Below are 132,614 nucleotides of genomic sequence, written 5' to 3'. Positions count from 1 at the left end.
CAAATCAATTGATCAACAGCTCTGCTTCAATGACATTGCAAGGTCTAAAAAGTATAGCTATTTGGGACCTTTGCCTGACCTCAGCCATATAAACTATTCTTCTTACATCAGGAGGAAAATAGATAAATTCAGGGGAAGACAAAGATGTTTGCTCAGGAGAACCTAATTATTAAGACATCTTAAGAAAAGCCCTACACAAACAACACAGACTAGAGATTCTCAGACGTATTAATAAGGGTTCTCTAGAGGAACAGAACCAATGGGGGGATATTTGTGTATATATATACATATATACGTATATCAAATATATATAAAACAACATAAGGGGGTTTATTTATTAGATTGGCTTACACAACCAGAAGCTGCATAGTTCCATAATGGCCATCTGCAGGCTGGACAGCAGGAAGAACCAGTAGCTGCTCAGGATAAGAAACTGAGCCTCAAAACAAGAGACATCAATGATGCAGCCCCAGTCCAGAACTGAAGGCCTGGAAACTCCCTGGAGAGTCACTGGTCAAGAGTCTACTTTGGAAGCAAGAAGGATCTGGAGATCTATGATCTCAGGTGATCACAGCAGCAATCGAAGGATCCACTCAAGAACTGAATTTTTACTTGCTGCTGCTTCCTTGTTCCTCCAGCTTTCATTCCATATATGCCCCCAACGTATTGGACTATGCAGCCCACACTCAGTGTGGTCTCTGTGTCAGTCTGCTGCCCCATATGGCAATCTTTCTAGAAACACCCACATTAACACACTCAGAAACCTCTAAATCTTGGACATCTCTTAATCCAATGAAGTTGACAAATCAGATTGACCATCATGCCTAAGAAAGCATGATGATTAAGACTGGAGATCACTGACCATAAATTCTGAAAAACCAGTTTCAATTAGGACCTGTCAGCAATGAGCCAGAATGCAGCACCATCCACTGCCTTCACTAGAGGCCAAACCAATGGAGTCTAGGAAATCTTGGATTCTAAACATCTAAAATTCTAAGATAACCTTTTTCTCTTTATAAATTAGCAGCTTCTGGCATTTCATTATAGTGATAAAACACTAAATAACACAGTAGATTGCTAAGCAAAGAATATTACCAACAATTCAAAGATTCATTTCACAATGATAAAGGGAAAAATTCATTAAGATAATATGATAATTGTAAGTTTTTTATGTATCTCATCCATGAGTATATGCAATTACATAGAGCAAAAACTGAAAGAACTATAAAAGAAATAGAAAAATTAATAATTATGTTTAGAGATTTCAGCCTTGAAATCTGTCTTGATAGAGGAAAGGCCGGTTGGGGGTGGGCTGGCCTCTGGGCGCGAGCCTGCTGCTCCGGGCCAAGCGTGCCGTCCTCGGAGCCCTCGGATACCGGACAGGCGCCCAGTGACCCGGAGGACGCCCCTCTTGTCGTTAGTGTTGCAGTCGCGGTCATATATACAAATCCCTTCTTCCTGGCGCCTTTGCATCACTTGGCCCTTCCCGGGCCTCCTGTGGATGACGGGTGCCTGGAGGGGAAACAGGCTCCAGAGGTGGAGGGCCAGCTTTGCTTCTTACCGAGTGCACTGTGTCCTAAGAGAGCTGGACCTTGCAGCAGGTGGGGAAACCGAGGCTTGAGGTCACGTCGGCTTGGAGGGGGGACTGAAATCAGAGCAGCTGCCTCTGGGGATCTGGGCAAGCCCAGCCAGGTAAGAGGGTTGGGTGCTGCGGATTGCCAGGGAGCTGGACTCTGGCCTGCTGTGCGAAGTTGCTTTCTCCTCCCTGTTTCTTTGAAGGGGTCTTTCTAGCCTACAGAGGCTTCCCAGAACTGGGGGTGGTCAGCCAAATAAATCCAGACTGCCCTTCTTTCCTGCTTGACTCCACATGGTAACCCCAGCACTTGGCACAGTTCTTGGCACGTAGTAGTTGCCCAATAAATGTGTGCTGGTTGAATGAATTAAGGGCTAGAAGGGATATCAACTAGTCTAGTCCAGGGCTTCTCAGTCTCAACACTATTGACATTTGCGTCTGTCCTTGGCACTGTAGCATGCCTGACCCACACCCACCCCATGCCAGCAGCAACCCTTCCTCTTCAGATGCCACAACCAAAAATGTGTCCCGGAGGCGCTGGCTTTGGATCCCTGCACCCTCCTTTCAGAACCATTGCTCTGACTTTGGGATTTCACAGACGCCTGCATGTGACTAATATAAATAAGACTGGGAGGACTCACTGTCATGGAGCGGTGATCTTGGTGATCTTTTTATTTAACCAAGTCAGGATGTCTAGTTAAAAACATAAAACCAAATACCACTTGTTATGACCATATTATAACACAAAGTCTGTTTTAACACCAAATAAAATTAGGAAGGATATAATCTCAAAAGAGCAGTTGGGCTGGGGCTCTAGCTTAGTTGTGGAGCGCTTGCCTGGCATGTGTGAGGCACTAGGTTTAATCCTCAGCACCACATAAAAATAAATAAATAAAGGTATTGTGTCCATCGACAACTAAAACAAACAAACAAAAAAAGAAATCTGTCTTGATAGAATGAGCATAGAGAAAATCAGTAAACAGCCAAAAATGTAATCACCTGTCAATCAGTAAAGTGCCTATAATCCCAGCTCCTCAGAAAACTGCTCCAAGAGGATCACAATTTCAAGGACAGCCTGATAATTTAGTAACACCCTCTATCAAAACAAAAACTTTAAAAAGGGATGAGGATGTAGCAAGGTAGTAAAGTGGCAGGGGGCTTGCCTAGAATTTGTGAGGCCCTGAGTTCAATCCTTAGCACCATATAAAATAAACAAAATAAAGTCATTCTGTCCATCTACAACTACAAAAAAAAACTTTAAAAAAAGGGATCAATAAATGGGATGGAATAAAACTAAAAAGCTTCTTCACAGCAAAAGAAACAAGCAAGAACGTGAAGAGAGAGCTTACAGAATTGGGAGAAAATCTTTGTCACCTGCACCTCAGATACTGCTTCAATATAAAGAACTCACAAAAACTTCACACCAAAAAAAAAAAAAATCAATAAATGGGCTAAGATACTTCATAGAAGAAGAAATATGATTGGTCAACAAATATATGAAAAAATGTTCAACATCTCTAGTAATAAGAAAAATGCAAATTAAAACTACACTAAGATTTCATCTCACTCCAGTCAGAATAGCAATTATCAAGAATACAAGCAACAATAAATGTTGCCCAGGATGCGGTGGGGGGGGGCAAGAGGTGGCTTCTTAATGAAGAGTTTTTGCAAATATAGAACTTATTGCAAAAGTAATTGGAGAACAACTCCTTAGGGTTATGATAGATACATTAAGTTGGTAAAGAAAATAAAAATCTGCATACCTTGGAGGGCACATAGTGTGCATCATCACAAGGAATAATTCCAAGAATTATTAGGTGAGTTTCAGAGTGCCCTGGAAGCACACACCAAAGGTGAGGCATATGAAAACAGAGCCAGGAAAAAGCACAAATCTGTGTTAGATGCTGTTCTGATGGGAGAATATCTCCTGGGTGGGATTATCAAAGAGTTTAACTTGAACAATATTTATATAAGAAGTAGCTGTTTTGATGAGTCTAGATGATATCACTATCAGCATCTACAAAAATCTGGAGGAAAAATCTGGATTATTCAACAAAAATAATCTTGAGGGAAAATGCAATTACATGAAACGGTGTCAGAGAATGAAAGGAAACAATTTTATGATGGAGTTTAAAATTCAACAGGGCCTCTCTGAAGGTGGAATACAAGAAAGGGAAATAAAATTAGAGACAAATACCCTACAGGTGCAGAACAAGATGTGGAAGAAAATATTGTTACTCAAGACCTGGAACATTTGAAAACTGAGCATAAGAAATAATTTTTTAAAAAGACAAGTATAACGTTTCAACGTACAGGCCCCTAAGGGGCAGAGCTTTCAGAATAATCAAAAGTAATTTCAGTTTTGAAATTTATTAAGAGTAATTCTTAAATAGGTACCAGTGGAATACTTCCCTCTCAGCAGGTTTCCGGACTCATGCAATTTATATCACATAGAAATGAAAAGATACAAAATGAGAACATGCCTGTTCACAAGATATTGGAACTCTGTATCTGTAGGTACAGTCATCCTCACTAAGGTCTAGGATGCTGGATGTACAAGACTCAAAGGGGAAAACAGAAATTTAAAAGGTTTAAATATGCAAAAGGAAAATAAAGCACCTGAAATGAGACCCATGGACCAAAGTTACCACCATTATAATTTCTGAGCTTGGAAAAATGTACAAAGGACCTGGATTCCTAAATCTGATCATGAGATAATGCCAAAATGAATTCCTTCTAGAAGATATTGCAGTCTTTCAAGTTCATTGTTTAAATTAGTCAGCTTTATGTTACCATAACAAAATACCTAAGATAATGAACTAAAAAGGAGGAAAGGTTTATTTTGGTTCACAGTTTTGGAGTTTTCAGTTCATACTTAGTTGGCCTTTGTTTTGGGGCCTGGGGTGAGGTAGCACATCATGGTGGAAGCATGTGGTAAAGGAAACTGCCTACCTCACAGCAGTCAGAAAGCAGAGAGACAGGCAGGGGCTGGAATTTCAGTATGAGTACACATACCTAGTGCCCTAAGTTTCTCCCACTAGGCCTTATTTCTTAAAGATCCTACCATCTCCCACAGGCTGGAAACCAAATCTTTAATACATGGACCTTCAAGGGACATTTCAGATCCAAACTATAACACTAGTCATGGATTTGAAAGAACTAAAATTATGTATGGGAATCATCTGAGGTGTGAACCTCCCCCCAAAAAATCTACATCTACCTTCCTTCTCTAAAATTACTATTAAGACCTTAGGAACACTAAATTTAACGATCTGGGAAGGCACTTCTTGGGACAACTACTCTAGGAGATAGGAACCAACCCGTTTTTCAAATTGCATGAATGTAGGATTGATGCTCAGATAATATTTTGTTCTACTAACTCTTTCATAAGTGTTTTCATTTAAAGCAAGATTTAAGACTTAACTAAAACAACTGAAAGAATCATACATACTATAGTGAAAAACTCTGATCACAGATGCTAGCAGAAAAAAATTGACTATAGCCCGGGGTTTTGGCTCAGTGGTACAGCACTTGCCTAGCACATGCGAGGCACTGGATTCGATCTTCAGCACCACATAAAAACAAATAAATAAAATAAAAGTATTGTGTCCCTTTACAATTAAGTAAATAAACTGACTCTACCTGAATACCAGAGAGACAATTAAAAATTGGGGAATAATTGAAGATTTTTACCTTAATTTTACTTAAGTGGTATAATTTGATTTGGGATTTAAAATCTGTGGCATCTCCCCCAAATTCAAAATTAGAAAGCACTTATATTCAACAGTTTCTAATATGGCATTATGTAAAAATGTGGATGTGTAACCAATGTGATTCTGCAATCTGTATTTGGGGTAAAAATGGGAGTTCATAACCCACTTGAATCTAATGTATGAAATATGATATGTCAAGAGCTTTGTAATGTTTTGAACAACCAATAAAAAAAAACAAATTTGGGATATCTCTGTGTGATAGTTTTCTACCAAAAAGTCTTAATGTATCATTGAATCTCATTGCAAAACTTGGACAAGGAATTTTGGACTATCATCATCCTTAGATGCAAAATGTTAATTTAGACAGTAAACTGATCTGACTTATTTCAGGGCCTTCTGAATACATCTGCATTGTCAACTGATAGTTCCAAAATGTTTAAAAATTGGTAAGAGGAGACTGGCCTCACAAAGAGAGAAACTGTCTCAAAAAGCTCATTTTTCTCCCAAAAGGAAAAGCCACACTTCCCAGTGAGCATAAGCTAAATGATTAAACCCAAAGGGTTAAAAGCAATTAAAACATTCTATATACTAAGACTACGGTAGAGTGTTTTGGTCCCTTCAGTCTGCCATAGTACAATGTCATAAACTGGGGAACCAGTAAGCAACAGAAACGTGTTTCTTACACTTCTGGAGCCCGGGAAGTCCAAGATGGAGGCACCAGGAGGCTCAGTGTAAGATGGGGGCTTCTTCCTTATAGTTGTGCTTCCCTTGACCTCACATGGCAGAAAGGCAAGAGGCCCTCTGAGGCCTGTTTTAAAAGGACACTAACCTCACTCATGAGTTTGCTGCTCATGAGGCAATCGGCTCCCAAGACCCTACCTCCTAACACCATCACCTGGGGATTTCACATGAATTTTAGGGGGATATAAATATTCAGGCCATGATACAGAAGTAGAGGGAAACTCAGCCCATTATTATATTGATAAATTTGGGAGCAAGCACTGGACAAGCTGAGTTGAGATTCCTCCCATACCCTTCTTCCTTTCTTGGGAACAATCCACCTAAGGAGCACACATTATTCTTTATTCTTAACCCAACTAAAATTTTACAACTCTGCCTTTTGGGAAGTGGCCTGCCATAGTACAGGCATGTGGGTGGGAAAACTAGCCTGTTTATGGGTTCAAGATTTATAGGGTTTGATATCGTTAACACACACCCATACAAGTGTCCCAATAGCTCCAGCAGTTAAAAAAAAAAAAAAAAAAACCTAACATTCAGATCCTCCCCAGCTGGACTTCCTTGTCCATTTCAATTTAATCAGAATTAAGACAAGGAATTCTGAGAGATGTTATGTACTGCTCCTCTTTAAACCCCAGCTCTTAAAGGTTCTTAAAGGTCGACCACATGCTGTTGCCCCACAGCAGATAGCCCTGCTACCTGCCTAACGGAAGATAACTTCTGAAAGTTGCCCTTGTACCAGAGTAATCACAGTGGGAGTGAAGAAAAGTTTACTAAATAAGCACGGATAGGATTTGGTGATAGATTATTACAACATTACTGGGTAGTAGATGATGTCAAATGTTTCATTTGGGAGCACAGCGGAGGAATCAGAAAAATGATGGTGCTTCCAATAAGAGAACTAAATAGAAGAGAAAACAGAGCTCAACCTGGTATCACTCTTCTTTCAAAAACTTGAATATCTACTTGGTACTTGCTGTGTGCTGGCACTGAGTTGTTAGTTAATAGTATACAGACAAAAGGGGATCCAGGGGTGCCTTGCCAATTACCCATTGCTCCTGCTGGGCTGCACCAGAAGCAAGAACAGTGGCATACAACATACAGTAAAATACAAGCTCTATACAAATTCTTTACTTAACATTCATTCAGTATCATGAAAATACCAGGCACAGTGGCACATGCCTGTAATCCCAGCATCTTAGGAGGCTGAGGCAAGAGGATGGTTGGTTCAAAGCCATCCTCAGCAACTTAGCAAGGCCCTAAGCAACTCAGCAAGATCCTGTTTCCAAATAAAATATAAAAAAGAATTGTGGATGTGGCTCCATGGTTAAGTGACCCCTGGGTTCAATTCCCAGTACAAAAAAAAAAAAAAAAACATACAAAGGAGAACCAAATGCATAGCCCACAACATAGCAGAATCCCTTTATATATGATTCTCTTCCTCCCTCATGTCTCTAAAAACTCTTATTCCCTAAGATCCAATTTCTCAACCCAGAGTTTGTTGTCATTTATTTGTAAACTCTTCCTCTTCCTTCTGGTTCTTCCTCACTCTTCATTTCTGTCTGTATATGATGCTTCGGAGCCTTTCCATAAATCATAGCTTCCCGAGAGATGTCCCCTTAGCATGCATAGATTTCCCCCTGAGAACCAGCCCACTGGCCTGGTTCTTTCCATATCTGCACTTGTTTTCTTGACCTGGCATAACAAACAACTTAAAATGCTCTCTGGAAATGTCAGAACCCTTTGTAAGATGGTAGAGGAATGAAGCCAAGTGAGCAGACCCAGAATCCTTTTCAGGGGAAACTAGAGGGGAGAACTGAAAGCGTTTAATCAGTTTTTCCCAATCACAAGTCACTAACAAAAACAATAATTAAGCTGGACCGGTGGCGCATGCCTGTAATCCCAGCGGCTGGGGAGGCTGAGGTAGGACAGGATCTGGAGTTCAAAATCATTCTCAGCAAAAGTGAGAGGCTAAGCAACTCAATAAGACCCTGTCTCTAAATAAAATACACAATAGGGCTGGGGATGTGGCTCAGTGGTCAAATGCCCCTGAATTTAAATCCCCAGTACCAAATCATCATCATCATCATCATCATCATCATCATCTTGAATACAAGGACTTATACTAAACATTCTTCTATGGAATTTTTCATTTGTTGCAACAATTCTTTGGGATAATTAGTGCTATTATTCACATTGTAGATAGAAAGGAACTGAGATTTAATTGGGTCAAACATTACCCAAGTCCACAAAACTAAGTAGAAATGAAATTAGAACTAGAACTTGGGTGTACCTGACATAAGAATCCTTAAAATCTTAATGTTGTACGTGACAACATATTTGCCCCTTTCTTCTTATGGCCCTCCAAAAAAAGAATACCAATTTTTTCAACTTTTTCTCACACTAAAGATCAGAAAGTTTAAAGCGCTTAGAACAACATGACATATAAAAGCAAGCACATGGTGCCAACACATTGTCAGCACTCAACCAATAGTTGTTCATTTGATTTATAACGTCTAAAACAGAATCATATACCTCCATCCAGCTTTACCCTCCAAATCAGTTTCTCTAAGTTTTCATGCTTTTGTTAAGAATATCATCTACTACTACCCTCAGCTTAGGCCACATCACCTTAGACTTTACTGATTTTTACATAGTCTGTTCACTCAAACCTCCTATTAATTCTTGTTTGAGATAGTGCCTACCATTACATGACTACTACCACACATAGCCTAAGGTCTCATCTAGTTTCTAAATTACAATAGATTTGATGAACTGTTTATTACCTTTATACAAACCCTTTAATTAATTCATTGTCTTTCCATGTAAGTACATATTCTTTGATCAGAATCTGGCCCCTGCATCTCTAACTGTAACTCACTCAGTTTCAAACTACCTTACTCATTATTCCCTGAATATATATTTACATTTTCCTAAGTAAAATATGAACAAAAATATATAAAAATGAGCTCATCTTCACTTACTAATTATAACATATTTATAATTGAATATGTATTAACTAAAACCTTGAATTAACAATTTTTAATTCGATAGGCAAAGATAAAGCTAAAAGAGGTATAACATTCAATGTTAATAAGAATATAAGAAAAGAAGCATTCTCATTGGCAACAAAAATTACTTCAGTATTTGGAGAGCAGTATCTCTATCAAAAATACAAACCTGTAACTAAGGATTTGTTCTATATATATTTTAAAACAATTAAACAAAAAATACAAAATTATTTACTAAGCACTGTGCTACTAAAAATACTATCCAGTTCAGTTCTATGGCAAGAAGGATGACTATAAATAACAATAATGTACTGTGTATTTCTAAAAAGTTAAAATAAATCATTTTGAGTGTTTTCACTAGAAATGATAAATGAAGGAATGTATGTGTCTACTGCACATATATCAAAACATTTTATTTTAACCAATAAATATTGATGATTCCTATGTGTCAATTAAACAACTACTACCTAGGAAATAATAATATGCCAAGTAAGAAATAAGCAAGGTTGGGAATGTAGCTCAGTGGTAAAGTGCTTGCCTATCATGCACACCATAGCTCCAGATCCCAGATTCAATACTCAGTACTACAAAATAAATAAATAAATAAATAAATAAGTAACCAGTGAAACAATTTATGGTGTATACTTCACTTTTGCTTAAAAAGGAAATATGTATAATATATATATATATGTATATATAATTGGTCTTTATGTGCTGATATGGAAAGATATTTATGATATAGTACTACGGGCAGAGAACAAATTTCTTCAGCAAAATCAATGAGTTTGCAGAAAAATTATACCAAGATAGAAGAAAAGACAACCTCAAAAAAAGTTTTATACTGTATAATTCCACTGATAGAACATTCATAAAATAACAAAATTATAGAAATTAAGAAAAAATTTGTGACTGCCAAAAGTGAGGGATTGGGGCTGAAAGGGGTAGCATAAAGAAGCGTTGTGGTCATGATGGCATTCCCTATATTGATTGCGGTGGTAATTACAGGATCCTACATATAAGATAAAGTTCCATTGAAGTATATACATAGACATTTAAAAATGGATGCATATAAGGGTTGGGGATATAGTTCAGTCAGTAGAGTGCTTCCCTAGTATGCACAAGGCCATGGGTTCAAACCCCAGCACCACCAAAATAAAAAAAAAAAGTACATATATAGTTGGTATAATCTGAAAAAACTCAAACTTTGTGAATTTTATCAATGTCAATTTTCTGGTTCTAATACTGTACCATATATGGGAGAGAATAGATGAAGGGTGCACAGGACCTCCCTGTACATATCTTTGCCATTTCCTATAAAGATATGATTATTTCAAAATAAAAACACTTTAGAAAAGCATAGGGAACTCCTTTGTGTTTACAACAAATGCAGTATTAGAGTGAACTCTTACTAGAATAGAAGCTGAATATTGATAATACTTGAAGATGGTAGGGGTATTATATAAAGGTTAGAAGTGTTAATACATGTTAGCATAATCTTAATAATTCTTCTTGTAAACCTCTTAATAATTCTTCTTGTAAATATGTAAGAATAAGAAGAATAGTTGTAGAATAGATGTATGATTATATCTCATTTTCAATATGTAAACATTTATGTAATTAAAATAGCAGGAATATATGCACCTAATTATTAATAATGTTTCCTTCTAGGAAATGTGACAGGGAGAATTGGGAACAAGGAGTGGAAAATTTTTATTTTTTATTAATTTAATAAAAAATTTTATGTTTTCTGTAACATTTATCTTTACTTTGTATTGGTGTATATTTATTTAGTAATTTAATATTGGTCAGGAAAATGAGGAGGAAGAAATCAAAAAGGGAAAATTAACGAAAGGAAAAGGAATTCCTCCTCTGAGCCTTTGCCCATCATAATTTTTCAAGACCTGTTTGACAATTTCCTGTGCGAGAGGTCAACAGAACTCTGAACACTAGAGGTATTAGACTTACTGTTCAACACTATATATTTGGGATTTAGGAAAGTGTTCTGTGATTTTATACCTTCAAGTAGTAGGTTCCTAAGAAATGTTCATATGATAATACTAACACAACATAGCTATTAAAAAAGCAGGATAAGTTTTTTTAAATGTTAAAATTACCATATTGATACTTAAAAATGAACTCTGTCCAAACATCTGGTGGAACGCTCATTAATCCACTGCTGTATCATTTTCTACAAGAAGCTGCCCTGCACTCTTGTGGTGGTTTCTCTCCTTTGCAGCAAACATCCTCAACAGTGTTTATAGTAAAGGGAAGATAACCTTAAATGCATATGCTGATCATTCAGACTTCCTGCACTTATGATCAGGGTTGGGGAAAAGACAAGGATTGTTTAATGTATATGGAAGTAGTAGACCTTTGAAGAACTCAACTGAAGTACTTGCACTCATATACATCTTCCATTTTGCACTGATAGCTGTTTTGTTATGGTGGTCTTGATATTTAGATATTCATCATTCATTTGAAATAACTGAAAGAATGGATCTTATAAACATCAAATTTTTCCTTATTAAAAATGAAAAATTAGTTTTACAATACCAAGAAAAAGTATACTAGCAATTTTCAAAAAAAATATTGTATACATTTCAATATCTCAAACATATGATGCAATATCATCTCAATTATTAAATTATAGTGGATAGATAGAAAGGATTTGATTTTATTCAGATACAGAATAAAATATAGAAAGGTCTTAAGAATGTTCTACTGATTTTCTAGCATAACTGTGCCTTGTTCACCACCTACAGGAAATATGTAAGATTTGCACTGAACATAACCGCTTGTGTGGGTTATAGAAACAAATCTAATGTTCATTATGAGATTTGTAAAATAGAGACAATTTCATCTACCTAAAATAATTTTCATGTAGTACTGATGGAATATGACTTCCAATATTATATACATGAAGTCAGATATCAATTAGAATCTAGCACAAATATTTGCAATTACTTAAACTTATCACTCAAATATATTTTAAACTCTACTTTCCTTTAATAAATTGGAGACAGCACAACTAGATTTTCCTCTAACATTCAAATCTATTGTTATTAATTAAATATATCATTTGTGCTGTCAATAAATAGTTTACACAAGGAAAAAAACCCTGTCTTTCCTTTTTTTTCCCTATCTAAACAAGGAAACTGAAGCATAGATTAGAAAAACTTCCAAACCTGAACATTTTATTTAAAAAATAATAATAAAAATAAAAACAGAAGATCTGAATTTTTCACCAAATATTTTTAGAAATTATCTTTCTAGGCCTCATAGCCTCCCTGTAACAAAGTGAGTTGCTTTAATGGTTGAATCACCTCCTATGAGTAAACATTTTTAATACGAAACTCTGTACTTGTGGTGTTATTATTTTCTTTTTTTCTTTTTTTTTTAAAAATACACATGAAACAATTAAAATTTTTTTCTTACAATAATTACTTTTACATTAAAAAGTCACCATCATCTTCAGATATATCGAAAATTAGGACTCTAAATCTTATTATTTTCCAGTCTTAGTTAACAATCTTGCACAGGCCCGATAATCCAAAACTTGGAGCTCTGTTCTGCACAGCTTGGCAGGTTTCACACAGTTTGACAGGTAGGCAACTGTGAGATATGCATTTTTAAAATTTAGCATTTTTCTATCAAAACAGTCTGAAATCTTAAAATCCCCATAGTGACTGTATTTGTGCAATGCCACAGTCATGTAGCTAGAAAGGAGAAAACAAAATACAGTCTGGAAGATTAATCACAGTCCAAGTTTTCTTGGTCTTCAGTTTAAACAACGATGAGCCCAGGAAATCCAATTAAATACAGTGCCTTAAATAGGAGAAGAGTTGGTCCTGGAATAGAATAATTTAAGCTCTACTAAACAGGGACAGTCTCAACCACGGGAGATTTGATACACTCTTCGTGCAATCTGCTCTTTTCTGCAAGGCTCAAAGAATTTTCAGCAGGATGCTCCGAGAGGTGACTATCACCATTCAAGGTGGGGACAAACCCTTCCTGGGAAGGGCCTTTCAAGTATGAGTGAAATTCCACTTGAGGATGATTAGACCTGTGTTCGGGATATAAGCTATTGCAGGGCACCCCGCTATCATTTTCGGAAGAGGAGCAGCAAACGATGACAGAGGGGTTGGCAGCTGGGTAGTGGGAGGCACCGTAGGCCTCTTCCGCTTGTCGGGCATAGTCAACGAATTGCTCTGGGGTCATGGTGTAAGGCACCAGCGAAAGGGTACCGTTTTTGACAGTATCTCGTTCTGAGTAGTTCTCAGCCATCTGGCTAGCAGTTCCTGGAATGTGGCTATCGATTTGGTAATACAGAGTTGAAGAGTTGGCATAAAAAGAAGCATTTTTTGCGTGGCTTTCGTGAACAGCAGTGCCATCGGAATAACAAAGGACCGAAGGAAGAGGGACCACTTCAGCGTGAGTGCCCAGACCTTCCACGAAGCTGTCTCCTTTATCGTCGTCGTCATCTTCCTCCTCCTCCTCCTCCTCCTCCTCCTCCTCCTCCTCCTCCTCCTCCTCGTCTGACTCGCTAGGCGCCAGGCTTTGGGTGCTGGAATCGGTGACTCCACTGCAAAAGCTGCTCCCATCCTCCTCCTCTTCGTCCTCCTCCGCTTGGCAATCTAATTCCTCGGCAGACTGCAGGTGCAGCACTGCAGCCTGGGGTTCAGTTTCAATCTCAAAATTTTCTGCGATAGAATATTCTACGGAGTGAGCGACGGGGCCCATGGAACTACTGTGAGCACTTATCTCACCCTGGCAGCCGTTCAGCGTGGGGATTTGCTGCTCTCGGGTTTTCTCCAGTTCAAGTTTCATTATTGTGTGCAAAAAGTGAGTCCGGACACGGATAGGATTAAATTCAATTCTACCTGCTGTGTTACTACAACCTTCTTTAGTGCAGCCACACGGGAAAGACATACGATCCACCTGACACTTAATGCCTGCCAAGCTGTAGGTACATGTTTCCGGATCACAGAACACTCTGCAGTCGCAGCCACAGTCCTCCCGTGACAGGCGGATGGCTCGCAGCTCGTGCTTTTCTTCCACATCAATCTTCTTCACTCCAGAGGCTCACAGCAGTGCTCTTCGTTTTTTTGTTGGCAGGGGTTGCAGAAAGAAGTACTCGTCTACTTCTGTGTTGTCCAAATCAATATCATCATCGGAAATGTCATCCACTGTAAGAGTGCTAGCTTCCTCAGATTCTACTGTGCCATTCTTAGTCATCTTTAGTTTTAAAGAGTTCAGCTTCTCCTCCCTGAGGTGCTCCCTCAGCATCTCCCTGTGCAGCCTCTCCTGCTCCCTGGCAAACTCGCCAAGGGTGTACTGGCGCACGCTGTTGTGGCGGCTGGACATCCCCAGGGTGCTGCCCCCTTGGCTGGGCACGCTTGTGAAGCCTTGCCTCCGGGTGAAGTAGTACACAGTGACACAACTAAAATGCACATTCTTGGTCCTCAGCCGCTTCTCCCTTTTGAGAATGGAGGAAGGGGTGAAATGATTAGATGTGGACGGATTGACACTGTCCCCACTGTCAGCACTTTCGCTGCTGGATACTTCATCATCCGATTCTCGCACAGAGGAGCAGGGAGAGGAGCCATCAACTTCTTCAAACTTCCTCTTTAAAATTCCACTCATAGCTGCAGCGCTGTCACATGTACCTTACTTTTGTGTAGTACTTATTTCCAAATCCCTTCAGTGACTTACAGAACTGGGCCTTCAGATCTCATGAACTCCAGTGTTTCCCGGAAGACTCTATGCCTCTGGAAACATTCTTTCAGTCTGTTGATATCTCCTTATTTTTTCGGGTAAAATGACTAGACGTGGATGGATTGACACTATCAACACGCTCAGCACTGTCACAGCTAAAAACATCATCATCTGATTCCTGTACAGAGGAGCAGGGAGAGGAGCTGTCAACTTCTTCAAACTTCCCCTTTAAAATTCCACTCATAGCTGCAGTGCTGTCACATGTACCTGTAAATATGGTTTCTGTACTTCGGCTCCGTCAGAACACACTGAAGAGAGTTCACTCCTCCCTCTTCTCATGTTATTATTTTCTAACAATATTTATTATGAACACATTTTTAATGACAAGTACCATGTTATGCTATATCAAAAACACCTAATCAGGACTAAATCTATGCCTTCATTTGTTCTCAGTATTTGCTCTCTCCCTAATAAATCTCATTTAAAATTTCACTTATATTCCAATGACTCCGAATTAATATCTGTAACAAAGATCTCACCTCTGAATATCTAAAAGACAACTTATAATTTATATGTGTATGTCTGAAAGGCATTTCAACTCAACATGCTCAAAGGTATTATGTTGTGTCTCCCAAACTTCAAGTGCACCTCTTTATTCTGTGGCATTATTGAAGTCATCCTTGGAAAACTCTCTACTTCCTTATTTAGTGCATCATCCAGATCGCCAATTTCACTGTGAAGTCACCCCCAATCTGTTCAGTCCATCTCCACTTCTGCAATTCTAGTGCAAATTATTAACACTCCACACGTGGGCAATTGCCTTAACTACCAAATTCATGTCCCTTCCACACCATTGCCTGTGTCCAGTTCACCACACAGCAGCCATGAACAAGAATGGTAATTTTGTTCTTCATTCTAACGGGAGGAAAAAGATAAAGGACCAAGTTATCTTCTCTCTCTGCCACAAACCAACAAAACTGGTAGTAAAGGTATACACACAATCACACACACACACACACACACACACACATATGCACACACAAAATAGATTAGGCCAGCAATGAGAAAAAGAGGGGAAAAGAGGGCATTTGAGAAGTAATTTCAAGAAATACTAGGAAGAATGAAAAACGATAAACCAGTACCTGATAAATAAGGCAATGGAAAGTGCTATCAAGTGCTCACATAGAAAAGGCAGAAGTAGCAAGATGTTCTGCCCCACAGAATCCGGGGAACTGAGAACTTTGAAGGGTTGATCAACTTGGAGAACAGAACTAAGGCATAGGCTAAAAATGGAGAGATTAATTGAAATATTTCAAACAAAGCATGTCACCTTCCCCCAAACCCATCTCTTTCACCCATACGCTTTCTTAGATGGTTCAGCTGCTGCCTAAGATTTACCCCATCACAACTAGAGAGAGAGAAGAGAAAAGAAGGAAGAAGGAAGGAAGGAGTAAAACCTGCCATTCTTCTCTATAAAATCTAACATGGTTCATTGGAAGAAGCAGGGCAGCTTGTGTGGGAGTTGGAACTTTGACATTCAGGAGTCTAAAACTATAATATTTAGCTCCCACCCACATATCTTAGAACAAAGCTTGCTAGTGCAATAACAGCACCTGACAGAAACTCACCTGGCTTTTCTGTTACTGCTTTCATAGTGCAAACGGACAGCAAGAACCACCAAAAATGTGGAGAGAAAAAATGCAATATGAGAAAGCTCAAAATAAGCAAAAGTGACTCCAGAAAAAAGAGATAATTCATCAACCCAGAAAAAAAGAAGAAAAGGAAGAAGGAAGGAAGGGCAGATGGACAGATAGGTGGTACCTTTCTGATGGTACCATCAAAGATATTTGGGAAGATATCTTTCTTATCTACAAAACAAACAAAAAATACAAGTACCAGATGTTCTTAGAAATAAGAAAGCCAGGCTTAGTGGCACAGGCCTGTCATCACAGTGACTCAGAGGGTTGAGGCAGGAAGATCACAGGTTGAAGGTCAGCCTCACTCAGCAGCTCAGCAAGCCTTGTCTCAAAATAAAAAGGGCCCAGGATGTAGCTCAGATGTGAAGCATCCCTGGGTTTAAGCCCCAGTACCCCCACAAAAAAATCGTTATGTTCTTGCAAATTAAAATATTAATATTAAAAAATCTTCAGAATAATAAAATTAAATATGCAATAGAAAATATAAGAGAAAATGAGACATGGTTTACTTGCAGATGTCCAACTTTAGAGAGTACAGAATAAATAGGAAAAGGTGATAATAATAAATAAAAATGGAAGAAATCTCCTACAGCTAAAATGCTTCTTACATGGAAGTCAGCAAATTGAAAACATCCATGCCGACACAGTGGCACATCTCTGTAATCCCAGCAGCTCAGGAGGCTGACACAGGAGGATCACAAGTTCAAAGCCAGCATCAGCAAAATCGAGGTGCGAAGCAAATCAGTGAGACACTGTCTCTAAATAAAATACAAAATAGGGCTGAAGATGTGGCTCGGTGGTTGAGTGCCCATGAGTTGAATCCACAGTTCAACAACAACAATAAATTTAAAGCATCCATGATGTATCTGATTCAATAGCTAAAAGAAAGACATAGGCTGAGATATATCATTATAAAACTTCAAAACTATAAATATAAAACATACAAATATAATTTATAAATAAGCTGTCCAGTGTGGAGATAAAAACAAATTCCCTAAAAAAAAAAAAAAAAAAAAAAAAAAAAAAAAACACAGACTATCATCAGAATTACCAGCAGTACTAGATCAGGGAAAAGAAAGGATGTTTTCAAAATTTTGAGGGAAAATAATTTTTCACCCAGAAATCTCTAGTCAGCAAAGTCATTCACCAAATATGAGAGCTGGAAAAAATCAATATCTTCTGACATGTAAGTAATGAGCAAGTTCAGTTATTATGGTGCTTTCTGATGAAATTTCTTTAGAATTGATGTAACATATTCATCAAAAGGAGGGAATACACTAAGAAAGAGGAAAGTTCAAAAAAATAATGAATCCTCTTCAGAAGAGCAATAGTGAGTCCCAGGATGACAGCAGGGTGGATCAGGAAGTTGGAGAGCTCCAAGCAGGAACTAGGTGGCAAAAAGACCTACAATACCAGGGATTCGTGACAGGAAGTTCTAATGAAATTTAAAATCCAAGAAAGATAGATGATGCAAGAGAAAAAAATTAGAAACTACAAGAAAAAAAACAGATATAAAAGAAAGGAAATACAAATATAATGTATTCCTAACATTATATTTCAACAATACTTACAGGATCATAATAGTGTTAACACTGTTGAATTTTGTACTTTAGAATCAACTTACAGAGAAAGTATGAAAGTCTTGTGGCTATAGAGTAGAATGCAGTGATGTGAACCTCATTGAAAGTGAAAGGTCAAGAAGACTGGGGATGTGGCTTTGTTGTCTGGAGGTAGAAAGGAAAGAAGGGAAAGTAGAACTGACCAGGTAAGCAGGGAGGCTGCTCCTGTAGCACAGAGTGGAAAGAGAAAAGGCACTCTCCACAGTTGGAAAAACGAGAGGTCGAGGTAGCATAAAACTTAAAATGGCAGGAACTAAAGTGATTCTATAGAAGACATATTTTCTTATTAAAACAAATTGCAAGATCAGGATATAGGAGAGCTTGGTAAAAATGAGCTAAATCTTCATCTATCATTGCAAGAAGCCAATAAAGAGCCTTCACAATTGGCAAATCTAGGAATACAAAAGATAAGAATATTTTGAAGATACCTGAGTGGTGGTATGCTGGTTGTGTGACAGTTAAGATAAACCACTGTGCATCATTTACTTCATCTATAAAGTGAGAATAATAGCTGTAATGTTCATTTTGTGTGGCCTCTTCATGTTTATTAGGAACATTAAATAAGTCAATATATGTAAGTCACTTATAATGTGGTCTGGTGCATTATGAGTGCCACATACAAATTATATATATATAATAAAAAATATATATATAATAAAATATATATATATATATATTTTAATGTCTTTTGATGAGTGATATGGTGGAGATGGAGATGGGGAAAGCAGTTACAGGGCTCTTAATTTTCATTAGTCACCTTTCTTATTATTTTTTGCTCTAACAAAAGATATGTGTTGCTTTGATTACCAAAAAAAAAAATACTTTTTAAAAAATATTGAAAAGAGTCAATTCCAAAACCTAGAGATGCCAAATTTACATTTATGCCACATTTTTTCTTTTTGGTGCTCCCAGCTTCACCCAGGTCTTCACACATCATGCCTCCTCGGGAAGTATTCTACTACTGAGCTACATCCCCAGCCCCATCCCATGAGTTTTTAAGCTCTGCTGTAAAACTAATTTAAAAATCTACATAAAGTAAAATTGAGAGAGGGCTGTCGGCGCAGTAGCAGTGAGCAGCAGAGTCAGCGCGCTCGGCTAGGGGGAGAAGAGCGCGAGGGAGCGTCGGGCAGCAGGAGCGAACGCCGAGCGCTGACCGAACCCAGACGCGCAGCCCTTCGCGAGCGGCTCAGGCAGAGCCCCCGCCATGGCTCACCAGCTCTTGTGCTGCGAAGTGGAGTCCATCTGCCGCGCGTACCCCGACACCAACCTCCTTAACGACCGAGTGCCGAGGGCCATGCTCAAGGCGGAGACCTGCGCTCTCTCGGTGTCCTACTTCAAGTGTGTGCAGAAGGAGATCCTGCCGTCCATGCGGAAGATCGTGGCCACCTGGATGCTGGAGGTCTGCGAGGAGCAGAAGTGCGAGGAGGAGGTCTTCCCTCTGGCCATGAACTACCTGGACCGCTTCCTGTCGCTGGAGCCCCTGAAGAAGAGCCGCCTGCAGCTGCTGGGGGCCACCTGCATGTTCGTGGCCTCCGAGATGAAGGAGACCATCCCCCTGACGGCCGAGAAGTTGTGCATCTACACTGACAACTCCATCCGACCCGACGAGCTGCTGCAAATGGAGCTGCTCCTGGTGAACAAGCTCAAGTGGAACCTGGCTGCCATGACCCCCCACGATTTCATCGAACACTTCCTCTCCAAAATGCCAGAGGCCGAGGAGAACAAGCATGCGCAGACCTTTGTCGCCCTTTGTGCCACAGACGTGAAGTTCATTTCTAACCCACCCTCCATGGTGGCCGCTGGGAGCGTGGTGGCCGCAGTGCAGGGCCTCCACCTGGGCAGCCCCAACACCTTCCTGTCCTGCTACCGCCTGACCCACTTCCTCTCCAGAGTGATCAAGTGTGACCCGGACTGCCTCCGCGCCTGCCAGGAGCAGATCGAAGCCCTGCTGGAGTCCAGCCTGCGCCAGGCCCAGCAGAACCTGGACCCCAAGGCCTCCGAGGAGGAGGTGGTGGAGGCGGCGGGGGCCGACCTGGCCAGCACGCCCACCGACGTGCAGGACATAGACGTCTGAGGCGCCCGGCCAGCGGCACCACCCAGCACCCAGCAGCGGCCGGCCGCAGCCCCGCAGCCTGGGAGGGGCCGCCCGCGGTGCTCCAGGCAAAGTCCCTCTTTTCAGGGATATTTTGCTAACAGAAGGGAAAGTCTCCTTCTCCTTTCCTCTTTCTCCCTTCCGTCTCTGACTTAAGCAAAAGAAAAGGGAAAAAAAAATCCTGAAAACTGTCTTTAAAAAAGAAAGAAAAGATAGAATTTGCATGACCTTGAGTGGGGGAGGGGCGTTGTGCTACAAAATAGAGGATTTTACTCCGTAATCAAGTAGCTGTATGTGAATGCGCTCGTGTCTCTGTAAGGATAGCATTAACACGCACGAGGGTCCCCGAGGGCTAGGTCGGATTCTTTGTATGTGTTCAGAAAAGAAAAAAGCATAAAAACTTCTTAAAAAAAAAAAGAAAAGAAAAATTTGAAAAACCATTTTAAAGTAGAAGAGGGTTAGGTAGGAAGTGTGTCCCCGCTCCCCTGAGAGGCAGGGCTTCGCACGGCCCTAGCTCTGTGCCCGCTTGCTCGTCACGTAGTCACTCCTTGTGTGTTTATCTCCTAGGTAGGTAGGCGTGTGACCTCTGCAGCTTGCCAATGGGTCAGCATGGTGTGGGGCCGGGCTTTTGTGCCTGGGGACCCCCACCTGGGCACCAGTCTGCAGGTGCCAGCCAGGGAGCTCGGGAAAGGCCAGCTGTCCACCACCACGTGCTGCTGTGGAGGGAAGCAAAGCGCGACATGACAGATTCCATTTTTATAATCTTCCTAGTTTTGTAGTTACCTGCTCGTGAGATGCTGGGTTCTCACCCGTCGGTCCTGCCGCCTGTTCACATCAGGTTCAATCCACAGCTACTCTCTTCTTATCATTTGGGGGTTTTGTGTTTTCTTTCTTGATATTCTAAACCGTTCCGTGTCAAAGCACTTTGGTCCAGCAGTTAGAGGCCACTTCGCTGTCACGTGCGGGGCGGTTTCCCAATGGAATGGCGGGGAATATTCACGTTCCTGCGGGCACAGGACCGCAAAGGTGTGACACCGTGGTGTCAGCGAGAGGGTGTTCCTGACGGTTTTGTACCAGTCAAGAAGAAAAAGGTCCGTGTCACAGTGCCAGGATGCAGGCCCCTTCCTGTCCTGTAGAGAGGTCGAAGTTCGCGGGAATCCTTTGGTGCCAACTGGTGTTTGAAAGTAGGGACCTCAAAGGTTCACCTAGAGAACAAGTAGTGTAAGGGTTACTTTTAGGTATTTCACAGCGGAAGGTTTTTAAACACTAAAATATATAATTTATAGTTAAGGCTGAAAAGAATATTTATTGCAGAGGATGCTCGTAAGGCCAGTATGATTTATAAAGTGATGCAGTCTCCCTTGATTTCGACACTCGACCCTTTCTGCCTTTGAGCTGCAGGTGACAAGATGGGGCCTTTGGTCGGTGAGGGAAGATCTCCAGAGAGACCGCCCAGACCTGGACTCGGCCTGTGGGGCGTTGCCCAAAGTGGTCTGCTCTAGAGGCACCCAAGGCACAGGGACGCCAGGGTGCTTGAGAGGAGAGGGGTCCAGGACCTTCTCATCCCTGCCCATCCTGGCCCTGTACCTTTGCATTGAGGACGTGTGGAGGGGAGGTGGCAAGAGTGTGGAGGCTGAGGCGGAGGCTGGAGAGAGCACGTGAGGGAGGAGTGTGGCGGGAGGCTCCGAGGGGACCGGCAGTGCCCACAGGAGAGACAGGCCATGGCTCCACTTCCTATTGCGCTGCTACCGGTGACGTCCCGCAGTCGGAAACTGTTCACAGCTTCTCTGTATCTCTTTCACGTTGTTTTGCTGCTATGGGAGGATCAGTTTTTGTTTTACAATGTCATATACTGCCATGTGCTCGTTTTAATTTTCTCATAGAAAATTGTATTACAGATGCCCTTTTTTGTAGTTTTTTTTTTTAAGTAATCAATTTGAACTTGATGTGATTACTGCTCTATTCCAAAAAAGTCCCTGTTCACGATACCTCATGCTTCACTTAGCCATGTGTAGACCCACCAGTCGGCTCTGTCTGCCTCGTGGACAGAAACACGGACGAATCCCAAGACGGCCCTGGCCAACGGGGCCACGTCCAGGAGACCTGCGCAGGCCTGTCGCTGCCCAGCTGTGTCCCTGCGCCTGTAGTGCTGGGCTCCGCCGGTCTGGACGTGCCATTGTGTTATAGCTTCGCCAGCTGTGCCGCTCTTGACGTGTAGTTATGAACATTGCTTGTTGTTATTATTATTGGGATACCAGTCTGTCTTACCTGCCACTGTGGTGCTGGGCCATAGGACTCGTCATCGGGATGATTGGAATCGCTTCTGGAATAGTTGGAGTTTCGGTGCGTTTCCTCTGTTCCCTGTGCTAGTGTTCTGTTTGTTCTTGTTTGTTGATTACAGCATGATGCTAAATTAAAGACTCTAAATCTCAAAATAAATAAATAAATAAATAAATAAAATTGAATTAAAGCATTAAACATGAGTGCTATTAAATTTAAAAAATTAATTTACCATAAATCTCTTTAATTAAATTGATCAATTTAATTAAACTTGAAATTTTTAATATAAATTTATTTTGGAATAAAATTTTATTTGTTAAAGTTCCAAAGATAACACAAAGTGTTCCTAAATAGTCTCCATCCTGTTTCCCCTTATGCTATTTTTTACGGTGCCAAGATATATTTGTTAATACCAAAAGACCAACATTTGTTCACTACTATTAAATAAACTACAGCTTCATTCACATTTTATGTTTTCTAATTTCAATATATCTTATTGTATTCTAAGATCCAAGTCAGAATATCACACCACCTACAGTAATTTTGTTTCTTGAGTCGCCTTCATTTTGTGCCAGTTTCTCTGTTTCCCTTAGTATTTTTTCTTGATGTTGGCAGGCTTGGGGAGGACTGGTCTTGTCATTTTTAAAGCATCTTTGAAATTTATTTTGCCTGTTTTTAATACTCAATGGATCCATGCCTATAAAAACAGAATTTCAGACATTTTATTGATTTCTGTAACATAGTTATTAATGTAAATTAAACATTAAATATTATAATGTGCTGTACTTGTTTCCTAACATCTCAGAAGGGACCATGTGTTTTTAATTTAAGAGAATAATTTTAAATGTATTTAATGATATAACAACCATAATATAGAAATATTCTGAACTTCCAATATCCTGGTGAATCATTTAAATAAATAGGAGAAATCATATGCCTTTAACATCTGTATACTTTTTTGTAAAATTATACCTTCAAGAGAAGCACTTGCTATGTGTTCCTATTTTATCTTTTTTTAGTATTTCATTCCAGTTTTATTGTAGAATGATATTACATTGTAAGTATATATCACATTTTCCTTTATAAAAATGTTATGAGCTTATTATAAATATAAATAACAGGCCATTGTGTATAGTCGTACCTGAAGTGAACAGTATTTAGGCAGTTTCATTATTTTTTATTTAAAAAAATAACATTAAGGAAGGGAAGAAAATCTGATCTTAGGAAATGCAACAGTCTAAAATACATTCAATAACATAGTTTTTCTAATAATGAGAAATTCTAATGGAAATTAAGAAATTAATCATATTAAATGACACTAGGGGCCTAGAGAAAGTGGAAACTAGGAAATTAATTACATTAAATGCCATTTGGGATCTTTGAAAATCAGGTTCAGGTTTCTAGTAAACACTTCTCTTAGAGGTGGTCTTTTTCTTCTTGTATTTACAGATCACAGAAGTAACAAATAATGAACACTAGAGGGAGCCAGAGGCACAGGCCAGAGGATAAATGTCAGCAACTATGTTTGGGGAATAGCCTTAAAGGAATGAATCAGGAAGATCAAAATTAAAAAGTCGTTATTTATTTTTTCTATCACTCATAAGAAAGAAATAAAAATAAGTATCCATAAAAATTTATTATGAGTACCATAAAAAATACAATAATTTTTCTTGGGATATGTCATGAAAAATGTTTATAAGGAGATAAGCTTTGTGACGGATCTTGGAGAATGGTAAAAGATCAGTAAATATAAACGCAAAGGTCAAGATGAATAACACTGAGGCAGGAAGAAATAATTGTGCTGAAGCGAGAGGTAAATATGAAAGAGTATCTGGAAATTGTGTACCTTGTCAGACAATAAAGATTCCTTCCCTACAATAGATTCCTTCCCTACAATATTTATAACAGACTCTGTCTCTTGGTAAACCTCTTTTACCCTTCTGTAGACTTGAAGAGGAAGATTGAAAACTGCAATTACCAATCTTCACTCTGCTTCTTTTATCATTTATAAAAAATTGAAATTGTACTAATTCAGAGGGGTATAATGAAATTAAGCAAGTTAATAAAGACAGAGAATTTGTAACTGTTCCTAGAGCATATTAAATACTATAAAGATGCTTCTTCTTGTTGATGCCATTGTTGGTTATTTGGTATCCATTCAAATACTCTTTTCTTTCCATGAAGAGTTTTCTAATCTCTCCAATCCACTCTGATCTTTCATTTCACTGTACTCAAATTCAATTTTACCTAGATAATATTTAATATTTCTCCAATTATTTTGTATGTCTTCATGTTGTGCCTTCACTAGCTCATATTTTCCTTGGAAGGGACCATCAAATACTGGATACTCATTTGATGTGTCCATGGAACCAATAAAATTGAGGTCAGCTAATGGACAGTGAAAGAATGTCGTACATATCTTAAAAATGAAAAAGTGAATAGCATGAGATGTAATTACCCATTAGCTAATGGAATGTGAACATTATAAATAAGCTCAGGAGACATCTGAGCAAACATGCTCAAATAAACACAGCATTTTACTATTTCAATATTATTCAGTAGTATCAGGGAACATTTATTTGACATCTACAATTTCCTATACATTTACTCACAATAAATTTGAAAATAAATTTATTTAGAATTTTACAACAATCTTAGAGGGTTTTGTAAATGATTGAGGTTCATAGAGTACATTTTTGCTAATAGTGATAAAGTTAAGATTTAAATCTATGTTTACCAAACTTCAAGTATGTACTGTTTTGCCTATTACATCTTCTACTGATATAAATAAATTGGAGAAAAATAATTTTCATTTTTTAGATTAAGATGGCATATAATTATAGAGTGAACAAATAAAATGAAAACAAGAAAAATAAAAATGAAGTAGGAAGGATGGATATGATCAAAACATGTATATGAGTTTATGAAAACGTCACAGTGAAACCCTCCATTTATACAATTAATGTGAGTTTATAAATAATGTTTACAAATAATGTGAGTATTACATAAAAATCTACTCTTTTTGTTTATCATTTTCCAACAAACGTTTATTAAGCACTTACACTGTTCCAAGCACACTTCTAGAATTTGGGATTTACATCTGTGAAAAAACAAAGATCCCTATCCTTGAAAGAAATTACGAGTATGTGGGATGGGACATTGAGATAGTTGTAGTATTGAATAGGTTGATCAAGATAGGCCTTATGGAAAATATTACATTTGAGCGAAGACTAAGGGGATTTTTATCTCTAGGAAATATAGGCAAATAGTATTCCAGACGGAGGAAGCTGTCATTAAAAAATTTCTAGGGAAATATGCTCCTGACATGTTTAAGAACAATAAAGAGTCCACTCTATCTGGACAGAAATGAGAGTAGTAAGAGAGAAGCTGGAGGGGTGAGGGTACAGGTCATGGGGAGACAAATCAGGTAGGCTCTTATGGGCATTCAAAGTTGTTTCTTGGAGACAAATGAGGACCTTTTGCAGAGTGAGCATAGGAGTGACATCTTCTGATGTACAGTTTCAGTTTAAAGTAAATAACATAAAGTCATAGAATTATTTATTTAATTCAAAAGCAGGAAGCTAGCAAAGAGGAAAAATTGGTTTCACCTCTAAAACATCCAGGTAAATTTTTTTCCCTTAGGTCATCAAGGACTTTTTATTGCATATTCATTAAACTCTTTTTAGATTAATGACAGGGCGGCGGTGGCGGCGGCGGCCTGGGGAGGCGGCGGCCTGGCCTGTCTGGGCGCGGGCGGCGGCGGTCCAGCATCACGTCCCTGCAGTATGGGGCGGAGGAGAGGCCCCTCAACGGTAGTTAAGGCGCAGCGGATTCGTTCCCAAAGGACTTCGGCTGCGGCGTGGAGGAGGAAGAAGAGGAGGCGGCGGCGGCGGTCGGCGGGCGGCGGGGTTGGGGCGGGGGCCGGCGGCGGCTGTGGCCCTGGGAGCGCTGACAGCTAGAAGCCCAGGATTCTGCTCATGGGGCTGCGGCGCAGCGGCAAGTCCTCCATCCAGAAGGTGGTGTTCCATAAGATGTCACCCAATGAGACCCTCTTTTTGGAAAGTACCAACAAGATTTATAAAGACGACATTTCCAATAGCTCCTTTGTGAATTTCCAGATTTGGGATTTTCCTGGGCAGATGGACTTTTTTGACCCAACCTTTGACTACGAGATGATCTTCAGGGGAACAGGAGCATTGATATATGTCATTGATGCACAGGATGACTACATGGAGGCTTTAACAAGACTTCACATTACTGTTTCTAAACCTACAAAGTTAACCCAGACATGAATTTTGAGGTTTTTATTCACAAAGTTGATGGTCTGTCTGATGATCACAAAATAGAAACACAGAGGGACATTCATCAGAGGGCCAATGATGACCTTGCAGATGCTGGACTAGAAAAACTCCATCTTAGCTTTTATTTGACTAGTATCTATGACCACTCAATATTTGAAGCCTTTAGTAAGGTGGTGCAGAAACTCATTCCACAACTGCCAACCTTGGAAAACCTATTAAATACCTTTATATCAAATTCAGGTATTGAAAAAGCTTTTCTCTTTGATGTTGTCAGCAAAATCTACATTGCAACAGACAGTTCCCCCGTGGATATGCAGTCTTATGAACTTTGCTGTGACATGATTGATGTTGTAATTGATGTGTCTTGTATATATGGGTTAAAGGAAGATGGAAGTGGAAGTGCTTATGACAAAGAATCTATGGCAATTATCAAGCTGAATAATACAACTATCCTTTATTTAAAGGAGGTGACCAAATTTTTGGCACCAGTCTGCATTCTTAGGGAAGAGAGCTTTGAACGAAAAGGTTTAATAGACTACAACTTCCACTGTTTCCGAAAAGCTATTCATGAGGTTTTTGAGGTGGGTGTGACTTCTCATAGGAGCTGTAGTCACCAGACCAGTGCCCCTAGCCTGAAAGCATTGGCACACAATGGCACGCCACGAAATGCCATCTAGTCTGAATTACAGCATCAGGGCTCGATGCCAGCTTACTCTTCACTCGAGGGTCAGATGCCACGTGCTGCAGGACATGGGAGCTGCTGCTTGTGGGAATCTGGTGCCTGTTCCACTAGAGACGAGGGGTAGAGTTTCTCATTTGGATGAAAACCCCTTCAACCAGGGTATATAACTGAAGCTACTATTTCTTTTTTTAAAAATGGCAAAAAAAAAAAAAAAGGAATTCTAGACACCACAGAACTCAAGTGTGTCTTTCTCCTCTTTTGGGTCCTACTTAGATAGTTGGGATATTTTGGACCTGGAGATCACACCATTTATTCATCATACCAGGGAATGTTGCCATCAATTCCAGCTGAAAATAATTGAATAAAAACTGAATTTTTATATGCTTTCTTTAGGTTTTTGTTTGAGTAGTCTCTAAACTCTGCTTTGCTTAAGTTCTAACACTGCCTCTCTGATCTCAGTTTTGGACATTGCACCTCTAAGACCTTTGAAATGCACTCGCTTGCTAACTCAGAGGACGCATCGTCTGATCGCAGCAAAAGACATTCCTGTGATTGTTATTGAAGAAATGAGAGAAAATTTTGTGCTGCATCAGGTGGAGAGCAAGGCTCAACAGTGGCTGCACCCATTCCCTTGGAAGTATTGAGGAAAAAACTTTGAAGCAGAAGAAAATTTTTACACCTGTGTTTTGAATACCAGATGTATGAGTTTTTTCCTCCAGCGTTTGATAAATGATCATGCTAAATGTAACAAAGGAGTTTAATTTTTTCCCCACAATCCCCTTCTAGGGGGATTATGTCACTGAAATATTTAGTCCACTTTTCTTTAATCTTGATATCAGCCTCCCCATACATTTTATTCTAAGCTATCTAGATTCTTTAAGAATTGATGTTTGTTGACCACGAATGACTCTAAAGCACTGGTGAACTCCACTGGGTGTTGGAGAGAGCATGCCGTGCCACATGTGTTGTTTAACATACCTTGTCTCCAGTATTCTGACACCAAGTGTCAACTGTGGTACTTACTTCACCTGGGATATTAATTTGTAATTGTTTCTTTTTGTCAGTGTTTGATACCCTTTCTGTTGATTTAAATTTACACATTATTTTTACTCCACATGCCTGGTAGTCATATGTCCCAAAGCCACTGGACCACTTGAGTACTTAAGTGCCACTGTTTAATGGAATATATATATTCAGGTCTGTAAACCTAACAGTGTGACTTGGAGTGCTTCCTTCAGGTGATTTTGACTGTTGAGTATTTACATGGACCATGGTGATATCCAAAAGAAAATGCTTTTATATTTATAGATTATTTCATTGAACTATATATAAAATGGGTATCAATAAATGTATTTACTCCAAAAAAAATAAAAATAAATTAATGACAAATATCACACAGATAATTCTAATTTTAATAAAGGTAAATAATTCTTGGCTCACCTAGGGCAAGAATAATACTTTAATATCTAATCACTAATTTTTTGTTATTAAATACAAATATTAATAATAATTTAAAATGTGTATTAATTTATCCAGTCATTATAAATCAACTGTCATAATAAAATATTTTGGTTAAACTTGTTCTAATATGCATAATAGTTGGGCTTTGGGGACGTCTGGAGAATTTGGTGTAGCTTGAAATCATGAACCTCCTGCAGAGAATACATGAGCAGTCTTAACTACAGAAGTTTCTAGTAATAACAGTGTGCAAGGGAGAGAGAGAACAGAAAGAACCAGGGCTAAAACTGGCTACAGACCAGATGGGAGTGAACACTGGCAGATCCGGTGTTCGCTGTGTATGGCGAACTTCTCTACTGAGGACAGCACTGACAGATAACCCAAGGCAGGGAAGCCAAATAGGCTGCTACATTGTTCACCTACTATATTAGTGTGCTAGAGTTACTAGGTGGATTAAACAACACAAATCTGTTCTCACAATTCTGGAGATTAAAATCCAAGATCAAGGTGTTGGCAAGTCTGGTTTCCTCTAAGGCACGTTTTGTTGGCTTCCAACTAGCTGTCTTTTCCTTATGTTCTCACATAGTCACCCCTTGCTCTGTGTGTTGTCTGTATTGTATGCTCTTCCAGTCATATTGGATTCAATCCATCCACATGTCCTACTGATATAAATAAATTGGAGAAAAATAATTTTCATTTTTTAGATTAAGATGGCATATAATTATAGAGTGAACAAATAAAATGAAAACAAGAAAAATAAAAATGAAGTAGGAAGGGTGGATATGACCGTAAAGGACCTCATCTCCATGTATGGTTAAACTTGTTCTAATATGCATAATAGTTGGGCTTTGGGGACGTCTGGAGAATTTTGAAGCACCAGGGTGAAGATTTCAACATATGAATTTTTATGGAGCATGAATCACCCTATAACACCTTGCATCAAGATCCAAATGATCTATCTGGTTGTAACAAGACTCAGGTCTGGAGTACTCAGTTACCTAATTAAGCTCTAGGTAAAACAGGAGACCCAAAATATGTTTTTGTTTGTTTGTGGGAGTAGCATATTTGTTATTACAGATTTTGATAATTTAAAAAATGTCAAAACAGTTATCCTGGAAAAAGCAGCATTTTGTTGTACTTTCTTGTATTTATTATAATAGTCTTAATTTTTAAAGTCAGTCTTTCTGTGACAAACCATGTGTAAGAGCTAAGAGAGCAGCCAAGTCAAGTGGGTATACACTGGAGGCCCAAATCTGCACCAAATCAGAAAACTGCAGCCCAGTTATAGGCTTGAGAAGAGAAAGAGAAGAAAGGGAAGGCTACCACTTTGGACTGGGGATGGCAAGCACTTATTCCAGACACATCAGATACAGGAGACTTGAGACACCAGGTTTCATCCATCATAGAATAGGCCCATCATAAGATAAATCCTAAACAACATAGTGGAAAGACATAGGCTTCAAAGTGGAAATATTTTGCACGATCCCAGTACCCTCTCATATGTACATACATATTTCCATACGGAAACATGCTGATTTGTGAGCCTGTGGGAATATGACCAAAATTCTCTGGATCTCAATGCCCGTAAATATCTCCATAAATATTAGCTGCTTTTCTCCTCTTGCAGTTGAGTAAGTCTACAGGAGATAGTTACCATAAATTATTAATTGAACTAGTGAAAAATAAAGCATAAAGAAATTAGTCCAAAACAGATATAGAATATATCTTCAGCTACCAATTCCCAAAAAGTTACAAGTAAGATTTAGTTTCCTGATGTTGCATTAACGGTTATGAAAATACCAAAGAATAAAGGTATTTTTTTCATTTTTATCCAATGGTGAAATCTCCCCTGAGCACCAAATATTAGATTATTTTGTCAAGCTTAAATATTTGCTATTGCCATAGAAGCATGATGTTGACATTTCTGGTTGCTAGAAGCATCATAGCCTTGGATGCATATACAATAGCTTTCTTTTGGCTCAAATAGGGGAATTTTTTAAAAATCAGTGTTACTTTCTTATTGTATGCTGGTAATAATGGAAAATATAGATTTGCTATGTAAATCATTCATGAAGATCTGAATTCACTAATCCAAAGAAATAAAAGCACCAATATTTAAGGATTTAAGCTTGAGATTTCTTTCTTTCAGCCTGTCTGTCTTTCTTTCTTTCTTTCTTTCTTTCTTTCTTTCTTTCTTTCTTTCTTTCTTTCTTTCTTTCTTTCTTTCTTTCCTTCCTTCCTTCCTTCCTTCCTTTCTTCGTTCCTTCTCTCTCCCTCCCTCCCTCCCTCCCTCCCTCCCTCCCTCCCTCCCTCCCTCCTTTCCTTACTTCCTTCCTACCTTTTTTACCCTCTTTCTTTCTCTCTCCTTTTTTTTTTTCAGGATCTTTAAGTGTAAATAAATGCTGGGCATGATAGTACATGCCTGTACCCTAGCATCTGGGGAGGCTGAGGTAGTAAGAGGATCACAAGTTCAAAGCCAGCCTCAGCAACTTAGTGAGGCCTTAAGCAACTTAGGGAGACCCTATCTCAACATAAAAAATACAAAGGGCTAGGGATGTGATGTGGTTCAGGGGTTAAGTGCCCCTGGATTTAATCCCCGGTGGAGGGGTGTGTGTAAATAATTAAATAAATAAGCTCCTTGAAAATGAAACAAATGTCCATCAGTAGCCTGAATATATTCTGCTCTAAACACACTGTGGAGCACCATGAAATTATTAAAAAGAGTAAATTATAATTGTGCCAATTGAAATAATTTTCACCAAGTGTTGTCAAAATGAGAAAAGCAAAATTCATCAAAATATATATATCAATGTTCATGGCAACACCATTTATAACAGCCAAAAGATGGAAGCAACTAGCATGTCCATTCACAGATAAAAGGATAACAAAATTCAGTGGTGTGTGTGTGTGTGTGTGTGTGTGTGTGTACATATAGGATTCTACCATATAAAGAAAGAACATTATAAAACATGCTACAACATGGTTGAATCTTGGGGACATTATGGCAAGTGAAATAAGCCATTCTCCAAAATGAATACTGTATGAACAGATATATATGAGATACAGATATATATGAGTAATCTAATTTATAAAGTCAGAAAGTAAATGGTGGTTTCCAGAGACTGGGGGAATGGAGAAATGGTAATTGTCATGAGAATACAGTTTTACATTTATAATATTAAAAGAGTTTTGGAGATTGTTTACACAACAATATGAATGTACTGAACTACTAAATTGAACACTTAAAAATAATTAACATAGCCAGGCCTAGTGGTGCAAGTCTGTACTTCCAGTGATTTGGAAGGTTGAGTCAGGAAGATCATAAATTCAAGGATAGACCCAGAAATTTAGCAAGGTCCTAAGCAACTTAGACTCTCTATCAAAATAAAAAAAAACTAAAAGGTTGGGAATGTGGCTCATTGGTTAAGTATCCCTGGGTTCAATCCACAGTACCCCCCCAAAAAAAGTTAACATAGTGAAATTTATACAATATATATTTTACCACAATTAAAAGTAAATATAGATTTTTTTTTTAGGCAAGTGCAGTGATGCACATTTGTGGTCCTAGCTACTCTGTAAGAGTAGACAGGAAGATCACTTAAGCCCAGATGTTCAAGATGTTCAAGACCAATCTATGTAACATAGTAAGACTCCACCTCAGAAAAAAAAGGTTAAATACCTTTGTATAAAAATAATCCACAAAACCATCTACATGTATGTGAATATATATATGTCTGTATATATACATATATATGTATATGTGTGTGTGCATATATATATATATATATATCTGGTGTTAGATTACCAATTATGTCAAAGTTGAAAAGATGCCACCAGGTGTCAAACGAGGTAATTTGTACAAATGTTTGGTAGGTTGTTCCAGTAGATCAAGAAAATAAATGGTATAGAACTTATACGGAGGAAATGGGAGTTCTTCACAGAGTGATGTTAGGAGGTCTTTATCATAAGAGATTGGAAATATATCTTGGAATATATCCTTAACCACTAATATCTGAAAGGTGCCATGCAATTAAACCTACAAACCATCACTGAAATTTAGTTTTCCATCCAACTGAACTCATAGTTCAATGTAAGGATCTGTTTTGTTGCTTCAATCTGGAGAATTTTGCCAGATTTACATTCTTGATGACTAAGCTAAGCCAATTTGACTATTTCAGTGATTGGATTTTTTGTAGTCCCAAAGAATCAGAATTAGCGAAAGTCGACTCATTTTCTTTTCACAACATTACCATCAAGTTGAAGAACTAAGAATCAGTTGCTATTCTGCCACGTTTACAAAGATATGTTACCAAAAATATGCAAAAAGCTAGTCCCCCATTCTATAAACCAGGTGAAGTACACTGATGTTGCAATGTTCCAACATTAGGTCTCAGCAAATGTTCAAGAGAGTTGGTAAAATCTAGATGTATTACTTTCATACTCTAGAGCAGTTCTCTGCCTAGAACCCAGGATTTTAGAAGGCCTTGAATATCCTAATGCATATACTCATTAAGAATCAAATAGGCGGAGGTGGTCTCCTGGAATAAAAATTGGTGTGCCTAGAAGCAGATTTTAAAGTTGGTTGCTCTTCAGAACATCTTTCATCATATGGTCTGATCATCTTTATAACACCATGACAGTGATAGCATTCAAATGGATGATATCAAAGAGAATTCTCTGGAAGCATTTATTTCCAGTTCAAAATAGTGCTTTTTCTAGTGTTTGTCATAAATCCACATTTTCTTCTCTTCCAGATGCCTATAATTGCAAAGTAGAGCTTGCTTTGATATCTGATGGCAGGACATTAGTATGGTGTACTATTCTGTGGATATCCCATGTGAACATACACAACCTATTTCTCAACCAGATCCTGTGCACAGTAATGAAGAAACACATGATCAAGTGCTAAAAACCAGATTAGAAGAAAAAGATGAACACCTTGAGCAAGGACCCATGATAGAAAAATTTAGCAAAATGTTCTTTACTACTAAACATCCTTGGTATCCTCATGGACAGTATCATAGACGTCGCAAGAATCCGAACCAAAAGACAGATGATATTGAGACTCCTGGGAGAATCAAAAAAAATGTTATCTGGTGTCTCATTTGCCATTTGAGAAAATGCAATCTAGTGTATTCACTAATATGTTATTTAGTAATATAATAAAATGTCTTTTCATATATTAAAAAAAAAGAAAGAAATATGCCCCTCTATCACTTGGGATCTAGCACTCAGTGTTGGCATCCTACAGTTCTTAACATCACTCTATCTCCTATGCCTTTGAAATACAAGACTTTAGGTTACTCTACTTTCTATCCATGCCAGAGACAGAATTGTTTCAGAGTAAAAGAGAGTTTATTTTTTGAAGCATTTAATCCATTTGATTTTTTTTCAAAATATTAAATTTAAAATGATATTTATGTGAATAGTTTTTAAAAATTAAAATTTATTAAATATAATTTATTGAATTTTAATTTTGTAACATTTCTGAATATAACTTAAAATATGAACATACCTACTTTTTCAACATTCAACATTTATTTTTAATAATTTTAGAAAATAGATTGGTTTTTAAATACATTTGTGCTTTGAGTGCAATTACATTTTTGATCAATAACATCAATAACATCCAAACAACACAGATTATGTAACAATTTTGATGATGACAGCCTAATCAGTGACTTTGTTGAAATAAAGTCAAGAAAAAATAATTATATGGAATAAACATGATTTAATAATTATGTCTTTATTCATTAATGATTTTAAACATCACTGTTCCATTAATAGAATACCAGACAATAATAATTACATTTGATCTTCTTGGATATTTTACCAAACATGTCTTTTTTCTTTTTCTTTTTTGTGCTGGTGATCAAACCCAAGGACTCATGCTACCAGCATTCACTCTACCACATCCCTAACCTATTATGTCTTATGAAAACTATGGCAAAAAAAATTGTAAGAGAGCCTCCATTTTTACTTTCGCCCCAGAGCACCCAAATGCTTTGATTAAGAGGATAAAAATCCTAAGGTCAGGGACAAGGGCACCTTCAGAAGAAGGGTGTTATTGCTCAAGTATCAGGATTCCCAGTTTAGTCCAAAGTGGAGGTGTACACAGTTTTTAGTAAACACAAATATCCTGAACTTCACTCATTTCACACACAAATTCATTTTCACATATATTATTCTAATTAACAAAACTTTGATGCTGATTTAAAAAAGAAAGAAAGAAAGAAAGAAAGAATGCTTTCAGAGAGTAGGAATTTGTTACATCTTTCAAATGCTAACCAAATGCCTCTGGAGTGTGTATTCTTAATTAGAATATTTCAACCATTAACTATCCCTAGGGTGCAAATTACAATTAAGGGTCACACTACATCTTACTGTTTAAGTAGGAGTATTTTAGAGTAAATTATAGCAAATCTAACAATCACCACGTATAAGGGCTTTATAAAGCAAGAGTTCTGTCATTAATTAGCAAGTCTTTAATGTGTCCCAGGGAGTCCTAGATTCAGACTTTGATCTAAAAGGTCAGAAGTCATTCATTTCGATCCTGGCCTTTTCAAGGAAAAGGAAGCTTGACTAAATGGATGATTAGCACTTATCTGTGTATTCACTGATTTATTCAACTAATACTTATTGAGTTTAATATATACAAAACACTGTGATAGCTTTGTAGGTGAATGAATGTAATTATGACAGTCTTTATATTAAAAGTATTTTCATAGTCCAGTATAAAAAGGCACATGCATTTCAATATGATGTAATAAGTGCTATAATAAAGATCACCAAGGAAGATTTCACCAAAGAGATGAGATCTGCTCGCAACTGACCTTGAACATTAAGGAGGAATTTAGGGTATAATAGGGAACCAGAAGGGCTCTCCAGGAGAGGCAACAGTGGTGGAAATATACAGGGGTGTGAAAGAATGTGACTTGTAAAATAACAGCAGTGAAGCAGTCAGGTGTGGCTCAGGCTAAGGTGTGAAGAGTGCTGGACCATGACTGGAATAGTAGGTAGTATCAGAACACTGAAGGTCTTTCATGCCATCTTAAAGGTTTAGACTTAGTTCTGGAAATTATGGGAAGTCACTGAATGACTTCAAAGAGAAGATAAGGTTTTCAGATTTGTGTTTTAGAAAGGTATCTGTAGGATTGTGGAGAAAAATGTCAGTTCGTTGAGTTTCACTCACATTTGATGTAAGAGGCACTAGATCTGGTAAATACCATTCCAAAATGGAGAAAAATCAACACATTGTCCAGAAAGGAATGTAGGTAGAAACCTCTGTGTAGTTCATCTTTGGCTTCAGTCTTCTTATCCTTGAAAATAATTATTAATCACTAAGTCTGGTTACACTGTTGATATCAGATTTTTGCATAATTGATTGGATCGGAATCTGAATCAGGTACTTTGAAGCTTCAATGATTGGATGGTTGTGGGGATTGAATAAGAGCTGTAAAGCCCTTGTCATATTTAAAAGCTAATCAAAAATCCTTTATTACTTGTATCCCTTCATACATCTGATTTTGTTTCAGTGAATAAGCCAGTGCTGAACACAAAGTCAGTATTCAATCAATATGTGCGCATTGGAAATTATGTACATTTAAAAAAATAGATTATTTTACATATACCTAGGTAGGAAACTAATTCTACAGTGAATTATCTTTATTTGCAAATCTTATTTTTTGCTGACTATTGTAAAAGCTAAAAGTTTAATTTTGCACAATTCTTCATACTTTCAAAGAATTTTTCAGCTATATTATTAGGGAAACTATAGGAAAATATATTCTTATCTCCAAGGAAGAAATGGGAAAAAACCTTTGCAGATACATTAAAGAATTCTTCCAAATGACACAGAACCAGTGTAATTTAACATACATTAAAGTGTCCCTGAAGCTGAACCCAAGCTCAGACTTACTTTTTCCTTGCCCAATAATTTTTTCCATATGCCAAACTATTTCGGGTAAATAAAAATGTACCTACAGTGTACCTGAAGGAACAATTAATTTGACTAAAATAATATAAAGTATTAGACAATGAGCTGGGCCTGATGGCACAGGCCTGTAAACCCAGCAGCTCCAGAGGCTGAGGCAGGAGAATTAAAATTCTGCAATTTAGCGAGGCCCTTAGCAATTTAGGAAGACCCTACATCAAAATAATAATAATAATAATGATGATGATGATGATGATGATGATAATGATGATGGACTGGGGATGTGACTCAGTGGTTAAGTGCTCCTGGGTTTAATTCTGTTCCACCTCCTAAACTCCCCCTCACTCTCCTTACCCCCTCCCCAGAAAAGAATTAGGCTAATTCATTTTAGGCTGGGCACAGAGTAGGCACTGATGTTTGCATAATTACAAACAACATGTAACAGCATGCCTATTAGAGTGCCTGGTTTACGGTAATCCGTATTTACAAAATAGTTATTGTTTAAATTCCTCTTTTCGATAAATATTTTAAAGGAGTCGCTTTCCCCTAATTAAAATTTAAGGATAAGGTTCATTATTTTAACAGTTTCTATTTGGGCCTAACACATCACATTGGAAAGCTGCCCTCTGCCTCACGTGATTTATCCCTTCCACTAGCCAGATGCAAATTACACTTTGCTTGCTAAACTTATGACTCAAAAGCCCCTGATGGCTTTTTGTAGCCCTTTCTGACACAGCCAGAGAATTCAATGCCCTTCCCAATAGAAACAACTAAGGGCCTTCTCCTAAGCTGGAGGCCCGCTACAGCGAAACCTCCCGTGTAAAAGGCGAATGAGAAGGCAGCGTCCCCTTTAACTTCCGCCCATCACGCCGGCAGCATCCAATCACTTTTCTCTGTGGCGCGGACGGGGGCCTAGGACTGGCTCCTCGGAGGACGGGCGCGAGACCAGCGCGCATGGGCGGAGCACAGAGATTTGTCTGTCACGTGCGGTCCCCAGGCCTCCCAGCCTAGCTGAGCGCCCGGCGGGGCTGGCTGGGAGGCGGGGCTGGCTGGGAGGCGGGGCTGGCTGGGAGGCGGGGCTGGCTCGGGGCGGGGCTGGCTGGGGGGCGGGGCTGGCTGGGGGGCGGGGCTGGCTGGGGGCGGGGCTGGCTGGGGGCGGGGCTGGCTGGGGGCGGGGCTGGCTGGGGGCGGGGCTGGCTGGGGGCGGGGCCGAGAGCTGCTACGCCTGCGTGGTGGGCGTTCTCCGGGAGCAGTTGCTGCCGCCGCCAACGCCTCAGCCAGCTGCCGCCGCTTTTGCCTCCGCCAGCACCACCACCACCGCTGCTGCGTTCGGGTGTAAAATTCGGAATTCCTGCTCTGGTTAACAATGAAGCCGAGTTGGAACGTGCCGGCTTTCCTCAGCAAGCTGTGGACGTTTGTGGAGGAAACCCACACCAACGAGTTCATCACCTGGAGCCAGGTATGGTCGGGGCACCGCGGTCTCCGAACCGCCTCCTCCCGCTCCCTCCCGCGGGGTTGTCCCTCGGGGCCTGCGGCTCCACGCTCCCTGCCAGGCGCGCGGCGGCTGTGCGGCACCGCGCGCGGCCTTTGCGCGCAGCCTCTAGAAGACCCCTGGTGTTGTTCACGAGGGGAGCTGGGGCCCGGCCGCACCGCTCGCCGCAGGCCGCGGTGGGGGAGGGGCGGCCCGTAACGGTCGGCCGGGTCGCATTCCGAAGCGGCCCCGCGCAGCCTAGGCAGACGACGTACCTAGGGCGCGGGAGCCACGTTATTGCATACTCATCCTCCATCCGGCTCGGGTAGGGATCGGAACCCGGAGATCCAGGCCGGGCTCTTCGGCGCGGGGTTAGCTGGGGAAATCTGTACCCTAGCGACCTGACCACACGCACACACCCCTCGCTTTGCATCTGGGATCTTTTATGAGGAGAGCTGTCGGGGGAGTAGGCAGATGTTCAGACGCAGGCTATTGCTTATCAATGGCTTTTTCAAACATTAAATAGAAAATGGCAAAGTATTCTTTGGAGTCGGGCCATTTGTGTAATCGGGTATTTTATAATTATGATAATGAAAGTGCTAATAGACCGTGTTCAGTAACTTGATGAGGAGCTAAGGATGAATTACTAAATTTCCCCAGTTGCCCGCAGAATGGTATATGGGTGCCTAGATTATTTGATCATGACTCTGCTTCCAAACAAGGATAACCCCACTCAAGTCTTTTATCCAGTCTGGTCTAAGTTTCTCTGTGCATAAGATGGATGGATGAATGGGTTGCCTCCATGACCCGAGACCCTTTCTAGTTCCAAACACAAAGATTCTAGACAGAATGATTATTAACATCGACACTACATTTACTTTAGTAGACACTTGGATTATTGGAATCAGTTTATGAGGTATTTTGGGTTTTTCTTAACTGTAGATGATCACTTAGTTGGGAATATTTTCATGTATGGAGTTTTTGAGAACAAGTCAAAACTACCAGCATAATGCCTGACACCTGTTACATGCTAAATAAATGTTGTCTCCTTTCCCCTTTTCTTTCTGCTTGTTTCCTTTTTATTAATAGTTTTCAATTTTATTTTTAATAGTGTACCATATCAAGCATATGAGATTTTGACTATTCTTAGTGTCATTTATTCATTTTTAAACTTTCTAGTGTTTAATTTTCTTGTGTTGTCAACTGGATTTTTTTTTTTAAACCCTCTGGATGAAGCTGTGCATATTAAGCATTTGATGAATTCTGTACAGTTGTGCAAGGAAAGGTGCAAAGAAAGCCAGCCACTAGGATGTACTTAAAATAAACAGATGTCTCATGCTTTTCATCAGTCAGAAGGATTAAAAGTTGACAAGGATGGATCAGCACAGACTGTTACTCATCTATGTATTCATGTTAGAAATTGGATGAGGTACTCTTTCTGCCTGAGCTGACTTTATCATACCTTTTTGACTTGGAAAAGCCTTATTTATACTACTTAGAAATGGTACCTACATATATTGGTAATTGGTTTTAATAAAAGGTTATTATTATGTTAGTGGCAAGTCCAATAATTTCTCATACGCCTAGTATATTAATAACATTCTTATTTTCTCTGCAGTATCAAATGCAGAGTTTCATACTCATCCACAAATACTTAATTTCATGAATTTTAAGGTAAAGAAATAAGACCGTCATTTTTTATTCCATTATTAAATTATTAAGTCAGCTTTTTTTTTTTTTTTCTTTCTGCACAGGGGATTGAATTCACAGGCATTTAATTGCTAAGCCATATCCCCAGCCCTTTTTATTTTTTATTTTGAGACTGGGTCTCAAAAGTTGCTGAAGCTGGCTTTGAATTTGCAGCCCTCCTCCCTCAACCTCCTGAGTCACTGGGATTACAGGCGTGGGACACTGTGCCCAGCTTAGTGTATATTTTAACTACTCATTTTTCTAATATACCAGTAGGAAAATGAAAATGAACTCAGGTCTGTATCTGTGCCAGAGTTACAATAAGTGTTTAGTGTTTGATGAATGAGTGAAATCCCTGTGCTAGTGGTAGAAATGATAAAGAACATTTGAAAAGAATTTTAGAGATCATCTAGTTTAACTCCATCTCACCCACCATAATTGAGGATTCTAGGCTTAGACAGGTTGGATTACTTAGCTATAGTTACACAGCTAGTCAAGATTGGAGATCAGCCTCTTAACTTAGATTTCTGATCCCCAAGGTCAATTTTCTAACAATAGATTTCTGAGCTCCACCAACTGTACTAAAGTTAATATAGAGATTAGCACCATATTTAATTTTTATTTTATTTCTTTGGTACCGAGTATTGAACCCAGAAGCACTCAACTGCTGAACCACATCCCCAGTCCTATTTTGTATTTTATTTAGAGACAAGGTCTCACTGAGTTGCCTAGTGGCTCACTGTTGCTGAGGCTGGCTTTGAACTCAAGATCCTCCTGCCTCAGCCTCCTGAGCCGCTGGGATTATAGGTGTGCTCCACCATGCCTGGTTCCATGTTTAATTTTATACGAAAATGATGTCCATGGGGCTGGGGATGTGGCTCAAGTGGTAGCGCGCTCACCTGGCATGTGTGCGGCCCGGGTTCGTTCCTTAGCACCACATACAAAGATGTTGTGTCCGCCGATAACTAAAAAATAAAGATTAAAATTCTCTCTCTCTCCCCTCTCTCTGTTTAAAAAAAAATGATATCCTTCACAAGTTAGTGGATAAATCTGGATAAATGTTATCTAGTACTAACCTAGTAGCTTAGTGCACCTGCCTATCTTCAATCATGCTGTCACACATATTTTCTAAAAGCAGTGCTGACACTGAAAGGTAAAGCTTTTAAACAGTGATGTTAGATGAAAAACCAAAATAAATTACCCGCATCTTTTAAAAGTTGCTATTTATAGTTGTTTCTGTTTTATTTATTTATTTTCCCATACTTGTGCTGCACTTCTGTTGAGGTAATTTAGCATTTATAGTATCTGATTGAAAATCGTATTAAGGCCTTTTAGAAGAAGCAGATGTTTTGGGAACCAAGGAATCTTAGGCATTTTTCCCCCAGTGGCGGAAAATAATCTCTAACTTGAGTGTAAGGCAAGGACAGAAAACTCACCAGCTGCAGTTTGGAAAGTTTGGCTTAACAGTTCTAAAGACTTACGTAACTTTAGTTTTTCTTGAAATTTGACAAAATTAAGTGAAATAATCCTCTCTTCATTAAACAGAAATAATATTGTGAATGATCAAAATTATACTAAATTTGTTACTGACTCAAAATTTTTAATAAGTCTTTAGATCCAAGGTCTTTAAGAAAAACACACTATACATATTTCAGTTTTTCCTTTATTCTCTCCCCAAACAAAAAGTTGTCTTTTTTTTTTTAACATTTCCCATAACTTCAAAATTTCATATAATAGTTCTTTGTTCAGGTAAACAATTTATTTCCACAGTCAAGAGATAGTATTTTCAGACAACCTAAAGCATGTTTTTAAATGTAATATATCCTAAAGAGAAGGGCACATGTATAGCTAGGAAGAAACTGGGGAAACCTGATACTCAGAGACAAGAGGTTATGGAGGTTAAATGAAAGTTCTTGTCATTGATAGTGAAGAACAGCTTTTACTGCTATTGAATGTTGATAATTATTATAAAGTAGCATAAAAGAAGGAAATTTTCTATAAGGTCAGTATTCTTACCTTTGTCTCTGTTTCTCAAATTGCTTGAGAAGGATGCACGATTTCACTAGAGACCTCATACCCATTTGTTCCACTTTTTGTGCCTTTTGGAAATTCTCTAGTATTCTCAAATCAGCACAGATGAATAAAGAAATAGGAGGTGGAGGGAGCAAACCAGAAAACTGTAGTGTTTTCTAGCTGTTTTGAAGGAATTTGAATATCCCGGCAACCATTGCATTATTTTGATGTTCTAGAGTGAAACACAAACATGGCAAAGTAAGGGTAAAATCCAAGTTAGATGGGCCTGCAAAAAAGTTGGAAGACTCATTTGCAAATTATTTTTATTTGTATATGTAAAAGAGGAGTTAAAGACTTAAGAAATAATTGGTGAACATTGAGAAGTTACAGACTTGTTAAAGTTGCACATTTATATTCTGGAAATTGTTTTCAGTGATCCCAAAGTATTAGATTATTTGTAAGAACATTTTGAGCATTCTACACTAAGAGTGCCAAAAGTTTAATTTAGGCATTAGAAATGGCTACTGACTACTTTTGGAAAGTTTGCCAACATTTATGGGTAAGGATGGAGGAGAAGGTACCAATCTCTTGTCCCACTCAGTAATGGCTTTCTGACCCTTGTAAAATGTTTAGGGAGAAGGGAGAATTCACTGTTGAATTGCTTGAGCCTTATGGGTTTATGGCAATAAGGTTGAATTTTTGTACTCAAAGATGTAATTGATTAATTTTAGAGTAGAGACTGAAGGAATACCAAAGTAGAGACACAGAATGATAGGAGTGAATGAGGGCTTTGTGTGAGGAAGACAATGCAAATTCAAATAAGAAACTTTCATCTTTATTTGTTATTATCCAAGAGTTGAGATTCGACAGATATGATTGAGTTTATTGAACTAAAGATTCATTTAAGTAAGTTAATCATAAATATTTGTTGTGGACCTGTTAATGCCCAGTATGCTAGGTACTAGGAATTTATTCAGTAGTGAACCAAAGTGCTTTTGTTCGTGGAGTTTACATTCTAGTAGAAGGTACTGATAGATAAAATAAGCCAATATGAATAACTGAGCAGTGATAAGTACCATAAAGGAGAGCAAATAGGTTAACAGTCTGTCAGTTATGATCCAATCAAAAGACAACATCCACAGAATATTTTCAATAGGGAAAGTTTAATAGAATTACTATTTCATAGGAATTGGAGTAAAGAAAACTCTAAAGAATATAGGGGTAGTTAGTAGGAACAGTCAGTGTTGGTATAGCTATGATAATGCCATAGTAGGGACACTTCCCTCAAAGCTAGGATCCTGGCCTTGTTGGAGAAAGTGTAGCCATATTTCACTGAATGGAAGAGAAGTCATTTGTGTTGGACTGGTGGAACTTACTGGAAATCTGACATTTAGAACTCTGAGCAAGGATTGATCAACTACAGCCCAAATGCCAGTCATCTGTTTTATGAATTTAATCGGAACATAGCCGTGATCAGTCTATTTATATGTTGCCTATAGCTGCTTTTTTTGTTACACAGAGAAAATCTTGACCTTATCAACAAGCAAAAAATATTTATCTGGCCCTTTTAAGAAAAATTCAGCCCCCTGTTTGAGAGTAAATTTGTTCTTTGGATTTCCATATCCAAGTGTGAATGTTGGGAGAGGTATTGCTAGGGACATTTCACTGCCCAAGGGTAAGAGGGAGTGACAGGGAAAGTTGTTGTGCTTTGTTTGCTTCCTATCATCATGCATTACAAGAGCTAGGTGCTTGCAGGTTCTCTCAAATATCCTCTACCACAAAAGAGTTAATTGTGGCAATTAGAATTTAAGGTACCCTGTTCCATGTTTGCAGAAGGTACAAAAAATAACGTGTTTGGAGCAATAAATTGATAATTGGCACATAAACTGAGTGAAATTTGTGGATACTCGGAAGGGTGAGAAGGAAAGCTGTATTAAAGAGATGGCATTTGAGCACAGACCTAAATGATTAGAAAGGACGGATCACAGAAAGGGGGAGTAGCAAATGTAAAGTCCTTGAATATGGAATGTTTAAGAAAGTAAGAAGGCCCATGTTGTTGATATATAGACTAGGAGAGAGAGATCAGAAAAGTAGAAGCAGATGGCCTAGGGCCATAAGGTTGTAATAGGGATATTGGCAGCTAGTTAGAAGACTGAGAGTTTTCCAGTGTGGTATTGAAAATGGTGGCTGAAAGTAGGCTAGTTGTATTCATAGTGGTCTGAGAAGAGGTCAAATTCTATTTCCACTTTGAAGGTAGAGCTTCAAGACTTGCTAGTAAATTGTCTGTAGAGAAGGAACAAAGAATTAACAACGATTCAGATTTAGCCTGAACAGAAACGTTGGTTGAGGTTACTGTTTTTAAATTTGAGATTAAAAATGAATCATTGAGGCTGAGTGCCATGGTGCACACCTGTCCAGTACCTGGGAGGCCGAAGCAGGACCATCAAAAGTTGAAAGCCAGCCTCAGCAAAAGCAAGGCACTAAATAACTTAGTAATACCCTGTCGCTAATAAAATATAAAGTAGGGCTGGGGATGTGGCTTAGTGGTCAGTTGAGTTCTCTGAGTTCAATCACTGGTCATAGTAGTTCCCTCCTCCCCTTTCCCCTCCCCCCAAAAAAGGTGAGAGAAATGCAGTACAGGAAGAACAGGAATATTTCTGAACAGCTTGATGGATTTCCCTACCCTGAGATATCCAAGTGGAAATGTTGGGTATGAGTTATTGGGTATGAGTTTGGCTTTCAGGGCAGAGTTTGGCGCTTGTGAGCGGCAAAGTCATGGGGCTGAATGAAATCTGGGAAAACTGATGAAGCAACTGGAACTGAAAGATTGGGTATTCAGCATCCAGAGGATGTAAAGTCAAGAACAAGCCAGCATAGGAGTCTGAGAACAAACAGTGGAAAAAGAGGAATATCAGGGAGTAAGGTCATCGAAGTTAATGAAAGAAAATGGTTTAGGAAGATAAATGATCAACTGTGTCACATGCTGTTAGTAATATTTTTATATCAGGTGTCTGTAAGGTATGTCTATATATGAATTAATTGCTTGGAATTAGAACATGAATATTTTAAGATAGTGCACGTTGTTTCTCAAAGAGATCAAATCTATTTTTTTTTAATAGAGAGAAAGAGAGAATTTTTGATATTTATTTTTTATCTTTTGGCAGACACAACATCTTTGTTTGTATGTGGTGCTGAAGATCGAACTCGGGCCACACACATGCCAGGTGAGTGCGCTACCTCTTGTGCCACATCCCCAGCCCGAGAGCAAATCTATTTACTCTCCTATTATTAGTTGTGCTTGAATTTCTCAGTTAATTTTCCTCCTCAAACTGTATATTATCAGTCTTAATTTTTAACAAATGGATATTGTGGGTGGCCACCATGTCCTGTGACCAGAGTTTTCCTCTCCTGATTAGTTGAGGCCCTATCAGTTACTTTCAGTGATCCTGCCAGTTTCAAGTGACTGTAGATGGTGGCCCCTATCTTGAGAGTAGTAAAAATGCCGCCAAGTGTGTCTTCATGCTTGGGCATGCCTTCCTACATCCCCAGGGATCTAGTTACCTTACCTGTCCTTGTAACCCTGGCCCTCTTGACCTTTTTTGGATGGAAATTTCTAAGAACCAGAGTCCCCCTGAATAAAAGACCAAGCCAGAACCTGCTAGCTCTCTCGCGCCAGCCTCTTGTGACATTCCTAGCTCTCCCTTTTGGGGAGCTTGAGGCTGAAGGCAGAGGAGCTTTAATTCCTGGGATTTGAATTTAGAGGTAAATTGTGTGTCTGTGTTTTATTTGATACCTTAGGAAATTCACTGGAGCGACCTCTAGTTTAGCTGCCCGAGCTGGCTGTGGGCAGTAGGATATAAAATGTTTTCTCAGTGAGATTTTTATATTTCCCCAATTACTAGTAAGTTCTAAAATCTTTTCATGTTCAGTTAGCCATATGTTTTCTGTGACATGTTTGTTTTGTACATTTTTCTATTTGTCTTTACTTTTATTCTTTGCAGGAATTCCTTATACTTTATATTCATGTTTTGGTTATATGTGTTGCCTTCATTTTCTCCCAGTTTGTGGCTTATGTACCTTTTCTGATGAGTATCGCTCCTTAATTTTAGTATAGTTCATCAATTTTTTGTGGTTCATGCTTTTTCTTTTTTGGGTGTGAGTACCAGGAATCTAACTCAGGTACTGAACTACATCCCCAGCCCTAATTTGTATTTTTTATTTAGAGAAAGGGCCTCACTGAGTTGCTTAGTGCCTAACTTTTGCTGAGGCTGGCTTCGAACTCGTGATCCTCCAATCTTAGCCTCCTGAGCTACTGGGATTACAGGTGTTTACCACCGAGCCTGGCTTTTTGTTTCTTTTTACAAATAAACTTTTAAGTATTTTTTAATAGCACTGCTTCATCTTTACTTTAAAAATCTTTTTTTTTTTTTAAATTAAGAGAGAATTTGACGTATTGGTTAATTTAGGGAGAATTAATAGCTTTACAACACATTTGTCCTTTTTATTTTAGTATTAAAGATTCTGTGTATGTATACACTTGTGTGTATTTTAGGTCCTGTATAATTTTAGAACTCTTTTTAGATTCTTAACATTGTTCTATTGTTACTGGTATATTTTTTTTTTTGTTGCAGTTGCAGGTTGTTTGAAAGGTTTTGCATTTCACATGAAATAACAAAAGTTTTAAAGGTTTGCATTTCATGTTTTGAATTCAGGTGGGATTGATTTCTGTGTGTGGTTTGAGGGATCTGGTTTCACTATTTCCTACATATTCAGTTGTCTAGCACCTTTATTGAAAAGCTCAGTATTTGATTTCCAAATCATCGATGTTCCCACTTGTTTTTTTAATTGTAGCAAAATGTAAATGGCGTAAAACTAACTGTTTTTGCCATTTTGAACATATAGTTTGGTGGCATTAAATGCATTCACATTGTTAGGTAACATTTATTGCCTTCTACCTTCAGAATGTTTTTCTTCTTTCCACACTAAACTCCATGCCCACAAAATAGTAATGCCCAACTCTTTTTGCGGCTCCTAAACACCACCATTCCGCTTTGTTTTTATGAAATTGACTTTTCTTGATATTTCATGTAAGTGGAATTGCATAGTATTTATACTTTTGTGACTATCTTATTTCATTTATCATAATGTCTTTAAGGTTCATCCATGTTGCAGCATGTGTCATGACTAACTTTTTAAGACTGAATATTTCATTGCATATACTACATTTTGTTTATCTATTCAACTGTTGGACATTTTGGTTGTTTCTGCCTTTTGGCTATTATAAATAATGCTATTGTGAGCTTCAAAGTTTATGCTTCTTTTTCTTCTTTTAGGTACATATCTATAACAGGAATTGCTGGATATTATAGTGATTGTTTTCATTTTTTGAGGAACTACTATACTCTTTCCATAGCAGCCACACTTTTATATTCCATTGGCAATTCACACGAGTTCAAATTTCTCCACATCTTCATCAATACTTATTTTTTGATTTTTGCTCATGACCATCTTAATGGCTACGAAGTAGTAGGTATCTCATTGTGGTTTTGATTTTACTTCTAATGATTAGTGATATTGAGTGCCTTTTCATGTGCTTATTGACTATATTTGTAAATGTTCTTTGGAGAAAGGTCTACTACAGTCCTTTGTTTTGTTTTAATTAGGTTGTTTGATTTTTGTTGTTGAATTGTAGGAGTTTTGTATGTATTGTGGATATTTATTAGATCCTCCTCCCTCAGCCTTCCTACCCTCTGGGATTACAGGCTTGGGCCCCCTCACCTGGCCACTGTTAACTTTCAGTGTTAATGTAGTAAACATATAGCTTAGAGTTTTGCAGTTGATTTGTAATCAGTGCATCTTAGTATAGTGTCTACTACAGATACTGATAAAATGTGTTTCTTTTTAATTTATCTTATTTATTTTATTGTTATACAAGATAGCAGAAATGGTCTATTTTTCTTATTTAATGGAAATGCTAATGATATAATGCAGTATTTGGTGTCAGGTATATATCAAAAAATTTAATTGCAGTTTGGAACTTACTTGCAATTTGTTGTTGTTGCCATTATCAGGAATAGAATTTTGATTTGAAGGTATCATGGAAGGACTGGTCAGGACAGGTTTGGGATTCATATATATGAGTGTGCCAGAGAACCTTAACTAATTGACCTTTTCTGGTTTTCTTTAGAGTGGCCAAAGTTTTCTGGTCTTGGATGAACAAAGATTTGCAAAAGAAATTCTTCCAAAATACTTCAAGCACAATAACATGGCAAGCTTTGTAAGGCAACTAAATATGTGTAAGTATGGACAGCAGTTTATTTGTTCTGCTAACCAATTACTGATTAAGCCATTTTTTTCTCATTAAGATGATAAAGGAAAATTCCACACAAGCAGTGTGACTTTTTGACTGTTGTCTAATTTCAGTCTAAGTAAATTTTCAATCTTTTTCAGATGGTTTCCGTAAAGTAGTACATACTGACTCTGGAATAGTAAAGCAGGAAAGAGATGGTCCTGTTGAATTTCAGCATCCTTACTTCAAACAAGGCCAGGATGACTTGTTGGAGAACATTAAAAGGAAGGTAAGTTGTTGTTAATATTATTTAGCTAAGATTTTGACATGTATGATTGACCAATGAGCAGTTTTAGCTATTGTAATTCAGAATGTACAGAAAATACACAGGTGTTCTTTGTTAGAATGAATCAGACCAATAAAACTTTAATTAAATATTCTATCCTCCACCTTTCCCTGTGTTCATCTGTAGTGAGAGCTCATTCTTCATTTTCTTGATGAAAGGAAAATGCTTACAACATTCTGATTGAGGATGAAGAGTCATTATTACAATAGGAAGGTTCATTCCTGTGTTGACTGAAAAAAAGTCCTCACTGTAGGACTTTTTTTGTTGTTTACTGATATATATCCATTGTACAGAATAAGTCCTTTGTACATGATAGGCATTAATTATTACATTTTTGAATGAATATCTTTTGGTGAAATAAGATATTTTTACTAAATCCATAAAAGGGCTGTAAACGATGAAAGAAAATGACCTACCATGTAGCCATTACTGTATAAATTTAATTAAAAGTGGAATGTGGTAATAAAAAGGCTTGAAAATTACAGGGAATTTGGCAGAAGAAAAAGAAAAAAACCCTAAGATGTTACTGCTCATGGAAACTTAGAGAAATTTTTGTTTTGTTTTGTTTTCTGATTATTTCTTGCTTTCTCTCTGGATGAACTGTGAAGTGTATTCTTTTCCTAGAATTCCACCCTGTGCTTTTAGAACAAAATCTCCCTTTGAGTAGATCACAAAAAATTCTTATAATAGGGAAGCTTTGAATTATAATCATGGGTGTGCCGTGTATTTTTGATTTTCTAAATTTGCTTTTTGGAAAGTTTCGTTTTCAAAACCAGAAGAAAATAAAATTCGCCAGGAAGATTTAACAAAAATTATAAGCAGTCCTCAGAAGGTTCAAATAAAACAGGAAACAATTGAGCCCAGACTTTCAGAATTAAAATGGTAAGCCATTCTTCCAAATATAATACTAATGTGTTGGGTGTTGGAGTTGTCTGGTGCATTGGTTCTTATTACTTTTGATTTGTAGTCATAGACTTAACTTTAATAATATGTTTTAATTGTGATGGTCAGGATCACATATGAACCTAAGAACATCAAAACAATTTGATAAACAAATATTACTGAAGAAACAATAAGTCTTTAGTGTAGGAAATACATTTCTACTTAGGTGTTCACAAACAAAAGAGCGCACACACAAAAAATCTTATATATTACTCATCCTTTTTTTTTTTTTTCCTTCTCCTCCTTTAAAATTCTTCCATGAGTTCTATTAGGAAAAAGTAGGACACAAAAAGTTGGGAATAAAAGAACCCAAGAGATTTGCCCTACTTGATATTTGTTCTGCATAGGTGTGGGAGAATGTTATTTAAACCTTTTTCTTCAAAAAGGTGCTTTGTTTTGTTTTATGACATTACTTGATAGGTTTTCCTAACTTACCAAAGTAATAAGTTTATATATATATATATATATATATATATATAGAGAGAGAGAGAGAGAGAGAGAGAGAGAGAAGTATTTTACTACTCTTAGTAAGCAGCTGAGATTTTTCCCTTTAATAGTTTCCAAGGGCTTGAGAGTAGTTCCTTGATGTATTCTTTACCCATTTCAGATATGGACTGATTTGCATATTCCTAACTATATTTTAAAGTAACCTTGGGCTTTGGTTCTTTTTTTGAATAAATATAAATTTCTCCATTTTGCATATTTTATTTAATCACTGAGGATGTGTCTGTTGGCTATACTTTGACCTAATTCTTTGAATCTCAGTTTAGCTCTTAAGGAAATAGATCCCCAGATCATCCTTTAAGTGTTAGAGGCAATGATCTTCTCCTTTAGTAGGTAGATAATAGCATCTTTAAAGGTACGTCTGAAAAAATATAGCAGTTATTCAGTAAGTAAGTATTAAAGAAAATCTCCTTTTCATATACCTCTGTATTTAAATCCACATTTCTTTTTGTAATAATTCAGACTGAGAAAATAGCTTTTGTGGAGATTAACAAAAGTTGAAAATTATTTAATTGGTAGATTATCTTTTATATCTTCTCACCATTTTCACTCTGCTAATGACAATGCAATTTCAATTAAGAAACAGCAAAGGAAAAGAATCTTAGTATTGGGCAAGTTATTGGTTTGACATTGTTGAATATTCCATCTTTTAAAAAAATAAAACGGTGGTTTGCATATGCTTGTTTGAGACAGTTATCAAGGTAGTTTGAGAGTCTCACTTTAGTTTGGCTTTAACAGTTATAGAATTATCTGTGTGACACTGGGCAGGTTCCCACAAATTCTCTGTACCTCAGTGTCCTAATCTTTCAAGATAATTCTTCCTTACTTGGCTGATTTTAGAGAAATTTAAATGCTTAATTGAAACGTTTAGCATAGTGCCTGAAGCACATCAATTGTTCAGTAAATGTCACTTTTGTTTCCTAAGATGATTCACAAAGTCTAACCTCACTTAAGTGATGAACATTAAAAAAAGTATTGAACCACATTATCAAAAGGAGTAAATTGCTTGCTGCTATATGGATATAGAAGTGTGTTTTAAGTGGGTTTTTTTTTTTTTTTTTTTTTTTTTGTATATTTTGCCATGAATAGCAGATAATACATTTAAGAAGGAATGATTCTGGAGTTGTGTTGAGATAGTTGTCATTCCTGTATTATTGAACCAGGTTTCTGTATTTTATTATAAAAATATGTATTTTTATAATACATATCATAGTGAAAACAAACATAGTTAAGTTCTCTAGGTTTGTGTTTTTTAATTCTCTAGTATTCTTAATTAAGATACTGGGGTTTGGTTTTCTGACTAAATCTTTTTTGTTTATTTTATTTATTTTTTAATTATAATAGTGAGAATGAGTCCCTTTGGAAGGAGGTGTCTGAATTAAGAGCAAAGCATGCACAGCAGCAACAAGTTATTTGAAAGGTAAGAAGCTCTTTTTCTTGTGACTATCATTTGCATTTGTTTAATGAATTATGTGTGTAACACAAAAAAACCTCTGTTGAGTAGTTAGTAATTGATCTTTGTTTTTTATGTATTAAATACACAAAAGTAAAATTTTGAAGACAAATTAAGCCAAGTGTTATATATCCTTTTTAACAACAGCAGAAACATTTCTCATAGCTAATGATGATTGTTCTATACTCTCATATAATATCTCAGTAGCTTTTACCTGGCATAACAATTTTGAGATACTTTATTCTTGGGAGCTTAATTAATACACTAGCCAATTTCTTAGCACTTATTATTATTATTATTATAAAACAGTCTTACTGTGTTTTGTGGAAGATTTCCCTTTACTTTTTACTATAATAGGCATAGTTAATTTTTAAATAATTTGACCCAATTAGGAATTCAAAAGGATTTTTCAGTGGATGCGATAATTAGTTTCTGCATAAAATCATAATATAATGATTACCATAATAAAATAAAATCATTAATATAATGCTGTAAAATGAATGTTAGATTTTATATTGAACCTAAAATGTGTTCTTCTGATTTAATGTTTGCATATCAACTTTCATTTGTTAATAAGAGATGAAATATGAAAATAATTAAGGCAGCTATTTTTTTCTTATGAGTAAATGAATGGACTCTAAGCTGCAGGATTTTAAATGGGAAGATGGGGGAGAGCTTTAGCTTGTTCCTACTTGGAAGGCCCTTGAACTAAAAATAGGTCTGTGACTGACGGGATCTGGGTCTAGTGGAGCAAACTTAGAGCAGAAATAAATAGTAATTGCAGCGTTTGGCCTGTAGTCAAAATAGATTCTTCTTCTTCTTTTTTTTTTAATCAATGTGCAAATTAAGGTTGAATATAGGAGAATTCAAATCTAAGTGTTTAGTTTAAATATGTGTTTTAAACATTTATATCGGGGTCTCTAATGCATACCCCTGTTAAGAATATCTGATTTAAAAGAAGACATGTATTTTAATATGTACTTAAATATTTTTCAGAAAACACAATTTTGATTAAATGTTAACTAAAAATACACCTTCATCTGTAGGGTTTTTTTTTAAACAAGAATTATTAGTATAATAGTTACATTGCATTTCAGTTTTTCATGAACACTAATATTTTTTCACCATCAAATTTATATTTAAATATATGTGTATTGGTGAGTGGATTTGCATAATTCATGATGACAAACACTGATTTTTAATGTGCCCCTGGAATTGGCTCCTAAGTTTGCTATTTAATGTTGGCTTTTGATTAACTTAGTATATATGAGTATATACTAAGTATATAAGTATATTGAGGTACCAGTTATAGGAGTTATCAAGTACAGAAGTTAAATGATAAAAATGTTAAATGTTGCTGGGCAAAGTGGTGGATGCCTGTAATTCAGCTACTCAGGAGGTTGAGGCAAAAAAGTTTGCAGCCAACCTGGGCAACTTAGGGAGACCTGTCTCAAAATTGAAAATAAAGGGCTGAGAACATAACTCAATCCATAGTACTGTTTTTTTTTTGTTTTGTTTTTTAAAGTCTGATGCCTATCTGCTTCAGAGAAAAAGCACTATACAACATGATGCCAGTGTCAAGAGAACTGAGGAAAGAATTTTGGGCAGTGATTTTTATTTATTTATTTATTTATTTATTTATTTATTTATTGATACCAGAGATTAAACCCAAGAGGTGCTCAACCACTGAGCCATATCACCAGCCCTTCTTATTTTTAATTTTGAGACAGGGTCGCTTTAAGTTGCTGAGACTAGCTTTGAACTTGGGATCCTTCTGCCTCAGCCTCCTGAGACACTAGGTTATAGGCATGCCACCACCATGCCTGGCTAGTGATTTGTTTTTTCTGAAATTCAGTCACTGATGTTTTTAGAAACCTGTGATAATATTTATTTTATGAATTCAAAAAATTGAAGTTGAATTGTTCCATAGATATCTTTAACCTTCAATGTTGCATTTTCACTGGCTGTTAGCATTTTTTTTTAAATAAACAATTTAGTGTCTTTGTCATAGACTCTAATGCTGTCTTAACTCTTCAGTTAAAATGTTTTAATATTTGTTCATTGAAAAGTTGATATTGATTGTAAAGCATTCTACTTTGTAGCCATTTTTTTTTGGAGGGTGATGTGCAGTTTTAAAGCTATAGCTTAGGTATTTTTAATTTATAATATTCTATTTTAATTATTTACTTATTTCATAAAGCTTGTGAGTCTTCTGCAGAATTAAATAGTTTTTCAACATTTTTGGCCTTGATTCCTAGCCTCTCTTTGATACACTGCTTTTTATAGTTGAGTTTATGATCCTTAATTTTTTACCACCTTTAGGTAGAAAGTTGATAATGTAATTTCAAGGCATACCCTGAGTCACTCTTTCTCATGCAGCAGTATCACTTGGAAAGCTTACTAAACACAAGTATTACTGGGCTTCTTCCTCAGAATTTCAGATTCATCAGTTTTGTAATGGGGCTGATCATTTACATGTCTAACCTGTTCCCATGCCAATGCTGCTGGGCTGTGGATCACACTTTAAGAAACAGTGCTAAAAAATTTGAAAGCTTCTTCATGTTTTGATGTGTTTTAAGTTTTTCCTATAAATTTAATCACATGTCAAAGATTAAATCAGCATATCTTGATTGTGAGCAGGGAGGTTTCATAGATGGGTCTCAACAATAATCTTCATAGAACCAGCTTTTTCTGACTTCATAATTTTATGATCTGTTCTGAGAACTGGCAATTCCTTTTGCCTCTAATTATATTACGTAGTATGAGGAAAATGTTTCCTGTCAAACACCAGTTTTCTATTTTGCATAATGTGATCTTGAAATCATTTTAAGTAAAAGATAGGAACTAAAAAAAAAAAAATCTGCCTGAAAGCTGGTGTGTTTTATTTTTTTCCCCTTTTCTATTAGTGTATTATACATAACAGTGGATTTATTATAATGTATTCATATGTGCACACAATAAAACAGTATAATTTATTCAATTTCATTTTCTACTGTCTTCCTCCCCCATCCCCTTCTTCTAGTCTACTGGTCTCCCTTTTTTAAAATTTGTTCTAATTAGTTATGCATGACAGTAGAATGCATTTTGACACATTGTACACAAAAGGAGCACAACTTCTCATTCCTCTGACTACACGGTGCAGTCACACCATTAGTGTGATTATACATGTACACAGGGTAATAATGTCTGTCTCATTCTACCCTCCTTCCCATCCTCACTGCCCCACCTCTCTCCTCATTCCCCTCTGCACAATCCAACATTCCTTAATTCTTTCTTACCTGTCTGTGCCCACTATGGATCAGCATCTGCTTATCGGAGAAAACGTTTATTCTTTGGTTCTTTTGGGGGATTGGCTTATTTTACTTAGCATGATGTTCTGTAGTTCCATCCATTTGCCTGGTTCCATAGTTTAGCTATTGTGAATTGAGCTGCTGTAAAACATGATGAGGCTGTGTGAATATAGTATGCTGATGTTAAATCCTTTGGGATAGTTGGGTCAAGTGGTGGTTCCATTCCATGTTTTCTGAGGAATCTCCATAATCCTTTCCACACTGTACCACTTTACTTTGCCACCAGCACTTTTTTTTGCCAACGCTTTACTATTGCTTATATTCTTGATAATTACCATTCTGACTAGTATTAGAGTGGTTTTGATTTGCGTTTCTCTAATTGCCAGAGATGTGCAACAGTTTTTCCTATATTTGTTGATTGGGATTGTATTTCTTCTTTGAAATGTCTGTTCAGTTCCTTGGCCCATTTATTGATTGAGTTGTTTTGTTGGTGTTGTTTTTTGAGTTTTTAATATATTCTGGATATTAATGCAGTATCTGAGGTGTACGTGGTAAAGATTTTCTTCTATTCTGTAGGCTGTCTCTTCACATTCTTGGTTGTTTTCTTTGTTGTGAAGAAGCTTTATAGTTTGAATCCATCCCATTTATCGATTCTTGATTTTATTTCTTGCCTTTTAGAAGTCTTGTTAAGGAAGTTGGTTCTTAAGCTAACATGGTGAAGATTTAGGCCTACTTTTATTCTTTTAGGCACAAGGTCTTTTTTCTAATGCCTAAGTCTTTGACCCACTTTGAGTTTTATGCAGGGTGAGAGATAGGGGTTTAAATTCATTTTGTTACATGTGAATTTCCAGTTTTCCCAGCACCATTTGTTGAAGAGGCTCTCTTTTCTCCAATGAATATTTTTGATTCCTTTGTCTAGTATGAGATATCTATTTATGTGGGTTTGTCTCTGTGTCATTTTTTCTCTACCATTGGTCTACGCATCTGTTTTGGTGCTAGTACCCTGCCGTTTTTGTTACTATAGCTACTGGAAATATTTTCTTGATTTTTTTCTTATGTGCCAGGTGCTGTACACTGTGTTTGTGTGTGTGTATGTGTGTATACCTATATACCTATCACTTAAATATATATTATATTACATAATATATGTAACTATATATTTAACGTTAATACAACCACTATTCCTATTCTGTTTCTCACTCCTAGAGAAACAAAAAGTTAGAAAATTCCTTTGCTGAGCATTACACAAAGGCATTTTCTTCAGCACGGCCTGCTAGACTATACTTTGTATATGGAACATACAGAACGTAGAACTTTTTCTTTTTCTCCTTCTCCCCCCCCCCCACTTCCTTTTCCATTTTTTTACTTTTTGGAGATGGGGTCACACGGCATTACATGTTGCCCTGGGTGGGCTCTAACACCTGGACTCAAGTTATGCTCTACCTCAGCCTCCTGCGTAGGTGGAACTGCAAGTGCCAGGCTGGTATGTAGAACTTCCAGCATTCTTGATAAATTGTCCTTTTAATTGAGTTGCCCTAACCTGCTCCAACATTATTTCTAGCCTTTATTATTTAGTATCTGGGATGGAGATATATATATTTCTATATTACCAATTAGTAACTATATTTACACACATGGTATTTGTTACTCATCTGGGAAAGATGTGGATTCTTCTAACTCCACCAGTGCAAATTTCCAGGATGATTTCACCCCATTGCACCATTCTACAAGAATTATAGGGTAAGAATGAAGCCCGAACATGCCACTTCAGAATGCATCCTCTATATTTTATATATATATATAATAAAATATATGATGTGTGTGTATGAAATATATAAAATTTTACCATTTATTGATGGATTTATATGTTGATCATGAAATGCGTATGTTGACAGCATCTTTATCTATTGACAAATTAAATATTTTCCTTGCTATAATTCTTCTTGGCATGCTTAACACTTATCGAGGGAGGTGGGATAGAGGGAAGTTAAATTTAAAACGTTCCTTTATTTTTTAATAATTTTAAATTGCTGGTAGTAGTATATGATAATTCATGCATTTTCTCACTTATCTACCCAACTTTCTAAAGATATGGATAATATATACGGTTGCATATGGGATCCACTTTAAAAAACTAATAATTGGGATAGCTTATGTTTTTTATTACTTTTTAAAAAAATAAATAACAGAATAAGTAGAGTTATTGCAAATTCTTGAATATTTTGGTAAATTTTTATCTTCTGCTTTCTCACTTCGATTGCTTTGTTTCATTTTAATTTTACATGATTACCAAATATAACAATGGACTAATAACTGTTTTAATGATAGCAATTTAACAAACTTCAGAATTACTTCCCTGTTTTCATGACTAACAAGTTCTCTGTCTAGGATAATTGTGTCTGGCTCATTCTTCAGTTTCCAAACTGAAACAATTTCGGTTTGGAAGTTAATTGTCGGAATGAAGATAGGATTGATGTTGGTCTTTCTGAGAATCAATGATCTGTGATTACAGGACACCCCCCCCCCCCCAAGAAAAAAAAGCAGTTGGGGGAGATAAGTGTGTATATAGAGAAAGTGTTTACTATGTTAATTAACATTAAGGCAATCTCATTAGTTTGCATAAAGGGAAGTTTTTATGAGGTAGGTGCTTAATCTTGTGATAGAGACTGGGTGTATTCAAGCATGGTCTTGTCTCCACAATCTGGAAATTTCACCTCATGGATTCTTTTTTTTTTCTTTTTGATACTGGGGATTGAAACCAGGGACACTCAACCACTGAGCCACATCTCCAGCCCCAAAGCAGCCTCTCTTTTTCTTGAGTTTACATCTTTAAGAACTCAGGTGGGATAGGTTTGCCTGTAATTTCAGGGACATAAGAGGCTGAGGCAGGATGATCTTAAATTTGAGGCTAGCCCCAGCAATTTATCAAGCCTGGCTGAAAATTTAAAAATAAAAAGAACTGAGGATGTAGCTCAATGGTAAAGTGCCTATGGGTTCAGTGTCCAGTACCAGAAAAATAAAAATACACGATGATTGAAGTTTATTTAAGTGCTCAAAAATTCCGCTTAAATTTCACTTAAGAAAATTTGTTTTAGAGCCAATGGGTTGATGTTCACTTAACCTATTGTTGTTTATCAGTGCCAAATATAATCCAGGTTTCAAGAGTACAGAGTGAAATAAAAAGTTGAGAAATTTTCTACTATGGAGTAACAATCCTAAATGTAATTCCCATACCTCTAAGGATCAGAAGGAGTTAAGATAAGGCCCTGCTTTCCAAGGTGTTTAAATTCCAACAAGTTAATGAGGAGGCAGTTTTGTAGAGTTGGGGACAAAGCAAAGAGATGAAGCACGTGGGCTGTAACAGACATACCCATTGGGACCAGAGCAATTTTGGAGCTAAACTGACAGAACGCATTTATAAGACCTCTCTCACAAGCATGAGTTGAACAGTAAATGACAACATAGTGTGTAGTTCTCACCTGATGGCTGGTGCAGAGAAAGTGGCCAACAAACAGAGCCTGCTGCCACTTTGTTCCTATTTGCTTTTTGTTTTGTTTAGGATCATTTTCCTTATTACCCTTTAGAAGGGGTTTGGGTTTGCTCCCATTACTCTCTTCCCAGAGCCCATTTTCAGGAGACTCTTTTCCTTGAGCTGTTCTTTCTCTATGTCTGTTCAGGAAACAAAACCTCAAGGTGGCAGAAATAAAATTTAAAAAAAGGAAGAATTTTTGGAAAATTAATGGTTAAGTAGATCCTGAGGATTATATGAATCATCTCATAATGTCTCTTGCCTTCAAGATAGAGCAAGTAGACATAATTACTCCGATTGCTATCAGAAACTAGTGACTGCATTTGTGTCCTGGGCTAGAAAAGGAAATCTTCTTGGTCCTTCTTATTCATCTCCAAATCTGAGAAAGAAGTCAGGCCTGTGTTAGCCAGTCTCTCCTCATAAAAGACTAATATAAAAATTTAAGCCCCTTTTAGCATCTGCTGAAGTGAGAATCCACGCTGTACCCCAGCTGTGTCTATTGTTGAAGAAGGCATCAACAATACCAAGTGTCCTTTTCTCCCTTTAGACCATTCCTCCTGTGTGTGTGTGTGTTTGAGTGTGTGTGTGTGTGTGTGTGTGTGTGTGTGTGTGTGTGTGAGGCAGATTACCATGGCAGAGAGCCTGGCTTCAAAACAGAGCTTCTCAACTCATGGAGATCAGGGAAATGGTGAGGGGAAGAGAGGACTGAGGAATATGATGTACCCGTCCAGGGAATCAACTCCAATGGCCTACCCTCCAACTAGGCCCTACCGCCCCCACAGTTTTGACCAACTCCCAATAGTCCTGTCCAATCATGAACCCATCAGTGGATTGATCCACAGATGAGGTTAGAGCTCAGGATTCGATTCACCTTTCTGTAGAGTCCGTTCTGAATGCAGGTAGATTGGGGTCCAAGCTTTCAACACATGACCTTTGGGCAACATTCCAGATCCAAATTATAGCAGGGTGCCTCCTTCTCTTTAGGTGTTCTGTGTTTGTTTATTGTTTTCAATCACAAATAATGATCCTTTTTCAGTGTAAGACCTATCACATTTGGCTTGAATGTGGTTCCAGTGGTGGTTGCTCCTCCTGCTGAAAGGCATTTCTGATCACTCAGATTCAGTCTTCTGGCATGGTTCGCTCTGACCACAGCTGTTTGTCATTTTATATTTCTATTATGAGAGAGAAACCTACCTACTGTATTCGAAACTGACCATCCAAATGAAAGCATTTCTCTTCTTCCAAAGAGAATGTTTGGAATGTTCCTGGAAGCTATGGGGGATATGGAGGGAAAACCCCGGCTCATTCGCGAGCACATGTGACAAAAAGCATCCAATAATCATAAGGGTATCCTTATACATATATTCAGTGCCCAAAAAGCACAAGGTATTGTGATAGATACTGTGAACAACATAAAGCTGTGTTATATACATTTCCTGCTGTGAAGTGCAATTGAATACAGTCAATCAGTGGAGAAGATGTTCCATAGAGTGATCCTTGAATTATAGTACGAGGTCAGCCATTGACGACTGTGGTGGTGAGGATCTCATATGGGGCAAAAGACTGAGTAAGAAAGAATAAGCCAGAAGTAGAGAGCCCTTAATAATGTGGCTTTGTTAAAACACCGTTGAAGGTTAAAATAATGAAAGCTTTTTGAGTCTATAAACATAGGGTGATAAATTCTATGCAAGACATTAAGTTTGTACTTCTTTTAATACCTCATAATTCATTCAAACATTTTCTTATAGATTTCAGTAGAATTTTTAAATCTCTTCAATGTGGGCCTCGTCTCTTCTTGTCTCTTTTTTTAAATTTTTATTGGTTGCTCAAAACATTACAATGATCTTGACATATCGTATTTCATACATTTGATTCAAGTGGGGTATGAATTCTTACTTTTACCACGTGTACAGTTTGCAGGATCACATTGGTTATACGTCCAAGTTGATACATACTGCCATACTAGTGTCTGTTATATTCTGCTGCCTTTTCTATTCCCTCCCTATCCCCCCTTCTGTCCCCTCCCCTCCCATAATCTCTCTCTACCCCAGCTACTGTAATTCATTTCTCTCCTTTTTTCCCCTTTCCCCTCACATCCTCTTATATGTAATTTTGTATAACAATGAGGGTATCCTTCCATTTCCATGAAATTCCCCTTCTCTCTCCCATTCCCTCCCACCTCTTGTCCCTTCCAATTGGTAATCTTCTTTTCATGCTCTTCCAGCCTGCTCTGTTTTGAGTCCCCCTCCTTATATGAAAGAAGACATTCAGCATTTCTTTTCTAGGGATTGGCTAACTTCACTTAGCATAATCTCCTCTAATGCCATCCATTTCCCTGCAAATGCCGTGGTTTTGTTATTTTTTAGTGCTGAGTAATATTCCACCGTGTACAAATGCCACATTTTTTTCATCCATTCATCTGTTGACTGGCATCTAGGTTGGTTCCACATTCTAGCTATTGTGAATTGTGCTGCTATGAGCCTTGATGTAGCTGTATCCCTATAGTATGCTCTTTTTAGGTCTTTGGGAATAGTCCGAGAAGGGGAATAGCTGGGTCGAATGGTGGTTCCATTCCCAGCTTTCCCAGGAATCTCCATAATGCTTTCCAAATTGGCTGCACCAATTTGCAGTCGCACCAGCAATGTACAAGTGTACCTTTTCCCCCACATCCTTGCCAGCACTTGTTGTTGTTTGACTTCCTAATGGCTGCCATTCTTACTGGACTGATTTGGTGTCTTAGAGTGGTTTTAATTTGCATTTCTCTGATTGCTAGAGAGGGTGGGCATTTTTTCCGTGTATTTTTTGATTAATTGTATATCCTTCTCTGAGAAGTGTCTGTTCAGGTCCTTGGCCCATTTGTTGATTGGGTTGTTTGTTTTCTTAATGTTTAATTTTTGAGTTGTTTGTATACTCTGGATATTAGGGCTCGGCACATTTGTATTTTTAAGAATTGGCATAATCAATGAAATGTTCCGCACACGTTTGTAGGAAGATTAACATAACACTCCAGTGACAATACAGTAGTAGAAGGATTGATTTGGACTGACAAGTTGTTCAGTGAATGATATATTACCCATAAATTTGAATTCTCATTATCATAAGGAAGCAAGGTGAAAATAAGAATTTAAGAGAGTGTTGGGGATGTGGCTCAAGTAGTAGCTCCTTCACCTAGCATGCGTGAGGCATGGGGTTTGATCCTCAGCACTACCTAAAAAAATAAATAAAATAAAGATGTTGTGTCCACTAAAGGCTAAATAATCAATATTTTTAAAATAGAATGTAAAATAGTCCATAAATGTTATATACAAACTGTGAAAGTAGATTCTTCAACAGATTAATTGTCTACCTCGAACTAGAATCAGTTGCCTACTGATTTGCCTGGATGATGTTCTCAATTCTGGTTTTTTTTTTTTTTTTTTTTTTTTTTTCATTCCACTGGGCAAACATCTGCAGGGCTTTCTTGATGGCAACATAGTGATTACTGAGCTCTACCCTATTAGAAATACAACTAGTTTTCAACTCATGAAAGTCTATAAAAGCCACTTTTTTAGAAGTCTCTAAACTTTGGAACTATTCAATGATACTCTATTTTTGCCAGCAATACACAATATATATATTTTTTAATGTAAAGGGCAAGGTATTGAACAGACACTTCACAGAAGAAGCAATACAATCAATCAATAAATACATGAAAAAAATGTTCAACTTCACTAGTAATGAGAGAAATGCAAATCAAAACTACTCTAAGATTTCATCTCACTTCAATCAGAATGGCAATCATCAAGAATACCAGCAACAATAAGTGTTGGCGAGGATGAGGGGGGAAAAGGTACACGTATACATTGCTGGTGGCACTGCAAATTGATGCAGCCAGTCTGAAAAGCAGTATGAAAATTCCTCGGAAAACTGGGATCGGAAGCACCCTTTGACCCAGCTATCCCACTCATTGGTTTATAACTAGAGGACTTAAAATCAGTATACTAAAAATTCATTAAATTTCATTTAAATTAATACAATTTAACAAAGTGAATTTAAATAACATTTAATATAGATTAAGTCATTGAATATTAACGATATAATAAAAATATTAATAAAATTAATTTTAATAAAAATCCTCTTAGTGGTTTTAGAAACTACAGGTATCAGAGAAATATTAGCTATATATTCTACTTTTGTCTGCTGTCTCATTTTGCCTAACTTAAGCTAGAAACTTTTGTTTATCTTTTATCTTAATTTACCAAGATGAAAATGGGAAGACAAAACACCCAGTAGCTACACACATCAGCTTTTCCTTTGTTTTTTCTAAATTTTGCCTTAACATTGACATTATTTTATCCAGTATCCAGGTATTATGTTTTTATGTTAAAAGCATATGCCGTTTGATTTCAATCTCTTTTCAAATACATATATCTAAATCCCTGTTGCTTCTGTCATACTCACCAGATGACTATTATAGTATTTTAATTTAATCCCATCTTGATTTTTGCTTTAATCTAACAATTATTTGGAATTGTTTCTATGGCCCTAATTTCATTGTATATGGAATTTTTTTTTTTTTTTTTTTGAGGAGTCAAAATTCTTCTAATTTTAGATGCACAAGGAATTGCAGCGTGTGTGATAACACCTTTACGGAATTGGCTGGCGTTTTCATTGTGGTCTAGGGCATGGTAAATTTTGGTGGCTGTAGCCTGTGTGTTTGAACATGATATGTAGTTTTGTGTGCATGGTACAACTTCTTGGTATAGCTACTCAGTCAGGCTTCTTAAGTGCATTACACAGCTCTTCTCTATCCCCTCCCTGCTTGTTGGTGGTTCCTTGTTTGGGTTCTGAGAGAGGGATGTTCAGTTTATGCCTTTTAATCTGCAGGGTTTCCCATGTTTTTGCTCTATATACCCCACGGTGTGGTACCCCAGATAACTATCTTATTGTTGTCCTGTGCTCTGTGATCCCTGGTATGTAATACTGAAAGCATGAAGCAGCCTGTTACCTCTCAGCTTCTGGAAGTGAACTGTTTTCTTGCACGTTCTATATTTGCTTTTGTCTTTTCAACTTGATCTACTCTTTCATAATCTATTTTTGTGTTCAGTCCTTGAAATTCTCATTCTTATTTTGGATCACTGAGCATTTCAAATGTCCTCTTCTAATTTCTATGAGGATTTGGTGGTAGAAGGAGAAAGAGAGGTGAAACATGCTCATTTTCAGCCTTTAAGATTGAACTTCAAATCTTAGTGTAGTTTTGATTTTCACTTCTCTAAGTGCTAGTGATGAGGAGCATATTTGCATCTATTTGTTGATTAATTTTATATCATCTGGGGAGAAGTGTCTGTTCAGGTCCGTGGCCCATTTATTGAATGGGTCATTTTATTTATTTATTTATTTATTTATTTATTTGTTTGTTTGTTTGTTTGTGTGTGTGTGTGTGTGTGTGTGTGTGTGTGTGTGTATTTAGATTTGTGAGTTCTTTCTATACCCTAGAGATTAGTGCTCTATCTGATGTGTGATGGGGCAAAACTTTTCTCCCAAGATGTAGGATCTCTATTCACCTCCCAGATTGTTTGTTTTGTGGAGAAGAAACTTTTTTAGTTTGCATCTATCTCATTTATTGATACTGGATTTTAATTCTTGTGCTATAGGAGTCTTATTAAGGAATTTTGGGACTAATCCCATATGATTGGAATTAGGGCCTACTTTTTCTTCTGTTACATGCAAGGTCTCTGGTTTTATTCCTAGGTCCTTGAATCATTTGAGTGGAGTTTTGTGCATGGTGAGAGATAGGGGTTTAATTGCACCTCCCTCCAGTTAGAATGTCAGCGATTTTTGAAAATGGCAGCTATTATGAAGACAACAACAATAAGTGTTGGTGAGGATTTCAGGAAACATGTACACTCCTACACTGTCGGTGGGACTATAGATTGGTGCAGCCAATATGGAAAGCAGTTTGGAGATTCCCTGGAAATTTGGGAGTAGAACCACCATTTGACCTAGCTATCCCTCTTTTTGGTCTATACCCAAAGGACTTAACAACTGCAAACTACAGGGACACAGCCACATCAATGTTTATAGCAGCAAAATTCACATTAGCTAAATTGTGGAAACAACTTAGTAGATGAATGCATAAAAAAATGTGGCATTTATACACAATTAATATTACTCAGATACTTACCCTCTCGCTCAGTCCAGGAGACGCTAGCGACCTTCACTACCTCTGTCAGAGCCTGGTTGGGACAGCTGGTGCCTCGGAGAGGACAGGCTGATCCTGCCTGCCTCCCATGTACCCTTTGTCACAGGGAGCGACATTAATGTGAGACCAAATAAAATCCAGTCATAGACATTAATAGAATATCTCAAAAAAGTATTTAATAAAAAGGCTAGCAAATACAGGGTCTTTAATGAAACTTTAATAAAATTTATGAGACAAGGAAACTGAAAGCACAATATTTTCTTAGGAACTTTTCTGTTTGGTGTTATTCTTTACAATATAGAAGCTTTTCCTAAGAATGCAGGGAGTATGAAATTTCTAAGGCTATCTTGCTGTTTTCTCCATTAAACCCCTTGTCTTAAAAAAAAAAAAAAATCTTGAATCTATATTAATCTTTGTGATTTTTCTGAGTACCTGTATAACATATTTTTCTCAAGAATGCAGTGAGGTCGCCGTTTCCAAGAGCTCTTTAATTCTGAAATATAAGAAGTGTGTTTTCAGGCATTGAAACCCAAAGGCTCACCTAGACACGATGGAGTGAGCAGAATATATAAAAATCTCTCATGACAAATCTGAACTCTGCTTTTCCCAACCATGTGAAGTCTACTGGAATAAGATTCCAAGTAATTTGGCAAGTCGAAGCCAAATATATAGTTTGATATTCTTCTCAGGAGTAAGCCGTGTGATGTTACAGGAAGGCAGATTTTAGTGCTGCATTTCTGATTGTATCCCCCCAAAAGTTGTTCCATGCATATCATGCAAGAATGTAACCTCCAAAAAATGAATAAATCAAAAAGAGGAAATTTGACGTAAGAAGGCTGGATAATATTTGCATGTTCGTGTATTTTTACCACACATCATACCTTCTTATTTCTTCCTTGCTCTGATTTGAAGCATATGCTTTCATTTTTCATTTTGGCTTACTATGTTATCACTTAATAATAATTCAGTAAATTTACTTAGAACAAGAAAGTCACCTAATGACTCATGTCTTAGAGATGCTTTCAAATAAAAGTAATTGTGCATTTTGTACCATAGAGTATTCCCAGTGTTTCCTAGAATCGTTGCAACTGACGCTGGAAGCTTTGAAATAGAGCAGGAGGCATAAGGGCTGTGGCTTGTGACCCTTCCCAAAGTATGTAAGATTGATAGACATTGAATGCAGATAAAGAACTATGCATCATTGAATTTTTTCCTGTCACTAAAATGCTAGTAGAGCTCAAGGAATTGTGAGTCTCTTTGTCTACAGTACAGGAAAAATAAGAAATTTAAAGACTTGAGTTCCATACAATTTCTGATAACATACCTTAGGTTCTCAGCTTAAAAACACAAAAAGAGAAATGTCATCATTTTCCATAGCATTTGGAAACTTTTCATAGGTTGGAAACTTTACTATCAGAGCTCATCAGTTCTCAGACATTTATATGTTTTGAATACTTAGCCAATGTGACTTTGGGATGCGTCCTCCAGTTGTTGTTTCAGTGATTTTGTTCATGCCTAACAACTGGTGGCATCTTGATTTTGGTAAAATAATGTAAATGTTAAGGTGAAATTTAGAAATAAGAAAGGAAAAGCTGATATGTGTGTAGCTACTAGGTGTTTTTCTTCCTTTTTTTTTTTTTTTTTTTTTTAATTTTTGTAAAGTAAAACAAAAGATAAACCAAAAGGTTCTAGCTTAAGTTAGGTAAAATCAAAGAGGAGAAAAAAGAAGATAATATTGCTAATACTTCACTGCCACCTGTAATTTCCAAAACAACTAAGAGCATTTTTATTAAAATTAACTTTATTGACATTTATATTAAGTTATATAGTCGATATTAAATAATTCAATCTATATTATGTTAAATTTACTTTGTTAAATTGTATTAATTTAAATAAAATTTAATGAATTTTTAAATATAAATCATACTATAATTTAATATAAATGGAATTTACATTAAATTATAAATAAATTTAATATTTAGAATTTAATATAAACAATATCAATTAATAAAATAAATTTAGATCAAACCATAGTATTAAGAAATTTAAATAATACTACTAAGATTAATTTAAATTAGATTAATTTATATTAAATGATAGTATAATTTATATTTTAAAATATATTAAATTTTGTTTAAATCAATTTTAATAAAAAGGTTCTGAATGGTTTTAGAAACTACAGGTGTCGGAGAAGTATGTGCTATGCAATCTGCTTTTTCTCTTCTCTGATTTCACCTACTTAAGCTAGAAGCTTTTGATTCATCTTTTACCTTAATTTATCAAAAGGTTGTAACTACTCCTATTTTAAAGCTTTTCATCTTTCAAAAACTGTTGTTAGCTTATTTCTCTCCCCAACTTGTTTTGATCCAATGTTTTATAAAATGTGTTTATAAGAATTATTGTAGAGCCCCCAATAGTATGTAGATAAGCAGTCCAGATATTTAATGATACATTCCTACTAATTAACTTTTCCATTGGCAATGGATCACGTGATCCCACTTTGGGGTTGACTCATAGAAATACTCTTCCTTCTGGACATATTTATCATCTGGAAAACTGAATTAATGTGAAGTGACTTTCGTAGAGAAATGGAAATCAGCAAAATGTATAGGGGTCATAGAATTTGGATTCAAGGCATCTTAGAATTTATCCACTAAGCTTCCTGTTTAGGTCCTCCCCATTGGAATTTTCTCTTGGTAGTTGTACAATGTTATCTTGGATAAACTAAATATTCTCAACGTTTTGCAACACTATATTTGGTTTTCACGTACTCTAAATCGGAGACATCCTTCTTATGCGTTGGGTTTTTCTTGTTTCCTGTAATTACATGTATCGTTTTTATCTTAATGCCATTAAGTGAGGTTGGAACTAGTGGTTCAAGAAGGCTGCTCTGTACAGTTGCTCGCTAAAGTACATCAGAATTGATAACTGGTGATGATTATCTGCTACATTGGAACAAAATTCTATAAACAAAAAGTGCTACAAAAAACAAAACAAATTTTTTTAAAAGTACTATAGCAAAAAATCACAACAACAACAACAACAACTAAAGAAATAAAATAAAATACCCAGTAGCTATCCACTTACATATACCAGCTGTTTTGCTTTCTCTTTTTGTCTACAAACACATGGTCCCGTAAGTGTTGAACCTCGTTTTCTCTTAGGATTTTTACTTTGGTCTCTTGAAAAATATCAGAATTCAATGTTTGAGCATCTCCTCTCTCCCCAGGCAACCGGGCTTTTAGTTCTTCAATAGTTTTCTGCAAGTTCTTAATTTCCTCCTCTCTTTCTAAAATTAACTGGCTATGCGCAGCATTCATCTGCTCATATTGGTACTTGAATTCATCCATTTCCTCCTCCTGCTCCCGTAAAGACTGAAGTAGTTGCATTTTACGCTGGTTTTGATTTTCAATTATATTCAGATGGTCTTGAATTTCATCTTCCAGATGATTTTTGACTATATTCAGTTGAGATACCTCCAATTCTAGTTCTGTGATAGCATCAAGAGCTTCAGGCTCAGCCACTGGTACAGCTTGATTGTGCTGTTCCCGAAGTATTTCCAGTTCTACTCGCAGATAGTTGTTTTCTGCTTTCACGTAGGTAAGACTTCTGTCCTTTCTTTCAAGGGATTGCCTTAAAGTTTCATTTTCTCTTAAGGCCTGAGAACACTTATCTAAATCCTTTTGTAGTTGTGAACTTTTTTCTTCGAGTTTTTCAATAAAAACTTCTTTCTCATTTATGACTTGTGTCAATCGCTCCTCTTCTTCTATGTAAGATGCCAAAATTTCCTCAGTTTCTTTTTCATCAGCAGTCATTTGCTCAATATTCTTTTTGAGTCCTGCTATTTCAAAGTCCTTCTCTTGATTGAGTTGAAGTGCACATTCGTGTTTCAGCTTTAAGTAAGAGGTCTTCAAATTGTGTGCATTGGAGAGTTCCTCAATAGTCTGCCTGTGATTATTTGCTTCTTCCAACAGTCTTTTTTCTGCCTGGTGCAGTTTGGCTTCAGTCTCTTCTTTGTCTCTTTGGAGAGTCTCCGTGATAGTGTCTCTTTCTTGAGAGATTTGATTGTAAGCAGCAATAGATTCTTCCAACTTACGCCTTACATCGTCACGTGCTAAAATCAACATTTCATTTTCCGTCTTGAGTTCAACAGCAACTTTCGTTAAGTTTTCATTGAGCCGTTCCTCTTGAGAAAGATTTTGCCTTAGGTTGCTCACTTCAGCTTCTCGTTCTTTAAGCATGTCATCCTTCCAGTGACTGTTCGAGTCTTCGTTCAGAGAAGTTGGATACTTACTCTTAAATCCAGACAGCTCCTCTTCAAGTTGTCTAATGTGATCCTTAAGCCCCAGGTTTTCCTGCTGGAGGTTTAAACTATTTTTTTGTGACTGATTTAGCTGATCTACTAAATCTTCTACTTTACCTTCAAGCTTCTGCTTAGTTAAATGCAAATCACTGAGGCTCTGCGCATTCTCAGTTAACTTCTCCTTCTGCACATGCAACTCTTGGGATATGTTCATTTGCTCATCCTCAAGTTGACGAACTCTCTTTTTTTCGTCATCTAGATCTTGTTCCAACTTCTTGATGACAAGGTCTCCTTCATTTTGTTGTTTGGATAGCTCATCTTGTATCAAAATCATGTGCTTTGTAGCTTCCTGATTCTGATGATCCAGTTCTTCTAACTCAGCTATCAGCATTTTCTTCTCATTGATAGTCTGATTCAGTTCTTCCTCCTTTGCCTTCAAGTGAAGTTTTAAGTCTAGTAATTGTACATTCAAATTCACGTCTGTTGAAGCTCTGCTTTTCATGACTTGATAGTCACAGCTCAATTTTGACAGTGACATCTGAAGTTCCTCGTTTTCTTGACTCAATGATGACTTCTCTTTTTCTAAAGCTTCAACATGCATTTTAAGTTTCAGATTGTCTTCAGCAAGGCGGTTATCCTGGTTTAAACCATTTAGTCTCACGATTTCCTTCTCCGCATCAGCCAGGGCTCGTTGAAGCCTGAACACTTCTTCCACTGCTGAATGCTGAGGAAGGGTTCTTCCCTTTTCTGCCACAGTAGAACTCTGCTCCCAAACTGAAATTTCATGCTGATGATCATCTATGTCTGGACTGTGGTTTGGTTGAAGAGTCTTGATAGTATTTAGTACTTTGCAGATTTCACTCGAGTCAGAATGGTGTGTTCCCTGAGCCTCAGCAATCTGCCTCGAGTGGCCAACTTCAGATTCATGTTTTGCAACTTCAGTTGATAATCTGTTTGTTTCTTGTTGTGATACAATTATGTCACTAAAGTCCGTGTCATCATCACGAAAGGCTGAAGAATGACTACCGATCAGGGAACCGAACGGAGCCGGTGCGGTTGTTGTTGGCACACCACAAGCTCCCGAGCGTACTGATTGAGCAGCTGCCCGTAGTTGGAACATTTGATCTTGCAGGACAGTCTGTCCTGCTTTAAGATGGCTGATCTCTACCTCTTTCTGTTGCAGTTGATCTTGGCAACTTACAGACTGATGGTTTCTGTGTAGCTCTGGCGCTTCATGCTTTTCTTCCAGGTCAGTACAATACTTTTTCGGTCTTTCATTCTCACATCTTAGTGTGGAATCAGTAGTTTCCATTTCCTTTCTCCGACAATGATGTAAAGCTGCTTCTGGGTCTCCTAAGTCATCCAGAAGCATGTCCCTGGTGAGGGTGGAGCTATGGCCGGTGAGGAAAGCCAAGCTGCTCCCCACCTGAGCCAAGAAGTGGCCCAAGCCTGAGCCCAGGCCTCCAAACCAGGCCGACATCGTGGCCACTTCAGCGAGCCATCGGACCAGCTCTGAGAAGCGCGTCCATCACCATCCACTTCTCTGCCCCGAACGTCCTCCGGCGTCGCCGGGGTCAATTATGACCCAAGCGCTCAGAATTCCTCAGAGCGCGGGGTTCCTGGGGCTCCACCAACCACCAATCATCCCTTCCTGCCTGTAAACTCAGAAGCCTGTCCTGCGCTTTGACCAGGGACCTGCAGCCAGTAGCACACTCACCCCCTGCAGGGCCTCTGCTTCTTCCCTGCACTTGCCTGTCAGCTATTGGCTCACGGGATTGGGCAGGGGTGGCTGGGAGGAGCTAGAGATCCAGGAAAGTGTCCTAGTTTGAGTCCCAAGGCAGTGTGCTGTGGAGCCAGGAAGAATCAATGTTGTAGATGAAATCCAAAGGTAGTTCACTGGACAGTTCCCTCTTGTCTGGGAGAGGTGGGCTTTTTGTCCCATTCAGTTGCATTCAGTTGACGAGGTGAGGTCTCGCTCCACATTAGAGAATGGAATCTATTTAACTAAAAGTCCCCGATTCAAAAGTAAATGTCACCCCATAACACCAGCACAGACACACCCAGAATAAAAGTTGGCCAAGCATCTGGGCATCGTAGCCCAGGCGAGTTAACATATACAGTTAACCATCACAAAGTCTTAATCAGTCTCAGAATTCAAATTATAATATGGATTAGATTTCACTAAAGAACCATCTTTACCCTTTCCAAAAGTAAAGTTTTGCTGTTAATCTATACATTTTCGAGTTCAGTTGAACATTATTTGGTCCTTGTTAATTCTGATTGAAGTTTATTTAAGTGCTCAAAAATTCCGCTTAAATTTCACTTAAGAAAATTTGTTTTAGAGCCAATGGGTTGATGTCCACTTAACCTATTGTTGTTTATCAGTGCCAAATATAATCCAGGTTTCAAGAGTCCAGAGTGAAATAAAAAGTTGAGAAATTTTCTACTATGGAGTAACAATCCTAAATGTAATTCCCATACCTCTGAGGATCAGAAGGAGTTAAGATAAGGCCCTGCTTTCCAAGGTGTTTAAATTCCAACAAGTTAATGAGGAGGCAGTTTTGTAGAGTTGGGGACAAAGCAAAGAGATGAAGCACGTGGGCTGTAACAGACATACCCATTGGGACCAGAGCAATTTTGGAGCTAAACTGACAGAACGCATTTATAAGACCTCTCTCACAAGCATGAGTTGAACAGTAAATGACAACATAGTGTGTAGTTCTCACCTGATGGCTGGTGCAGAGAAAGTGGCCAACAAACAGAGCCTGCTGCCACTTTGTTCCTATTTGCTTTTTGTTTTGTTTAGGATCATTTTCCTTATTACCCTTTAGAAGGGGTTTGGGTTTGCTCCCATTACTCTCTTCCCAGAGCCCATTTTCAGGAGACTCTTTTCCTTGAGCTGTTCTTTCTCTATGTCTGTTCAGGAAACAAAACCTCAAGGTGGCAGAAATAAAATTTAAAAAAAGGAAGAATTTTTGGAAAGTTAATGGTTAAGTAGATCCTAAGGATTATATGAATCACCTCATAATGTCTCTTGCCTTCGAGATAGCGGAGCAAGTAGACATAATTACTCCGATTGCTATCAGAAACTAGTGACTGCATTTGTGTCCTGGGCTAGAAAAGGAAATCTTCTTGGTCCTTCTTATTCATCTCCAAATCTGAGAGAGAAGTCAGGCCTGTGTTAGTCAGTCTCTCCTCATAAAAGACTAATATAAAAATTTAAGCCCCTTTTAGCATCTGCTGAAGTGAGAATCCACGCTGTACCCCAGCTGTGTCTACTGTTGAAGAAGGCGTCAACAATACCAAGTGTCCTTTTCTCCCTTTAGACCATTCCTCCTGTGTGTGTGTGTGTGTGTGTGTGTGTGTGTGTGTGTTTGAGTGTGTGTGTGTGTGTGTGTGTGTGTGTGTGTGAGAAGACTTTTTCATCACTTTGACAACATACCTGAGAAAATTAAATGAGTAAATATTTATTTTGATTCAATTTCAGGCTCCATTGCTGTGGCCTGAAGTGAGGCAGATTACCATGGCAGAGAGCCTGGCTTCAAAACAGAGATTCTCAATTCATGGAGATCAGGGAAATGGTGAGGGGAAGAGAGGACTGAGGAATATGATGTACCCGTCCAGGGAATCAACTCCAATGGCCTACCCTCCAACTAGGCCCTACCGCCCCCACAGTTTTGACCAACTCCCAATAGTCCTGTCCAATCATGAACCCATCAGTGGATTGATCCACAGATGAGGTTAGAGCTCAGGATTCAATTCACCTTTCTGTAGAGTCCGTTCTGAATGCTGGTAGATTGGGGTCCAAGCTTTCAACACATGACCTTTGGGCAACATTCCAGATCCAAATTATAGCAGGGTGCCTCCTTCTCTTTAGGTGTTCTGTGTTTGTTTATTGTTTTCAATCACAAATAATGATCCTTTTTCAGTGTAAGACCTATCACATTTGGCTTGAATGTGGTTCCAGTGGTGGTTGCTCCTCCTGCTGAAAGGCATTTCTGATCACTCAGATTCAGTCTTCTGGCATGGTTCGCTCTGACCACAGCTGTTTGTCATTTTATATTTCTATCTGAGAGAGAAACCTACCTACTGTATTCGAAACTGACCATCCAAATGAAAGCATTTCTCTTCTTCCAAATATGTTTGGAATGTTCCTGGAAGCTATGGGGGATATGGAGGGAAAACCCCGGCTCATTCGCGAGCACATGTGACAGAAAGCATCCAGTAATCATAAGGGTATCCTTATACATATATTCAGTGCCCCAAAAGCACAAGGTATTGTGATAGATATTGTGAACAACATAAAGCTGTGTTATATACATTTCCTGCTGTGAAGTGCAATTGAATACAGTCAATCAGTGGAGAAGATGTTCCATAGAGTGATCCTTGAATTATAATGCAAGGCCAGCCATTGACGACTGTGGTGGTGAGGATCTCATATGGGGCAAAAGACTGAGTAAGAAAGAATAAGCCAGAAGTAGAGAGCCCTGAATAATGTGGCTTTGTTAAAACACAGTTGAAGGTTAAAGTAATGAAAGCTTTTTGAGTCTATAAACATAGGGTGATAAATTCTATGCAAGACATTAAGTTGTTACTTCTTTTAATACCTCATAATTCATTCAAACATTTTCTTATAGATTTCAGTAGAATTTTTAAATCTCTTCAATATGGGCCTCGTCTCTTCTTGTTTCTTTTTTTAAATGTTTATTGGTTGCTCAAAACATTACAACGATCTTGACATATCATGTTTCATACATTTGATTCAAGTGGGGTATGAATTCTTACTTTTACCACGTGTACAGTTTGCAGGATCACATTGGTTATACGTCCAAGTTGATACATACTGCCACACTAGTGTCTGTTATATTCTGCTGCCTTTTCTATTCCCTCCCTATCCCCCCTTCTGTCCCCTCCCCTCCCATAATCTCTCTCTACCCCAGCTACTGTAATTCATTTCTCTCCTTTTTTCCCCTTTCCCCTCACATCCTCTTATATGTAATTTTGTATAACAATGAGGGTATCCTTCCATTTCCATGAAATTTCCCCTTCTCTCTCCCATTCCCTCCCACCTCTTGTCCCTTCTAATTGGTAATCTTCTTTTCATGCTCTTCCAGCCTGCTCTGTTTTGAGTCCCCCTCCTTATATGAAAGAAGACATTCAGCATTTCTTTTCTAGGGATTGGCTAACTTCACTTAGCATAATCTCCTCTAATGCCATCCATTTCCCTGCAAATGCCGTGGTTTTGTTATTTTTTAGTGCTGAGTAATATTCCACTGTGTACAAATGCCACATTTTTTTCATCCATTCATCTGTTGACTGGCATCTAGGTTGGTTCCACATTCTAGCTATTGTGAATTGTGCTGCTATGAGCCTTGATGTAGCTGTATCCCTATAGTATGCTCTTTTTAGGTCTTTGGGAATAGTCCGAGAAGGGGAATAGCTGGGTCGAATGGTGGTTCCATTCCCAGCTTTCCCAGGAATCTCCATAATGCTTTCCAAATTGGCTGCACCAATTTGCAGTCGCACCAGCAATGTACAAGTGTACCTTTTCCCCCACATCCTTGCCAGCACTACTTGTTGTTTGACTTCCTAATGGCTGCCATTCTTACTGGACTGATTTGGTGTCTTAGAGTGGTTTCAATTTGCATTTCTCTGATTGCTAGAGAGGGTGAGCATTTTTTCCGTGTATTTTTTGATTAAGTGTATATCCTTCTCTGAGAAGTGTCTGTTCAGGTCCTTGGCCCATTTGTTGATTGGGTTGTTTGTTTTCTTAATGTTTAATTTTTGAGTTGTTTGTATACTCTGGACATTAGGGCTCGGCACATTTGTATTTTTAAGAATTAGCATGATCAATGAAATGTTCCGCATACGTTTGTAGGAAGTTTAACATAACACTCCAGTGACAATACAGTAGTAGAAGGATTGATTTGGACTGACAAATTGTTCAGTGAATGATATATTACCCATAAATTTGAATTCTCATTATCATAAAGAAGCAAGGTGAAAATAAGAATTTAAGAGAGTGTTGGGGATGTGGCTCAAGTAGTAGCTCCTTCGCCTAGCATGCGTGAGGCATGTGGTTTATTCCTCAGCACTACCTAAAAAAATAAATAAAATAAAGATGTTGTGTCCACTAAAGGCTAAATAATAAATATTTTTAAAATAGAATTTAAAATAGTCCATAAATGTTATATACAAACTGTGAAAGTAGATACTTTCGCATCTAGTGACTTTTATAAGTAGGACAAAGAATTAAATGTAGTTCTGCTGTTTATAAAATGATCACAATAAATCACCAATGTCATTTTTTTAAATGGGAAATGTTTTTTATTGGTTATTCAAAACATTACAAAGCTCTTGACATATCATCTTTCATAATTTGATTCAAGGGGGTTATAAACCCCCATTTTTACCCCAAATACAGATTGCAGAATCACATCGGTTACACATCCACGTTTTTACATAATGCCATATTAGTGACTGTTGTATTCTGCTACCTTTCTTATCGCCTACTATCTTCTCTCCCTCTTCTCCCATCTTTTCTTTCTACCTCATCTGCTGTAATTCAGTTCTCTTGCTTGTTTTTTTTCCCCCTTTTCCCTCACACCCTCTTATATTTAATTTTGTGTAACATTGAGGGTCTCCTTTCATTTCCATGCAATTTCCCTTCTCTCTCCCTTTCCCTCCCACCACTTGTCTCTTTTTACTGTTAATCTTTTACTCATACTCTTCCTCCCTGCTCTGTTCTTAGTTGCTCTCCTTATATCAAAGAAGACATTTAGCATTTGTTTTTTAGGGATTGGCTAGATTCACTTAGCATAATCTGCTCTAATGCCATCCATTTCCCTGCAAATTCCATGATTTTGTCACTTCTTAGTGCTGCGTAATACTCCATTGCGTATAAATGCCACACTTTTTTTATCCATTTATCTACTAAATGGCATCTAGGTTGGTTTTGCAGTCTAGTTATTGTGAATTGTGCTGCTATGAACACTGATGTGGCAGTATTTCTATAGTACGCTCTTTTAAGGTCTTCAGGGAATAGTCCGAGAAGGGGTATAGCTGGGTCAAATGGTGGTTTCATTCCCAGCTTTCCCAGGAATCTCCATATTGCTTTCCAAATTGACCGCACCAATTTGCAGTCCCACCAGCAATGTACAAGTGTACCCTTTTCCCCACATCCTCGCCAGTTCTTATTGTATTGTGACTTCATAATGGATGTCAATCTTACTGGAGTGAGATGATATCATAGGGTGGTTTTGATTTGCATTTCTCTGACTGCTAGAGATGGTGAGCATTTATTCATGTACTTTTTGATTGATTGTATGTCCTCCTCTGAGAAGTGTCTGTTCAGGTCCTTGGCCCATTTGTTGATTGGGTTATTTGTTTTCTTATTCTCTAATTTTTGAGTTTTTTGTATACTCTGGATATTAGGGCTCTATCTGAAGTGTGAGGAGTAAAAATTTGTTCCCAGGATGTAGGCTCCCTATTTACCTCTCTTATTGTTTCTCTTTCTGAGAAAAGAACTTTTTAGTTTAAGCCAGTCCCATTTGTTGATTCTTGTTATTAACTCTTGTGCTATGGGTGTCCTCTTAAGGAGTTTGGAGCCCAGCACCACAATATGTGGATCGGAGCCAACTTTTTCTTCTATCAGATGCAGAGTCTCTGATTTGATATCAAGCTCTTTGATCCATTTTGTGTTAACTTTTGTGCATGTCGAGAGAAAGGGATTCAGTTTCATGTTGTTGTATATGGATTTCCAGTTTTCCCACCACCATTTGTTGAAGATGCTATCCTTCCTCCATTGCATGCTTTTTGCCCCTTTATCAAATATAAGAAAGATGTAATTTTGTGGATTGGTCTCTGTGTCCTCTATTCTGTACCATTGGTTCACCCGCCTGTTTTGGTATCAGTACCATGCTGTTTTGGTTAGTCTTGCTCTGTAGTACAGTTTGAAATCTGGTATCGCTATACCGCAAAAGATTCACACTTTCTGCTTAGAATTGCTTTTGCTAATATTTCTCAGATACCTGTAGTTTCTAAAACCACTAAGAGGATTTTTATGAAAATTAATTTTATTAATATTTTTATTATATTATATAGTTAATATTAAATGATTTAATCTATATTGAATGTTATTTAAATTGACTTTGTTAAATTGTATTAATTTAAATGAAATTTTTTTTTTTAAATATTTATTTTTTTTTTAGTTCTCGGCGGACACAACATCTTTGTTGGTATGTGGTGCTGAGGATCTAACCCGGGCCGCACGCATGCCAGGCGAGCGCGCTACCGCTTGAGCCACATCCCCAGCCCCTTTAAATGAAATTTGATGAATTCTTCAATATAAATCAATCTAAAATTTAATCAAAATTAATTTAAAAAATCAATTATGAAAATAAATTTAAATCAAACAATAGTATTAATAAAATAAATTTAAACAATATTAATTCATAAAATAAATTTAAATTAGATCAATGTATATTAAATGATAATATAATTTACATTTATAAATTTATTAAATTTTATTTGAATTAATTTTAATAAAAATATTCTGAATGGTTTTAGAAACTACAGGTGTCGGAGAAGTATGTGCTATGCAATCTGCTTTTTCTCTTCTCTGATTTCACCTACTTAAGCTAGAATCTTTTGATTATCTTTTACCTTAATTTACGAAAAGGTTGAAACTACTCCTTTTTTAAAGCCTTTCATCTTTCAAAAACTGTTGTTAGCTTATTTCTCTCCCCCAATTTTTTTGATCAAATGTTTTAAAAAATGTGTCATAGGCATTATTGTAGAGCCCCCAAAGTATGTAGATAAACAGTCCAGATATTTAATGATATATTCTTACTAATTAACTTTTCCATTGGCAGTGGATCATGTGATTCCACTTTGGGGTTCACTCATAAAAATACTCTTACTTCTGGACATATTTAACATCTGGGAAACTGAATTAATGTGAGGTGACTTTTCTATAGAAAGGGAAATAAGTAAAATGGACAGGGGTCATAGTATTTGGATTAAAAGTAACTTAGAATTTATCCACTAAGCTTCATGATAAGGCCCTCTGCACTGGAATTTTCTTTAGTACTTGTACCAGGTTATTTGGGATAAACTAAATATTCTCAACATTTTGCAACTTCATATTTCGTTTTCTTCTCTAAATCTGAGATCTCCTTCAGGTGGTTTGGATTTTTCATCTTTCCTGTTATTTAAATGTACCATTTTTATCTTAATGCCATTAAATTTGACAAATATAATCATTGGAGCTAATGGTTCACTAATGCTGCTCTGTACAGTTGCTTACAAAAGTACATCAGAATTGAAGACTGGTGATGATTACCTGCTACATTGGAGCAAAATTTTATAAACAAAAAGTGCTACAGCAACAACAACAACAAAATTTTAACAAGAGCTATATTAAAAAAAAACAAAGAAAAAACTACAACAAGTAACAAAAAAAAAAAAAAAGAAAGAAAAAAAAATACCTAGTATCTATATACCTGTATATATCAGCTTTTTTTCTTTGTCTTTTTTGTCTACAAATGCAGAGTTCTTTTCCAAAAGGCCATGCTGTAAAACATCAAAAAGGGTTATGGCTTCTTTAAAGTTCTAAATATTTAGAAGATCCTGGAGTACAAGTCTGGCATTGTTGTCCGGGGACACTGGCAGTGGTGTGAAGGTGGGCATGAAATCTGCGAAGGATTTAAAAAGAGGATGCCCAGGTCTACCAAGTCCAACTCCAGCTTGGTTAATAAGAGGCACAGCTGTTGAACAAGGAGCCAAGAATGGATTCCCATTGGTGCTTCTGCAACTTCTGAATTCAGCTGCACTGAATTCACTGGAGTGTTATGATAATCTTCCTACAAATGTGTGCGAATCTACTCTCTAGAGTATAGAAAGAACTCACAAATCTAAATACACACACACACACACACACTAAATAAATAAATAAAATAACCCATTCAATACATGGGCCAAGGACCTCAACAGACACTTCTCAGAAGATGATATACAATTAATCAACAAATATATGCAAATATGCTCATCATCACTAGCACTTCGAAAAGTGAAATTCAAAACTACTCTAAGATTTCAAGTTCAGTCTTAAAGGCTGGAAATGAGCATGTTTCACCTCTCTTTCTCCTTCTACCACCAAATCCTTATAGAAATTAGAAAAGGACATTTGACATGCTCAGTGATCAAAAATAAGAATCAGAATTCTCAAGGACTGAACACAAAAATAGATTATGAAAGAGTAGATCAATTTCAAAAAACAAAAGCAAATATAGGATGTGCAAGAAAATATTCCCTTGAAGAAGTTGAGATGAAACAGGCTGCTTTATGCTTTCAGTATTATATACCAGGGATCAAAGAGCCCAGGACAACAATAAGATAGTTATCTGAGGTACCACACAGTGGGGTAATTAGAGCAAAAACATGGGAAACCCTGCAGAATAAAAGGCATAAACTGAACATCCCTCTCTCAGAACCGAAACAAGGAACCACCAACAAGCAGAGAGGGATTGAGAAGAGCTGTGTAATGCACTTAAGAAGCCTGACTGAGTAGCTATACCAAGAAGTTGTACACAAAACTACATATCATGTTCAAACACACAGGCTACAGCCACCAAAATTTACCATGCCCTAGACCACAATGAAAAAGCCAGCCAATTCCATTAATGTGTTATCACACAGGCTGCAATTCCTTGTACATCAAAAATTACAAGAATTTTGATTTCTCAAAAGACAAAATTCCATATATAATGAAATTAGGTCCATAGAAACAATGCCAAATAATTGTTAGATTATAGCAAAAATCAAGATGGAATTAAATTAAAATACTTTAATAGTCATCTGGTGAGTATGGCAGAAGCAACAGGGATTTAGATATATGTATTTGAAAAGAGATAGAAATCAAATGGCATATGCTTTTAATGTAAAATCATAAGAAAATACCTGGATAGTGGCATGCATCTGCAATCCCAACTGCTAGGAAGGCTGAGACAGGAGGATAGCAAGTTTGAGGCTAACCTCAGTAATTTCTGAGAATCTGTTTCAAAATATAAAATGAAAAGGACTATGAATGTAGCTCAGTTTAGTATTCAATCCCCAATACCACAAACAACAACAAGAAAACATGGAATAGAGAATAGAAGAAATAAGTAAGAAAGAGTTAATATAAAGTTTAAACAACAAATGAACCCAAGGAAACAAGCATCGGGGGCTAGCGAATTAAAACAAAACATGTACTTAAAAGGTTAATAAGATACTTTAGCAAGTATGATCAAAATAAAAAGTTTCAAATAGTTGCCAGAAATGAAATGAGAATCATCAACCATGAGGAGGAGTCGAAAGATTTATAGGAAACTCAGCTTCAGAGCAATGCATTGCTTTATGAAATGTAGATTAACTGAGTTGTTAATTTAAAAAAAAATCAGTTATGAATGAATGTATACTTTCTTGATGCCTTCACTACTAGCTCGCAAAAGGGTTTAAAGTTAATAATAATTGATGTATCCCTTGGGAGAATTTTTAAAAGGAGAAAAAAGTAATTCAGGTGTTCCTGGTGCAGAAAGAAAGTGGCTAAGATAATTGTTTCCTCCTTAGGCATGTTAGTGAGCTGTCATTCTCTGTGCCATGGACAGAGAAGGCAGAGTCTGGCATTTCTGCTGAGGCAGAGGCAGGAGAAGCAGTAGTTATTCATGGGGGAAAAGGTACTCCATGCAGAACAAACAAGTAACTTAATGTTATTTACTGGTATTTGTCACCATTGATACCTCTAAAACTCAGAGGGTCATTTGGCTCTTTCTGTTCAAGCTTGAATTTCTAGATCTAAGCTATGAGAATTTTTTAATTCAAAAAATTCTCATAGCTTAGATCTGTCAGATCTGCATAGATCTGACAGAAAGAAAGAAAGTAACTTCTAGTTGTTCTCTTTCCCAGTAGATGCCTAGAATGTAAAAATAATTCTAATGCTAACTTACATAGCTTTTGAGACGATATACACTTTTTAAAAGTATTGATGTTCCTTCACCAGGCTACACTTGCAGCTAATATTAATTCTCCCAAAAATATCATACAACCTCCAAAACTATAAAAATAATCACAATTAAGAGTGAGGAAAGTGTAAAAGACATCAGCTTCAACAGATGCACACTTTAATCCCAGTGGCTGAGGCAGAAGGATCACAGGTTCAAAGCCAGCCTCAGAAAAAGCAAAGTGCTAAGCAATAGTCTTAGTAATCCAAGTTTTCAAAGTAAAACCAATAGTGAGATCCTGTCTCTAAATAAAATACAAAACAGGGCTAGGGATGTGGCTCAGTGGTGGAGAGTTTCTGACTTCAATCTCTGGTACCCACCCATCCCCCCAAAAAAGACATCTACTCTCTTACCTGTTATGTAAATGGTTTACTGTACTAATGTAAATGTTATCTGTTGTTGTTTAAACAGTATAAATGACATATAAATTTTGGCTTCTATCTCAGAGCTGAGAGTGTTAATCTGTAATCCAAATAGAGAGGTGGACAAAAGAGAACTGAGGGGCACTTGCAGTTTGTGGCCCAGGTGGCTCTACAGAAAGGTGAATTGGATCATGAGCTCTAACCTCATCAGTGGATTAATCCACTGATGGGTTCATAATTTGACAGGATTATTAGGATTTGGTAAAAACTTGTAGGCAGTAGGGCGTGTTTGGAAGGTAGGTCATTGGAGTTGATTCCCTAGAAGGGGACATCTCATTCCTCAGTTCTTCCTTTTCCTCGCCATTTTTCTGATCTCCATGAGATGAGCAGCTCTGTTTTGAAGCCAGTCTCCCTGGCTTGTTGATGGCCATCTTCTCCTGGTGTCTTTAAATGGTCTTTCCCTTATACACATCTAGGTCCAAATTTCACCTTATCAGGATCCCAATCCTATCAAATTAGGACTCATTCTAATCACCACGTTTTATTTTAATCCTCTCTTTATAATGTTCTCTCCAAATACAGATACCTTATGAGGCACTGGGGATTAGAACTGCAACATATCTTCTATGACCTTTTAAGCACCCAGCCACGAATTTGAAAGGTCAGGGACAGGAGTGATTTACCAAAGAGTGACCGGGAAACACTAAAATATTGGCTAACTGCCAATATTTATTGCTCTATTATTCACTCTCACAATAATATTTTATTTTTATTTGTATCCCACCTGTAATCAACACATCCTTAATCACTCCTAGTTTTCTCCCTGTTCACCACTCAAAATTGGAAACCCATTTGCAATCTTACTGTTTTTACTGTGGATAATAATTGATAATGTCATTTCTATTTATTGTGATGACTAACATTGTAGATGTCATACCAGGAACTATTTGGTTTAATGCCGTATATTGTTTACATTGGTTGTTGTTATTATTTGTCTCCCACTAAGCAGTGACATACTGCAATCCTTCAGGGACACTATAATCCCACAGGATAGAAACTCTGCTGCCTCAAAACCACACTGTTAGAGTGGACTTCAAACAAAAGTTAATAGGAGGGACAAAGAAGGTCACTTCAAACTGCTTAGGGGAAATATGCACCAACAAGATATAACATTTGTAAATATTTATGCCCAAACGATGAAGCATCTATGTACATCAAACAAACTTCTCAATTTCAAGAATCAAATAGACCATAACACAATAGTACTCGGTGACTTTAGCACATCTCTCCCAAACTCAGATAGATCCTCCAAACAAAAACTAAATAAAGAAGCTATAGAACTAAAAAATACAATTACTAATTTAAACTTAACAAACATACATAGAATATTTCATTCATCAGTGACTAAATACACTTTCTTCTCAGTAGCACATGGATCCTTCTTTAAAATAGACCGCATCGTAGGCCAAAAAGCAACTCTTAGAAAATACAAAAAAAAAAAAAAATAGAGATAATGCCTTGCATTCTGTCAGATTATGATGGAATAAAATTAGAAATCAATGAGAAAATAAAAAAATGCAGAGTTTCTCACACACCTCTGGAGACTAAATAACATGCTATTAAATGACGAATGTTCATCTGAAGAAATCAGGGGTGAAATTTAAAAACTGCTTAGAGGCAAATGAGAATAGTGACACACATATGAAATCTCTGGGACACTATGAAAGTTCATTACATTGAGTTCATTCATTAAAAGAATAGAAACTCTACAAATAAATAACCTAACATTACATCTCAAAGCCCTAGAAAAAGAAAAACAAATTAACACCAAAAGCAGTAGAATACAGGAAAACTTAAAATGACAGTTGAAATCAGTAAAATTGAAAGAAGAAAATTTTAAAAATCAACAAAACAAAAAGTTGGTCTTTTGAAAAAATAAATAAAACCTTTAGACAACCTAACCAAGAGAAAGGGAAAAAGACCCAAATTCCATGATGAAAAAGGAAATATCACAATGGACACCACTGAAATACAGAGGATTATCAGAAACTATTTTTGAAAACTTATAATCAAATCAAATAGAAAAATATAAAGACAACAAATTTCTAAAGACATATGATCTACCAAAATTAAATCTGAAGGATATAGAAAATTTAATCAGATCAATTTCAAGTAAAGAAATTGAAAATGCTCTCAAAAACCTACCAAGAAAGAAAAGCCTAGGATAAGATGAATTCTCCGAATCTGTAGAATTTTTTTCTTTTAAAGAAGAAGTAACATCAATTCTAAAATTATTCCATGAAGTAGAGAAGAAGGAAAGATTGCCAAACTCATTCTATGAACCTACTATCACCCTAACACCAAAATCAGACAAAGACACATCAAGGAAAGAAAACTTCAAACCAATATCCCTGATGAACATAGATGCCAAAATTCTTAATAAAATATGGGCAAATCACACACAAAAAATATTAAATAGATAGTGCACCATGATTAAGTGAGTTTCATTCTGGGGATGCAATTTTGTTATTCATATGGAAATCAATAAATGTAATTCACCATATCAAAGAATAACATGATTATCTCAATAGATGCAGAAAAAGAATTTGACAAAATTCAGGATTTATTCATGCTCAAAACACTAGAAAAACTAGGGATAGTAGGAACATACTTCACAAATGTTATGTAGATGGAAACTGAGGCCAATATCATTTTAAATGGAGAAAATTGAAAGCATTCCCCCTGACACGGAACCAGACTTGGAAGCTCTCTTTCGCCACTTTTATTCAAGAAAAGTGAAGCAGGAGGCATCACAACACCTGGCCTTAAAATGAACAAACAAACAAACAACAAAAATTCTACATAGCATTGGTACAAAAACAAACATGGACACAATGGAACAGAATAGAAGAAACAGAGACAAACCCAAATAAGTAGAGTGATCTCGCCGTACTGGACAAAGGTGTCCTAAACATACATTGGAGGAAAACTGGAAATACATATGTAGCAAAATGAAATCACCAACCCCCCTCTCATTCTGCACAAAACTCAACTCAATGTGGATCAAGGACCTAGGCATTAGACCAGAGATCCTGTGCCTACTAGATATAGGCCAAATCTCCATCACATCAGCTTAGGAAACAAATTCCTCAACAAAACTTCTAAAACACAAGGAGTAAAATAAAGAATCAATAATTGGTATGGTATCAAACTAAATGACAGAAATACAATGAAAACTATATTGAGATTTTATTTCACTCCAGTCAGAATGGCAATTATCAAGTATACAAGTAATGATAAATGTTGGAAATAAGCATGTTGAGGAAAAGGTTCACCCATATATTGCTGATGGCTGTGCAGCCACTCTGGAGAGCAGTCTAGAGATTCTTCAGAAAACTTGGAGTGAAACCACCATTTGACCCAGTTTTCCCACTCTTTGTTTTATACACAAAGGACTTAAAATCAACATACAATTGACCTACTATGAGCAGAGCTATTAACCAACCTAGCTGCCCTTCCATGGATGAATGGATAATGAATATGAGGTGTATGTTTACATAGGGAATATTACTCAGCCATAAAAAAGAATGATTTTGACTTTTGCTGGTAAAAGGATGGTTCTGGAAACTATCATGCTGTAAATAATAATTATAAAGAGGAGACAGAGACAAGGTGCAGAGGCAGGGAAGGTAGCAGAGTGGCTCTTTGTTTAAGAGGCCACATTTATTTATACCAATAGGTTACATTAGATCATTAGTACCATAACTACATTATTGTTTAGAGTAGCAGTAAGGTTGCTTATACTGCAGTTACATTTCACAGTTAAAATATTCAAGGTTAGGACTTTGTGCAGTTGTCAAGAAAGTCCATTGTCTGAAGTTACTGTTAGGCAGGCAGATCCAGGAGTACCAGGGCTTGATAAAACATTGTAATTATCTATCAAACAAGTTTCTTTATTCCCAGAAGCTATGTGCCTACAACCAAGATCCAGGCTTGATGAGACTCTAACACAGAGACTTCTCAGGGCATTGCAGACCAGCTAGACATTGCACATATATTAGCTACATTATTGGATCCCAAGAGAGGTTGCATGGCTTTCTAAGGGTGAGAAACAGGGTACCTATGATCCCCTGGGAGTTTGCTCACCAGGGAAACACTCCCATGTACATTTCCACAATCAGAATCCTTTCATGTTTCCTTTCTTGTTTTTTAAGGCCTTTCAGATGAATAATAATTTGTCTTTTTGTTAATGTCACCATGGGCAAAAAAGTAGGGCAAACATTGGCAACAGCAAGCACAACATAATAATCCCAATATTAATAAACATGTACCTATGAATAATTGTTTGACCCAAGTAAAGTTGGATAAACAAGAAATTAGCCAATCCAATAAATCTAAACCTCCATTGTCTTCTTGAACCTTTTAAATGATATCTTTAAGGTAGTCTAACTCCTTTGCGATAGAGTACTATTATCACTTAAATTGAAGCAACACATATTATTAAGCTCCTGACATCCTTTATGATGTAATAGCAACAACTAATAAATTGTGGCCTGATTATCAAGAAGAGTTTGATGATGTTGTTTTTGTTCTACATTAAGCATATCAATTGTCATAGAGGTACGATTCATATGTTTTTACAATAGCACAGGCCAGTTTCATAGTGATTTTGTAAGTCCCGACAGCTAATGTAGGGATATCCACTAAGGAAAATGTCAAAAAAAAAAGCATTAAATTTTGTCTTAGAAGGTTTACTGAATCATCACAGTTTTGTTTTAAAAGGCAAGTTTTAAGAATACGATGTGCTCGTTTAACCAAAACCTGTCCAGTAGGATTAGGAGAAATTTTATGAATTAAAATTATATTTTATTGATTACAAAATTGTGTGAAAGTGCAAGAAGTATATGTAGGGGCCTTATCCATTTTTAAATAGATAAACTCGTCCATGGTGGCAAAGCAGAGTAATAAATAAGAAATGTAATCAGATATCTTTTTAGATCTTTGGGCACTAGCCCAAATGAATGCAGAATGAGTATCAATAAAAACATGAAGAAAGGATTAAGGATGAAAAGGAGGGAAATGGGTAATATCCATTTGTCAAAGTGCATTAGAATGTAGGCCTCGTGGATTTACAGATTTTCACATAGGGGCCCAAAAGTTGAGAACAGTTGTTGACTATAGCATGAACCTGTTGAGAAGAGATGGAAAAGGTTTTTATTAGTGATTGAGTATTTTGATGAAAAAAATCCAAGGGATTTTACAGTATCTGAAAATAAAGGACAAAGGGATTTCATAGCTTTATTCGTGCGAGTGTTACCTTCTCTCAAAGGTCCAGGAATTTTGGTGTGACTGTGTTAGGAGAGAGGAAGATAGAAGACATATGGTGCTGCAAAAGAGTTTAAAGGGTTAAAAAAAAGAGATAGTAAGTTGGAATCCAAACAAAGGCAAAACACAGCTATAAAAATAAGAGGAACAAGTTTAGTTATAAATTTAGAGTCTGGGCTGGGATTATAGCTCAGTGGCAGAGTGCTTGTTTAGCATGTGTGAGCACTAGGTTCGATCCTCAGCACCACATAAAAATAAACAAAATACATTTAGAATCTGTAATAATGTTTAAAGTATTAGAAAATAGTCTTGGCGCTAAGATAATGGCAGCTAATGCTCTCACTGTGGAGAGATTTGAGGTAGGGTATAATAGTCCATTTATCATTGATAAGAACAGATATTACTCCTCTTTATTTAATTTTATCTGTATACACCTTTAATCCATTTATAAGAGGAATGGTAGAAATTAAGATGGCTATAATTAAGAAACCTGATATAACAGAGAATCGTCCATCATGAGGCATGTGAAAATCAATTGGTGTTAAAATATCTGTTCATATAACTTGATAGTAGAGGAAATCTGTAAGTATAGAAATATGAAGTTTTTTCTTTTTTTAATATTTTAATATTTATTTTTTAGTTTTCGGCGGACACAACATCTTTGTTTGTATGTGGTGCTGAGGATCGAACCCAGGCTGCACGCATGCCAGGCCAGAGTGCTACCACTTGAGCCACATCCCCAGCCTGAGATATGAAGTTTTTTCATAACTAAGGTGTAAAATATGAATGTCCAGGTCGGGTAAGGATAAAGTTTTGGTATGATTATCAGTAATTAATTGAGCATACATGTCAGTGAAAGGCAAAATATCATAGCCTGAAAAAATGAGGACAGTGTAATTATTTTAATATATTTTTATTATAATTAGCAAATACTGTTGTGAAAGCATAAGGTGTTTTAACAATAACTTTCAATGACAATGGCACATTAGATATTGAAAGTTGATCCACCATTATTGTTGATAATCTTTACTAATTTTTTGTAAAGCCTGTTTTAAAGAAGGAGTTAAATAAAGAAAGGAGTCAGTATCCTTTTTTTAACAACTGGAAAAAATGAGAGATCAGTTTGGCATCAGCTGTAATTTTTAATTTATGTATTTAAGAAACTATACTTATGAAGGTTAATTTCTTTTATGTTAAATTTAATTTACTTACTTTAATTGTAACAAAAAACATAAGACAAACATGATTTATAGTATTAGTCATCTTTGTTGAAGAAAAATTTTACATGTAATGAATATTATATATATTTTTTAGAAATTAAGATGTGATTGTTTGGTCACCTAGGAAAACCCATAAGCCAGAACCTTAAAGACATGTATATTTTTATTTGATTACTTGATTTGAATTAAGTTATTTGGATCCATTTTTTTAATTTAAATTTTAATTGATGAACACTTATTTGTTTAAGTGTCAATTTAATATCAAGTACATAATATATAGATTTAAGACAGGCCTATATAATTGGAAATGTCAGGTATAGAACTTAATAGCCATAATGGATCTTGAAATCAAAGGTTTTATACAGCCAGATATATGTCCTTGATAATTATCATATTCATCCCCAATATAACATGTTTCTATCTTTTTATGATTTATTAAAAGGAATTTTGAATGTATATGAGAGTTAACTCCAGAGAAATTGGCCTTTGTTAAAACCTTTATAGTTAGATAAAACAAGACCAATCAGAAAAATACATCAACTTATATAGAATATTTAAAAATTTACATCGCTGAAATACTTTTTATCGGGTCGAAATGTACTTTCGGCTCAGATAAGAGCCAGTTGAAAGCCTGTGAAATTTTTCAGAAAAAACTTTTTTTTCAAAAAGAAGCTTATACTTTTAGAATGTTTCTACTTTTCTCTTTCTATGTTATAACATTAGGGAGGAACTGGTTAAGAAAGCTGGCTGAAAACAGGTAAGATAGCTAGCTAAGCAGTTTGGATTTAAAAGAGACACTTTTTTATTTTGTTTTAACAGGTTTTTCATAAGGTAAATCTTGTAGGTCCTGTAATTTACATTTTAAATATAAAGCCAGGAAAATTAGAGATCCAGGAGAAGTTTCAAGGTAAGTAAAACTATTGTAACCATTTTTTCTTTTCTTTCATAATTTTCTTAAATCTGGTGTTGTAGTTTATATACTTTGTGGAGAATTATTTTTTCTTTTTTTCTTTTTGTTTTAAATATTGTAAATCTTGTAACAGTTTCCACACATGGTTGGTTATAAGTAATGATTTGTTTTGGATTGGAAAGGATAGAGCATGGTAGCCCCAGGGAGCTTTTGAATACTTGTTTATTTTATTTCCTTTGCCCCAGACCATGGTGGCCTCTTAAGGCCATGCATAAAGCCATACCATAAAAGTATTTATTACCATGACATTAGTATTTGTGTCTTATAACCCTTGACTGCTCACTTAAACAGAGTTAAGTTAGGTCTACTTATAGTAACTGATAAAAATGTTTCAATGACAGTAGAGTCAAACCTTGTATTTTTCCTTTCATTTAAACATTTTAACTCTTTGAATACATCAAAAGGGAACTGTTCATATTGATATTTAGGTTTATTAGCAGAATTTATCTCAATAGGACAGACAGGTAAGTTATTAGACTCCCCTTCCTCCACAGATTGTCCCAAACACTCAGTGAACTGGGATCTAGCTGGGGGCAGCACAGTGCTATAGTAGACCACAGAGGCAATGGCAGTGAGGCTTCTTATGCATGGGAGGCTCTAGGACAGCTCTGGGCAGAGTTAGTTGTTGCCAGGGCTATGTCAATGCTGAGGGAGGAGCAGTGGGGGATATAAAGGTGCCACATAACCAGGCACAGAAGGAGGAGAGCAGGCAGGTTGGGAAATAGAGGTTTTATTAAGCACATCTAAAAAAAAAAAACAAAAAAACTTTGAAGCATAGATATAGAAGTTTGTGGCTTCTCATGAAGTGTTTCACCTATTTTCTCCCAGTCCTTTAAATTTAGTTTCCCACTTTCTGGATAAAAAGACAACAAGAGTTTATCTCTGTCCGCAAGGCAGTAAGATCAGTATTATTTATGGTATGTCCAGCCTTGCAAATAAGAGAGAAAGCTCGACCTGATGATGTTGTTGAGTGACAGATAGAGATGGAGAATTACCCATAGCCTACTGATTAGGGGTCAGTACTAGCCGATGAAAGAGATGCATGTCAGAAGCCTGTTCCAGGCATGAGTAAGCTACTCCCTTCCCTATTGCCTGTCAAGGTCAATAAGGGTCTCTATTAAGGCAGATTCTGTTGTCCCAAACTCTCTGTGGATTGAGAGGATTTAGGGGGGAAATAGCTTGTCTTGTGCCCCAACATTGGTCACCAGTTGTAGGGAATAATAATAAAGAAGAGACAGAGACAAGGTGCAGAGGCAGGGAAGATGACAGAGTGGCTCTTTGTCCAAGCTGCCACATTTATTTATACCAATAGGTTACATTAGGCCAGTAGTACCGTAACTACATTATTGTTTAGAGTAACAATAAGATTGCTTATACTGCAGTTACATTTCACAGTTACCATATGCAATGTTAGGAGCTTGGTGGAGTTCTCAGCAAAGTCCATTGTCTGAAGTTATTGTTAGGCAGGGAGAGTAACTGAGCTTGATGAAACATTGTAATTATCTAACAAACTAGTTTCTTTATTCCCAGGAGCTATGTGCTTGCAATCAAGGTCAAAGTTTGATGAGGCTCTAACACAGAGGCTTCCCAGGGCATTACATATCAGCTAGACATTGCACATATATTAGCTATATTACTAGATCCTAAGAGAGATTGCATGGCATTCTAAGGGTGGGAAAAAGGGTGCCTGTTAACCCCCAGGAGTTTGCTCATTAAGGGAACGCTTCTCTGTACATTTCCACGGTCAGAATCCCTACATCATGCTAAGTGAAATAGGTCAATTCCCAAAAAGCAAAGGTTGAATGTTCTCTTTGATATGTGGATGCTAACAGGCAACAAGAGGTAGGGAGGGAAAGAATAAAAATTCAGTAGTTTAGACAAAGGGGAATGAATGAATGGGAGGGAGATAGGATTAGGAAAGACAGTAGAATAAATAGGATATTCCTTTACAAGTTTATATATGAACACCCCACTAGTGGAACTCTACTTCATGTGTAACCATAAGAATGGAATCTTAATTAGAACAAGTTATACTCCATGTATGTATAATAATACTGTCATGTATATCTGTAAAGAACAAATTAAAAATGTTTTTTAAAAAAGAACTCAAGAAGGCCAATGGTCATCTAGACTATCCATGGATCCATTCCTAACACTGAATTTTTATTATTTTAAATATGTTTTGTTTCTACAATTCAGGTGTGTATCACTGTTTATTAAGTAGGTTATCATAGGTAATTTCACCCTGGCTCAATCTTATAGAGTTCATTCAATTTGTATATTTTAACAATTTCATTACTGGCTCACTTAAAATTGTCTCCTAAAGCATTTCCCTAGTACTAAATTAATTAATTCCTACACTACTTAATGTTAGGTTAGATGTTTTAAATGAGCCAACCACTTTCTTCAATGGATTTCTGAGAATTCTTACCCAGTTCAATGGTATGATATTAAAGTTATCAAAAACTTGTACGTGCCAGTGTTCTCTCCATAAATCTTCTCAGTACTAAAGATCTTAGGTTTATACTTCCATGCATAGCTTTCAGAAGTGTACCAAAATTAAATAATTAACTATCAGCTGATGACAAGGTTTTACATAACCATGGTTAAAGATCTGATGAGAGTTTATTAGAATGCAACTGACAGGAAATTTTGTTATTTCTTCAAAACACAATATTTTAAGATAATAATTAGTATGCTGACTATAACTACACCTGGACTCTCAGATTTCATACATTTTTGAAACACACACTGGTTACATACTCAACATACTCAATATAACTTAAAGAAAGCTAAGTATAATTTATTATTTTACAATGCTTCTCATGCAATTTTACATATCAAATCATCATAATTAATTTAGTAGTTCTATTTTTATAAGGAGAATTAATAAAGTTTTTTGTGATATTTTAGGGAGCCATAAAAAACCAATACTCCAAAAATATCTCATCAGAATTTCTTTAAAATTTGTTCTGGAGAAATTATCAAAAACTTCAAAGAGTTTAAAGCTCTTGATTAAAACAGAATCACAATAGTCATTTGATTAATCAGATGACTAAAAAAAATACTTCAAAGGCAAATAGAGAAAGTTACATAGTTAAAGGGGGGAAACCCCTTATCTCTTTTAACAAAATTCAGTTTTCTTAAGTAATAAATGACCTAATAAAGACAAAGTGAAACAAAGGAATATCTTTAAATATGTTTTGTTTTGCTTCTACAATTCAGGTGTGTATCACTATTTATTAAGTAGATTATCATAGGTAATTTGACCCTGGCTCAATCTTATAGAGAAAACAAAGAAATATCTTGATAGAAACAGAGCCTTTGTTTTCTAGTTCAATTATCTGAAATACAGAGAAAATCCTTTCTTAATTCCCTATTTAGAACAGACAAATACTTCAGGAAAAAAAAAATTTACTTAACAGAATCAGCTTCTAGTTTCTCATTAATGTAATTTTGATATCAATGTTCAATTTTTAGAAAAACTTATAGTTTACTTTTTATCTTAATCAGCTTGGTCAGACACAAAATTCATTTTCAAAGATTACTCTTCCATAAGTGTTGCAAAACTTTCTTATATCCATTCAGTTTTTGTCCCGTACCTTTCCTCTTTTTCACATTGAATCCACTAGTCTTTCTACTTTAAAACAAAAATGATCCTGTTTCCCTTAACATTCTCATGCCTTTTAGATTTCCTAAAAAGTACATCTTTCCTTCTTTGTATTCTTGCATATGGTATTGTTTCCTTCATTACTTCCATTGATTTCAACTACATATATATTAGTTAGAATTCTTAACCCTTATTTACCTTAATTTTCAGTGAACACTGGCAATTTGTGAACTGTCAGTCACACCAACAATGTGTGGATTGGAAGTCTATGAATCATAATATCTACAAGTATATGTTTTCTTAGAGCACAATTTGCATTACATCACAGAATATGTTTAATAACTGTTCCAAATATCTTCAGTCTCCCTTTAATAAGAAATTGTAAAGGAGGAAAAATTTTATTTCAATTCTCTTAGCTTTTTTTTTTCTTTTTTTTTTTTAAGTTAGGCCTGAGAATTATATAGTTAATAGAGATTTCCCTCAGCCTCAACTTTCTGTGCATCATGATAAGAATAGTAAAACATTTTGGTATAGGAATATCATCTCTCACATGGGAATTTTATCTTACCTACATATTTTAAGACACTAGCAATTTTACTACTATTGCTTATGAAAATGAAACAATGCATAGTTAGCAATCATCTTGAGTTATTTTCCTTGCTGAAAAAATTTCGTATTATAGAGATAACATCAGCTTATTTTACTAATAAACCTAGATAGGAAAAGTTTCATTTCTATATTTATTTCTGACAACTCAAACCACGTGTCTATTTTAATCAAAATGACACATTTTAGATGTTTTTCTTTTTCCCAAAGATTATCCCAGTACAATTGGAAAACAATTTGGGTTAGTTTATATCCTTGTAAGAATTTAAGGAATACTTAATTAATGTAAGCACTTATTATTATATTTAAGTTAATTAAATAAAGTTCTATGACAACTTAATTTGGCAATACTACAAAAAGTAGAAAAGTTTACATACATATAACATATAAACACATATAAATAAAAACATATTTTATATATTTTATTTAAAATTTTTATCTACATGCTCTTTTTAGGTCTTTAGGGAATAGACCGAGAAGGGGAATAGCTGGGTCAAATGGTAGTTCCATTCCCAGCTTTCCAAGAAATCTCCATACTGCTTTCCAAATTGGCTGCACCAATTTGCAGTCCCCCCAACAATGTACAAGTGTACCCTTTTCCCCACATCCTCGCCAGCACTTATTGTTGTTTGACTTCATAATGGCTGCCAATCTTACTGGAGTGAGATATGGTATCTTAGTGTGGTTTTGATTTGCATTTCTCTGACTGCTTGAGATGGTGAGCATTTTTCCATGTACTTGTTGATTGATTGTATGTCCTCCTCTGAGAAGTGTCTGTTCAGGTCCTTGGCCCATTTGTTGATTGGGTTATTTGTTATCTTATTGTCTAATTTTTTGAGTTCTTTATATACCTAAAAAGAGCATGCTACAGGGACACTGCTACATCGATGTTCATAGCAGCACAATTCACAATAGCAAGACTGTGGAACCAACCTAGATGCCCTTCAATAGACGAATGGATAAAAAAAAAAATGTGGCATTTATACACAATGGAGTATTACTCTGCATTAAAAAATGACAAAATCATAGAATTTGGAGGGAAATGGATGGCATTAGAGCAGATTGTGCTAAGTGAAAGCTAGCCAAGCCCTAAAAGTAACTAAGAACAAACTAGGGAAGAAGAGCACGAGAAGACGACCAACATTAAACAAGGATGAGAAGTGGGAGGGAAAGGGAGAGAGAAGGGAAATTGCATGGAAATGGAAGGAGACCCTCAGGGTTATACAAAATTACATACAAGAGGAAGTGAGGGGAAAGGAAAAAATAATACAAGGGGGAGGAATGAATTACAGTAGTGGGGGTAGAGAGAGAAGAGGGAGGGGAAGGGAGGGGAGGGGGGATAGTAGAGGATAGGAAAGGCAGCAGAATACAAGAGACACTAGTATATCAACATGTAAATCAATGGAAGTGTAACTGATGTGATTCTGCAAGCTGTATATGGGGTAAAATGGGAGTTCATAACCCACTTGAATCAAAATGTGAAATATGATATATCAAGAACTATGTAATGTTTTGAACAACCAACAATAATAAAAAAAATAAATTTTTAGTTGTAAAAAAAATTTTATCTACATGCCAAATATAATAATACAAAGCTTACTAATTTATTAAAGAATATCTGGAGCTGAGTTGCCTTTCTGGGCAATGAACAAGATTACCGGCCCAGATGGTCAAAGCTTGTGACTAATACTTGTGAAAAAAAAATTGGGTATACTTGCCATTTGCCTTCTAAAAGGAATCTTTTAGAGGCAATCTTGGATTCAATTAATTTTAGAGATGACTCTGTGTATCAGTTAAAGACTGCATTCCATTTTTTTCTTTTGATGTTTTTGGATTTTTTTCTTTTCTAATATGACTTTTAAGTGAGCAACTTTATGTAGATTAAAACTTCCCCCTCAGTGTCTGCTATAATCAAAAGTTGTTCTTAGTATGGCTAATCCATTTTTTCAAACATATATAGATTCTAGGATGGTAATTCTTGCCTAAATTAGCCAGAGTCCCAGAAAATGAAGGTCCAAGCTCTTTAGAATCGAAAAAACCCACATTCAAATAGTACCTACCTAAGGCTTCTAACTGGAGGCAACTCAATTATTTATCAGCTCCAATCTAATTTAGACTCCTATCCAATAAAAAAAAAAAATGTTCAAATAAAGTCAAAGCATTCAAAATACCCACAGAATGAATTCAAGAAATAAGTCACCCACAGTTGCTGTGAAAGAGCTAAGTACTAAAAAGGTTCTTTTACCTGGTCTTTTGGTAATCCTGGGGGTTGCTCAAGGGCTATTTTTTTTTTTTTTTTCAGAAAAGCACTTGGCAAAAGTACTAATAAAACTAAAAGAATAACAACAAAATCTTATGTTTTTAGTGCTATTTTTTTATCTTCAAAGTACTCTTCACAGAAGATTTAATTACTTCTCATAGAATAACATGAAGATACTAGGAACAATTATGGATTTTATTACTGAGAAGGAAAAACAATTACAAAAATTATGTCTATTTCCCTCTAAGTTTATGGATGACTGCTATTTATTGTTTTCTAAAGTCAAGATTATCTTTGAGTCCTTTAGTTAGCAATTTCAGAAAAATCTCACAATTTAAAACCTAAATAACACTTCATACAAATGCTGCTAGACAATACATTTATATTTTAATCCAATGTATGTGTCAATCTCATGAATTTCATCATGTCATTGTAGAAATGTATTGTGAATTAAAACATCTAATTTAACATACAGAAAATTAAACTAGAAGAGTCCCTGACCTAACTTTTTTTAATTTTTATTTTAAAGATGAGACAACTTAAAGTTACTGTAAGCATATACTCTCATAAGTAGGAAAGAGAAATTGCATACAAAAATACCAGTAGTTCTTCCTATCTTTTAGACTACTCCAATTTCTAGAACATTACTCATTTTTAGAAACCAAGAGATTTTGTTCACATGTTCAAAGTACATCATATGCTGTGATGATAGTCTACATAGTTTTAACTGAAACAATATTTACATTTAGAAGAACTTTATCATTTTAAAGCTTCCATTTCTAGGGCTACCATTTTAAGGAACTATTTGTCCATTTGTTTCTGTATACAATATTTTAGGACTCTACATTGCTTGAAAATTCCATTGTCATTTTCATATGCTCTGTTCTTATATCTATTTGAAATTTATCACTTGAGCTTCAAATCTTTGTTCATTTGATTTCAATTTAATGGGTATGAACTAAAACTTACATATGATATATATTTGTATAAAGTATAAGAGATAAAAATGAATGTAACATAAGTCTTTACCCTTAAGAATGTAAAATCATTGGGAGAAAAACACTATATATAGAAATAACTAAAATATGAGTTTCAACATGGAAAGTCTTGATACAGAAGTGTAAAAATAGGCATTGGGGAAGGTAAGCGAAGAGGTCAATTTATCCTCTAGACAACATCACAAATATAAGACAACTATGGCTAGCTGTCGTGATTTTCTTCCATTATCAAGAGAAAATTAAATTCTAATAAATTAAATATTTCCTCTTATTTTCATAACTTAATTTAAAATTTTTAAGCATTCAGAATCTACCTTATGTTCTGATTTATCTCTTTCCATTCTCTACTTAGTTTCTCCAACGTGGCCCCACTAGTTGAAGCCAGGATTATGATCTAGGGTTTTCTATAATGAAGTTAGAATAATATCATCATTCAACACCATCAAAGGTACATCATGCAAGATTCAAAACACTCTGAATCCTACATTTATTATTAAAAATATTACAGCACTAATTCTAGGTTTAGTTAAACAAGAACTAAAGAATATTGAAATAAAATACATAACCCCTCTCCTTTTAATGTGTGTACATTAGTGCCGCATATGATAACACTCCAGTAATAAAATCAGGGCCTTTGGAATTTAGTATCAATTATGGCAGCTTCTCACAGGGCTATTTTCTGCCTTAGGAACACTTTTTGCTCTTTAACCATGGGGACAGTCAGAGCAAACAGAAATGGCACATTTTTTGCTCTTTAACCATGGGGTCAGTCAGAGCAAGCAGAAATAAATGTCTTTTCAGGACAGCTTCACCACCGAAATACCAGCAAATTCAATCCAATTGTTTGGAGTGAGAGAAATTTCTCATCAAGTATTAATCATCTTTTCCAAATCTTGCAGAAACTTTGTATTCTTCTCTTGGCACATTGAAACATTCCACAGTGTTAGCTTTGGCTAAAAAACATGATAAAGTATAAAAATCAAGCTGGGAATATCAAAAGCCATCTCTCTCACAAACCTTTAACCCAACTAAACTTTACAAATGTATCTTTAAATGTGTTAGTTTGCTCTTCAAAATAAATATGAACATCAGATCTGATTCGTTAGATGAAATAATGAAGACTCAATAAAAATGAATGTGCAAATTTATCAATACTTGTAGAATGCAGCTAAAAAAAAAAAAGGATTTGAAATCAGTAATGGTATCTCCCACATAAGAAGATCAGATAAAAACAGAAAAACAAATGTAAATCAGTGTAGAGGTAATATAAATGAGGAAAATCACTGAAGCAGAAATTTTAAAAACTGGAAATGCTCCATGAAATTAAAATTTAGCTCTTTACAAGTTTAATAAAATTGACAAACTTGTTGCTAGACTGAACTAGGTAAAAAGAGATGAAAATTGCCAGTTTTAGGAATGACAGAAAGCATTAATACTCTAGTGCTTTGCCAACAGATTAGATAACTTAGAAGAAATGGGCAAATTTCTAGAAAGAAATATTCAAAACTGATTGAAGAAATTTTTTTTCCAATAGAAGAGGAAACAAAAAAACCCGAATAGATCTATAAGAAAAGAAATTAAAATAGTAATTAAAAATCTTCCCACAAAGAAAAGCCCAGGCCCAGGTGGATTTTATGAAAATGGCTCTTCCAAGGACCCCTTTGACCTTGCACATCTCCACAGGCCCTTCTGGCAGGTCTTGAAGGCAGGGTCTGACTTCAGTCTAACCCCAATTTTGGTGCAATGGCCTGTAATTCCTCCTGGAGCAAGGAGAGATAGATCTGATGAGGTTGAGGCAAGGCAATTTCTCAGTCCTATCTTGAGGGAGAGGGCCATCACCCTAATTTCAGTTGAGTGAAGAACTTTCCAGCTGGCACACCTTAGGATACATCTTTCTATTTATCTGGAAATCTATAAAAACTCAATATAGTTTAAAGTCTCTTTCTCCATAAAAACACTACTTGTTGTCTGTCAACTGCACTCTGGTCTGATGTCATCCAGTGGTCTAAGGGCATAGGGAGTTGACATAATTCTTATCTTGTTTTTGTTGTTTAAATACTAAATTACCTGCCTTCATTTAGGCTTGTTGTCTTTTCATACAATTAAACTATGAAATGTGTGAAGAGTCAACTTATCTCAGTAGTGCAAGGAGGCTTTAGCATTCAGATTCAGTTGATGTAATACAATCTGTCAGTTGAATAAAAGACAAAACTCACCTGATTACAATAGATGCAAAAAAAAAAGTATCTCAAAAATAAAACACACAATCACAAATAATCTATTAACAAATTGAGGAGAGAAGGTAATTGTTTGCCTGATAAAGGATATATACAAAACCTGATGGCTAAAACATATTGATTAAAGACTGAATGCTTTTCTCCTAACAGAGGGCAAAACACAAGAATGTCTGATCTTGATGCCTCATTCAACATTTTACAGGAGGTTTCAAACTCAAAGGATGATGATGAGGTTGATAATGATTAAGACAATCATATTGAAAAAGAGGTATAAATTGATCTTACACAAAAATGACGTTATTTTATGCAGAAAAATCTAAAATACACATACACCCCAACACAAAATCTGCTAGAACTAGTAAATAAAAAGTACAACAAAAAATGTTGAAGGTTGCAAGACACGAGATTAATAAATAAAATACAGTGGTATCCGTTTACACTATAGTCCTAGCTTTTTCACTGCTGTAACTAAAAGACTTGACAAGAATAATTTTAGAAGGGGAATAGTTTATTTGGGGTCATGGTTTTTTTCAATTTTCATTTTCCTGATTGCTACTGATATTGAACATTTTCTTCATGTATTTGTTATCCATTTTCATTTCTTCTTTTGATAAGTGTTTATTTAAGTCATATGCCCACTATTAATTGGGTTATTTGTTTGTTTGATTTTTTGTGTTATTTTTTAAATTATTTATATAATCTAGGTATTTATCTTATATCAAAAGACTAGCTAGCAAAGATTTTCTCCCATTCTGTAGGTTCTGTCTTTACATTCTCAATTGTTTCCTTTGCTTAGCAGAATCTTTATAATTCAGTGCCATCCCATTTAATAACTCTCAGCATTATTTCCTGAACTTTAGGGGACCACATGTATTTTTTATTGTAGCTATCCTAGTGTGTTTGCAGGGGCATTGCACTGTGATTTGTATTTGCATTTTCCTCATAATTAATGATATTGAATATCTCTTCTGTGTCTAATGGCCATTTGTATATCTACTTTAGAGAATATCTATTAAAAAACTTTGTCCACTTTTTAGTTATTTATCTTTTTATGGTGGAGTTATTAAGAGTAATTTATTCTGGATTCAAGTCTCCCATGACATATATGATTTGCAATATTTTCTCATACTCTGTGGATTGCCATTTTGCTTTCTTAATAGTGTCCTATGAGGCTAAAAGTTTTAAATTTCATTGAAGTCTAATTATTTATTTGTTTCATTTTCTGTGTTTTTGTTCTTCATAAGACACCATTGCCCAAGATAAGATCATGAACATTAACTCACATTTTTTTCTGAACAGTTTATTGGGTTAGCTCTAAAATTTTAACAAAAATGAAGTATTTTATTATTCTTAATACTATTCTAAATTGTATTTTTTACCAAATTTCAGTTTAGGATTTTCATTACTATAGGCCTATGATATATTTTGAGTTAATATTTTACACAGTGGGAGGTCTCGCCTTATTCTTTTGTGTATGGATAATTCATCACTGGAGACTATTCTTTCCTTATTAAATTTTTGTGGTACCCTTGGTTAAAAAAAACACTATTGTTCATAGTGTTTTAATTGTGATTCTCAATTATATTCTATTGATCTACATGCCTTTCTTTATGTCAGCACCACTTACTCTTGGTTGCTGTTGTTTTGTGTTTGTTTTTGTTCTTGTTATGATAGAGTATGAATCCTCCAATTTTTTGAGATTGTATCAGTTATTCTGGGTTCTTTACATTCCAATATGAATTTTTGCCTCAGCTTGTAAAACTTAATAACAACACTTAAACACTTAACACTTTCTGGTAAAAGGAAACTTAGACAGTATTAAATTATGTTGAATATATAGATGTATTCATCAAGCATTGACATCTTAATCACACTTGCTCCCAATGCACACATTTGGAATGCCTTTACATTTTTCGATGTTCTGTAGTTTTCAGTGTACAAAAGTTAAACTTCTGTTAAATTTTTCTTAAGTATTTTATTATTTTTAATACTATTCTGAGTTGTATTTTGTACTAAATTTCAGCTTAGGATTTTCATTAGTATAAAATAAAAATACAAGAGATTTTCATGTATTCATTTATAACAGTGCTAAACACATTCATTAATTCTATTAATTCTTTTAAATTGTTTTTGGATCCATCAAATGGAGAATTGACAAATTAAATGTAGTATGCTCATATGATGAAATGCTATTCGACAATCTAACATGCTACAACACTGATAAACTTTGCAAACATGCTAAGTGGTAAAAGCTAGACAGATAAAAATTATACACTGTTTAGTTCCATTCATGTAAAATGCATAGGACAGAAAAATTTTTTTAAAGCAAATCAATAGTTAATGTGCCTTTTAAGTGTTGTTATTAAGTTTTACATCTCAGGGCTGGGATAAAGCTCAGTTGGTAGAGTTCTTGCCTTGCATGCACAAGGCCCTGAGTTCAATACCCAGCACAACAGTAAAAAAAAAAAAAAAAAAAAAAAAAAAAAGCTTTACATATCTCTGTAGCTATAAAATAATCTGCTGTCTTTAAGCAGCTGCCTTAAAACCAGAAATCCAGTAAAAGCAGAGGTCCTTTCCTCTGTATCACTTAGGTATAATCAATCAATGCCACAAAAAATTGGTTAATTAATCATTTGAACAAACTTTTCACCAAACAGCTATCTGATGCAATTTGAATGTTGAAGTTCCCCCAAATATTCAGATGCTAAAGGCTTAATCCCCAACATGGTGCTATTGACAAGTGATGTAACATTTAAGTCCTGGAGCCTTGAAGAGGTCTCTGGGTCATTATTAGCATGCCCTTGAAGGGGACTGTGGGACCCTGATCTCTTCTTATCCCTCTTTTTTGGTTCTTGACTCATGAGGTAAGCATTTTGTTTTACTACATGTTTCCACTATAATGTGTTGTCCTTGTGAGAGACCCAAATTGATGGGACCACTTAAATTTTGAACTAGAATCTACCGAACAGGAATCCAAAATAAAATTTTTCCCTTTATAATTTACTTGCCTTAGGTGTTTCAGTATAATAACATAAAACTAACATAATATTCTTTCATAGTGACTTTTGTATTGCTAAAAAATGAAAACAAGAGAAAGTAAAATAGAAGCAACTGTACTATTAAGAAAAAAAAGATGATTAGGAAGAATATAAATCAAGATAATTCCTAGGTTCTTGAGTAAAATTTTCCCAAAGTTTAGTTTAGATATATAGTCCTCACTTTATCTAGCTTTCATCAAAAATAATTAAATAAATTATATATTCCATGTTTGCACAAATATGTCAAAATTGATTCTACTATCATGTATTAGGAACAATTGTTTTAATGCAAAAAAGAAAGAAAGACTAACAAAAAGCATTTACTTTATTGAGGATAAAACTTTTTAATCTTAACAGATTTAAATGCAAGTCTTTGTAAATGGATAGTAAAATAACAAAGCCTTAGGAGATTTCCATTTTAGACTTTTGAGTAACTAAATAAGGGAGCCCAAATAGTCTGTACTGTTGGCTAACGACAATAGCAAAATATGAGGTTTTATAGAGTACGAGTTCAATGCATACTATTAGACACTTGAAGGGAAGATCAGAGCAGGAAGAACTGCAACAGCATGAGATTTCATGGGCCCACACAGGGTTACATAGAATGTACAGTATGAGGGGCTCACAGTAGTATGGAGCCCCAGCATTAGACAATTCACAAAGAAAAGGGTAATTTATGGGAAGTTTCATGCTGAAACTACAGAGGAACATCGATAACTTAGTAATAGAGGATTTGGAGACAGGTTTCAATAGGGACACTGCTTCTAATTCAATGTCTGGTACAAAGATAATGCTCCTCATGTTGATTTCAATTAAAATAAGAAGGACAACATTTGTCATCATTGGTTCCTTATAAGAGAGTGTACTTGGTAACCTCTAAACAATTAAAACAAGATAAAGGTGAGAAAAGGAGAGTAATGAAATATTTTCTTTTTTCATACATCCTAGGAACCTATTTTATCTTGTTTAAATGTCTAATACCCTCAACAATAAAATGTGGAATGTGTTAGATTTTCTGTCAATACGACAAAATACCTAAAGAAATTAACTGAAGTGGTGGAAAGATTGATTTTGGCTCACAGTTTTAGAGGTTTCTGTCCTTAGTTAGCTGGTTCCCTTGCTTTGGGGCCTGAGGTGAGACAGAAAATCATGGTGGGGAAGCAAAGCTGCTCACCTCATGGCAGCCAGGATGCAGAAAGAGAAATATCATCTCCAAGGACATCCCCCCAAAGACTTAAATTCCTTCCATTAGGCTCCACCTCCTGAAGGTTCCATCACCTGTCCCTAGCACCACAGGCTGGCAACCCAGACGTTAGTACCTGGCATTGAGGGACAGTTAAGATCCAGCCATAACAGCTATTCTTGAGAGGGGCATATCTAAAGTTTAAAACGGCACAAAAAAAAAAAAACAAGAAATAGTGCAGTTCAATGAAAGGTTAATGTTTGTTTTAGAAAATTCCCTCTCTAGATTTTTGCTTGCTGTCTAAAGCAAAATTCATCACCACCCTCAAAAACCCCTTGGAATTAAGCCTCCCATGTATTGTACTTTATTAATTAGGTACATCAAACACACACTCAAAAATGAGAAGTTTAAATCTGCTTCCACATCACACTTTCACACTATAAACTTTTATGTACATATTTTCAAATATACGGACTGGATACTTAGAATGACTTGGTTAAACTGGCATCAGTGCCAACAGTCAAACTCTTCTTCCCATTCTGTCCTCAAAAGATACGATGTGTATGTCCTTTCTGTGATATGAAAACACTAATTATGTCACAGAAAAAACATTAATGTCTCATCAATAGATATTACATTACTCATTTGTTTAAAAGCAGGCATTTTTAGGTGCTATGAATCCTAGAAACAATGTTTTGGTTATGTAAGTTTTTTTTTAAATGTAATTATACACCATTATAAAACAAAAGTTATCAACACCTTTAATCTGTAAAATCTATAGCTTGAGATTCACAAAGCTATGTTTGATTATGTTTAACGATTACACTGGCCTCCTGCTGTTTCCACTGCTCAAATTTGGGATATTATAATGTAGAACTAAGAGAAGTTCATGTTCAGACAAATGTTTCAGAGATTTTGAAAATTCATATGAAAACAAACTTTTTAGTCTGTAGCTAACATGAAGCTTTAGGAATTTCAAATACTATAACATGGCCTCAAATCATAGTGTTTGGGAGGAAATACTTAACATTTAATCCCCACTCTGTCTCTTAATGTGTAACTTGCAATGTATTTTTAAGTCTAATTTTTGTTTCTTCACCAGTAAAATAATAGAAATAATATGATTAGTTAACTTGTGAGAAATAAAGAGGTTAGTACATTACCTGACACAGAACAGGTACTCCATGGCTGTAGAACTCTCATAATTCTTACTCTATTGTAAACAGGGAAGCTTTTAGGAAGTCTTCAGTCAAATGTTGGAGATAAGATCATGATGTCCTGATTTAATAGATAGCAATGCCAGTCATGGCCAGGTAGACAGACCTCTCTGATCTTTAATAGAAAGCCCCTGAAGTTACCTTAGTGCTGGTTCTCAGTTCTCAACCCTAGCTCCTGCTTTAGCTATTGGGAAAGCTCCCTCTGAAAAATATTACTAATGTTTCTAATGTGCCCACAAAGTATTAAAACAAAATTTGGAGAACTATTCCAAATCTAAACAAAATTATTGGTTTTGATTCAGGAGAAAAGTCTATTCTTTCCCAAACTTTTTGAATCAATCCCAGAACACAAAAGCAAACTGCGTTGTTCATTTTAATTGGAATTCTCCTTTTTATGCCTGTATCATCTAGCAGCAGGGGCCTGCGGAGGACTTCTCTGTGTTAGTCATTGAAACTGAAACCTACAAAGTATTTACAGAACTCAGACGCTGGCTCTCAATAATCATCAATCTTCAAATTTAATAAACTTTCTAGCCTGATTCTCCATTGCCAGTTAATAAGGAATGACCAGTACACACTAAATGAACTATGATTTATTTTTTTTCCCAGCAACAACATTAAGTCTGGTAGAAGGCAAAAGCCAACACAAAAAGAGAACTTTGGGGGAGTTGTTGAGATGTTGGCAGTGCTACCTATTTAACTGAACACCATCCACCTATACACTTGAGAACAGAGATCTGAAAAATAATCTGTTGTTTTTCTCACATGCTCATTTCAGTTTACACATTCAACTTTAATTATGAGGTTTTCAGGGTTGTGAATGCCTGGCTCTTTTTAAGAGTCACCTTGAATACCACCAGGGTTACAGTATCATCAGTGAAGAGGCACATCCGTTTGTCTTTCATGCACAGTCTGCACCAGCCAGACAATTGTGATTCATTGCATTTACTGGGCCTAGGTGCCCTTCTTTACTGTTCTCCATGGAAGAAGAAAGACAAAACAAGTGTCTCGAACAGAAAGTCCACTGTGACTATTGCTCTTAGTAGAAGGTTTATAAAAATTTTTATTCTCCCTGAAGACAAAGTTAGAGGAAGAGGAATAATATATGGAAAGGGACTATATGGATCGTGCATTGAAATATATTTTACCCCCCAATACAAAGGATAATTATATGCAAGAAGGGGAAGGTAAACTATGCAAAATTATTGTAAGTGCAAAAGTGTAACAGAAACAATTCTCTGTACTAAGAGGGGGAGGAGGGTAGTGTTGTCCTCAAGCCAGAAGGGAGAACACACCAACCAAAAGTGTCAGCCAGCTCAAGTAAAAGGCAATGTTGTACAGCTTTCACAGCATCTACAGAGTAGGCATGATCCTGTTCTCTTGATGTCATAACATGTAGTGATGTTATTTTAATTGTTCCTACACTCTTTATTATGCTTCCTCATGCCAATCAGTTCTTATTACTATCTTAAGTTTCCTCCTCAGCTTGTGTGTTTTACCGTACTAAAAATTTCGAAATAATTTCAAGTTATTTTAATGAATTCTCTACACATTTTCCCATCTAGAGTTTCTCCTTATTATCTAGAAAGTTCTTAATATTATTTTGAGAACAAGGCAAACTCTTGTCCTATCTCAGCGGATTGGATTTTAGTGACTTTCTCTTGTGTGGCTCGGACCTCTTGGTAATTTGCAGACCACCTAGTCTCCGAAGGCAGAGATGACTTCCCAACCTTTTTTCTCCTAATGTCTCATTTTAATTTTATTGCCATGATTTGGGCTACTTTTTAACTCCTAATTTTCTGATGCATTTGTTGACCTCATAAGACTGAGCAAGCTTGCCCATTTCATATCATTGCATAAAGTGAATCACCTATAATAATTATGTATCAATCAATCTCTATGTCTTCCCTTCATATTGATTCTATTTCTTTGGAGAATCTTAACTAATAGAATTTTTTTTTAAAGTTTTATCAGAATTATGTTGGTTTCAGAGCTACATAGCTTTCAATCATATTCTGAGTTTTATTTTGTTTATATTTCATGAATATTATTTTCATTTATAAAACTGTAAGCTAAAACTCCAGAAGGTTAAATCATTTCTGAATATCATACAGTGATCAGAATTTGATACTGGAATATGAATATATATATATATATACATATATATATATGGTATTTTAATTGTGCCTACACTAACATTATATCTTCACAGACATTAATTTCAAAAAGTTTCCATTCTAATTAGTAAAATAATCATTCTTCAATTTTTTTGCAGACAAAATTTCCGGAAAAAAAAGAACTGAATCATTCATTGAAAATGGGATTAAAGATAGACTCTCAAAAAATGGAATAAAATTCCACAATTAAAACTTAGGTATTTTTGTTATTAATATTAAAACCATGGAAATGTTATGTAACACAAAAATCTCTCTCCAAAATGTTATGATGTTTGTTATATTACTCATACCTGTGTTTCATTTTTTTAAAAAAGCTACTTATATTTCTTTCTGTTTCATTTAATTTTCTGTAGTAACTCTTTAACTACCACTCATTGGCTTCAAAATTAATTTTCCTAATTGAGAAAATGTGAAAAAGAGAAGTACAACCACTTGAATTACAAAACTACCACAATATTTAGCCTAAAAATATTTGAAATAAAAAAAGAAAATTAGACTTTTCTCTTCTCTAAGCCATTGAACAGATATTTTATATTGATAAATGTAAATTATGAACACTCTGTGAAGTATATTTGAGGCCAGGGCATTCAAAGGTGAGCCGGAAATGCAGTGACCTGGAAGAAGTAGATATAAGAACTATTTTGGACTTATCAAAGGAGGGGGATTAGATAATATGATCTTCTTGCTGTGAATCCTATTCTCTAGTATGAATTCACAGGAGAATTTTATGAAGCAGATAGCTCTACCAATTTTTACCCACAGTTAGAAAACACTTGAATTCTGTTGACTAATTCATTTAAATATTGATTGATTAGTTGATTGATAGCTAATTAACAGAATGCTGTCCATCTGCCAGGCATGGGAGCTACAACTGTGATTCTATATTTTAGTGAAGAAAATATCTTTTTTTCTATATGTGGAAAATAATCATATTTATTCATACCTGGAGGAGAAGTAAAATGAGTTTTCATCTTGGATGTAAGTGAAAGGAAATTTTAAAACTATTTCCTATATTTAGTGAATGCAGTGGAAGTCATGGAAATGCTGGGAGATCCTGAGACACAATGAAATTACTTATAAAAACTCCTATACCCATTAAAAAAAAAAGAAAACAACAATGTCTATAAATTAGATAAATTAATTTTTAAAGAGGTATAGCATTTATGTGATGAGTTCTAGATGCATTATTCTATGGTATGAAATTTAATTAATCCTTTAAAACATAATTATGAAGGAAAAGTTTGCATGAATATGGTTATTAGCTATATTTATATTTTAGAACCTAAGAGATATAGATAGCAATGTTTTGATTTAGATGCCCAGAAATATTCATTTATCAGAGCTCATAAAATTCTATTAAGCAGGTATTAATAATGCCCCTACTTTCAACTGAAGGAATAATAATAAGGAAATTTACAAAGTTCACACTGGAAGGGATTGAACTGAAATTTGAATCAGGCTCCATTTTATTTTGTTTTGTTGAAACAGATAATAATATAATGCATTCCCATGTACTTCACCCAGTTTCAACAACTGAATTTTTTTTCAGTTATTTAAACTAGAAAACCTATACTACATAATAGCATTTATAATGTTTTGACCTTCGAATATTTAATTTAAAAGAACATGTATTCTTTGTCTCTATCATTGAAAAGACAAAAGTGTAGAAATACCTTTTCCCCATCATCTCTTCATATAACTTCTATAAAATCAAATCTGTTTTTTTTTTTCTTACAGTCTACTTTGTAGAGTTTTCAGGCTCAATAAATTATCCTCAATTCCCAGTTATAGGACTTTCATGTTCTCTTTCCACAAGCCCCTTCGTAGCTCTTTAATACAAAGTTTTCCCCGTCCTCTTCTTATCATTCATTGAGAAAGTTGTTGCTATTTAAAAAGATGTGTAACCATTGGACTGGAAATTAAGAAGTGAATACCAAGAGTATGCTTTGCATGCTTGAGAGATACCATTCAAATTTCTGTAGAAACAAAACAATCAAAATAGCAATGGCATTACCTGAAACATTTGAGAAGCTGATAGTATATAAAATAAATGTGTAGGATAAGAGGAAGAAGATACAAGTCAATGTGATTGTATGACAGTTTACATTTATTTATAGACAACAAAGAAAAGAGCTCAGGAAGAATTTGAGTTGGCAACCAAGATCACAAGTTTTCCAGAAAGTCATGGTCTTCCACAGTGAAGTATTTTGGGAGAAAAAAAAAAGATTGATTTAAGGGTGTTTTATAATATAATAACCCAGTATAATAACCCAGTATGAAGAGAAATGTTTCAGATAAAAACTAGTTGAGGAACTAGGAACAGACACAGCTTTTAAATTAGACAAAAATTACTCAGGGGAAGCAGCAACTAAGAATATTGAATCTCCCATCACATTTAAATAAGCCCAACTTATAGGCAGCGTAGTTACACATACCTAAGATAGAATATAGCAGGAAAGGAATAACTGCTTCTGGGATTTATGTCTAAATAATTATTGAGTTGTGTATGGATACATGGATTGGACAAAGTATTTATAAGAGAAGTACTGCTAACTGATTCACTGACCTGGGCAAAGAAGAAAAATGAGTCACTATTTAAGACTTAAATTTGCCATGGATGCTTAGTAGTCTAGGGACTGGAGCAAACTGAAAGCTCTACACTTCTTTCCTTCTGTGATGGCCTCTACAGATCTGATAATGACAACGTAGGGAAAAAAAAATAAGCAACTCAGAGAGTACAAAACCATGGAACACAGAGAAGTATTTTCAGAAGAGTAACTTTGGAAAAGTTTATTAAAAATTGCACATGTATATGTGTAAAAAAATAAAATTTTTATTTAATATCTGCAATGATATTCTTTTATTCTAGATTTAACAGTCTTATTGATGTGTTTCAACTTGGTGAATTTGATATAAGACTAAGCTCAATTCTTCTTCAATTATTGCCCTCAATTATATTTTTAATATAATTTAAGTTTTAGGACCATGAGGATAAGTATTTTCTTTGCCCTGTTCATGTCCATATCCACACAGACTGGAGCAATGCCAGATGTGGTAAGAGCTCAATAAATATTCATTGATGAACTGAATTAATAAATGCTGTTACAAATCTTGTTTTATCATCCTATCTCCATTAATTATATTATATGTAAATCTCATAAATTTCAAGTGACCATTCATTGCGGAATGCTATTTAACATTTCAATTTCAAACAAGATTTAAGTGTCTTCATCTCTCCTGCCCTCGGGGCTGTCTTGAGTGGAGATTCTATTCTGGATGACATGTAATAGAGAAAGAAGAGTCATGGTCTGTCTCTGAAATATTCTCCCCATTTTCTTAGAGGTCCAGTTTCTATTGTATATTGGGCTATGGGGATAGCAATGGAAGTTGGTTAAACCCTAGCAAATTACCAGAGTATATTTGTGAAGTTCTTAAGCTTCTCTGGAAGCAACACTGAAGACTGATGTTCTCTGGAGATTGAGTCCAGATTCTGACTTCTTGCATTACTGTGACAAATTTTAGTTTCTCTCTTGCCCTCCTGCCTCAAAGTCTTCTGAATATGAATTTTCTATTCCTTTCAGCTGGTCATGGGCACCTATTGTCATTGTACTTGGACAAGCAACATGATCAGAATTATGTATCTATTTGTAACTGGATACAAGATATACTTTGATAATATATTTAAAATACTTCTTATATATTTTATGGTCAGTGTTTAAAATTAGACTTCCTTAAGAGTCCGTCAAAGAACCAAAAAATTCCCCAAATCTCAAGTTTTACTGTATATTAAATAAGCCATTGAACAAGCCCCTTTAATGCCATTGGCAATGCATTACACCAAGCCATCTTTTAACTGGTCTTTGCCTGTCAATCTGCTGATGCGAACACATAAGTAAAAGAGCCCTGACTTCCCCAACTCCATGCAATGAAAAACAAACTCATTGCATTCCTGTGGATTCCTGGGACCTTGGGGAAGTCAAAAGCCAGAGTCACGTAAAATATAAAACAACTCTTCTACTGCTCTAATCTGTGTGATTGATGTGTAGAAAATCATTATTTCTTCCTTAGACAAAATGAAGTGTCTTGAAATTTTGGAAAGGAAATTTCCTAAAAAAATCTCAAAATACTTAACTATTCACAAAGTCATCTTTTTAAGCAACACATAGCTTCTACATTCACAGTAAAGTGCTAATTAATAAGTACAATTTATGTATCTTGTTACTCACACATAGTCTGACTCTGTAGGCACTAGAAAGTTTGACAAAAGAAAAAGTCTCTAAGAAATACAAGAAATTTAGAAAAAAAGTAAGGAGGTTCAGAGCAAAGAGAAATACAGCAAAGACTAGAGAACGTGACAATAGTTTTCTGCATGCTATCTGAGAGGGTTCTCACTTATTGGTGTTAAAGTGTGTCAAGGAAATTACTACATAGCAGAATTCCACAGACAACAAAAGGTTTGCTAATATTAAAGTAAGATTCTTGAAGCAGTAGCAAAGTATAGATGTTCTGAAGTTAGAATGGTGCTCACTACTGCTCAGTCATAACCAAGGTAGACAACAAAAAAATAGGAGCCGGTCAGCATGGAAGGAGCAACTGTACATCAAATGTGAAGTGTAGGCTTCCCTGACTCTCTCTTGCAACATGGGGAAAGGAAAACTATTCCAATAAAAAAATACTTATGCCACCCAAAACAGGTGTCATTCCTCCATTCAGTATTACATGCAATCTAACATTTTTTTCCCATCAAATAAGACAAGACGAGTTGGAAAAATGTTTCATTAAATGGTCAATAATGTAACATTACCTATCTACTAAATAGGGTAGAATAATTTTTCTCAGTAGCAGATGGATTTTTATAAGTTTTTCAATAACCAAAGTTCAGTGGACAGAAAGGGGAGGACTACATTCTACAATACAAAAATTTTGCTTCTGTGGTTTTAAAGGTTGATAGTCTAATAAATATATATTTTTATGAGTAATGTGTCATGGTTTTCTATATATAACAAGCAAGTCCCGAGGTGAAAATCAAACTTTGTTGAAACTGAGAATATTTGAGTTTAGAAGGAAATCCTAAAACTTATCAGATTACTAAGTGCAAAACAGAGTCAGATCACATGGTGTTTAACATTTTTGACTACTTCTTCCTTCTTATAATACATTTTTTACTTTGTTCCTTCAACATAACACCCCACAGTTTTTCCCTTACCTCAATGGTTCTGTTCAACTTCATTTTCCAGAACACTCTCCTCTTGGAAGACTCTGAATATTAAATTTTCTGGTGGCTCATTCTACGCCTGCACTTACATTCTGGTTGATACTGTACACTTTTGTGGTTTTGAATGCAATTGATAAAGTATGATTTTATCCAGACTGGACTGCTCCACTGAGAGTCAAAATCCTCTACTCAGTCACATATTTGATGTCTCCACATGGATACTCAATACGCACTTCACACTCTACAGGGTTATAAATAATGACTCCTTTTCCCTCTCAAACCTACCTCTCTCTTAATTTTCCTCACTTCGGCCAGTGATATCATCATAATGTGGCTGTTCTTGCAAAGACCCCAGAAATCCCCTTTTACACCTTTCATTCTTCTTTATGCCACATCTAATGCTTTTTCTCTCCATTATTTTGCAGGCTTTATCCCCCAATGGCCTCTATCATGTGTCTGTGAGGTGGAGTACCCCTTCCATGGTTTGTCAGGTTATCAAGGATCTGGTCCCAGTCTACTTCATGACCATCATACTTAATCATCTATTACTCTCATATTCCTGTCATTTTATTAAGCAAAGAAAGAAAAATTAAAATACAGGATATTTTATTTTCCATTTATCTTCTCCACCAAGGATATAAACTAGGGCTCAGACAAAGCAGAAGACAGATTTCTGGTGGTTAATGTGCCCGCCTAACCTTGCAATAATGGATATATTGTATTAAATTAAACTTTGTTTTCTAGATTTTTGTGCTAGTCCTTCACTTTCTCACTGATCAATTTTATATTCCGTATTCTAAGCCTACCTTGTGTGAACAATTTCTAGAACTCAATTTATGCACTATTTTGTCAATTTACAATAAAAATGAATTAAAAGAAAAAAATGGTGTGTTTACTTTAACCCATTTAGATTATACAAGAGAGATAAAAGACAAGCTACAGGAAGTGAAATTGACAATTTTTCTTGGTTTCTGTTTGGGGAAATGTGAGTCAGAAAGAAAACTCCAACAAATAAACATGAGGACTTGGCAAGGTTGTCCTGGCAGGAAATAAAATCAAATGCTTGAGGAGCTTTTTAGGAGCCTATAAAATGTGAAACATACTATTAACTTCTTATTGTACCACAAAAACATAAGTAAGCCTAATGAATCAAATAATTTTGGAGAGACTCTGTTTAACTTTTAAAAGTAGTAATAAAGTGGGTTTTGAGGATAAATGTCATCGTTTTGGCACACACAAGAAATAGATAAACAATGCAGATAAACAGTGATGTCAAACATTGTCCAGGATGCTTAATAGTTGGAGGTTTACAACATTTGAAATAAAGCCTCAAGTTTCCTGGAGTCCAGTGTCTTATGAATCCAGGACTCTGTATTCTTCTTTAAGCAATGTATTTGATTTAACTGCATTCCAAGAAAACCTTGGCTACTGGAATAAATAGATGAATGTTCTACTTGAAGGACTCTAAGTGCAGTAATATTTGCTACTCACCTTGGTCATCTTGCCCTTGAATGTGGCAGTCCTGAGTTGAGATGTGCTAAAAGTGTGACACATGCTGAATTTAAGTTCTTTATGTATTTTGAATATTAATCCCTTACCAGATGAAGCGTTTTTCACTTCTCTGTTGGTTTACTCTTTACTTTGTTGACGATTTCTTTTCTCCTATTAAATCCTCCTCTGACACTCTAGGTGTGAAGAAATGTCTCCTACTCTTGGGCTGTGTGGCTGCAAATTTCCTTCTAGGACATCATTGATGCTCTCCTGTCTGGGAGAGTCCAGGGGTTCATCATGACTATTCCATATGTCTTTTCCTCCCTCAAGTGAAAGGCATAGTTCGTTACCTCTAGGCTTATTACTTCCAGGAAGAGAAAGTTCTGACTCCCCGGCTGGACTGGCCTCTTCTAAAGCTACTCCAGAAAGTTGTTCCAGAGAGATCTCCATTACAATTGTGTGAAAGTGGAAATATAGGATCTCCTCGAGGTCTCCAAAGACACCAGAACACTGAGGGAGAGTTGGAAGTTGTCTTTCCCTACCAGAGTTGATGAAAATATCAGTTCTTCATTAGGCTTACTGGACTTTTGTGACACAACGCTGGTGTAACTAAGAGTGCAAGTATAGGCTGCCATTTGAATTTTGTTCATTCAGGTTATAGTGGTTTCACAGTTTAAAATGTGGTGTTTGGCCAAAGCAGGACAGTTATTAACTAGATCTTTTCTCTTTTGGTTAGCTATTCCCTTTATATTGAAAGAACAGATTTATTGAGGGCTTTTTCTTTGCCCATTGTTTATTATTTGATTTATGTGGCTGCTCACTTCTCTATTACCTAAACAAATATGTTTGATGAAAAAAAAAAAAAGAACAAGACCACACTGCGCTATCTCCAAATTTTATAGTCATGTTTGCTTTGTACGGTTATTTATATATAAAATGATGGGAGAAATAAGAAAAGATTAATTACTAATTCATTTACTTCATCCTATTAAAAATATTGACATGAAATACTATTTAAGTATGAAATATAACAAATAATTTCCACAAAATGATCTTAAATGCTACATAACCATATCTTTTAACATACCTTTTAATAATTCGTGACTGATTTTGTTTACCTGAATTATGTTTCATCTATGATATAAAAAGACAAGTCCCTACCAATCATTTTAAAATATTTTAAATTCTCTTTAGTTATAGGTGACAGTAGAGTCTATTTTGACATATTTATATAAACATGGAGTATATCTCATATACATAAATGCAGAAAAAAATGAATAATAGCACTTCTAAAATATTTTGTCTTGATCATGACCAATGATAATATTAAATAAATTATTTGGGGAGTAAGTCTCAAAGCAAGTATTTTAAACAACTATTGTGATATTTAATATGTTGAAATAATTGTTATTTTTTTCACCCTCAAAGGTTCTGTTAATTCCTGCTATGAAATTTTGAGGTTTATTTATATATAACCTACAGATTATTTATAATTTTTAACTTTAGAAACAGCATTTTATTCTCTATTTCATCAAATAATTCGTATTTTTGTAAGCTATTAAAACAATTTTTGTGGAAGAACAAATGTTGTCTTAGTTTTTTTTTTTTTTATGGACACAGTTTAAGAAAACAGAAAAAAAAGGAAGAAAATCATCTAAGGATAGATTAAAATGCAAGTCAGCCTTTGGACAATTTATGATAAATCAGTCTATCCCTAGGAGACCTATAGGCCCTGTTCATAGCAGATTACCCGCAGAATGGAAACTGAATGTACTATCCACTGATCTCTACCTGTTATTTGTTGTGAGCTGAATTAAGGTGTCAGTTCCCCGGCATTATCCAAGAAGTATGTATTCTAGACTTCATTAGGAAACTGTAGCATAGAAGAAAATGGAAAATGCCAAGATGACATTAACAGGCTCCTAACGGTCTTGCCACTCCAGATATGAGTAAATATTAAATTCTTAACCAAATATATAGTTAATATAAATGTGTACACAAATGCTAGGGAAGAACCAAAAAATTGGTTCATGAAGTCTTTTATGTTGGCTTTATAGAAACTTGAACTTAGGACAAAAATTATTCAATTTTTGTTACAGACAGATCACCATTTTGGTTTCTTAGTTTTGACCAAATTAATTCAAATCACCAGGCATCATCCTATTTCTAAAAATGTTGTGCCTGTATTTAAAAAAAAGCATTGAAAAAAAACACTAAAATATTTAATTTTCTTAGTCAACACCCCTCAAAATAGTTGGTTTAGTCTCCATTTAAACACATACTTTGGAAAACATTATAATTTCACCTGTGGAAACTATGTTATATTTTACTATATCTACTACTCATTGACATCTAAAATTTTTCCTATGTTATGCAAATAAAAATAGTAGGTATGAAAAGGCTAAACTAATCAGACTACCTTAAATTAGCTCATTTTATTTACTTGATCTTTTATTATCCATGTTTTGCAAAAAAAAAAAAAATCAGTCTTGTCTCTGGCCCTGTATCAATGTAAACATACCTAAGCACCACACCCACATATTCACCGCTTGGTGACAAGCTTGCTCAGCAATTGTCCTGGGCTTCTCTGCTTGTAGTTGACATGTTCTCACTCAGATTTTGCCTCTAGATAACACTGAACTCTTAGAATCTTCTTCATAAATTCCTGACTCATGGTCTCTGAACTCATTCTCCATCAGAGGGTGCCCTTGCCACCTGGTTCTTGGATTTTCAGAAAATGACTTAAGTTTTCATCCCTTTAGCTTTCCTCTTGCTCCTCTACTTAAGACTGCCATTTTTAAGCTGCCAAAAGATGGATTTTTTTTTCTCCTCTCTGAATTGTATACATTTTCTACTCACTTTGTGGATAAGAAGGTGAAAGGTAAACTGCTTTCCATATATCCATAGGGATTTAAGTGATTTGAAGATGCAGTTCATAAGAATTCTCTAGAAAAAAAAAAACAGTGAAAATATTTTCTGCATTTCTATTTTATATTTATATCAACAAGTGTTATAATTCAGGATAATATTTTTTTTCTCTAATTCAGGGAATAGATCCAAACGTTAAAAACATGAAATGGCCTCTTGAATTTCTATTTTTCAACAATTTTGCTCTTTGTGACTGTAGCTACATTTGAAGCAAGAAAATATTTTAAATATATTTATCCTTCTACACATACAAATACTGAAAAACTACATACAGGTATTACTGCACATATTTAAAATATGCCCCTTCACAACCAGAAAATCGGTCTACGCACTCTATCTGCTCAAATAAAGTAGAATTTAATATACTTCGGCCCTGCTGCTTAGGTTACTGCCTACATTCTTTGCCCTTTATTCTCCTTTGCTCTTTTACCCAGAGGAGTCTATCAAGAGATCATGTACAGAAATATCAAGTAAAATATATCATAAAAAAGAAACTCTGAGAACCCAGTGACCTGAAAAAATGTTACTTAGGAAACTAATGACCTAAGAATGGCTTTAAATTGGAGAGCATCCAGTACAGCAAAGAGACCTTCAAAATGGATATGTAAGCACTGATCCAGATAGAAGATTAAATAGCATGATATATTAAAAGGCATAAGGTAAAATAGGAGAAGTTGGAATTTTTCATTCAACACTAGTATTTCATATGGCAGCTGAGAATCAACCTTTCTTCTTCTTTGACAGTATTTGAGAGTATTTTTTAGTCTTTTACAGTTTTTTTTGTCAGATTAGTTTATCCTTTTCTTATATACAAATAAATTGCATTAAGATATCTATAAAGCAAATAAAAATGGATATCATATATGCCATCGCACTATACTAATTAGGATTATTATTGTCTTATTAGTGTTATTAATCTAAAGAATACACACAAGTTGTCTGTGCATAGGTATGTTGTTCTCCACTAAGTTTTTAAAGACATAATAATTTAAAACAATAAACTTCTAAAATAATTGTATATTAATTAGTTTTCCTTACATCTGACTATAAGTATACATACTTTTATGTTGGCCTTTCGCTAATTAATAAAATATTGACAGTCAAGAGATAAAACTAAAAGGAGGGGGAAAAAAAGTATGTAAAGATTTAATCAATAGATGAAGTTTTTACTAATGTTTCACAATGATAGTTTTAGCGGGAGAAAACACAGTTGTCACATCCTCTTTCATTAAGAATGGAGAAGCAGAGCTGAAGGATGCATAAAGAATTTGATTCCTTTAGATCAGAATAAAAAAACTTTGAAGCTCAGAAATTTATTTTTAAACAGAATATTTCCCTAATGTACAGTTCAATGGCCTTCATTAGAAATTATGGATGAGGAATTGCAATGCTGAAAAGGACCACAGGCCTGCTTATACACAACTCGTGATAGTACCACAATATTTCACAAAGCATGTTTTCTGTTTACATAATGAGCTGGTTATTTTTATTTCTAATCCCTGTCAAAAATAAATAAAAATGCTATTTATTATGCAATTTGTGTTTCTCAAAAAAGCTTCATAAAGATCCTCATCAAGCCTCAAAATTAAACCTAATTATAAATCAATTTGCTTCAGATTTGATTTCTAATTCAGGGTCATTAAAGGAAATGAAAAATATTTTTAATACCATTTCTAATATTGATTGTCATTTATTATATCTAAAAATGCTCTGTTTTAGGTTTAACCATGTTTTCCTCTGAAACATTTTGTACATTTTCATAATTTGATACAATTTACTAGGAAACCACCTCATATTTTCTGCGAAAGAAATAATTTAAAGCAGAAAAATAATTCAGTCTTTAATGTGCCCACTTAAAAACACTTTTAATATTTTTGCCTAAATATATAAGGTGTTAAATACTGCAAGTTATGCTTTTGTGATTTGCTTCCTAAACTGTTTTTTTCTAATCACCAAAACAGTAGTCTGCTTTGAATAGTTGTGTAGAATGTCATTTACTTATGAAGTTTCATATTTGAAGAAACTAAAATTGTTTCATGTTTTACATTTTCAGAAATCATATTGTGATAAATATCCTAATATACGTTTTTTTCCCTCTTCTTTACATAAATAGTTTTTGCCCAACCAGGTTGCTATAACAAATGTCCTATACTAGGGAGGTCCTAAATAACAGGTATTTATTTCTCATAGTTCTGAAAGCTAAAAGATTCAATATTAAGGTGATAATAGATTTTATGTCCAGTGAGGGCCTTTTCATAGATGGCAACTTTTAGTTTTGAGATCCTGTGGTGGGAGGGGCAAAGCAATTCTCTGGGGTCATTTTTATAAGGTGACTAATCCCATTTATGAAAGTTCTACCTTCATGACCTATGTATCTCCCAAAAGGATTTATCACTTAAGACCATCACCATAGGGGTCAAAATGGAGGGGCACACTATTAGATCCTAGCACAATCAAATTTTTTGCAGGATGGTTATCTCTTTTAAAGGGTATATATTGTTGTTAGATTTTTTTCAATCCAATTTGTCTGTGTTCTAGATATTGGTGCCACTTTTAATACTATCAACAAAGTCATATATTCTTATTTGTCCTCTTACTCATACTGGCAGACAGATAGATAAATACAGACATAAATAATAAACCTAAATTTTTCCAGTTTAATAGGCCAAGTATAATATTATAATATTTTAAAATTTTGTATTTTAATAGTAGTGCTTTTAAGCATTACTATGTTTAATACTAATATATTTATTATTAGACTGATAACTCTAGTGTGAAATATTCATTTAAATCTTTAAAAAATAATTTATTAATGTTGATGGACCTTTGTTTATTTACAAAATGTGGTGCTGAGAATTGAACCCAGTGCTTGACACATCCTAGGCAAGCACTCTACCACTGAGCCACAACCCCAGCCTTCATTTAAATATTTAATAAAAGTATTCTTCAGAAATTTCTCATTGCTTTAGATTTACATGTCAATTTGTATTTTAGACATATTAAAGTTATAAAAATGAATCTATCTTTTGTAATATATCATTTTTTTCCTACTTGCTTCTTATACTATTATTTTCTTATATTTTTTTAAAAAAGGAATCTTTGAAATTTTATTTTATACCCCATGATTTTCTCTTTTTTTCCTTTTTTTAAAGAGAGAGAGTATTTTAATATTTATTTTTTAGTTTTCGCTGACACAACATCTTTATTTGTACGTTGTGCTGAGGATTGAACCCGGGCCGCACGCATGACAGGCGAGCGCGCTACCACTTGAGCCACATCCCCAGCCCCCTCATGATTTTCTTACTGGTTCTTATAATTTACTTCAAGTACTTATACTTTTTATAATTTCAAAGACATATATATATATATATATATAATATATATTTTTTTTATTAGCTCTACTCAGTTATACATGATAGTAGAAAGTTCTTTGATTCATTGTACACAAATGGAGAGAAATTTGGCTTCTCTGATTGTACGTGAACTAGGGTCACACCATTTGTGCAATCATACATGTACCTAGGGTAATGGTGTTCATCTCATTCCATTTTTCTTACCTCCCTGTCCCCTCCCACTCCTCACCTTTGCCCCATGCAAAGTTCTTCCACTCATCCCATGCCCCACCCCAATTATGGATCAGCATCCACAACATTTTATATTTTGACTTTACAGAAGGAAACTCAAAAAAAGGCAAATAAAATTAGTGTGTTTTCATTTGCTTGTTTTTTTTTCATTTGTTTTTTACTCAGCTCCAGAGATTAATGTAGATTTTCATGGGTACTTTATGATAATTGTGAATGAAATCTGATTTAAGATTTACAGTGGACAGTTAAAAGACCATAAAAAATCTCCAAAACAAGTCATTTGTAGGCAAATAAATAGCAAACACAGCATTCAACAACAAATTAAAGGAAATCTTGCCGCAGTCCGGCTGCAGCAAAATAACGGGGGCGGGGGGGGGGGGGAGGAGCAACTTGTATACATTGATACAGCAGGAGTGGGAGCCGTTTATTGTAGGACCGGAGGGGTATATATACATTCCACACAGCTTATCTTAATTAACAAACTAGATACAGCAGTCAACCAATAAGGAATCTCCACACTTAATGGCTTGCTGGCGTTACTTCACAAACCACTCCCTCTGCAAAATGCCAGGCGCCATCTTGACTTGTTTACAGACTCTAACAAAATCTAATTCTTTTCTATATTTAACATTGCATGAAATAGTTAGTTAGTACCCAGAAATAGCACTGACTAAGAATCATGATATTCTGTAGCTAATGTTAAATTATATGAAGCAAGGAATTGACCAGAACTTCAGGACAGTGTTGCTCCTAAATTATCTGAATTGAAACAAGAGGATAAGTTAATAAACAAAAAGAAATTATATCAATTCTGCAACAAGATATATATGTTTATTTATCAAATTCTGACAATGAATTTTCCCAGTCACTTTGTCTTTGGGGATTGAGAGTTGATTATAATTAATATTGTGCTTAAGATTTCACCTTGGGAAAATTCTCACATGCAAAGAGTTTACTGCATTGCCATGACATTAAAAAGGCGGGGGGGGGGACAGGAAGAAAAACAGAAGGGATATACAAGTAGCACTCCAGAAGGACTCTAAAAGTACCTCTTTATAGAAAGGATAGATCTAAAGAGAGAAAAAGAGAAAGAGCAAGAAAGAGAGTGGCTTCTGAAGAATACTACTAATTTACTAAATGAGTAACAATAATCAAACCTATTTGAATTATATACAATTCTGTACTTGCTATGTTACACTAAATTCCCAAATTATTCCTTTTAATAGCTCTTAAAAGTAACTATCTCATATTCACTTTATAGATTTAAAAAAAACTGAAGAAGAAAGGCCAGATAAAAGGAGTAAAAAGTTAATAAGTGGATGATTTTGTCTTTATTTATTTAAACCTAATAATCCATGTTCTCCGCCTTTCTTATTCCTTAGTTGCTAATAAGCCTCAATAACTTTGAAACATTTTTTTCTTTCTTTCATTTAAGTATTTCTCTGAGACATATCTCTACCACTGAGCTACAACTCCATGCCCCATCAATTGTTTTTTCAGGGTACTTTTTACATACCAGTTTCAGCTCATATTCTTCAGGAGAAAAATTGGGCGAATAACATTAACACCTCTGTCATAACCTCATTGATAGAATCAAGCATCATAATGGGGTTTGAAGTAATATAAGTGCTTTATATCACTACACAAATATCAGTTTTATTATACCAAATCTTTTACTCCCTGTGATGATATGTTTTATGTGTCGATTTGGCTTGACTATGGTACTCAGATATTCAATAAAACACTAATCTAGGTGTTGCTCTGAAGGGATTCTTTAATGTGATTAATACCTACAATTAGTAGACTTTACGTAAAGGAGATTTTCTTCAAGAATGTGTGAACTTCACCAATCAACTGAAGGGCCATAACAGCAAAACTGAGATGTTGTGGAAGAAGAAACAGTTCTGCCTCGAGATTTCAGCATGGGTTTTTAAAACTGTATATTTCTCACCTCTCAGCCTACCCTATAGCTCAGAGTCTAGCCAAGCCCTCACAATCCCATGAGCCAACTCCTGCAATGTGTCTGTTTATCCGCACTCATCTGTGTCCTGTAGGTTCTGTTTCTCTAGAGAACACTGACTGAAATGTTCCTTGACAGTGTCAATGTCACTTGACAAGAGAAACCCATTCATTTCCCTCTGATTGATCTCAGAGACTTAGGAGTACACTGTAGATTCTTGTTTTAGTCAGATTTTTTGTCACTGTTACTAAAAGATTCAACCAGAACAATTGTAGAGGAGGAAAAGTTTACTTGAGGGCTTATGGTTTCAGAGATCTTAGTTCATAGAAGGCCAGCTCTATTCCTCATTGCTTGTAGTAAGGCTGAACAACATGGCAGAAGAATGTGGCAAGGGGCTCATAAGATGATCAAGAAGCAGAGAGAGACTCCACTCTCCAGATACAAAATATACCCCAAAGCCATGCCTCCAATGCCCACCTCCTCCAGCTTCTCCTGACCAGCCTCCAGTTACCACTCAGGTAATCACATCAGGGATTAATCCACTGATTAGGTTAAGGCTATGGCCCAATCATTTTTTTCTCTGAACCTTTCTGTATTGTCTCACATGTGAGCTTTTGGGGGACACCGAGCATTCAAACCATAAAAGTTCTCAATAAGTATATGCTAAATAAAAACAATACCATGATTAATTTCAGAGAGAGAACATAAAGTTTGCATGGTTACTCACAAAAGAGCAAGGCATATTAAGAAAGATAATATAGCAAGATAGAAATATTTTAGCCACTCTATAGAAATAAATTACAATGAGATGTGTGTCCTGTCTCTCTACAAGTAAGATTTCTCTTTATCAGCCTTGTCATCCTCTTTTTTTTGTGATCAAGTTTTTAATATACTTTGTTTTTAATTATCTAGAAATAATATGTGCTCAGTTTCTTCCTAGTACTTATACTGATTAAGTAGAATGTGATACATGCATATTTTACAAAATAACTCCTAAATGTGCTCTCCAAGCATTTGCAATAAATGCAAGATGTTTATAATGTTCAAATTCATAAAATATGTGCTTTTTATTTTGTACTGAGGATTGAACCCAGGCCCTTCCACATGTCAGGCAAATGTTCTCTCCTGCAACCTGTATCCTTAACCCACCCCACAATGTTAAAAAAAAAGTATCTATTCATATATTTGTATTTTTCTGTGTATGCATAGATTTATATAAACTAAATGAATACAACTTTGGGCTAATAGTACTGCCTTTTATATCTACCAAAACACAAGACTAGTTTAAATGGTAATGACATACATTAACATTCTAAATTTTACTTTTTTCATGTGAAGAATTTTTGCAATTTTTACTGCCTGACTTTTGTGCTTAAAGTCAAAAGTACTTATGTAAAGCAATTGCTTTTCTTTTTCTTCTTACATATCTTGTCTGAAATTGTGTAGGAGGAAGTGAATTGCTACCACTCAATCTCTGATATTAATTCAACAGACACATATTTTGATTTCAGAAGAATTATGGAAACATTCTTTCAGAAGAGAACAATGAAAGATAGCATTCTGCATTTAGCACATTTCCCTTTTCCAAGTGGCAATGAAGCATACTTACTACAAAGTAAATTGCTTCCTATTCCTGTCTGCTTTTCAAAATAGTGACACTGACTGAGCTGAATCACTGAGACCACATCTGTACACAGCTAAATGAAAAGTTTTACATGATGACAGTACTGAAAAAAATATTTTATCTTTGAAATTTCTGGTGATTATAATGCTTAAACTATTATATGCAGTTTGGAAACATTAAGAGTGTTCTCAGATAACTCAGGTTTTAATTTAAGATATTTTAATGAAAGGGTTATTTATACAGGTGTGGCCGGGATTAAGGGCCAAGCAAGTTATGGTAGTACACTGAACCACTAGTGACAGGTCTGCGTGCTGGGCAAGGGATGGAAATGATGTATTTGATACCTCAAAGAAATTTTGGAGCCACAGAAACTGGGCTGCTCAACAAGAATCCCAACCAGAGAAGAAAGTCATTGCACAAGTTCAGGCGAAGAAAAGACAGCTGTAGTTGGGAATGATAAATTCCTTGGATTTTAATCTCTTCCAGCCTTCTGATGATTTCCTTTGATACTATTGGGCAAACAACCAGAGGCCAGTAATTAAAGGAGGCTGGTGGATGCCTTTTGTAGGCATAAACCTCTGAGAGCCCACAACATAATAAGGAAGGACAAATAATGGAGTTTCAAGGATAAGGGCAAGTGGACTTAATAGTTGCAATTTATATATTTAAGTTGTCAGGTGGATATGTAGGTTTAGGCTGTTCAGTGATATGGTATCTCCTTACAGCAATCATATTTTGGAGCCATATGGATATGAGAAGCTGTGGCAAAATGTTGACTAGGCTTATTTATTTAAATTGAAACAGAACAAAGCATGGATTTAAAATTAAAAAAAAAAATGTTCCAGATGGAATTTTTGTTTTAAAATGATGATACCTAGAAGAGAAAATAGGCAAAGGAAGAATGTTTTTGAAAAAAGAAATGACTAAAGCCTGTAGATATAAAGGATAAAATGCCTTTTCAGAATCTTCAGAGTTTTCTAACAACATAATTCAGAGTCATACCAAGAGTCAGGACTAATTTCTCAAGATATATGAGGGAGCACAGAGCAAAACTCAAATCCTGAATCATGATATAAGTGCCCAACATACATTTTATTTTCTTACCATCTGAGTTTCAAAGCTTCTGCTTCTAAACAGTTTAAAAGACAAACCCAAATCATCAACAAAAATTCTCTATTTGCATAAATAAACACTAAATTAAAATAATAATAATATAACTTTAAAAAAAAATATCAGAAATTAGATGACTTTGATTCTGAAAAGCATCAAAGTAATTCCGTAAGTTCTCCAGCAGGGATGAACATTTGAGTCTGAAAGGATATTTTGTAATTTGTTGTTTTACACTCCAGACTTACATTTAACTGCAAGCTTATACAATGTGCACCACAAAATTAACACATTAAAAAAGAACAAGACAAAGACTTGATTTTACCTTCCTTTGTTCAATACTTTTTCCTCAGTATTTTTTCTCTTTGTCACTGAAAATGTTTTGTCCAGTTGAATAAGCCAAACCTTACGAGCTATAATTGAGTCTTATTCTATTTCCTGCTTTTCCTAATTGTATACCTCATCAAACTGTATTTTCTACACAATCAACATGTATGTATGTAGACTACCAAATTCTCTTCTCACCATTAATGCCCTATTCAAAGCCATTAATATATTTCCCTGAAACTATGGAAAAAAAAGAATTATTTGCTTCTCACTCTTGTCTCTTTGTTATTTATCTTCCACAAAGAAGAAAAAAGCAAAAGTGGTTCCTTTCAAAAGCAGAATTCAGATCATGACAATTCCCTGCTGTACAATCTCTGTTTTTTTGTTATATTTAACCTAGGAGTTCCCTGGACACTCTACTATCTTATTTCCTACCCTTTAGTTCCTCACTTACTACCCTTCTGTCACACTGTCCTTCTGGTTCCTGGAATTACAACTTCCCTGAGACTTCACATCAATGGGTTCCTTGTTAAGAGGTCTTCTTTCAGACTGCTGAACCTCTATCTTCTTGTTTTAATGATTTCAATATAATTGTCATACACAGCTAAACAGAAGTTAAAAGTTAAAGAATAACCAAGAAAGACATAACACTATGAAACCATACTAAGTCAAATCTATTCAATAATAGGACAATTTTTTTCTACCAGTTAAATTTTGCTATCATAAACACATGATTTTGGTAATATATCTACTATGCAAAGGTTATGCCAGAGGTAGTTGGTTTCTTGGTATGCAAAAATACAAATATTATATAATGCATGGTTTTCAGAGTAATAGGATATTAGTGAGTCTTATGATTTAACCATGTGATTCAGAATTTTATTTTGTGAGAGTCTTAATCACAATCAACAAATACAGGGAAGAGACTTTATGAATATGTGTGAATACACTGTCCTTATGGTCATTTTTATATTATCATTGTGAAGCTATAACATCTCTGACTTTAAATGAAATAGCTGATAGTCTTTGATTAGCATTATGAAAAATTTTAACACATAATGAAAGCTTAAAAATCTCTATTAATTTTGCCAGCAGGGCTTTATTAATTCTTGGGCAATTAGAAAACTGAAAAAAAAAGAGATAACACTCAATTATAGATTGTAAAGGTTTAGCAAGACCACAAAATAATTTTTCAAATACTTTTTACCTACTATGTCTTGAATACTTTCAGCAATAACAGAAACAATTCATTTCAAATATATACTTAATCAACTATCCAAACCACTATCATTGTTTTAGTCAGCTTTTTGTTGCTGTAACAAATAATTTAGAAAAACAACTGATAGGAATAAAAATAATTTTAACCCACAGTTTCATAGATTTCAGTCCATGACCAGCAGGCACCATTGCTGTGGGTTAGGGATGAGACAGAATATCACAGTAGAAGGGCATGGTAGAGGAAAGCTGCCCAGCTCAGCAGCCAGGAAATAGAAAGGGACTAGCAGATAAGTTCCTAAGGGCATGCCCAAGAAAATGCTCCTTGATTAGATTCCACCTCTTACAACTCCCAATCATGCTTTGAAATGATTAATTCACTGAAGATCTCAGAGACCCCATGATTCAATCCCTTCCCCAAAGTCACCTCTCAGAATATGGCTTTTTTGAAGAATGAGTTTTCAGTACATGAGCATCAGTGGACATTCTAGATCTAAACCTTAACAACCATCCACTTTACTTTTAAAACACTGCTTCTGAGCAGAATTATTTGGTCAAATTCTATCAGTTACATAAGTTCAAAAGCAATATAATCTTTCTTTCAGTTCTAATCACATATTCCAATAGAGTTGCTATGTTCACCTTCATGATTTTTTTCAACAGTTTATTCATTTTACAGGTATTTGTCTTCTATTATGCATTTGACATTGGGTTATGAGTTACAAACTTATGATTTAAATGTGAACAAATGACAGGTATTTTGGAGATGACATTTCTTATATGACTTAATTCCAAATTCCTTTATAAACCTGATTTGCAATGTTTTCTTCTGTAGGTACACACATATCCATCACAAAAAATAAATATGATCCAATGAAGGCAGAAGAGATTAATCATATCTCATTTATTCTTCAACTTTGACTCCACTTTGATTTAACTTAATGCTCACGGTTTCTCAAACTATTATGCTACACACTTAAATCACATTTCACTTTTTATACAGCGTAAAGAAAATATATGATTCTATAACTCTTTATATAGATCTATACTGCTTATGATTCAGTAATTTTTTAAATAAATTATACCTTTCTATGGGTCTCATTCTCCCAAACTTAATGATATTTTCATTGTTAAAATACCACATTTGAACTACAAATTACTTTATTACTGTACTTTTGGCATGTAAGATATACATGCCATCTTATATCATTCTTATATATATATATTTTTTCTCATAAGTTGATAGGAAAATCCAGCAATATTGTTTCTTCATTTACCCAATTAATACTTGCCATGTATGAGGGAATACAGGACTTTTATGATCAGCAGTGATAAACCAAAGAAACATGATAATCTGCCTTCTTAGAGCTTGCTGTTTAATAATGGATATATATTGTGAAATTATACCTAGCTGTTTAAAAATGCTGCTACATGAAGGCAACTAACAGTGTAGTTATAGAAAATTGGGGTAAAAAAATCAACTTAGAGTTGATGATCACAAAGTTTGCACTTTGTAAGATCCATTGTAGAAATTGTGGAGTTAAAGAAATGATTCAGTGAGAGAAGCTTTGTTGAGTCTGAGACGTATCAGCTTTGTTCCTAGGAGGAACTGAAATGAGGTCTGAGTAAACAGAGGGGTAAAAGATGATGCTGAAGAAACAGGAAAGAATTCTGTATCCCACCTGGCATTCACCACAGTGAAGCCTTCCCAAATGCAGCCAGTTTAGTTCCCCTTCTCCCATCCTCTTTCATGCTATTTTAAAATATTCACAGTTAAATCAGCTGGTAACTACAAAATCTATTTACCTATATGCCTGTCATCCAACCTTCCATCCATCCAACCATCCATTTAATATCAACCCTATGTTGCTTTTTTACTGTTCATGAAGTAATTTTTAAATAATCTACGTAGGCAGAAGTTTTAATTTTCTTATAACTATTTTCCTTTCATCTATAATCAAAAATAATGGAAAAATTATCTTTGTATCACATCATTGATATTTCTGCCCAGGTTTCCTGCTATTTATTTGTGTCTGTCTTCTTTTTCCCTCTCATGATTATTATTGGGGCAGCTGATAAACCTTAATTTTCTCTCAAAATATATCAAGATCATGATTTAGGAAAATGAGCATGCATTACAGCATACAGAATTGGCAAGCTAGTTCTCCAAGCCTGCTTTCAGCCACCTTCATAACCATAACCAGGGGGACATTAGCCACTTAGTTCCCAGAGTCTGCATGCATTTTAAGTTCTTTAATATTTTCTCCCTAGAAATAACATGTCCATAGAATATTGGATATTATCATTAGCTGTTGCACAGCTTCCAATGAAGCAAAATTTCCTCCTTTTTCTCCTATGCTAAATTCTCTTCATTTTTTGAGACTTATTGTGAAGGTATTTCTCAATATTTGTCAATATTGTCTCACGATTCAAAATTTTATACTTCATGACTTTCTTTTGTTAGTATTTTTCTACATGTGTGGATGGACATTTCTCAAGACCTTTTACTTTCTCCTATTTGTCAATTGATGCTCACCACCAAAATATACCTAGGGCTGATGGAAGAGCAAAAGTAATGCCTTACCTATATTATATTAAGATAGCCCCTTAGCTTTAATATTTTAGTCTGGTTTGAGATATCACATAAAACTACAGTTCTATGTGGCTTCCTTTTATAATAATTTCAGCTTACTGCCTTGGCAAATTACCAAACAGATGAACTGCCTATGCACTATTGGGTTCTGATAACATCAAATCTTGAAATTGTTTTTAAGTTAGTCACTTAAAATCATCTCACAACCTCCTATTTTATTATAACTGCTGATTAGGACTATTTCTTTTATCAATTTTCAAACAACAATAATAGGACATTTCGCTTTTCTAACATCCATCACGTGACAATATGTCCCCAAGTAAATAGACCTCTAAACTTTGGCAGTTTTATTTAAAGACATGCAATTAGAACAGAAATTCCAATGAGCCTTGAGTAACACTCATGTCTTTTGATTTGGTATTTGCAACAGAGAATTAAAAATGCTCATCAGATTTGTTTAAATTCACAGATAAAGAAACATAAACAAGGGCTTATCTTAGTTACATGGATTTTTTATTGCCTCTCTGCAGAGTATATGAAAACAGCTGGCATATGTAGATTTTGCTTTTATATACATGGCATAAGTCATGGCATTTATCACAACATCTGTAAATATGTAATATCCTATGATCATGTAAAACTTTTGACAAAAATGTTCATATCACATTCATCTAGGCATCTCATAGGCATATATTCTTCCTGACAACAAAACTTAAATCAGTCCTCAAAACTTGCACCACTAACAGATACATTCAAAGCCTAAACAAGTAACACCAAGTCAGTTTTATGTTATTTATAAATACATATAAAAATATAAACCTTAAAAATTAATGTGAAAAGTTTAAACTTGTGTGTTAATTATCAGAATATTTATGAATTACAGTGGTATTATTTTGTCTAAATAATGAGAAATTATTCTATGTCAAAGGGTTGTGTATTCAATGTTAAATGAAAGTACACTCTGACTTTATATCTTTAGTGACATTTGAAGACCTGTGCCTCATGGTCTGTTTCAAGCCTGAGGCTGAACCAGTTTGTCCTTGAAGAAGGAAGCTTTGAGAGAACTGATAGAGGAGGCTTCTGCTCCCAGTAACTCAAAAGGAAAAATGCTGGCTTGGAGGATAAAAGTTTTTATTCTGCTCACAGTTGCCTTGGACACAAATTTGATTAAGAATAGATTAAAAACTGCTATTTTTTTAAACCTCTATTTGTGTTTTCATGGTTTGTTTCTTAGAAGTTTTAGAACATATACAGCTGAAATCACAGCCTCTTTAGGTGAAAAACTTGGTTAGCCAGGAATTGAAATTAAATTGTCACATCTGATTAATTCTGTAGGATTTTGAATAAGGAGGAACCTGTACTTTTTCAGTGTGTGTCTTTCACAGTAGAACACAGTATTTGCATCTAGGTCTAAGTAAAAGCCAAATAGTAAACACTCTGTCATTGGTAGTATTCAAGCTGAATTAAAATAATAATTTTTGAGGTAATTGAGAAGACTTTATTGCACCAGATGGGAAACCAGACTACATGAAATCACAAGATGACTTAATTTTAAGATGGTTCAAGTAAAACAACAACAGCAAAAAAAACAAAACACTACTTATAAGCAAAGAAAGGCTAAGGTGCATTGCAACAAAAATACCAGTTTATAGATTCTTTAAAACACTAATTTAGAAAATAATCTAAGGGCAGAGATATCTACTAGATAATAGTACCTCAAAGTGACACACAGAAATTTACAACTAATCATTTTTTCTACTCTTTTGGACCCATGAGTATAAAGGCAGCTATTTTCAATGTTTTCCATCATTTCCTATCTGCTTTAATGAAATATTTTTTCCTACTTGTTTACTCTTTAAATTTTGTATGGATTTATTTTTCAGATGCATGTAAAAACACAGAAAACAAAATAGAAATTTCTCTTATTCCAGAAATAGTGAAATTTCTCATGTTGGATTAACTCTCCTCAGAAAAACAATTCAAAATTCTGTGAAAAAATAAAGCAAGCAAACAAACAAAAAATTAATTGAAGAAACTGGAGAATAACCAAAAGGGAAAGAGGTTGAAACTAGAAAGAATTTGAGCCATGTAAAAGGAAATTACTCTGACTGATATTCTGCTCAATGATTTATTTTTTTAAATTATTTTTTCTATGAGGACACCCAACATCTAATGTTGCATTAGGCATATAAAACTCGGATAAAAACCTTCAACCCTACTTCTTTGAGAATTCTAGAATGGGTTTAAAAATTCTCAAGTTGATTGAAAATTTAATAGAAAAATCCTGGAAAAGAATCTGACACTTATTTGGAATTCTAAGATTTACATATGGTATTCACTCAAATCCTTGATTGAAGCTTGGATTGCATGCATGTTTGGAATATGTGGGTGGGTTTACCAGAAAATATCAACTGCAAGATAGAAATTTCTGAATGAAAATTTAAGTTACCATCTATTGCAGGAGAGATTGAAATTTGATTTCAAAATTCACTAAGTTGTAGGCATCTGGAAACAAGACAATCTTTCCACTGAACCTCACTTCTGCAATAAAATATGGTATCCTACACCTTAGGGATTTCCCAAAGGACAGACGACAATATTATTATATATTTTTACTAATGAAGCACATTAAGAGTCTCTAAATTTGAGTAGATTAGCTACATAAAGAGATGGAGTATCACTACACAACTTCTGGGATTCTTCATCATTGCTATGAACAGTGCTGAACTTGAATTCCCCAATGGAGATTGCCAAACTTTACAGTAACAAAAGACACGAGAAACAATAATTATTTTTTTTGTAATCTGTGATGAAACAATAGAATAAATGATATAGATTCATGAAAAAAATAATACTTTGCATGCAAGTTGAGGCAAAGAAGAAAATTAAAATAGAGCACAAATTAAAATCTGTTTATAAAATTATATATATTAAATGAGAAGAAAAATATTATGTGAATAGATCCAACAAAATCATGTAACAGAATTATAAATAAGATCCTAGTTTAAAATGTCTTATTAAATTCAACATAAAAGGAAATATTTTAAATTAGCTTGATGAGAAACTGTTCAAATCATATTTTTAAAAGTAAAACATTTAGAGCATTATTATTAAAGACAAGAACAAGGCAAGAGGCAAGTCTGGCTGACACACTATTTGGTACTCAACAGTATTGTAGAGGGAAATTAGCACTTGCTAGGGCTGGAAATGTAGTGGGGGAGTGACTGCAAATGGTTATAAAGAATGTTTTAGTGTGATAGAAATGCTTTAAAATTCAATTATGGTAATTTTTCTAAGTCTACTTTTAAAGCTGTTTTAAAAAACAAAACAAGGACCAAATTTTAAGACAACATACCAAAGTCATAGCCAGTGTTCAAAACAAACATCAAAAAAATTGGAAGTATACAAACATGAAAGGAAAGATAAAACTGTCATTATTTGCAGAAGATATTATCATCTAAATTGGCTCTTCAAGAGAACAATAAGAGAAGTGAGCCAGGTCTTTTACTATAAGACCATCATATAAAGCACATTTTCTTCCCTTATTTACTGTCAGTCGCCAGTAAGAAAAGTAATGGAAAAGTTTTCAGTCACTATGACTCCAAAATAAATGATAAAATCTAAAATGAGATGAGGAAGAGCATAGAAACAAAAAGTATAAAACTTTATAGAACTTTATAAAAGAAGGATGTAGTAAATGGAGAGGCTTATAAACAGTTTAGATAGAAGACTCATCATTTTAAAAATTGTATTTATTCAAAGTAATCTGAATCAAAATTCAAACAAGTTTTTTTAATGAAACCTCATACACCAATTCTGAAAGTTCTACAGAAGAATTTCTCAGGAATTACTAAGATGATAATGAAAAATAAAACTAAGAACTTAAGGTACAGTCAGAGCTAAATAATAATTTGTAGTAATTGAAACAAGCTTCTATAATATTTATTTTTATTAATTATCTAGTTAATTAATTTATGGTGCTATGTATTGAACCTAGGACTTTGTGAATGCTAGGCAAGCACCTCACTATCTTAGTTTTAATTATAGACTTACTATAATTTAAAAAGTCATATCTCATTTGAATTAATAAGTTTCTTTCTGAATTTATTTTTTGCAAAAATATATGCACAATGATGCATATATTAGAATATTCATTGTTTATAGCAGAAAATATTCAAACTTTGAATTAGTAGAGACTGAATGAAATGTGATACAGCAGCTAAAAATACTCCTATTCCAGAGAGGAGGATTGGCACAAGCCTGTAATTCCAGGTACTCAGGAAGCTAAGGCAGAGAAATTGAGAGTTGAGAATAATTTGAGCAACATAGGAAGACCCTGCCAAGAAAAGAAAGATAAAAATAAAAAAATAAATAAAATAAATTATATTCCAGAATTATTCATGTAGAATAATTTTATTTATAACAGACAAAATTATAGAAATATTTCATGTATTTGTGATGCTTCAAAAAATTAATACATGCAAAACTCTATAAAGAATAACTG

At 35.6% G+C, this 132,614-nt stretch overlaps 1 protein-coding gene and 4 pseudogenes across 2 annotated transcripts; 4 read left to right on the top strand and 1 right to left on the bottom strand.

The window, feature by feature from the left end:
• Positions 1-12,447: 12,447 nt before the first annotated feature.
• On the bottom strand, positions 12,448-14,696 carry LOC144366105 (cysteine/serine-rich nuclear protein 3 pseudogene; annotated as a pseudogene).
• A 4,388-nt stretch (positions 14,697-19,084) lies between these two features.
• Positions 19,085-21,430, top strand: LOC144366104 (G1/S-specific cyclin-D1 pseudogene; annotated as a pseudogene).
• Positions 21,431-22,465: 1,035 nt separating this feature from the next.
• LOC144365931 (ras-related GTP-binding protein C pseudogene) lies at positions 22,466-28,712 on the top strand (annotated as a pseudogene).
• Positions 28,713-33,512: 4,800 nt separating this feature from the next.
• LOC144365930 (large ribosomal subunit protein mL42 pseudogene) lies at positions 33,513-34,042 on the top strand (annotated as a pseudogene).
• Positions 34,043-38,027: 3,985 nt separating this feature from the next.
• LOC144366111 (heat shock factor protein 2-like) lies at positions 38,028-85,792 on the top strand. 2 transcript variants are annotated; one of them, XM_078019475.1, is made up of 7 exons: positions 38,028-38,271; positions 45,150-45,209; positions 48,173-48,281; positions 48,436-48,563; positions 49,379-49,502; positions 51,411-51,486; positions 78,374-85,792. In XM_078019475.1, the coding sequence occupies exons 1-5, from the start codon at positions 38,179-38,181 to the stop codon at positions 49,424-49,426; spliced, it is 438 nt and encodes a 145-aa protein (XP_077875601.1). In that variant the 5' UTR covers positions 38,028-38,178; the 3' UTR covers positions 49,427-49,502; positions 51,411-51,486; positions 78,374-85,792. The 2 variants fall into 2 exon arrangements, with proteins under 2 accessions (XP_077875601.1, XP_077875602.1); XM_078019476.1 differs by lacking the exon at positions 49,379-49,502 and having other exon boundaries at positions 38,031-38,271.
• Positions 85,793-132,614: the final 46,822 nt, after the last annotated feature.

Source organism: Ictidomys tridecemlineatus, chromosome 8 (genome assembly GCF_052094955.1).
Source record: "Ictidomys tridecemlineatus isolate mIctTri1 chromosome 8, mIctTri1.hap1, whole genome shotgun sequence".
Classification (NCBI taxonomy): domain Eukaryota; kingdom Metazoa; phylum Chordata; class Mammalia; order Rodentia; family Sciuridae; genus Ictidomys; species Ictidomys tridecemlineatus.
Note: the sequence above shows the minus strand (reverse complement) of the source record. Positions and strands in the feature narration are given on the sequence as shown.

What these genes read in the sequence shown, in the direction of transcription:
- LOC144366111 (XM_078019475.1), top strand. Translation starts at nt 38,179, where the DNA reads ATGAAGCCGAGTTGGAACGTGCCGGCTTTCCTCAGCAAGCTGTGGACG. An exon ending in TGTAAGGCAACTAAATATGT is followed by an intron (nt 48,282 to 48,435) that starts GTAAGTATGGAC and finishes AATCTTTTTCAG; the next exon opens with ATGGTTTCCGTAAAGTAGTA. An exon ending in TGGAGAACATTAAAAGGAAG is followed by an intron (nt 48,564 to 49,378) that starts GTAAGTTGTTGT and finishes CTTTTTGGAAAG; the next exon opens with TTTCGTTTTCAAAACCAGAA.